This window comes from Urocampus carinirostris, chromosome 9, assembly GCF_059441175.1.
Source record: "Urocampus carinirostris isolate Australia breed hairy pipefish chromosome 9, RoL_Ucar_1.0, whole genome shotgun sequence".
NCBI classification, from domain to species: domain Eukaryota; kingdom Metazoa; phylum Chordata; class Actinopteri; order Syngnathiformes; family Syngnathidae; genus Urocampus; species Urocampus carinirostris.
In genome coordinates, this window is record NC_142357.1 from 7,812,851 (window position 1) to 7,926,226 (window position 113,376).

Sequence of the window (113,376 nt, forward strand, 5' to 3'; positions counted from 1 at the left end):
TTTTATACGGGGAAACTATTTTTAAAAAGACCAATCTTGTCTTTCCCATTTCGTCTCTAAACCAGATTGTCTCTGACACCAGTAGCAGACGACAACACCTGTAAAGATTGGTAATATTGTTGCAGTATTCTAAATAGTCTGTTTTGCTGTGAGCAAATAGGAGCAGTGTTGTGTTTGTAAGTTTTATAATCACTTAATAAGGAGGATTTGTCATGGTCGCCTTGGCGACCGGTCTGCCCCGCCCCTGGGCACCAGCTGAAGCAGTTCAACTAATCGCGTGTCTGCTATTTAAGGCTGGATTGTGGGCTTTGCGGGGGCTGGCTCATTATATATACACATTCCCCGGTCTGTTATGCCTTGTCCTGTTTTAGTTTAAAACATTGTCCGTTCTGTTATGCCTTGTCCTGTTTAGTTGAGTTGGAAGAAACAACTGTTTGTTTTGTCATGTCCCAGAGTTTTGGACAACTTTTGTTTTGATAAATAAAACTTATGGATTGTCACGCAATTGAGTTCTCCCTTCCTGCCTCCTGCCTCCGTTCTGGTCCGGTTACCCCTTCCACTCCACTCCGTGACAGAATGAGCCAGCCAACATTTGAACTCAGCGAACGATCCCTGTGCGATTTGGGGAGAGCTGGAGGACGCCGTTTGGCAAGCACCCATTGAGGTATCCTTCCTCCCCGTTCGAACCACGGCCCCGCCCGTCGTGGCCTATGCTGTGCCTTGAATGGGGTCCCGGGAGGATTTGACGCCTGCCATTCCGACTCCCCGTCCTGCCAGTCCGATTCCGACTCCCCGTCCTGCCAGTCCGACTCCCCGTCCTGCCAGTCCGACTCCCTGTCCTGCCAGTCCGACTCCCCGTCCTGCCAGTCCGACTCCCCGTCCTGCCAGTCCGACTCCTCGTCCTGCCAGTCCGACTCCCCGTCCTGCGACTCCGACTCCGCCGCCTGCTAGTCCGACTCCGCCGCCTGCCAGTCCGACTCCGACTCCGCGGCCTGCCAGTCCGACTCCGACTCCGCGGCCTGCCAGTCCGACTCCGACTCCGCGGCCTGCCAGTCCGACTCCGACTCCGCTACCTGCCAGTCCGACTCCGACTCTGCTGCCTGCCAGTCCGACTCCGACTCTGCTGCCTGCCAGTCCGACTCCGACTCCGCGGCCTGCCACTCCGACTCCGCGGCCTGCCAGTCCGACTCAGCGGCCTGCCAGTCTGACTCCGACTCCGCGGCCTGCCAGTCTGACTCCGACTCCGCGGCCTGCCAGTCCGACTCTGCTGCCTGCCAGTCCGACTCTGCTGCCTGCCAGTCCGACTCCGCCTGTCCTGTTTTCGCCTGTCCTGTTCGACTCTCCGGCCTGCCTGTCCTGTTCGACTCTCCGGCCTGCCTGTCCTGTTCGACTCTCCGGCTTGCCTGCAGTCTTGCCTGTACTGATTCCGCCTGTCCTGTCCTGTTCGACTCTCCGGCCTGCCTGCAGTCTTGCCTGTACTGATTCTGCCTGTCCAGTCTTGCCTGTACTGATTCCGCCTGTCCTGTCTTGCCTGTACTGATACCGCCTGTCCTGTCTTGCCTGTACTGATTCCGCCTGTCCTGTCTTGCCTGTACTGATTCCGCCTGTCCTGTCTTGCCTGTACTGAATCCACCTGTCCTGTCTTGCCTGTACTGAATCCGCCTGTCCTGTCTTGTCTGTACTGAATCCGCCTGTCCTGTCTTGCCTGTACTGAATCTGCCTGTCCGACTCCCTTATTTACCTGTCCTGTTCTCGCTGGTTCTGCCTGTCTGTTTTCGCCTGTCCAGTTTGCCCGCCGGACCCCCCTGCCGAGCGCCGATTCCGATCCGGCCGACGCAGATGGCGCCTGCCTCTCCCCGTTCCTGCGTGTTCGGAAGAGGGAGTGGGGTTGCCCCAATCGTGAGCGTCGAACCATTCCGGGGCGCGAGGTAGTAATTTTTTCTTTTTGGGACCTCGGGAGCTGTCCCTTAAAGGGGGGGCTCTGTCATGGTCGCCTTGGCGACCGGTTTGCCCCGCCCCCTGGGCACCAGCTGAAGCAGTTCAACTAATCGCGTGTCTGCTATTTAAGGCTGGATTGTGGGCTTTGCGGGGGCTGGCTCATTATATATACACATTCCCCGGTCTGTTATGCCTTGTCCTGTTTTAGTTTAAAACATTGTCCGTTCTGTTATGCCTTGTCCTGTTTAGTTGAGTTGGAAGAAACAACTGTTTTTTTTGTCATGTCCCAGAGTTTTGGACAACTTTTATTTTGTTAAATAAAACTTATGGATCGTCACGCAATTGAGTTCTCCCTTCCTGCCTCCTGCCTCCGTTCTGGTCCGGTCACCCCTTCCACTCCACTCCGTGACAGGATTTGCCTCTATTTACAAGCGTTACAATTGGCAGAGTTGACAAGTACTGTATGAAATAGAGAGACTGTTGATGAAACACAAGCACTTACTGTACACTTAATATTAAAGTTACAATAACTTGATATAAACGTACACACCAAAAATGTTTACAGCACAATTGTTTATTTATCTATTTATTTTTTTGCCTTTAGTGGGTGGCAAACTCAAACTGGACAAGTTAATACTGGTGGTGAGCAGTCACGAACGGGTAGCGGTGTCTCGTGGTAGCCTCTCAGACTGCTCGTGAACTGGATTTTTCTTTATCTAGCAAGGAATTTCTGTTAGAAAAAAAACCTATACCGAGATTATCGTGTTTAGAAATGCTCATATGAAAAGGTACTACTTGTTTAGCTACTCCTCGACCAGGGGGGGAAAAGGGGCTCCACGAGCAGCAAGGGAAGCGTGGACACATTGAGATATTTACATACAGTCAGACAGACTTCCTGGCATTGTCAGCCTGAGAGCATTGATGTCAGATCCACTCTTTCCTGTGCAGAAGGCAGAACGGCGCACACTGACAATGGGCCCAAAACAGGACAGAGAGGAAACGTTTAAATTTAGGTCCCTTCTTCCACCATCTCCTCTTTCCATCGGCTATGGAGCTGCGGAACTGTTTAGGTTTTGTGAATTCCTTCTGTTCCCCGACGCCACCCCCCCTAGCTCCCTCTCCCTATTGTGTCTTTTCAATGGAAGGATTTTTGCATTCAAAGCAAATCCCAAAGGAGGATCCGCCAGTGAGACCACAGTGCAGTCAATTACTTGTTTTCACTGACAAATGCAAGTTAATATCCAGACTAAAAGGCAATCATGCTAAAATATTATTTTATGATAAATGCTTTGATTGGTGTCAAAACTACATGCTGTATAATTACTTTATATGACCCTTAGTTGTAACATACTTGAAAATCCATCAACAGTTCAGCAGCTGTGTAACTGTTATTGATATTTCTGATGTACAATATATATTACCATGATGAATTTATGTATAACAAAATACAGACCGATACAGGGGTCACTGACCTTTTTGAAGCTGAGAGCTACTTTTTGTTACTGATTGGCGTGAAGGGCTTCTATTTTGATATTTGTAAAATAACACGTTATGTATGTACTATGTTATTACCATGCTGTTACTATGTCGGTACTATATTACCTGGTTGTAATTATTAGACGTAAGGTTAAAGTAGTGCTTACTTTAACCTTACGTCTAATAATTACAAGTAAACCACTAAAACATTGATATAAAAGCACTGATCATGTCAATGATTTTGCATGCCATTTAGAAATTAAGTTTCCTAGAAAATCACTATGCACTATTGCTGGTGAGCTATTTTCAGAACCAGTCCTCCGGCAACTCCAGTACTCTTGGGGGCTACCTGGTAACCACGGGCACCACGATTGAGGACTAATTATTAGGCAGGCACCCACAGGTACCCCCTAGAATGTGTGTAAATACGGAATTAATTTCACAAGTAATAAAAAGCAGAACCTTGTTAATATGGTTTTAAATTAGTTCATGCAGTGTTTCAAAAATAATTGACAAAATATACTCATTATTGTACTTTAAAGTTGCATGCATGTTTTCCTGGTTGAACAGTTAATCGCATGAACCCTAGTTTCTAAAAAGAGCTTTAATTTTAGTCCCGTTAGACAATAAACAATGCAAACAAAAAAATATAATCTTGACTTCTGGTAGAATCATAGACAACCGTCAAGAAAATACAGACAGCTCAAAGGACTTGATGTTGGATAAACATTCTACAGGAGAGATGGGCGAGTATCGATCCCAGGTATTGATACCAGTTCTGATACCAGCCAAATTCAAAATAGCATACCCCCAATGGTAGCTGATACCAGTATCAGCTATAAACTAGGGGCTGTAAAATGGAATTAAAATAATGCTAACTTGCCATTAAATTAATGCTTTATTAGAGGGATACTGTGTATTATTTGACTATCAGGATTTTACTGTATTGTTGGCCGACAATTATGTAATCTCCCTCTAGCTAAACATTCCTCGAGCTCATATATTTATGTATTTCTGCTTGTTATATAAATGTACATCATTTTTCATATCTGTTTTATTTACCATTTGGAGGTTTTTAATCCAGGGTCTATCCACCTTTTTTAATTTGGGAGCTACTTTTTTGTTACTGACTTGCATGAAGGCTTACCAGTTTGTAATTCATCTCTAATATAATAACTTACACTTTGACGCTGTTATTACTATGTTACTAATATGTTATTACCAGGATGTAACTTTTAAAAGTCAGGTTAAAAAAACTAAGTCAACCACTAAAACATTGTATTAAAAGAATCTGATCACGTCAATGATTTTTCATGCCATATCCAATTCCTAGTAAGGAGCCTTGACCTGGCACTGGCGAGCTATTTTCCGAACCAGTCCACGGGCTATTCAGGTGGCCCCCACAGGCATTATATTTGAGGCGTGAATAATTTAAATAATACACTGCACTTTAACTCTAAGGCAACAATTATATGTTGGCATTTAAAAGTATTTCTTTAAAAATATCTGTCAATTTTGCAAAGAGGCGTTAACTACTTTACAGTACTCTACTATTCTATAATATACTTTAGAAATGATAAATGCTCTGCATTTGTATAGGGATTTTTCAAGTCACTGAACCCTCCCAGAGCACTTTACAATTTGCTTCACACTTAACCATTCACACGCACGCACGCACGCACACGCACACACACAGAACACAGAAGACACACTGATGGCCAGAGGCAGCTATGCAACGTGCCTATCGGTGGCATCCGGGTTTCAGTGTCTTGCCCAAGGACATTTGACTATACTATACTATACTATACTATACTATACTATACTATACTACTATTACATACACTTCTAATCAGTGCAACTTCTGCAGTCACTCAAACAGTGACTGTAGCCTTCAACCAGGAGAAAATGTCGACAGGTGGTGTCCAACCGTCACTGGGCGTTTTGACTCTTAACCAAAACGCCCTCGAGTTGGCGGGCCAGCAGTGATGGCCAGTCACTGCCCATCTTCACCTGGTCCCCAGCTAAACTCCTCTCTCCTACTCCAGAACCAGCAAGAGGCTCTCTCCGCGGCTTCCCCCACCCTTTTGGCAGCTGCTTTCCTCTCTCTTCCACTAATTCCCAGAGCTGTTAATGTGTCCCATACAGACTGTGCTGGGAAGCCCCTGCACCCGAACTCCACTGGGAGTAGCCAGGTCCGCCATCCCTTGTCCCTGACCAGTTCTTGATATTTGACGTTTTTCCTTTCATGGGCTTCACTGCATCCTTCTTCCCACGGTACAGATAGCTCAATCAGGATGATTTTTTTGAGCCTCTTCTGACCAAATCACGATGTCTGGCCTCAAGGAAGTTTGGACTACCTGGGGAAAGTGTAATTCTTTCCCAGGTCTACCCTCATCTTCCACGCTGGTGCTGTTTACAGGAGGCTCTTTTTGGTCTTCTGGAGGATGCTGGTTTCTCCCCTTCCCTGACAAACTGGATGGAATGTATTGGGCTGGGTTGACGTTGGTGCTTCTTCCGCCTTTCGTGCTCCAAGATGTAAGCCAGTGCACCGAGGACCTTGTCATGGCACCAGCAGCATCTGCCCTGGCTAAGAGTAATCTGGCATCCTGCCAGAATATGCGCCAGTGTCCCTCTCCCACCACATAGCCTGCACGTTGGGTCCTCCCCCATCCCCCACCTGTACAGGTTGGTTGGTGTTGGAAGGGTGTCGTACACTGACCGGAGCAAGAAAGAGATCCGGAACGGCTCCAACCTCCAGAGTTCTGGCCAGGTGATCCTTCGCTTTGGTAGGTCCCACTTCGTCCAGGCTCCTTGGACTCCAAGCTCCACCGCCCTGGACCACCTGCCTTCCTCCTCCATTTGACGGACCTCGGACTGCACCATGTCTCTCATCTGGTTTGGATCAGCTTTTGACCATTGCTGGAAATGAGTAGACCCTAATCCCTGACGCCCTTTGCATGCATGCATTTCCGATGACATCTTTCAACCTCAGTCTGCCTTCTGCCTGATGTACTTGGCTGTCTGCTGCCCATTTACGCCCCGATCTTGTAATCACGCCCGCGCCCCTAACCATCTCGTCGCTGGAATCTTTGAGCATCATGACAGCCCTACACTTGGCCACCTTGAACTCTTCCACTACCGAAGACAGGGGAAACTGCAGCTGCCCCGACCTGATGTGAAGCCCTAATGATGTGAAGCTTGGTGGAATCCCAAGCCACCTGCGGAGATGTTTATTTGCCCTCCTCTCAATTCCTTCGACCGCCGTCATAGAGATTTCATAGATCGTTAGCAGCCACAGCAGTCTTGGTAGCAGACCGTTTTGGAACAACCAAGTCTTGAACTTGCCTGGTAGCCCTGATCGCTCAACCCTTTGCAGCCACTCATTAGCCTGCTCTACTGTCCTGAGAATGCTGCCCTCCTCACCCAAAGTTGAATCGTATCACTTTCCGAGGCATTTTATAATAATAATAATAATAATAATTTCCTTTGTATTGTCATTCTTTGTAACAATGTACACAGAACGAAATGTCGATACACCTGACCCGTTGTAGCGAGTCGATGCAGCCGCAGCCAACAGAGGGCGCCGCCATTATACCAATTAGGTATGACTCGGCCGAGGCGCGAACCAGCGACCTCCCAGCCTCAGATGCCGAGAGGTCTCCTGTACTGTGGGGTGCTTCCTGACTGGAATCCTCCTGTGTCTCACTGAGTGTCTCCACTATGCTCTGCATCTGTTTTACCCCTTTCCCAGAGATGGTCTTGGATTGATGCATCTTAAGTCCCTTTGCGTTTTTACAGATTTTCCCGCAGTGTGGTTTGGGTAAGCCGTCTCGTCGTCTTTAGTATATATACTATACTATACTATACTATACTATACTATACTATACTATACTATACTATACTATACTACACTACACTATACTATACTATACTATACTATACTATACTATACTATACTATACTATACTATACAAATGGTAACGAAAGTGGTATTAAAATCCTTTCATCGTTAAAAGCAACATTGCAGCAATGTTGTCTTTAAGGGAACTTTATTTACTGTTAACCCAAATAACTGATAACCCATATCACCTTTTAAATAATCTCACTTTACACAAAACAACAACAAATTGATGAACACATTTGAAATCAGAAACCTATAAAACTTTGTTTTAAAACTCCATAAATCCATAAGTTTAGATACATAAAATGGGCAAAATAAATTACAGTACAGTATACTGTACCGTGTGTTGAGTTTGACAACAAACTCGATTAGGCTTGCTTTTTATTTTTTGATTTAGTTTTTCCTTTCAATCAGTAAGTTTTAAAAAGTCAACAAAACTGCATAACCTTTTCTGTTGTGTGGTTTTAGTTTTCTCAGTACTATGCGCTCTCATACTCCTGTGCGCGTGCACAGATGTGAATTCACCATGTCGGCGGGCGCGCGTGTACGTGGGCCAAGAGTTCACTGGTGTGTGGCTCCTTCACTTACACTGGTGCTTCGGTCAGACAGGCTCGGGCGACGTTATCTCGTGTAAACCGAACCCCCAAAAGGATATTATGGAGTTTTCGACTGCTACCGACGGTTGCCTCGCTCGTGGATGTCCTCTAAACCCTTAACAGACTGACGGATAAAGTTGAAGTTGTTTTTCTTTCATTTTATTTTTGTATGGGCTCTACTGACCACAACAATGTCATCTTCAACGACTAGGAGGTAAGCGTGTAACTTTTATCTTAAACTAGCAAACTTCAGCGTTGTTGATGTTTTTGGACAATTTCGAATGAATGGAGTTTCATTTCTAAGTGGGTGCCCAGTGACACAGTTATAATACAAGTGGCATAAATCTTCCGACTGTTACGGTAAGTAGTTCGTCTCTTAAAAACGACTTCGTATCCTCTATGTCAAGCGATGTGTTTTACAAACGTTTAGCCATAAATGTGTAATAGTGCCAAAAATCAGCTTCTGTTTTCGTAATTATATGCTTGTGTTAGAAAATGTAGATACATTTATTATTATGCTAGGAATTTAAATAACACACCTTTTGAAGGCGAACGAGAGGTATTTCCTGTCCACTGACTGTTCTAAAGGGTTACCATTTTAATATCCTCTTTAAGATAGTTACGAGAATACAGTTAAATACAGTGTAGAAATTAAAAACCGAACATTTTATTAAGTTGGCCCTCTGTATTATTTGATCACTAGTAGTAGTGTGTAGTAGAACAGAAAACGAGTGCTAAAAGCACAAGGAGAAATACAAACTACGGGGACTCAAAGTGACCAAACTGCACCATTTTCCACTCATTAGTCTGCCCAGCCTTTCACATGGATTTTTGTTACCCATGAGAGCAAGATGGCGGGCATTTCTCGACCTACGAGTATTTCAAAAGATGCATCTTTAATGTCCTTTTGTTTCTTATTTAAATCAATATTGTTTGCATTTTTAATGTATTGGGGTATTTTTTAACCAAAAGAAGAAGGGCTTAGTGTCCCTTAAATATCTGGAACTCTCACATTTTTAAGTAATTACAGTGGAACCTCTGTTGTCCTCCCAGTTCGAACAAATCGGAGTTCGAACAAAATTTCGAGAAATTCTTGCTTCGCTGTTCGGTCAAAAATTCGGAGTTCGAACGCCGGTAATGCGTGAGTGCGTACGCTAGAGTGCGATGCTGAGCGGCGTACGGGTGTAGATCGTGTAGATCGCCCCCACCCCTCGTGACCAACTGTTATCACGTGCGCACTTGCCTCTTTTTGCTTTCGCTTTTAATATCGGTGAACGGAGTGTTTTAGCCCCTAACTATGCCTCCGAAGAAGGTTGGTGCAAGCAGGACAGGTGAAAAAAGAAAAGTTGTTCGTACAACTATTGCCTTTAAGAAAGACATAATAGCTAAATATGAAAGAGGTGTGCGAGTTTCCGATCTTGCTAGGGAATACAGCATGCGCCTTCTGCTGACTACCAAAAAGATAAGAAATCCTATTCATAATTATTAACTTTATCTTTTTTTTTTTTTTACACGTTCGTGTTAGCGTAATCTTTCGTACGGAAGATTACGATAACGCGAACGTACGATTAGCCTGGGTTAGCTTTAGGATTACGTTGAACATTCAGGTAAACATTCAGGGTGTTGGAACCGAGCCCAAAATTCAGGGTGTTGGAACGGAGCCCCCTTTCCAATGAAGCGCTAGCCACTTGTTGTGGAGACCTGGGTGCTAAATGACTTGTAAACGACCTGATTTTTTTTATTTTTACACGTTCATGTTAGCGTAATCTTTCGTACGGAAGATTACGATAACGCGAACGTACGATTAGCCTGGGTTAGCTTCATGTTTACGTTAAACATTCATGGTAAACATTCAGGGTGTTGGAACGGATTAAAACAATTAACATTATTTTTAATGGGAAAAATGATTTCGGTGATTGAACAAATCGGTTCTCGAACAGGGTTCTGGAACGGATTACGGTCGAGAACCGAGATTCCACTGTACTTGGAAAAATTCCAAAGAAACCACACTGCCTTAACAAAAGGCTCCTCTTGATTAAAAAAAAAGAAATAAATATAAATATATATTTAAAAAAAATACAAAAAATAATTTCATCTCATCTCATTAGCTGCACCGCTTATCCTCAGTAGGGTCGCGGGGGTGCTGGAGCCCATCCCAGCAATCATCGGGCAGTGGGCAGGGGACACCCTGAACTGGTTGCCAGCCAATCGCAGGGCACACGGGGACAGACAACTCACTCGCTCATTCACACCCAGGGACAATTTGGACTGGCCAATCCACCTGAAATGCATGTTTTTTGGAATGTGGGAGGAAACCGGAGTGCCCGGAGGAAACCCACGCAAGCACGGGGAGAACATACAAACTCCGCACAGGAAGTCTGGAGCTGGATTTGAACCCACGCAGGAGGTTCCCATGACTTGAACTGTGCCGCACATGCGCTAACCACTGCGCCGCATATACACACAGTAAATATACAGTTAATATACAGTAAATACATATTTATATACAGTATATACACACATATATATATATATATATATATATATATATATATATATATATATATATATATATATATATATATATATATATATATATATATATATGTATATATATATATATATATCCATTATATGCACTGCTTATCCTCAGTAGGGTTGCGGGGGTGCTGGAGCCTATCCCTGCTATCTTCGGGCAGTGGGCAGGGGACATCCTGAATTGGTTGCCAGCCAGTCGCAGAGCACACAAAGACAGACAATTCACTCACTCATTTACACCTAGGTACAATTTGGACCGGCCAATTAACCTGACAAGCATGTTTTTGGAATGTGGGAGTAAACCGGAGTACCTGGAGGAAACCCACGCAAGAACGGGGAGAATTTGTAACTCCACACAGGAAGGTTCGATCTCATGACCTCAGAACTGTGCTGCACACGCGCTAACCACTGAGCATGAATAACTCATCTGGTTTTGATTGAACATAAATTCACGGGTTTACATTCACACAGATGAAATAAGAATATCAATGAAACGTACACACCACATTTCTCAGAAGATCTGACAATATTTGAGGTTTTATGTGAAAATAAGCCGCCGCGATATATTTCTTCTTCATGCCAGTGTGATCGTTACAGTATTGTATGATCTTTAATTTTTCTTCTGATGTCCAGTCCTCTCGACTCCTTCACTGACGCCATGATGTGACACTCAGCGTAGTCTCCTTCAGTGTCATTTTGCGCGAATAGACCACAACTTGAAACAAAGCACGAATAGATAGAGTCAGTCAGTGATAACCGGGAAGACTTCCCACAAAGACAAACGCTTAGAGTTTTTTTTTTTGTTTATGGACAATAGTATGGCATACACTTTGCGAGAAAGTTGCATCATCCAGCCTCTTTCGGGAAGAAGACGTCAAAGAAGGCATGTCGACTTCTAATGCAACTCTGGACTAGAGATAGCAAAATGATTATCGATCTTATGTTAGTGTTTTACACCTAAGTTTTTCTTGAGTAAAATAAGACTTCTTAAATTATGAAAAAAATCCTTAAAATAAGCATTATATATATTTTTTTAACTTTTATATTATGGATGATGGCTAAAACATCAAATCATAAAATAACCAAAAATATTTACCGTGAGCCTTTTTAGACAATTTTTCTTGTTTTAAAAATCAAAAATATATATTTATTTATTTTATAGTGGGAGCAAAGTCTAAAATATGGTTGAATGAGGAAGGAGTAATATTTTAAAATATTTTAAAAAGGACATCAGGACATGCCCTGCGACTGGCTGGCAGCCAGTCCAGGGTGTCCCCTGCCCACTGCCCGAAGATAGCTTGGATGGGCTCCAGCACACCTGCGACCCTACTGAGGATAAGCGGTGCAGATAATGGATGGATGGACGGACATAAAGACAGTATTATTTTTATATTCTATTAAAACACTAAGTTAATATTCAGTGGAATAAAGTCCTGGAATTTACTATGAGAGATAGTTCAAATATATTAACATAGGAAAAAAAATCATACATTGTTGTTATTGGGCTAAGATTTTTTTTACGTATTTGTGTAGGTTCAATTACAAACTAAAAACTAGTTATTCAAAACATTTACACTTAGTTGCCTAGCACACAATCATTTGAAAATGTCCATTCTTACAAGGATTGGGACACATATACATTTATTGCTAAAGTTTTCTGAAAATCCTATTTTATTGTCGGATAACAAGGGCATGCCTGGCACAATGGTTTCTATGACAACACTACTTCCTGGTTTGAACCTGGATAACTGGGATGGGGAATAATATAACAATTCTAATTTTCCTGTTGTTGTTTTAGGTGTTGGTGAGAGAAAAAGAGAGGACCAAGACATGATGGTCACTGGAGCTAAAAGCTGACATTGTGGGATGAGAGATGATGGAAACACTCGATAATCCTGCCTCTGAGACAAATAACCCTAATGGGTTTGTGAACCGAGTGTTTAATGTTTCTCTGGATGTGGAAAATGAGACCAGCAGTGTTTGTATTAAAGAGACTGGGTCAGTGTCTGAAGAGATACAAGATGAGGTGCAAACCGCATTATTTCAGACCCCTTTCAAGGAAAGACAGGAGGTCAACCGGCGACCCCGAGCCAATGGAGGCATCTGGAAGATCTTGAACCGTAAAAGAAATGTCTCAGAGCTAGAGCGAAGACCACACTCCATGATCTTACTTGGGGAGGCTTCTACCCCTAAACTGTCTTTTGCTGATAAAGTCCGCTCCTTTAAGATACTTAAATCCCCTTCTGTGTTCCGGGGGAAGACAGGGAAATTGTCTGGCGCCAAGCTTAGCGGCTCATTGGTAGATGAAGACTCTTTCTGCAGAGACATTGGCACACCACAGCAATCCAGCAGGGGTACACTTAGAAATCGTAGCAAAAGGCACTCCTACGCTGGCTACACAGCAGAATTTGAATGTTCTGTCGAAGACGTTGATCTTCCAGCTCCAGTTGTAGACCAACTACCGACTGCTGTACCAGAAACTACTGTTCAAAATGGATATCCATCAGATAAAAATTCCTATTCGAAGAAAAACCACAACAATTCTACAAACTGTAACAAAGCTGTTGACTGTGAGGAGCCTTGTGTTAAGGCACGAAAAAGCACAACCCAAAGTGCAGGACGGCGACACAAAGATGTGTGGAGTTACCTGCGGAGAATCTCTCTTTTGGGAAAGGCAAATCCGGTTTATTCAGAGAGGAGTTTTGATTCTGATATTCAGTCTTTTGAGAAGACTATCGACTCTGATTATGGATCTGTAGACCTGGAGAATGTCAAAGATTTCCAAGGTTTGCCCCCTAAAAATACCGATGTAAAGGGCCATTTTGGTGGACTATTTAAATTTTTTAATAATGTAGCAGAAACAGCCAGGAAATGGCGGACAACATCCCGCTCTTTCGCTCCTCCTGAGGAGGAAAAGACACCCACAAGCTTAACTCAGGCAAGGCATTGCACAGTACAAAAAGTCAACAGTGCCTCCTTAACAGTCCATGGTGAAGGAATGATGCACTGTCAGATTTCCCCATCATCCACAATGACCACCAAATCATCAAAATCAAGTAGCTTTGAACATGACTTCCCACCATCTTTCACAGGTGAGGGATCTCCTAAGGTTTTCTTCAAAGCTTTTCGGACATTTTCAGTGTCTGGAAGTGTCAATGGCATTCATCGCTCAGCAAAGACAGGCAATCACAAAGACACTGCCACAAATCACAGGTCCACTCTCGTACGGAATCATATCCCTCACTCTGTTCCAAACACAGAGAGTTGTGCTGAGCTTCAAATGAATCCATGCAACTCTTTGCACCTAGGAGAAAAGTTAAAGAAAAACACAGGAAATTATGAGGATTCCCAGAATGCTCTCCCTGGCTCACATCAGATACAAGAAGTGAATTCACAATTACTAATAAATAGTCAAGCGAGCATGACCAATAGAATACCTTCATCTGATTCCACTGAGGAGATATTTAAGGTAATGTGGTTCATCCATTTAAACACAGTATGTTTTCACTTAACCTAAACTTTCATAACATCATTTCTAAGAATTCAATTTTATTCCGTTTAACAATGATGACATAACACATTCCAACGCAGAATTTTCCTATTTATTAACACTGCGAGAGGCATGCAATTACTGATTATGTTCAAAATGTTGTTCATGTAACGGCTTTAACCAGATGCAATAATTTCCTTGTGTTTGGAACAGCCAAGGCAAAGCATTTAAAGCGACCCTTGCTCTGGGAGTTTGGCCCTCGTAGGCTTGGCATAAACATTGGCAATAATAAAGAATTCAATTCACTAACCTGTAGCTGACCTACAGTTATAACAGAACCAAGAACGTAAGTTATCATTTAGCACCATCTGTTGGCAAGAGGCGGTAGTAATTTCAAAGGCAGATGACTTCAAACAAATGAGAAATTACATCACAATGCTCACTACAATGTCAAAATGTTTTCAAACATATGTGCCTGTTTTTTTTGTCACGCCTGTTGTTGTGCTGCCACTATAGTTCAGTAGTTTTCTTTCAAACTAACTGTTTTTCCCCTTGTTTTGTTTTTGTGAAGATGCTTACTATTGTTAGGATCCTCACTATTTCTTTGGTTAAAAAGGATCCTGTAAAATAATAAAAAAAACATTCGATAACAATTACCACGTCCCCAAAAAGTAATATACAAATGGACATTTATCAACATACTGTTCCCAGAACATCACTTAAAAAAGCAAGGATCAGTTTTATTCCAGTAGAACATTTCATACACAAGGCAATAAAGACAAAAACAATTAGATAATTTATAGACCAGCTGTTAAATTTGAGGATGGTTTTTATAGCTGACTGTGAGCCCTTAAAAACATGTTATATGTTCTGATCTCTTTGTCTTTGGCAGATCTTATGTCTCAATGTTTTGTTTCCCATTTAGACGCGAGTCGTTCATACAAAACACGCATCCATACAGTGACACAACAGTGAGTGGAATTCTATTGTAAAAGGCATTGTGAGGTGTCCTGCGATGTACCTCTGCCATGACTTTGCTAAGCGGCAATGAACAGCAGCTGTATCGTGAATACAAAAATGATGGCTTGTAGCAGAAAACGTGAACAAACAAAGAATTACAAATACTCCTACAAGCCTCAAAGATCATAAAATGTTTCAGCAGGACTCATGTGGCATTATTAAAGTGGAAGTCAACCCGGAAGTTGTTGTGTACTCCCCCATTAGTGTAATTTTGGCATTGGGATTTGTATTAGATTTTTAGAACATTAATTAAAAACAAAATCCAGCTAATTTTTGCCATCTCTGGGGCCTGACAGTTTGAAAATGCTGTTGAGTGAAGTTGACATCACAAACACTCAGCTTTAAATAACCTACAATCACAGTTCAAATGCTTGAATAAATTCATGATTTTCTTGTTTTCTTTAACATGTACACAAAGCTCAAAAACGGACTTTGAAGTAATAAAAAAACGTGACAAACATGTCTATAAAATTACAGCGGATAAATAATGTAAATAAACCTTTTGTACTCATGTTAAAAAAAAAAAAGAATTAAGCCATGACTGGTAAACAGCTAAAGCCTGAGCAACTTTGAAGTCATCTTTTCTCAACCTCATTTCCAAGATGATAATTGCTTAAATTATTCCTCAAAATGGACAACGCCATGTTCAGAGTAGAGGTGTAAAGGATGGTAAGGAACAATAAAATGAAATGTTAAAAGTTATTTGTTTCAGTTGACTTCCACCTAAATCAAATTAATAAATATAAAACATACCTGACGGTAACACATCGTTCACTTTGTAGTTGTCTTGAAAGAGTCTCCATCAGAACCATCTTGATCAGGTAAAACCAAAAGAAAAATACAAATTGCCCTGTTATTTGTGAATCACAACCACTCCTTAACACCTATAATCTATTAACGTTGCAAATTAATTTAAAACTATCCCAGCTGACTGTAAGTGTAAGACTGCCCCCAGACAGAATAGTTGTCAATTGAAGGCACACAGGGGGAGTTAATCGGTTACATTCAAATTTACACCTATGATGACTGAGTGGGCATTGATCCCACTCTGGGTGCACAAAATTCAGTCATGTGTATCAGTACACCACTACTGACCTGGAATAAACAATTACTTAAATTCACTTACAACGTTGCTATCTGGGATTAAATTAACTAAAAATACATTCTGAAGCTATCACCACAATCTTTTAATAAAAAAATAAGCCTTGTACCGTATTTTCCAGAATATAAGGTGCACGTAAAAACCCAATTTGGCCAGATATTTGAAAATGATCTTTTTTTACCTCAGAAAAAAGCAGGTACGATTGGAAAGGCATTCAGTAATTAAAGGTATAATTTAACATAAGCCTACAGGGTTTTACGGTAAACCCGTATTGAGCAATGACTGTGCAACAAGTGATCAAATCAATGAACATTGTTGACCTAACTTATATGCAACAGGATTCAAACCCAAGTCATAGCTGTGAGAGAGCTGACACTTTACCACTAGACCACCACTGATGCAAATGACATGTGACTATGCATTAGACCTTCTCTCATTGTTACACTATTTTTTACAATACCAGGAACACTGATTTGCACAGTGCATTCTGATGCCTTCAGCAGTCTCTTTACTTCTTCACCAATGAACGTTAGAGAATGGAGAAAACAAAGTCTTTCTACAAAATACTATACAAGCTCTTTTACCTATGCATGCATGTTAGCAGGATATATCATAAAGAAGATTGTTTTATTTTTTTACCAACTTATTGTACACTGAATGTTTTATAAATCCTTTTGAATGGCAATTGATTGCCTGAAACGTGCTTTACAAATACATTTAATTTGATTTAACCTATAGGTTATTGGTGCACAGGTGAAGAAGTGGAGGGACTTTTCCCTATCAGAAAGCGCAAAGCAAATCAGAGTCTTGGCCCCTTGAGTAAAACTGGTGTGATAATGGTATAAGGTCTAATGCAATTTCCTATGTCATCTGTATCACTGGTGGTCCAGCGGGCTAGTGAATCTGCATTTGTTTGATTCCCAATGCATACAATGCCTTGCGATTTTGGTCAGCTGCACATATTGATAATTTAATAATTAATTAAAGCTCTTGTTAAAGAGCACAGCGGGATAGATTAATGATTTCAGCTGTACCTAATGTAGTGTCCTGTGAGCATTTATTTTGTACCTTGTTTCTGGGCCAAGCTTCTAAGAATATTTGCCAATGGCAGCTGTGTGGGCAGATTGCAAGCCAGACAGGCTGCAGTGTAAGACTGCCAGGGCCTGCCTTGCCCAACTCTCACACAGAGAAGACCTCTGTATTCCCAAAGCTGCTGCGCCCTCATCCTCGCCCGATAACAGCTGTATTGGATCTGCTGAGGCCTACCCCAGACCGAGATCTCCACGAGCGTTATAGTGAGTTTGGCTCACTATGCCGGCAGAAGCCCAGACCTAATCCCATCATGCAACACTGATTGTGGCTTATATGGAGGTCTGTTCGACCCAGGCCCTGCTCTGTCATTGATGCTACTGTCACTTGCACGATGCAGTCCACGGAGTGGCACAACATAGTAAGATGTTAAATTACAACATAGGTATTTGTGTATTATCTGACTAAATTTGTCATCAACACTGAAATGTACTCTAAAAAGCTAATGCTGTTTGAAAGCCTCTAAAAAGAGGTCAGAGTCCCACGTATAGTCTCCACTGCCTTTTTTGATAAATAAAGCACACAGACATAATGAATAAAGACACTACAGATGCTGAAGGTCAGCATGTTCTTACTCATTATTTATACACTACTCATTGTTAGGTGCAACAATGCCAGCATGCTCTCTCCCATTTGTAAAGGGGGCCTTTATTTATTTTCCACCAGCTCACATCCCTCTGTTGGTCTTCATTCTTCCATTGTTGCCTCCATTTCCCTCTCTCATTTTTCCTCTATGTCCATTTTTCTGCCTCATTGCTTCCATAAGTTATCCTTCCTGTTAACCTAACTCAAAGTCAGTTCTTTTGAACCTTGGAGCTTGCCCGGGCAGCTTGATGTACTGTGTCGTTTCGACCGTTTGCAGCCAGGCTTGCACAACTAATTCGCTACCACGTTTGCTCTACTCGGTGTTAAATGTTTTTAAATCAGAAAGACAGGACTTCAAGTAGCGTTGTTTTTATCAAGCCTATTTAAATGTCAATGGCGTCCTAACTACTGAGTACCTCCTAGGCTTTGTCTCGACCTCCGGGGGTGTCTCCTTTAGAACCGCCCCTGAAGGCTTCTCTGCAGCGGTGCCGTTCCTTGCCTCTGACCCCAAGTACTTTCACTACTTTTGCTCTTCTTGTGCCTCATTCAGGTATTGAATTATTTTTTTTTTCACGTTGCTGTCTTGTGAAAAAAAAACAGCCCAAATTTTGGTAATTAATTACTTTTTTGTATTTATGAAAGTTTACGAGCAAATTTTGGGGCTATGTGATAGATATATCTCAGGTTATGGGTATCTTAAATAAAATATTATAAACCAAGTCTTTTGGAGTTGCATTGTAAAACAATATACATTGTTAACATTCCATTAAGGCAAAAAAAAAAACAATACAAAAATTAACATACATTTTTCTCACATGACAGCGCACAATATTTTTTTACACCATTGATTTAATTTGATGAGATCATCTATTGTCCACTTTCTTACTTTTTCAACTGAAGGGGGTCGGTCACCAACATCATTGTCATCAATACGTTTGCGATCTGAAGGCAGCAGCTGCAGAAGCAAGAGGTTACTACGGCCGGGATCAGAACCTCTGCAGGTTGACCTTGTAAGTTGAACAGTTCTAGTAGCATTAACACTAACTGTTTTGTTAAATTTGTACTGAGTCACAGGGTATGTTTACATGCAGGGGATAGTCCAACTGAGTTTTGTATGTTTGAACCAATTTAAATGAGTTGTCTATGTGACTTGTGACAAACGAACAACTCCGTATGCATGGCGTTTGCAAATAATCCAATCTAAAGCAAGAGCACGAGCGACGTCGTAGGGCAAATATGCGATGTTTCCAAATGTAACTATTAACATTGAATATTCAAGTCATGTTTATTTGTATGAAGTCTCAAAAAACTGTACAAACTACAGACCACAATTGGACCTTGCCCTGATCTAAAACCTACATGAGGGCAATGAAAAACTAAAATAAAAAAGAAGCATGAGGAAAATAAGGTAAACCCTTGAGATAATCAAACCATGACGACCAAGAGCAATAGATGTCGCGAGGGCATCAACAGACAATATACAGATATCATCAACATAAAATATAGGTAATCCCAGAATGATTGTTTAAAAAAAAAAAAAAAAAAAAAATGTACTTAACAGCTCTGTCAGTTCTCACTCGACCCTGGTGTGTGCGCCTTCTCATCTTTTCCGAAAACCAACAACATGAAAGTGGAACTTTACTTTTGTTATTACGTATAGCAATTCTTTCCTTCAACTTTTCAAAACAGCAACAACTGGTGTTAGAAGCAAAGCCCATTTCATCACTTGCAAAATTCCTCTCGATTCATGTCACTCACTACAATCAACGAAGTACTGTTAAATGAAATGAAATGATTTGCATTTATATAGCGCTTTTCAAGTGAAGACTTCCCAAAGCGCTTTTACATTGTGCTTCACATTTCCCAATAGCGGCCGTGCGGCCATGTAAGGCGCTAACCTGCTTATTGGGGATATTAGGGGTTCAGTGGCTCACCCAAGGACACTTCGACATGTAACACAGAGGAGCCAGGATTCGAACTGCGATGTTCTTGTTTCCGTCCCCTTTCAAAAGTGTTCTATGCCCTAAGGCAAAAATGCTATATATAGTGGATGTAACAATTGTATTCAGATTCAGATATGATTTTTTGTCGTTGTTGTACACATGTATCAGGAACAAATTTTCAATACATTCAACCTTCACAGTTTTTTACAAAATATGAAATTATACCACATATGTGGATGTGCGATAGTGGATTAGTAACATTAGCTATATGAATACTGGACAGTAGTGCAAAAGGAGCATCTGGAATAGATGTGCAAACATAGGCAGTCAGGTAAACATATGTTCACACTACAATTCAATATAGTATATAGTGCAGTAGGGCAGAGAACAGATGTGCAAATTTGCATTGAGTGGCTAGGTACAATTAGAACTGCCAGTAATTCAAGGTAAAAAAACAGATGTACAGATTTATCAGCTGAGTAGGCTTGCTATATGTGGGATTGATTGTTTATAAGTCTAATGGCCAGGGGTGGGGGGCTGTTGCAGAATCTGGTGTACCTGAGGCGTGTTCAGGAGAGTGATCAGACATGTAGTCTCTTGTTAATCGCTTGCCGCGCACTGCTGAACGGTTGTAATCGCTCACTGTGATTGCCTTACTGATCCAAAATGGCCGACGACAGTACAATGGATTTCGTTCTACAGCTTGCTTTGAGCGAGTTGGCTGATATGAGCGACAGTTCGCATATTGACACAGTTAAGGTTATCTTAAACGCAGTGGAAGGGTCATACCTGTCTTGCATTGTTCACAAACATTACCAGGCAATGTAAGACGATATATTACATCGCCAACAGCACTCGTCAGGGCGAGATCCTCAATCTTCTGCACTGTCGACGCCATGTTGGAAATCAAAGTAAGCGGTCTTTCTCCCGTGATTACTCGGGCACGCGAGCGCTCAATAATCACTGGCCGTTCAGAAGCTAGCGATAGCTCGCGATAGCAATCACTCACTCTCCTGAACACGCCTCTGAATTGCATACTGCAGAACCTCTAACCAGATCCTAGCAGGGAGAACAGTCCATGATTGGGGTGTGAGGGGTCCATGATCGGAATATGAAGGGTCCCTAATAATGTTTGAGGCCCTGGTAAGGCAGCACTTGTGACTAAATAGAAGGGAGCTAAGTTCTGAAGATTTTCTTAGTGTCCTCACAATCTTCCTCACAATACCCCAGTCGAAGCCACAGCGTCCACTTCACACGGGCATGTGGTGAGGGTGAGTGGCAATAGCTGGCCTCTCTTCATCTTCCGTAGGATGTACAGGAAGTGCTGTGCCATCTTTATCAGGGCCTAGTGTTCACAGAACAGGTGACTTAGGAACTTGCTCCTGGTGACCAACTCCACAGCCTTGTTGTTGATGAAAAGTGGGGCATGGTAGGAATGATTTTTCCTGAAGTCCACAATGATCTCTATTTTTGTTCATTGAATTGTAGTGAAAATCTATGCTTCTGGCAAGCCACATACTGCAAACCTTGTAAACAGACGGGATGCAGCAATGGAGTCCACTTTGAGATCGAAAACAAACAAGCACCAAACTTAGTTGATTTTATTGACATGAGTGACATGAATTAAAAAATTCTTTATTTAATGTCAATATTCAGTTGCGGAAACTACATCTCTATTTTAAAAAATGACTTTGCTCGTGCTTGCCTACTCCTGATTAGATTGCTTGCAAAGTGTATATGTAAGGGGTTATCCGTGTTTTTAGCCATGTAAATGCTTCACTCAGATTGCCTATGTCGGTGCCCAGAAAACAAAAGGCTCTCTGACTGGTTTGAGTTAACTGGCGCTCTTAAAGTGATAACAAAATTCCACAATGTATGCAAAAATCTGCAGATATAATTCATAAAAAAAAAAAAATCCACGATTCACCAGTGACATTGTCAGGGAACACCGTAGACGTTTGTATACAACTGGGGACAGATCGTAGTGCATTTTTATATGGCTATACAGAATTGGAATACCGGCAACGTACACATATATGGGTGACCGTGTTAACCTAAAGGCAATATTCGTCTTAATATCAGAATTTCGGCTACTGTGCCAAATAAAATAAACTGTTTACACGACTAATGACCAAATTAGCCAAGTTTATGCCGCATTTTGGAATAACCTCGATTGAAGAAAGGACGCATGACCAGTGTCAAATTTGCGCTAAATGTTTTGCATTAAATTAAAGATAATTTGATTCTTTTCACTCACCACAATCAATGAAGTACTAGTTTTGTCTTCATTTTAAGTGTATTTACGAATTCTGCTACAGTGGAACCTCGCTTCTCGACCATAATCCGTTCCAGAACCCTGTTCGAGAACCGATTTGTTCAATCACCGAAATCATTTTTCCCATTAAAAATAATGTAAATCGTTTTAATCCGTTCCAACACCCTGAATGTTTACCATGAATGTTTAACGTTAACCTGAAGCTAACCCAGGCTAATCGTACGTTCGCGTTATTGTAATCTTCCGTACGAAAGATTACGCTAACATGAACGTGTAAAAATAAAAAAAATCAGGTGGTTTACAAGTCATTTAGCACCACAAGTGGCTAGCGCTTCATTGGAAAGGGGGCTCCGTCCCAACGCCCTGAATTTTGGGCTCAGTTATTATTATTTTTTAGACCCGCAAACGTGGAACCGCAAAGTAGCGAGGTCCCACTGTATTCACTTTTCACTTTTTCACTTTTCAATTTTGAATATTTAAGAGAAATTGGTTAGGAAGCAACACAGTTTTCTATTTTAGTTGGATATATTCTAATTTTGCCCGTATATTTTGCCCGTGTATTTTGTGCTGTTTTTGTGATACACTGTGAAATGCTGGCATTTTACAGGACTTTATTAAGAAATATACTTGATTTACCTATATACTCTACTTGTGGAAACAAACAGTAAGGGTCTGCATTGATTTTATCAAGATACATATCCTCTCGGTATATGTACTCAGATGGAGATGACATGTGTTGAGTTAATACTTCATCATCAATGTATGAAATGATGCAATCATGTGACGACAGTGTACTGTAGATTCATTTCATCCAATATTTTCAAGCTATTGGTGGTGGTCGGTTGATTATATACCTTAACCACTAAGGTCATAGAGGCACCATTTCATGTGGTGTGTCTTGGGCAAGTCCAGTCTGGTGGCACCCACCCTTCTCCAGGCCAACTAATTACTTATCTTCACTTCGGCAAATGAGGTGATATTAAAGGACTATTCCTCATTTAGAATGTGGATCTATTGGAATGTACATACACATACATACTCAGCACATTTTTCTTGGTTTTAATCTGGGATAGCAGAGTACCTGTTGTAGCAGGGTATTGTATCAACTTTACATTCAATAAAAAAATATAAAATGCACATTTAAATTTATACTGTTTGAAGAAATGATGCAACAATACAAATATATTTTAAAATTAGAAGTATAAACAATTAAGTACATGTGCTAGACTGGTTTAGATAAAAATAAAAAGTTGAATAGAACCCTTCTTTAGTTTTACTGTAATTGCAATTGAGAACCATTTCAGTTTTTATTATGGTAAGAAAGTAACTTGTTTTTTCATATGATGTTTGCAATTTATAATGAAAATGATTATTGTAGATCATCAACTAAGCTCCTTTGACCTGACTCATTTCGGCGTGATTCCCATTTTGCTATTATGCTCGAGTCATTATTATTTAAGTTGAATTCCTTTCAGAGTAATAAAAGCAGATCACAGAAAAGTTGCTTTGATGTGCAAGAGACCTTGGAGAAAAATTTCATTTGTTGAGATTCAAAGTGGGGTGTATGTTTAACATGTCTTCAGATGTGGACTTGTGTGCAAAATTGTTTTCCACATTTCACATTAATTATGCTGTTTCATATATGTGTTCAAATTCAAAATCTAGTGAATTCCTCTTTTAAAAAGATGGTTTATAAATATTTGTGTTAAATGCTCATTGATTTACATTTCTGTGACATCTGACTGAATCAGATTTATTTAATGAAGTATCAAGAAAAAAATTGACACTTGGAGCACTTGATGTTAAACAGTGTTTGCAAACCCTTGCTCGATGTTGCCATGACATTAGCTGTCTTGCTCTCATCTTCTTGTTTCTATCTTTAGGCATGCATTTTAAGCAAAGGCTGAAAGAAGACAGTGTGTGGGTGACAGAGAGAAAAGGGGGTGGTAAAGGAAAAAAGGGAGAGGGAACGCGAGCTGCTTCATTTTTGTGTGTGTGTTTGCATGGTTGTGTCGTTGCCTGCCCTAGGCTAGGGACATGCACTGCTGAAAAGGTCGTTGAATGGTGAGCGACATTTATGTGAAGCATCTACAGATGTTTCTCATTTTCCCGTGTCTTATTTCCCTATCCGTGGATTTAGGTTTTGACCGAAATCTTAAAGGTACACTACAGCGTGTATTACTGTTCCTATTAGGATGACTACTTGTGCCTGGAGGCCGCAGGGAAAAAGAAAGCGTCCTCACTGCAGTGGATTATCTGCTAATGCTGACGCCTCTCTTCTTCATTTCATTTAAATGGATTTCTTCTACATTCACTGCCCCCTCTCCTTTCCTCCCCATCCTAGCTTCTTTTAATTTATCCTAAGATTGATGGGACTGGTTTATGTAGTTTGTTGTTGATGCTATGAAAGCCTGTTCTGACTAGTTGTGAGAAACATTTACCAAGTGTGTCATACGTACTGAAACCTAATTAAGAAACTTTATATACTTTATTAAGAACGTGTAAGATCACAGTGGGTATGTTCAGTCATAATCATATTATGCAACACTGTCTATTAATTATAAACGCATGAGTCAGCATGCAGTGGTTAGTTGGGCAAAGAGTTGGCCAGCGATGAAATAAGGTACGTGTGCACGCAACGGTCGACACATGCTTGGTCACCAGTTTTTCATTCGGTCTGCATAATTTCAAATAGCTTTTAGAACACTGTTTTTCAACCAGTGTGTCGTAGCATATTAGTATGGCATGAAACCTCTTCTGGTGTGCTGCAAGAACTTGTCCAGAAGTAGGGAAAATAACACATCAAAAGCAAAATTAGCTTTATTATGGGGCATCTGCCAGACAGACATTGATGCTAGTTATCTGTTGCATTATCGTGTGACAAAATTAATTTCTCAGCAGGTACTTCAGGTAAATAATGAATGTAGCATATTTTGTTTGGGGAGGTGAGGTGGATGATTGGTTAGCACATCAGCGTCACAGTTCAGGTCTTGGGATCAATACCAGCTACCGGCCTCCTTTTTTAGGGTTTGCATGTTCTCTGTGTCTAAGTGGGTTTTCTCCGGTTCATTTACACATATTTCTTTATTATTTTGAACTCGGACTACTTTGTTTGTCTTGACAATTTAAATAAATAATAAACAAATTTAAATGTTTATTTAAACTTGGATATGAATATTTAGGTATTTATTTCATTACATTATCAAATTTTGTTTCAATTAATTTTTATTTTTATTTTTTTATTTTAAAGCCAGTGTGCTCAGACATTTCCGATACGATACGATTGTGTCTTGGCTCAAAAATATTTTAGAATATAATACGCCACAGCCTTAGTGATGTTTTATAACCAAAACTTGTAAAATAAAGACCGTGTATTTTGTTTACATACAAATGCAATTTTTGGATGTATGATTCATTCCACTAAAATTGTAGTTATATATGTATGTGTATATATATATATATATATATATATATATATATATATATATATATATATATATATATATATATATATATATATATATATATATATATATATATATATATATATATATTTATTTATTTATTTATTTATTTATTTATTTATTTATTTATTACAGTGCCGTGGAAAAGGTATTTCTCCCCCATTCCTGATTTAATAGTACACAGAGACAACCCAAATCCAAAATGCAGTTTTGGATTTGGGTTGTCTCTGTGTACTATTTAAACTCTGTGTTTATTTAAACTTGGATATGAATATTTAGGTATTTATTTCATTACATTATCAAATTGTAATGAAAAAGTAAGTAAATTTGTGCATAATGTTACATAAACATTGTTAATATATGGATTTAAGCAACAAACATAATCTAAGGAGTCATTTTAGAGCTCAAAGATCTAGTTATTTTAAGTGAGCTGAGCCAAAAGAGGCGGTCTGCAAAAAATAACCCTTGCAACAACATTGACGTACTTATGCAGGTAAATTAGGTCAAGTAGCTACGTAGTCTAACTGTGCAGGTGATAATTAAAGTAAACCACACTTAACCAGCTCAGTAGCCTAGATGGTAAGGCGCCCGCTTTGAGACTGGGAGGTCGGTGGTTCGCGCCCCGGCCGAGTCATTCCTAAGACTTAAAAAGTGGTCGGCGGCGCCCTCCGGCTGCATCGGCTCGCTACAACGGGTCAGATGCAATCGACATTTCGTTCTATGTACATTGTTACACAGAATGACAATACAAGGAAATTATTATTATTATTATAATTATTTTTTCTTCATGTTTTAATGTCTCAGTGATAAACAATAATGCCCCTCAACGCTTCTCTAGTCAATAACTCCTCCCCCTAGTACAAGAAAGAAAGCTCACATGCATGCTTACTTTACTCAATTTCGTGTCGTCATTGACTTCAAAATACCACGTTTAAAACACATCGCCAAGGGAATCCGGGTGGTTTTTACCTGCATGCACTGTAGGTTTGGCTAAATTTGCTACTAAATTTGCAATTTCGATCCCTGTTTTTTATGCGCTGGATAGATTTGTTTGTGCGCGGTGAAGGTCTGGTCAGTGACTAACCATAGTTTTGGGAAAACTGAGTTCAATTCCTCAGGCCACCCACAAAATTGATTGCTAGTAGTTGCGTTGAATCAAGACGTCCTTAAAACAATTCTGCTAGACAAAGGAAAGTAGGCTAGAAAATCTCAAGATCACAATTGACTTGCCACGACCCCCCCAAAAATTGGAGAAGAAATTAGAAACAATGTAATTGAAATCTATCAGTCCGTAAAAGGTCAAAAAGCCATTTTGAACGTTGTAGGGCTCCAACCGAACCACTGTCAGAACCCTTATCCACAAATGGAGAAAACTTCGCAGGAGTGGTCGACAAACTAAGATTACTCCAATGTTGCAACAACGTTTCATCCAGGAGGTTGTTTATGACTCCACTATAAAAGAGACACTGGCCAAAAGTGGCATCTATGATAGAGTCGCCAAGCTAAAACAACTGCTGTCACAAAATATCAAAAAGAATCGTCTCACATTTGCCAAAACGCATCTTGATTATCCTCAAGACTTTTTGAGAAAAATTCTGTGGACTGACCGGTCAAAATTGTATGTTTTTGGAAGGTGTGCAGCTCAATACATCTGGCGTAAAAATGGCACAGCATTAAAAAAAAGAACATGATGCCAACAGTAAAGCATGGTAGTTACAGTGTGATGCTCTGGGGCTGCTTTGCTGCCCCAGGACCATGAAAACTTGCTGTGCTTGACAGAATAATTAATTTTGGTGTTTACCAGAAGATTCTAAAGGAGAACATCCGGTAATCCATTCGTGCTCTCAAACTCAAGCCATCTTGGATCATGCAGCAGGATAACAATCCGAAAAACACGAGCAAGTCTACCTCAGAATGGCCGAATAAACCCCAAAATGTAGGTTCAGAGTAGCCAAATCACAGTCCGGATTTAAATCCAATTGAGATGTTGTGGCGTGACGATAAACGGGCAGTTCATGCTAATAAAAACCTCCAATGTGGCAGATTTGAAACAAGAGTCGGACAAAATTTCTCCACAGCATTGTAAAAGACTCATTACCAATTATCGTAAACGTTTCATTTTTGTTATCGCTGCCAAATGTGGCCCGACTCGCTATTACATTCTGGGGGCAATTACTTTTTCACATAGGTGCAGATAAGTTTTGTGCCATTATAAATGGTATAAACATTTAAAAACTGCATTTTGTTTTTCCTTGGGTTGTCTCTGTGTGATATTAAAATTGGTTTGATGATCTGAAACCTTTGTGAGTGATAAATATGCAAACAACACAGAAATTAGGAATTGGACAAATACTTTTTCACTGCACTTAAATTTATATTGTGATTAAGGGCTATACAAATAAAAATGACTTGACTTGACTTGATATCAGAACTGCAAACACCTATACTCCAAGCTCTCGAACCTGTCGCTGATGTTTATTTAACAGCGCTGCTCCGTCAAGGTGCAAACCCATACGTGCTGTGACATACTGTAGCCACCAGCTGTGGCAGTTCTGATAAAGTGCTGCTGATAAAATCTAACCAGGTAGTTGTGTCACAGTTTCCCAAGGCTATTTCTCCTTTTGACTGGGTTGGTGCCTCTCATGTGTGCACAGGTGTGTTATTGTTGGTGGATGCACACCATGTGCCTATGTTGTGTAAGTGTCTGTGTTGTTCATGCCTCTGTGTGTTTGGGAGACAGGGAGACCCAGGGCTTTTTTCTTATATAATTGTCGAGAGAGTTTCCTTTTAAAAGCTATTCCCAGATTCATGTAATATGGCTGCATATTCCCAGGGACTATGTGTTAATTCTCTGATCTTACTCTCTGAAGTAGCCTGCTTTACAGTAACTCGATTTTAATGTTTCTCTCTTATCTTTCCAGATTTGTGTTTGTGCCTTATTGTTGTATCATATACTTCCAACGGGCTGTTAGTTGTTGTTTGAATTGTCATTAACCCCGCCAGCATCATCTGTGAGGGAATCATAAGTTGACGTCATATTAGGACATTAGGGACATGCAGTAGATGAGGTGACAACTGTGTTATGTAATATTTATTTTGAGGCAGCTTTAGGCGGTGCTGTACATTTTATACAACTTCTTATGCACTTGTATTTAAGTCATAATTTTTCCTTTGCTTTAATTGTGGCTGAGCGGTATCAGTAAGGGCTGGTCTCCTAAGGACTCCTTTCAAAATATTGTGGCAAGCTTTCTTATATAGATGACTCAGATAATTGTGCCTGTAGACTGTATGTAACGGGGCAAAAATAGCTTTTTATTTTTAAGGTCCGTAACCACCATTTGGGGTGAAATTGAACAATCTGGAAACGTTTTAAAAAATATATTATTTCTGACATGTACATTTTGAATATTATCAAGTTGTGTTCTGACTAAGAATTAGCTCCCTAATATTGGTATATCGCCAGCAACATTTTTAACTATTTTCTTTCTTTATTTGTTTCATTTAAATTATGCAACCATCACAATACATTTTCAGATTTTTATGTATTAAATATTTAATGTCCCTTACAATGGTTCGTAGATATTGTACGCTGTTCAATTGACTTCACTATCCTTAGCTCATTTGAATTAATTCATTTTCCAACCGCTAGTCCTCACAAGGGTTGCAGGGGTGTTGGAGCAAATCCCAACTCACATTGGACAGTGGAAATGTTGGACAGATCATTAGAATACAGTACACATTCAAAAAAGATTCACCAATTGCACTATAAAGTTACAGCCCATAATCGTCATGTGTATTCATCATTATATACAAAACCTAGATATAGTTACTTCTTATTTTTCAGAGGATATTATAGCACAAGTCTTACAAATAGCAAATGGCCTGCTAACATCATAAATAATGTTGTCTTTAGCTCAAAAGTTGTCATTTTATTGACAATGCACAAGCACTTGGTACTTGACATTTAGGATGCTACTTCAGCATTCTCTCTGGTTGCCCCCAGGCCAAAAATCCTTCACACTGCAACTTTACCTGATGGGTAGAGTGTCATGCGAGTAAGCTCGATCTCGTTCCATAGTTTACACAAATATTAAATGCAAATGTGTTTCATTTGTGCAGTGATCTCATTAAGGCATAACAGTAAAAGCTATTTCTTTATTCAAACCTCCCACACATGAGTTTGCTTAACTAGGGTTATGACTGTGCAGAGGTCTTGTGTAACAGACAAGCTGCTGTTGCCTATGAGCAGTGGTTTGTAAATTATCTCATACAGTCAAAAGACATTTTGTTTCTGTTTTTGTGCATTAGACTTTCAAAAACTGACTTGCGTACACTATTCAAGACTAACATCCACGTCACACATGCTCTGTGAGGTTCATGCTAACATAGTTTGAAGTAAGCCAGACGTCAGCTTCACTTACTTCTTAATTAAAATATTTTGCACATTTGGCTGGTGACCTTGTTTTAAAATAATGAGACACATATAATTGGGCAAATGATTGGTGTTCTAGATGTAGTTATGTCTTGTAGGTCCATGTGATAAATAGGATATATTTTCTTGCCAGCTGACACTTCCTGTCTACATGATATTTTTTTTTCTGTGTCTGACCTCTCTTGCTCCCTGATACACCAATGCAGCTTCAGCGAACGCACTCCATCACACACACGTACAGTATTATGCAACCACTTCACTCCTAGTGTTTTTTTTCTCTCTGCTCTCTGCCTCCCCCCTTTGAGTTGTGAGTTGAGAGCTAGACCTCAATCATTGGCGTCTCTTCTTTTTTGTTTCCTTACACAAATTCTATTTTGACGGCTTAATATTTATTTTTCACCAGCTCTTCTCACTTCCCTTCTTCCCATGTGGTTTTCCCTACAGGCATGTTAGACTTCCTGCTTCTTATTTTTGTGGGAATGTGAGAATGATCAAATTTAGTTTGTATTGATTCATTTTGTAGAGAGAAATATTGAGTTAAAGTCTTCCCTCCTAACACATTTTAAAAGTTATGCACAATATTTTCTGAGAAAATTAGTTTTTCCATTAACCATCAAGAAAAAATCAGCAATAGTCTTACAGTCTAAGTGTAAATGCTTCTGAATTCAGGTCGTCTTCTACTGCATTCCTATTGTTAAGGTTATTTTGATTTCACAGTATTATGTTTAAGTAATTTATTTTTTTAGATATGTTCTTTTGTTTGTTTACTTCAGTTTTAAATGTTATTTAAACACTGTGTCTACTTTACGGGCCCTTAGACAAAAAAAAACAACAACATTTCAATTAATTTCAAAAGGAAATGTTTACATAAGATTAGACTTGTTTACAAACTATGTCATGGCATAAAATAAGTTTGTAACGCAGGTTTCCAATGACTGAAACACTCAAATTTTTGGTGTTCATTAAATGAGTACAGGTGTCTAATGTGTTTTATATTTTGTAAACCTGTCTATAAGTCAGAAAGTTAACATGGAGAGAGTAGTTCGCTAAAGATGAGAAGCTTACCGAATCCTTAATGCCCCCAATAAGCAGGTATTGGTGTGTGAGTGTGTGTGTGAATGGATAAGTGTCAAGCACATTGTAAAGTGCTTAGGGAGGTCTTCATTGACTTGAAAAGCGCTATATAAATGCAGACCATTTTCCATATGTTTATTTTGTTAGTCCCTGTAAATTTGCACAGAAACTTGAATATACGTTCTTTAGGACTGCTAGTAGTTTAATCAAGAGGGTTGGGTGACGCCTTTTATGAAACGATAAAAACAGTTTATTTGAGGTCCCCTTAAACAGTATAGTACCAAAAATAATGTAACATTATGCACAAAAAGAATTAATACATTAGAAAAATATTTATGATACTACTAAATTATAGTATCATTTTTTCACTCCACCACAAGATGTCACTGTGCTGTGTAACTGATTTAGACTGCACTTGTTTATACTATACAACTTTACTGTCCACTTCAAGCAACTCAGAATCTCTAAAAAACAAACAACAACATCTTAATTAAAAAATTCAACTATTTAGTGCAACAACAAATAAACTATTTAATATGAAATGAAATGAAATACAACAATAAACTTTACATTTGTTATGTAAGACACATTGGTTGAAAATCACAGGAAATACATTATTTTTATAGATGTAGAAAAAAAAATGAAATACAAAACAATTTAAACTTTTTTTTAAAGTCATCAACATGAAAAAAAAATGTCGTTAGCAAAAGAAACTGCTAAATAAGCTAGTTTGTCTGTGAACGGCATATCCCTATTTTAGACTAGAATGAAGTGTAAACTGCACAGTCTGCTACTGAGACAGACAGGCGTATTTAGGGGATTCAAAACAACTGGTTTAATATAGCTTAATGTTACAGCGTAAGAGTACAGTTTCTTCTTCACAAATCTAATCAAATAAAAGTAAAAAGGCTGCAGCGATTTAAAAATACTCCTAGAAGTACAAAATGTCCTAAAACATTCTCAAGTAAATGTAAAGGAGTAAATGTAACAGAGCCAATGTAATGGAGTAAATGTAACATTACTATCCACCTATGTGTGTCACTACTTTTGTATTTATACATATATCGTGTGAGCCCATGCAACGTCCTAGCACAATTTCTTAATACTTAAGACACAGCAACGAAGCACACTTTTTAGAATGAAACAACTGTAATACTTAATTCATTGTGGTGAGTGACAGGAATATAATTGTCTTTAATTTAATGTAAAAAGTTAAATTTTGTGACCGAGGGTTGTTTTTTTTTTGTGTCTATTTGTGCTTGTGCTCCGCCCCTTTCAATCGGTGTATTTTCTAATGGCATCCAGGGTTATCGTCGCTTGTCACCAGTCATGAAAAAACATTATTGGATTTCCAAAAACCATAATTCCGAGTCCAATCTGACAATTCACTGCATGTAAACATATGTGAAAAAATGTACAAAAAAATGATTATATTACTTGAATTATGTCTCTAGCCGTCCTTCAGCTGAAATGTCCCAGTCAAACTTTTGTGCTACTACGATCTCCTGCAGCCACCACCAGTTGTGATGAAGTGCTGCTGATGGAATTTGAAGCAGATGGTTCATCTCATCTCATTAGCCGTACCGCTTATCCTCATTAGGGTCGCGGGGGGGCTGGAGCCCATCCCAGCCATCTCCGGGCAGTGGGCAGGGGACACCCTGAACTGGTTGCCAGCCAATCGCAGGGCACACAGGGACAGACAACTCATTCGCTCATTCACACCTAGGGACAATTTGGACCGGCCAATTCACCTGAAATGCATGTTTTTGGAATGTGGGAGGAAACCGGAGTGCCCGGAGGAAACCCACGCAAGCACGGGGAGAACATACAAACTCCGCACAGGAAGTCTGGAGCTGGATTTGAACCCACGACAGGTTCCCATGACATGAACTGTGCCGCACAAGCGCTAACCACTGCGCCGCCGTGCTGCCCATGCAGATGGTTAGATTGAGTAAAATAAAGATTCATCTGTGAGTGTCCATTAGAATGTATATTATCAAATAAGCTCCATCCATCCATCCACTGTCTTCCGCTTATCCGAGGTCGGGTCTCGGGGGCAGCAGCGTTAAAAGGGAAGCCCAGACGTCCCTATCCCCAGCCACCTCCTCCAGCTCATCCGACGGGACCGTGAGGCGTTCCCAAGTCAGCCGAGAGACATAGTCTCTCCAACGTGTCCTGGGTCGCCCCCGGGGCCTCCTGCCGGTGGGACATGCCCGGAACACCTCCCGAGGGAGGCGTCCAGGAGGCATCCTTATTAGATGCCCGAGCCACCTCAACTGGCTCCTCTCAACGCAGAGGAGCAGTGGCTCTACACCAAGTCCCTCCCAAATGACTGAGCTTCTCACCTTATCTCTAAGGGAGAACCCAGCCACCCTGCGGAGGAAACTCATTTCGGCCACTTGTATCCGGGATCGTGTTCTTTCGGTCATGACCCAAAGTCCATGACCATAGGTGAGGGTTAGGAACGTAGATCGACCGGTAGTTCGAGAGCTTTGCCTTTCGGCTCAGCTCCCTCTTCACCACGACAGACCGGTACTGGGTCCGAATGACGGCAGACGCTGCACCGACCCGTCTGTCGATCTCCCGTTCCATTCTACCCTGACTCGTGAACAAGACCCCAAGATACTTGAACTCCTCCACTTGGGGCAAGACCTCCTCCCCGACCCGGAGGGAGCATACCACCCTTTTCCGACTGAGAACCATGGCCTCGGATTTGAAGGTGCTGATCCTCATCCCGGCCGCTTCACACTCGGCTGCGAATCGCTCCAGCAAGAGCTGAAGATCACGGCCTGAGGAAGCCAACAGCACCACGTCATCTGCAAAAAGCAGTGACGCAATGCTGAGGCCCCCAAACCGGACTCCATCCCCGCCAAGACTGCGCCTAGAAATTCTGTCCATAAAAGTTATGAACAGAATCGGTGACAAAGGGCAGCCCTGGCGGAGCCCAACACTCACCAGGGACGAATCCGACTTACTGCCGGCAATGCGGACCAGACTCTGGCACCGGGCACACAGGGACCGCACCGCCCGGATAAGACTGTGCGGTACTCCCGAAGCACCCCCCACAGGGCCTCCCGAGGAACACGGTCGAATGCCTTCTCCAAGTCCACAAAACACATGTAGACCGGACAGGCAAACTCCCATGCACCCTTAATGACCCTGCAGAGTGTATAGAGCTGGTCCAGTGTTCCACGTCCAGGACGAAAACCACACTGTTCCTCCTGAATCCGAGATTCGACTTCCTGGCGGACCCTCCTCTCCAGTACCCCTGAACAGACCTTACCAGGGAGGCTGAGAGGTGTGGTTCCCCTGTAGTAAGCTTTATAATGTTTTATTACAAAGCTGCATTGTTGGAAAGAACCTCTACAGGTATTTTTTAAAATGCAAACCAGTTGAAAAAAAGTAAATAGCATTTAGTGATTGCCTATCTTTAGTTTTCCAAATTTATAAAAAAAAGCTTTATTTTCAGGCAAGCTGGTAAAACACACAATATACGCACATTCTTGATGTAAAGAGCTTACTTTGATGGCACCCTGGTGTTTTATACAGTGCCTAGGCCAGTTGAAAGAATAAGGTGTGTTAACTGTTTTAGCTAGGTGTATGAAACCCTGTTTATTATCAAAAACTATGAAAAACATACTTCAGATGTAATAACTGTAGGATCTAACAATGGCGTGATGTTCAAGCAATTCTAACAGACATTGCATGCAAAAAAGGAGCCAGCAACCAGAAAACAGCCAGGATTCCAATGTTTAAGGCCCCAGGTGGCTGCCAGTGCTCTGATGAGTTGTGACACGAGTAAACACACTCATAACGGACACAATGCAAGTAGTAGTGCAGTGCTCGTCTGCAACAAATAAAGCTGAAACAGGTCATGCATTTTTCCTAATTTTTGCAGACAAATTCTCATGACAGGGGATCTGATTTGTAACACATAGCAAAGTATGCGACACAAATATTTCTTTATACATGTACTTTGGGAAAACTTGTTATGCCTATTTTTGACCATTCTGCAGCACCAAGTCAGGCAATCAGTGGGGTGGCTGTGGGCATAAAAAAGGAAGAAATGAGCATGACCAAACTTGCGTGGAAATGGGTGTGGTGGCTATTGCCTTAATAAGTCAGATGCCCTCTGGCAACAAAAAGATTTAATCATACAGAAATTCTTATTCAGTGAGAAAAGTTCCCTATGTCTATGGTCTCACACAAACTGACTCAAAAATTGAAGCTAGGGTTGGAATTAAGGATATTCTCTTAACCCATTCATGAGCAACTTTAGAACAAGTTGGTGGTGTCCATTTTGACTATCGTTTTAAGTTCCCAAGAGTGGTTTGATTCCTATTAAGGGCCCAGAAATACTGTATGTTATCTTCCTCAAGCTGTGATCTTTAACTCTCGCTGGAATGTTTTCCCTCACTCTATTTTGCTCCACCAATATTTTGAGATAAAAAAAATACCTGCATGAACTGTAAATTTTGGTCAGATTTGCAAGTGAAGAGGTTGCAATTTTGTTTCCTGTTTAACTATTTGGCACAGAGGTAGCATCCACAGAAAACATGTGCTACCCCGTGAACATTAAATTGTATATGAATATGTTTTTGTGGGTCGTAGATGTAATACCCCTCGGCTAGAGATCTCTCTTTATACGATTGATAGATGAAGCTGTTATTAGATAATGTAGTGACATTCACCCGTGCCGAGCATACTGTTTACTTCAAATGATGAATATAAAATGAGTGGGCACATTTCATCATCAACATAAATAATAATCATAGGTGTATTTTGCATAACAATGTTTCCAAGTACATTTACGATTGTGATGTCCATTGTGCACTGGAGGCGCATTTTAGTGAATTAATCTCACATTTAAATATTCCAAGATAATTGAATACCCGAGCCCAATGAAATATATTAAGCAAGACAGATCCTATATCGACCATCGTTGTTTGCTTTGTTTTAAGAGATACATTTGTAGATAACAAGTGCCATCCTGACAGGCACACAATTAGGACTACATCATCATGAGCCTTGAATTTCAAAATAGCCAAGCAAACCCTTTTGCACTTTGTCATATCAAGTAACATAATAAATACATTATGGACTGGTTTATCAGGTTTTAGGCAAGGATAAAAATGTGTCCGAACAAGATAATTGTTAGGTCAGTCAAAGAACAGAACAGAGCAGGTTTTCATGTGTGATGTTCATGGCAAATTAGATAAACATTTCACCAGATGTACTACAGTGAGGAATTGTTCTGCTTTTGCAATTTAACTCTCTTCTCTATATGTAAGAGTAAATTAGCATGGGTGTCTGTGCAGATTTAGACTTTCAGATGTGACCTTTGTTGTCTAAATGTCAGGAAGATTGGAGAGTGAGCCCAAAGTGGAAGGGCACACTTATGTAATATTCTCCCTCTGCCTCACCGACGCACGCGCACGCACACATATGCAAGCACAGAGAGAGATCTTGTTTGAGAAGGGTTGTCATATCTTAGCTGTGATGCTTCGTACAGCTCTTTGCTATTCACTGAAAGCCTCACTTTCATGAGCTTTTGCTTTTATCTGAATGTATGTGCAGAAAGTGCCCTGGAAATTATTTATGGCTTTAAAAATACTTATGCACTCCTTTTTGGTGTTATTCTTTCAAACATATTCTTAGATCTTTGATTCAAACCCAAAGCGCATTGTGGAGTTTTGTGGAGTTTTGAAATTTGATAACTGGTTTGAGGTTGTGGCAACTGAACGTAACCCAACCCAGCCTTGGAAATTATTTATAATCTCAGTGTGCAGCTATCATTATTCTTACAACAATGAGGACACGATTACTAGGGCAAATACAATCTTGTCCAACATATCAGTCAGTTTCGCTACGGGATTTCAAAAGTGGATTATACAATTATTTAAAAACTCTTAGCCTTCCTTTTCTCATTGTATAGTTATTGTAACTTGATTAACCACAGGTTCGATTGCTGTTTTTCTTTTTCTTTGTTTTAGAAAAATACATTTTAGAACTCTTTTTAACAGCTGTGTTATTATTTATGAATTGAAAATTAATGTGCCTTCAACTGTCAAATGCAAAAAGCATTCTTGCATGTTATCGCTTGTCAATGTACTATTCTTACTCATGTGTCAAATATTGGGAGGCCTTTATATGGGTTTTAAATAGATGGTTATAGGAGCGTAAAATAAGAAACATGGGGAGGCATGAGTGTCCTACCCATACTAATTAATCAAATGAGCACTTAGAATAGACTTCAGCATTCAGAAAAAGTAGAAGTAGGAATTTGTTTGGGTTGAAGTGACTGGTGGAACCATATGGATGAAGACCAGGACAAGACCACATCTGAAATATTCAAAATCCAGGATTTATTTTGTTTTACACCATCCTCAAATGAACTGCAGCCAGCCATGCTATAAGTAATGCACTACTCATAAATTTGAACGTTTTTCATTTTCCACTCATCTTTTATGCTACTAGTTTTATCAGCTTGGTTATCAGTTCATAATTACACATCAAAATTGCATAGTGTTACAAGGCTTTCAGATAGGCAATATCTAACACCACCAGATGCTATTTACCATTATAGTAGTGTACATTGTACGACAATTTTGACACACCCTTAACTACCATGTTGGGGATGTACACATTGATTGCTTCTGATGCTCGTTGATTAATTTAAAAAAAAAACTTTGGATAACCAAAAAAAAGAACATAGTCCCAATTGTGTTAAACAAATTCCACTGTTATACAGTGCATATTGAAACTTATATTCCAAAGTAAAATACACACCTATGACTTAATTCTATTTGTTGGCAAGATCAAAATTTCTGTCATTATGCATTGTTCTGTTGACATAATAAATCTGATGAGTAGTTGCTTAAAGTAAGCTCAGTGGCCAGGAGTGGCCTCACCTTTTTGTTGGTTGGGTTGTTTTGAATATTTCTAAATGCAAGAAGTCATTATTTTACAGAGGTAATATCTTTGTTTTGTCACGAGTTAAGCAATCAAAGACTGGGAAATCTTAAATGGCGATTTTTACACTTTGTGGTCCAAGAACTTCCAAATCATTTTAGCATCTTTGTAGGTGTGATTTTAGTTTGATATGTTTCTGTTTGTATAGTTAACTTGATGAAAACAATGACCTGTTTTAAATCAATAGTAGCTGATTTTACACATACGTTAATCATTACGTTCCAAGAAATATTTTTCACCCCCTGGTGGTCCATGGACTCCACTTAGCTAATCACTGCTTTAGAAGAATCAACCTTCCTTAACTTTTATCCACCTTAAATACATCATTTATGTTAGCCGGTCAATAATCATTTTGGTAACATCAATTATTCTATAATAATCATTACTGATAATATAATGACGTATTACAATTAAATATATATTATATAAAATATACAATTCTAATAATATAGATTTTTTTATTATCATTGTTTTTTTTTTTTTTTTTGATAAGTTTATTCTATATAAACATTCTGTATATTTAATGGGGATTTATTGGTTGCCAGGTCCTCACTATTAATCCCTGCAGTTAATTATTTTGACTGTTACATGATTTTGGCTATCGGTCAACCACATTGCTGTTTTTGGATTTTCACACTATCAAGGGCTGATCTGTTTCTTTGTAACGTTAAAAAATTTGATAAAATAAAGGCGTCTTGGAGGAGGGCTTTAGCCAATAGCGCCACCGGCAAATTATGTAGCAGTATTTTGATGTCTAGAAGCTACTACCTAGTACCAATGGTAGCAAACTTACCGTCTATACTAGGCATTGATAGCAAACACTTATCCTACTTACACTTATTCAGCATTCAAGTGAATCTAAACCAGATCTCCACAATAACTAATCATATGAAATGGAGTGAAAACACAAGTTTTCATATGAAAAGCATGTGCGGGCATGCCCAATGATGTCTTCGGTCCAGTTATTTTATTGGCTTGCAGTTACATGTGGTTGCTATGGTGGATTGGAAAAAAATTGTTTTATCTTGGAATTGCAAAGAAAATGTGTTTCAAATTTTTCACCCATACACAAAGTGGCTGGGCATATTGTAAACGCAATTCATCATACAAATCTTCTCTTTTTCCATTCAAACTCATACTGCCACTCCCAGTGTTTTGGGTCAACAATGCGCACGCATCTTGCAGTGATTCGGCGATGACGTGGGCTGGAAAGGGGTCTATCCGTCTTAAATATCTTCTTATCTTCCTGGAAGGTGCGACTGATCAGTAATATGTCGTATTGAATGAAAGAAACGGCGTTGTTGTGAGGGAAGCGATCTATGTGATTTCATCCTTGGTGGTCAATGAAGTCAGCGAGGGGCCGGCCATGCCCCTCCCCGCCCGATGTGATGTCTGAAGCCGGCAGTCTGGCAGCGAAGGCTGATGAGCTTTAATTCAGGACCGCCTCCCAAACGTCGATCGAGCCCCTACCCTTCGTTGTCCCACACTCACCGGAAGGCAGCTCTGTAGCTGCGAACAGCCTGTACGCCGCCTCTTCCCCCGCCTGCTTTCATCTGCAACCGGGAGAGTTGCTCGTGCGTCGGGGAAGAGGCAAAAAAACACCGTCAGGTGTTGACCAGCAGGGTGAAATCGCGGTGCGGACTGATGACAATGATGATGGTGAGGATGATGCATCCCTTCGTGTGCCATTATGAATAACAAGACGCAGTGTGAGGAGGCGTATCGGCATCTTTTTTTTTCACGTTTCGCCCAGCCGTAAAGGTGGATTACATGCTCGCCTGGGGTCTTCGCAGCTGAATTGCGCCCGACTCGAGAACGCCTCTCACGGCCCGCAGCGCTGCGCCATGGCCTTGGATGTCCAGACTTGCGCGGTGTTTACGGTGATCGCGTTGCTGGTGCTTGTGAACGTGCTGTTGATGTTCATCCTTGGTACTCGTTAAATGGATCTGCGCTCGGGGCCCGCTTCGCAACACGCCTCGCTGGCACGCGGAAGGAGAGGAGAGGCAGGCAGTGCGCGCTGGTTGAGAGCAGGGACACCCGGCGCTCTATCACGGCTACGGGTTGAAATGAACGACGTTGGTACAACATCATATATTTGTGTTAACCCCTCCCCCGAACCTTCGTTGTGTATTGTGTGCTTTTAAGTTCGTTTGTGGTAGATTTTGTGCTGGTGGGGACGCGAGATCTTCAATGTCGTAACCTAATCGTTTTCCTGTGATTACTCGATTTACTGTGCCCCTGCATTTTAACATGTCCCTAATTTCGTTGATCTCTCTCTTCCCTCCACTCCATGTTGTATTCCATGGTTTATGAGCATGAGAGTAATTCAATTCTCTCTACAATATGATACATTTTTAACAAAATCTCATCTTGCTGCTGCATGATTTTTATCGAATCATTTGCATCATGACAGCAAATATGCAATCTCTCAATTAGGGCCAACGTGTTACTGCTAGCAAGTAGGCCAGCAAGTGTGATGTGTGCTGCAGAGGCTGCAGAATGGTGGTAACTAAACAGTAATCAATTGGAAATTGGCCAGGCCTAAAAGTGGAGGGCCTTCACTTTAGATATTCCCCATTTCACATTGCATTGCAGGTCAGATTCTATTTCCAGTCGCGGATTCTCCACACGTTCAACAATGCACATGTGTTTGGGTTGACAGCTCTCTGACCATTGTGGTCAGTATTAGAATAGTGCCCCCTCCCTTCTATATCTGCCAAGTGAAAAGGCATGTTAGAGGAAAATATCAATTCTTCCGCATGCACTAGCATGAGCCAATAAAGGATGGGAGGCAGGTGTCATCAAAGTTTAATGGATGGTATAAATAGATATGCTAAAAGCCCATTTCAGAGTTGTTCATGACATTGCTATTATTAGTGATCGGAAGCAAGCGTGTTTGCTTTGTCTTTTTTTTTTAGATATAAGTGCTCTCTCTCTCTCACCCTTCATACTGCAGGCTTAGTAATATGTGTTTGTTTAGGGAAGGTGGAAAGGTTTTCTTGCATGTGTGGACAAATACTTGGCAGCAATTCATAGTAAGAGGCAAAGTAACGCTCACTTGCCATGGCATGTGGGCTGATGTTCTCTATGCCGTTGAGCAAAGTTTGAACTTTATTCGATACAGGGGCCTCACAGGCCTGTTAGCAGAGCATCATGGTGTTTATCAGGGTCTCTGCCGGAATACTTGTCAGGGATTGGACATATTGGGATTGTTTTGCCACCTGGGTAAAAATTGCACCACGGAAAGTGGATAACCGGTGGTTATCAGATGACTATGAACAACATCTGCTAAATTTTATGGACAGGTTGTTGTTGAATAAGGAATAAGGTAAATCATTGTTTGGTTGTTACTATTCATTTAAAACCTGGTTGGAGGCACAACAAAAAAACGTCATTTTATAAATCACTTGTGGAAAGCCTGCCTTGAAGGAAGTATATCTGTTAGCCCTATTACAATAAAATATGGGCATTAAGTAGTTCAATCTTACATTTGATGCAATGGTGACACCTTAATGTAAAGACTTGTTATTTTGGCGTAGACTATTCTCACCAGGAAGCAACCAGTTGTGTTCTTTGGCAGAATCTTTGTGTGGTCAAAGACCAGAGACACTGATGTTTAAACATTCAAATATTAAAATAAGTTCTGGTATGTAATTGTTTTTTTTTCTGTGATGTTCCAAATGGGCGGCATGGTGGATGAGTGGTTAGCACATCTGTGGCACAGTTTAGAGGTCATGGGATCAAATCCAGCCTTCCTGTGAGGAGTTGCATGTTTTCCCCGTGTTTGTGTGGATTTCCTCCGGGCACTCAGGTTTCCTCCCACATTCCAAAAACATCCATTTCAAGTTGTTTAGCTGGTCTAGATTGTCCCTAGGTGTGAATGAGCGAGCGAGTTCTGTTTCTGTGTGCCCTGCGACTGACTGGCAAACAGTTCAGGGTGTCCCCTGCCCACTGCCCGAAGACAGCTGGGATGGGCTCCAACTCCCCCGCGACCCTACTGATGATAAGTGGTGCAGATAATGGATGGATGAATGTTCCAAATGTTTTGTGTCTTAGTTCTTCCTTTAAACCAAGTATTTTCAAATAAGCTTCCTATGATAAACACTATTTTTTTCACTTTACTATGAGGATTGCTGAGGAAGGAATAAACCTAACGTGCAGGTTCCCCACAGTGTACAAAAGTATTCACTTAGACGTTTTCTTATCATAAGATAGATAGGGGCACTGTTTGTGACATAACACAGTTATGTCGGAATTTTTTGTTTGTCAATTGGATTAAAAGACAGCAGGGACTGTTTTAGGTAGAATGTTGCCTTTTAAAATGATAAAAAGCTCCAAAATGTCAGTTCAGTGGGATATGTTTTCTTCAAGGGCCTTGGCACAAGCTCAAAGTAAGCCCGTATCACGTGTCATGTTAGTAAGTCTGTGTCTATAGTGGTTTATTATTGTACATCCATTCAAACTTACTTGTGTTAATTTAGTTGTCATTTATTGAATTAAAAATTGTTCATGGATTCATATCCCTCCAGGGCTTCTTTTAGTTGTCTGTTAAATATGCAAACAAAAGCGTGTGCGAGCGTCAAAGCCACGCGTGTAAAATTATGCCGCTCTTCCTCGCTGATTTTAGGAAGAGCTATTTCTGATTGGCTCCCAGACCCTGAGTATATGTGTATTATATAACAAGGTTGGAAGACGCAGGGAGGATGGACTGCGAGACTCACTGCGTGCGTCAGAAAGCGAAACCTCTTTCTGGAATATAGCATCCTGTTAATCGTCAGCTCAGGCTGCGCTCGGGTGAATGGTCTTTTGAGGTTTATTGAAAAGGATAATCAGTCATGATCGTATGAGCCTGACTTCTCCATGCATACACTCTCTTTAGAGCTCCATGCGACGAACATGGTAAGGCTTGTTGAGACGTATGTATTTGCTTAGGAATGCTATCAGTGCATCAGTGCAGCTATGCTACAACTACAAGAAGAGGAAGAATGCAGCACGGCTGCCAGAGCTGTGAATGTTGATGCTTGGGGGGTAGAGATAGAAGGACTCAAGCTGTTATGCTTTTTGTATTTCTTACTCTGTGATCAGTTAAGTCACTTTAACGTGGCAAAAAATTCCACAATAAAAGAGACATTGTTCGAAGTTTGTTCTTTTTGACTTAGATACATTTTGCTTGTGTTTTGGGCCCGTGTTTTTAATACTTTGAATTCATACTGTATAGGTCAGTACGGCTAAGTGTGAGTGTTGTATTCTGATGTTATTTGACAAATGCTGTAGCTCAGCCTAACTAGGTCAGGGGAAATTGTTAAGATTGATTACGCAATTATATTAATTTATTAAGAACTTGTAGAGGAAATAGTGGTATATAGTGGAGAGAGCTGATGTAATTAAGGAAATGGGATAATGCAAGGGAAGGAGAGAACAGGGCAGACCATTGCTAAAGTGACCGGAACGCTTTCACTCGCCTTTGTTCCTGATGCCTGTTGCCTGTATTACAGCGAATTGATAGAACCTGCGCCGAGGTGACTTGGAGAGGAGGTTGTAAGGTGCTGTGAAGTGGGGCGTAATAAGAACGCATCAAGGCTGACCTTTGTTCTGTATGTCCTGCCACATATAGGCTGATCATACCTCAATATATTTCTGCGTTATAATCGTTTGAGTCTGATATAAATCCAATTTCTCGTCCTGAATGAACAAAGATTTTTAATCTTTTTGAGCAGCCTCCAACCGTGCTGTTTCCATGGCAGCGTGACACATGTTTTTGCAGTAATCCTCCTCTCTTCCTGAAGTGAAGAGCTTTGAGATATAGGCTGGAGCTATTGTTGCCACAGCTCAGACCCCTGTATGATTGCTGATGTAATCAACTTACTCAGTGACATCTTTCAAAGAAAACCTAAGTCGAAGTGAGTGATTTTTACCGACATGCAAAGAACATTATTGCAGATTCTCCAGATCCTTTGCCTTTGTTCACCAAATATGTGATAAACTTTGCTTATTATATTTTTCAAAAGAAATACAATTTGATGTTGTTTTTGAAAACGTACAACCAAATATTTGGAAAATGTGATTGCTCCAGCGCCAAATCCTATTTATTTTTTTTCTTAGGCGTACAATGCCCACCCTAACATGTCTTCAAAATTTGTTTTGAATTTACAATTTTCTGTTTCAAAATTATCTCAATAGCCCACCAATCATGACTCAACAATCATTTGATTATCAGACTATCACCTTTCCCGTTCACAACTACTGCAAACTGTTAGTTTCACTATATTTGAGTTAGAATTTCTTGAAGACAGCTGACAGATTAGACATCAGCGTCACAGTGTGCAGTGAAGAAGGGAGTATGCTGTGTAATTTACTGGATACACGTTGTAGTTCTGATTAAAAACTACTTAATTTCCTGTACATAGCAGCTTTGAAAATTCAAAATCACCCATTGACATGGTTGGATTAATAAACTTCTGATAAGATGATCATAGCATCACCCACCATACGCATTGCGTCAACTATTTTGCTATTTTGCCAATCCCTGATTTCTTATTTCAGGATACAAATTGATAATTGAAATATATTTTTTTAAAGAAATTGTACAGATTCCACCGATTTTTGAGAACTAACTTTGTTTGAATAAGACCATTTGTTCCATTATCAACCAATTTTGCTCATTGTAAGTATTTAATTTACCTGTATTTTCATAGAAAAGCGCTCGTATTGGGATCAAGAGATCGCAGTTCGAATCCCGGCTCCTCCGTGTTACATGTCGAAGTGTCCTTGGGTAAGACACTGAACCCCTAAGCACGTTAGCAGCCTTACATGGCTGCACGGCCGTTATTGGGAAATGTGAAGCACACAAAGCGCTTTGGGGTCTTGACTTGAAAAGCGCTATATTAATGCAGATCATTTCACCTCAAAAGGTTGAAATTGACAACTAATTTTAAAAACAATTTAGTAGCTTACCTTAATTAGTAATCAAGTATAAATGTTTTTGTTTTTTCCCCGCAATACAAGAGACACAGGTACAACAAACGTCAGGCAACATTTTAAGTGTGTGTGTCATGTTTTTGTTTTCCTTCATAGCAAAGATGACACCATAGACTACATGTGTTTGCAAGGAAACTCCAGTGGTGTAATCATGGTCAGTGGCCAAACAGAGTTGTGGGCTTGCAAAGTCATGGACAATATGTCATTACAATGTTATTCTGGAGCAAAAAAATGCACGTTGATATTGCACGTCTTTTAATTAAAAACGTTAAATACTTTTGCAGGACCACATGTTCTTGCTGGAAAGGATTTAGGACACTTAGGTCGTCAGTTGATCTTACATGTTTTGTAAGATCCAGTTATCTAGTTTACCCAGTAAAACATAAATCTACTACATTTGCTGCTGTGTTCAATGTTTTATTTTTGTTTTTTTCATATTTTTTGTTAGTCCTCAATTGAATTAATAGATCTGACAGAGAGCGCCGTCGATAGTTCCAGTAATCCATGATTCACATGTGGAGCAAAAAGAGCGCCTTTAACAACAGCAAGCTACTCTTTAGTCACTACTCCTGATAGCAAAGCCGTATCATTTCTTCCTTATTATGCAAACTTATTTTAAAAGACAGTAGAAAAGGGTCTCAATTATTATAATCAGAGTTATATATTGGCGTCAAGGTGTCCAAAGACGCTAACAATGATTTATGGGTGAATGCAAAATGTTGGATATCTTTAAAAAAGTCAGAATCCCTGTACCAACTACACATAGAAATAGATTCAGATATGTGTGAGATAATGGTATAAAGAGGGCGTACAGATAATGACCAAGCACATAAAATTCACAAAACGATTGGTGCCACCTCGAATCATTCCAAGTCTCCGGTGAGGGACATATGAAAACTACATCACGAGCCTCACTAACCCGATACACCGCATCACTAACTGCACATCCTATCCATTCCATAATTTACAAGTTTTATTTTTTTTCTGAAACACCATCTTTGCTTGCATTTGTTTGTGATTGTGCAGTGATATACTCAAAGAAAGTGCAACTACAGCGGCTGTTGTAACTTACCAACTTCTCTGACTGACAACTGACAGCGTAATAAAGATAAAACACTTACTGTAGAACAGATAACTTTGTTTCGGTTCCTATCGATCTTATGCACATTGAGATGATGAAGCCACCAGCATGCAATGCATTGTGTATGATAAAAAAGGGGCAGGGCTGTCGTCTGCCTCGCGTTCTGATTGGATGAAAACCGCGCAGTTGGATCTAATGTTAGTGGGTATAAAAGTTTTTGTTTCAAAAGAAACTCGAATGGAATGACTGGTTACTGAGTTGAATTTTATTCACTGCTTATAGTAGTTGCCATCATGACTGGCACGACAATGTTACTGCTAATCAAAATCTTTAAGACTCCTCATCACGAAACAACCACAACTTTTTAACGCACTTTCTTATTCAGGAAATTTATTGTTTGCCTACTTCTTTCCTGAAGACTACAAGGGTTGCAAACTTTATGAAAAAAAAATTGAAAAAAAAAAATGAACACCTCCCCAGACAGCCGAACTAATTGCCGTGAGCCCTTACCAGCGTGGAAATTAATTAATTTATTTATTTGGGAATGCACGGGTCAATTCATTGTTCCAAGGTTGCTAAAATGCAGATTTCTGAATGAATCAGCTATCAAAGGGCCAATCATCAATTAGATATTTTAGGAATAATATTTCCCCTAATTGCATGCAATATGAACACAAATGGTTTTAAGGGGAGTTTATTAAAGGCATTTCTTTAAAACTTTAAAACATACTCACTATTTGTTGGTTTATTACACCACATTATTGTTTGTCTACAAGTTTGACATGTGTTGCCCCTTAGTATTGAGTTTTTTATTTTTTTATTTACATATCTATATCTGGGGTTCTTAGTCAGATTTGAAACTTTCCAAAAGACTGAATTTCATGTATTACTTAGAGCTAGTTTGAAGTCCGCCAATTTTAAGTTTTTTGTTGTCCGCTTTCTACTCCCACAAAAAAACACAGCTCATCAACCAATAAAATGAACAGATTTTGTAGCGCAATGAATGTTTAATTCTGACAGCTCATTGGTCGGGTAGGTGTGTCTTTGAACCTTACAGCATATTGCCCGGTGAGTTGTTCATCAATTCAAGTCAAGTCATGTTTTTCTGTGTAGCACTTAATCACAGGGAGTCCCAAAGGGCTGCACAGACCACAGGTTATTGCAAACTACAGACTATTACCATCCCCTGATCTAAAACCTACCTGAGGGCAAGGAAAAACTCAAAAACCACAGCATGAGGAAAATGAGGAAACCTTGAAAAGGGAAACATCATGTTTGTGGATCATTTTTTACCTTCTCTGTATTATGGGACAAAGTCTGTTTCTTGACAAGTCAATACATGGAATGCATACTTCTAGTTCTAAATATGGAACAATTTCACTTTTCAATGAATGGTTTTCAACCCAACAGACAAAACATATATTGACGGGCTTAGTTATATCGCATTATTAGTTATCCCAACTGTGTAACTGGTTGAGTTTTGATAAGAGTATTTTATTTAAAATCTTAAACTGGACTAGATAAATTGGTCTTACAATTTTACAGAGATCTGCTAAATATTTAAAAGCTTTATTTCTTATTTATCTGTTTGCACTTTTTTTTTATCAGCTCACAAGCCATGATCCTCCCCCTGAGTGATGCATGTCTGAAAATCGTGTCGTTTCGAATGTCATAGTTTTTCCTTTTTGTCTTATTGCACTTTGTTGTATTGTGCCGTGTTTTGTGTTGGCTACAGTGTAAAGATATGTGTCATTTCTATTCTGCTTTTGGGTTTTGAGGGTTTGTATATTCATCAATTAGTTATTGCAGTTTCTGTGACATTCCTTTTTTTAATATCATATTTAAACTGTAAATATTTAATTAATCTATATTTTATTGACAGTTTTAAATAAACAATGGGATTAGTATATATTAGTTCTAACACTGTTTTTTGTCTGAAGTGAAAAAAGCATATTCAAACATACCTAGCATGTATGGAAGTTAAAAATAAAACTGAAGAAGCATAATATAGAAACTGGGTTTTGTTTTCCCAACTTAAAAAGTAGAAAAAAAAATTAAAGAACAAACATTTTTTTCAAAAACTGAATTGGATTTAACCAATACATGTGTATCCCAATTTCTAATTGTGTGTGCAAACTGAAAATGGGGGAAAAACAAATAAAGGAGACTCTTCAGTTCACTTTTGATACTTTCACTTTTTGCAAATTTAGGTTAAAAAGAAGCATTAAACCTGAAACGTATTGACATTACATATGTCTGATTAATACATTCCAACCTCAGCCAATTACTCTATTAAGCGATAATAAACAATGCAAACACAACGCTGCACCTATTTAGCCACAGCAAAACAGACTATGCAGAATACCGCGACAATACCAGCAATTTTTAATGACGTTGTTGTCTGCTACTAGTGTCCGAGACCATATGGTTAGGGCCGAATAGGGCAAGACGAGATCAGAAATGAAAACATTTTTTTTTATTTATCGTACGAAAATTGTTGTACGGCATACAAAATTTGAAATGCTAAAAAAAAATGGATAAAATGTGTAGATTTGCTGAATTTTTCGGTCTGTGATGCTTTGAATTTCTTAACAAGAACTGCTTTAAAATGGTATTTCCAAATGTGTGTCATTTTGCAAATAACATGCCAGGGTGACTGTGCTAACTCCAGTGTTCTCGTTTGCCTGCGTCCCTGCGTCCTAGACGCATCATTTTTGCTAGGAACGCAAAGTCTCAAATCAACGTGCGTCCACAGGACGCAACTTTTTTGACACAAAATTGTCATTATTACCCGATTACATTTTTTTTTAAAACAAAGATTTACCTCACTCCAAACTTTTCGTTAGGCAGATCTGGCAGATGTTGTTTTGGTCTCGCGGTTCGAGTTTTCAATCTCGAGTTGTGTAGTGAAAAGTCCGTCTCTTTTTAGAGAACCGGCTTTTTCTGCTCAACTCATTAAAGAGAGCCGGCTCTCAATCGGCTCACTTTCTTTGATGCATTATATTACGAATTATGAAGTTGTACAAAGAAGTTAAGAAAAAAAGGAAGAATAAAAGGAAAAAAGGAAAAAAAGACAGGTTTGTTGTTATCCCTTTAATCGATATATCACCAACAATAATTTGATGCAGAAAATGAATTAATAATTTGATGATTAAAACTGTATGAATATATAGATTTTTATTGTATATTTGTCACCGATTTACAATTACAACCTCGATAACACTAAATTTTGGGGACCCATAGATCTCTGTTGGGACTCATAGATTTTTGAAAATGCGACTCCCCGGGACCCATCACTTTTTAGAGGTAAAATGTACACTGTAACTTTCTAGTAATGGTTGTTAGTAATGCTGACAAGTGATCGTTTTGTTTTGCACTTGCACCTGTACCTGTGTCAACAGCCGAAAAAACAATGTCTAGGAAATGTATTTTTAGTCCGATTGTGTCCAATACAAAATTACAAAGTTTTGAATTCAATTGTTTTGTCAAAATACATGTGATTCAATCTTTTTATTTTGGCTCCTATAATATTATTACTGCATTTTCGTCGTTTCGTTTAAATTATTAATCAAGCATAATCTTCCAAGCCAGTCCTGGTTTGTCTTTTTATCCCGACAGTGGTTGTGTTGTTTTCTTTGTTGTTTTTCTTGGTTTGAAAAACCTGAGAAATTGAGGAAATATTCTGGGTCACACAACTTGCACCAGGTGGCAATATCCTAAGTCGGGGTCAGGAACACGAGGGTGTGGAGCCGCATGCGCCTCTTTGGCACTCTGTCGTGGCTTTGTGGCACTTTAAAAAAAAGTTTGATAATGGAAAATGAAATGGTTTTTTTCTAGAACAAACGTGAAGCAAACATTCTTTACTTTTTACAATGATTACAGATATATAAAGTATCAGTAAGCACCAGTAAGTAGTATAGTAGTATATAATTTTTTTTTTTTTTCTAATGTTGTGCCTTTTTTAAGGAAATATGAAACAAATAAATGATACAATGAGACTTTATTATAATATCGAAATTTTTAATGGCAAAAAAGTAAAATAAGACAAAAATGGAGATTTGTTCTTTTCCCCCATGACAGCAACGCTATATTGCATACAGAGTGTAAAGTATAATGCATCGTAACGAAACTTTCCTTGTGTTACTTTATTTCTGCACTGTTACGGCCAGAGACAAATTGCAATGAGCAACTTCTTGAGATATCCTCTCTTTTTCCATCTTAGTTGATAAGTGGAGGGTCAATCGTCAACGCTGAGGCGGTATGGGACCATGTAACCATGGCGGACCGGGAATTGGCATTTAAAGCCGGCGACGTCATCAAGGTGCTGGATGCCTCCAACAAGGACTGGTGGTGGGGTCAGATTGATGAGGAGGAGGGATGGTTCCCTGCCAGCTTTGTGCGGGTGAGTCCGGTGTGGCCATAGCTTGCCCATAACTACAGACACAATACACACCCATGCACTCAACTGAAACACATGGACATGTTTATGCAAACATTGGATGGTGCATCTTCAAAACTACACTACCGTTCCAAAATTTGGGGTCATTTAGAACTGTCCTTATTTATGAAGGGAAAGCACTGCTTTTTCAATGAAGATAACATGTAACTATTCAGAAATACACCCGATACACAATTAATTTGGTAAATACTTATTTTAGCTGTAAATGTCTGTTTTTAAAGCAATATCTACATAGGTACTGTATATAAAGGCCCATATCCAGTAACCTGTACTCCAGTCTTCAAATAGTACACCATATCTGATAATTGCGTTAGAACGCTAATAGATTATTAGAAACCCTTGTGCGATGATGTTAGCACAGCTTAAAACAGTTTAACTGGTTAAAGAAGCTAAAACACTGACTTTCCTTTGAGCTACATAGTCAAGTATCTCAAGCATCACATATATAGGTCAGAAGGAGAGAGGTTTCATATTGAACTTGACAGCCCATTCTTATTCTAAGACATTAAGGCTACTCCATGTGAGAAATTGGCAAGAAAAGGAAGACCTTCTAGAACTGTATGTTCTACTCCTTTTAGAGAACAGCACAAACAGGCTCTAACCAGATAAGAAGAGAAGTAGGAGGCACGACCAAGCACGTTTGGTTAAATAGTACCCGCAAAACACCATTGTCAACATCTACAGCGAAAAGTCGACTCCGACGTGCTGGCCTTCGAGGCAGAGTGGCAAAGAAAAAGCCGTAGCTGAGAAGAGCCAACATAAGGAATTAAATACATACATACATACATAAGGAGTTAAATATGGGCAAAAGAACAAAAACATTCGATAAAAGTATGACTTTATCATGAAAAACACAAAATTGGGGTGACTCCAAACTTTTGTACAGAAGTGTATACGCGATTGCAAACCATAATTTATCGAAATGATAGTTATAATACATATTACCTAACTGCAGCTAATGGTGTGCATTTCTCGTGGTATCTTTTTATCCTCAAATGCCCTTAATGGACCCATTCACATTGCAATGATGTATTATAACTATTCACATCAGTTGAACTCACATCTTATCGAGCTACCGTGTCTTATTACCTCAAGGTCTGATAGAAGGATGATTTAGCATTCTTGTTGGTGGAGGCTCACAGAAAAATGCCTACCACTAAACGCCCTTCATTTCCATTCCCACCTGTCCGCCCTTACATTGTCACTCCCAAGAGGGCAGGAATGTCTACCAAAAAGTATCTCTATTTCTGTTGTGTCATTCTTTCTCTCCAAGGTGGAACCCCACCCTCCTCAGCCCCAAACAAAACAGGTTTTCTATATCAACCCCATAGCAACTCCACGGTTCCAAAACACCACGTCAAAGGTGCGTCCCCACCAAAACCCTGCCTCATCCACCCATCTAGCCTGTGCGACCCACCACGCATTGCACCTTGTACATCACCAAACATTAGCCTCATCAGATCACCCTTAACAGGTATTAGAAGGTAGTGATGAGTCAAAAGTAAAGATCTTGAATTTCTGTCTCGGGATTTGCACCCCAAATATTTTCACAAAACAATGACATTTAAGTGACAAGTCTTAATTTGGATATGGTTTTTTAATGCCGATTGCTATTGTTTTTGTTCATTTTCAATACATTTAATTTACTGTTGACTCTAACTGTCAGTTTTAAGGCTGCGCTACTGGTTCTCATCCCTGCAGTTCAGTGCTCTCCCACCAGTCATTTGCTTGTCTGTGTCACTGCATTGCTCATCTTGTGTTTGGCATTTTAACCATCTATTTCTCTCTGTTCTATTGGCAAGGTTTGTGTCGTTAGGTGTTGGCTGCCAGGCATAAAGACTCACGCTCACTCTGCCCCATTCTAAATTAAGATAGTGCTATTATGTATGTGAACCTGGGGGTTATTAATTTTGGGAAGCAAATGTAATGATGGATTTACATTGGGCATAGAAATTAAACACATCACTGTTGACGTAGCACAATAGAATAATAAAATACATAGTGATGTACTATGTACAATGAGAATTGTTTTTACAATTGTCCCTGAGCGTACATACTATACACATGACAATGATGCTGATTTCTAAAGCAGTGCCCACCTGAAAGTTCCAAAGTGACTGCCATTGACATTGCCAATGAAAATCGCCAAATTATTTTAAACTTGCAATGAGAGGAACTAATTTGTTGTCTAAATATGTTGTCTGTGCCCACTGCAATTTTTTAAGTGTTTGTGGGTTAAAAATTGAGCAGATCAATTAAAAAAACATAACTCTGGAATAAAATATTGTATTTTTGTTATTCTAATTACAGATTTAGTAGATGATTATATTTTTATTTTACTACAGGCATAAATAAAATCATACTTACCTTTGGTGCAACAGTGACAGCTTTTCCAATAAAATTAGGTATTTTGGTGAGCTGATGGAAGCCATGCCTCTCCTAGTCATAGCAACCTTTTTCATTCTGTGCTGAACCTGCAGTGCTTTTAAAGAACACACCCATAGTTTGTATAATGATATATATTGCAAGAGAAAGTTCTGGCATTTGAATGTTTTTTCCCACTTACAGTCCAGTCCAGATGTTTGATGCTAAACTACTTCCTTACTTCCTTATAAATATAGATAGATAGATAGATAGATAGATAGATAGATAGATAGATAGATAGATAGATAGATAGATAGATACTTTATTCATCCCCTAAGGGAAATTCACATGTTTCTCACATGAGTTTCACCTTATTTATGCTGATTGTATCACTTATTAGGAGTACAGCTCTGAATAAAAAAATACAGTGAAGGGTCCCAACATTTTACACAATTGTACATAATTGTAATATTATAAGATGGGAGGTCAAGATTAGGCTGTTGTTTTACAGAATGGAGCAAAACACCACATTACATTTTTGTTTCTGGTGTGGAATTGCCGTTTTAAAATGCCCAATTAGTTCAAAATTTGATTCAAGTCTTCATGTCTCTATTTAGCATAGTATTTAGCAAAGTATTATTACTATATTATGAAGCAATGTCCAAATAAAACCAAGTTCAAAATAGTTTAAATCAAGTTCTCTTCTCCCAGACAAACGCTTGGCACAATGCTGCAGTTTTAGTGGATGGCAACGCCACACATGCATCAAAAAAGACCATGCATGTAGCAGATTTTGCTGCCTGTGACAAAACAAACGCTCACAATATGGAATACTTCAATATAACTATATCATTCAAAGTTTTTATTCATGTTGATTGAAATAAGAATGAGGAAAACCCACGCCCTTTAATTAGCATAGTGACAAGTCCAGTACATATATGCATGCTGCCATAGATACATCATATAGGGTCTTTATAAATTGTGTCCAATGTATTGTTGTTATTTTAATGTATGGCCAGTGCAATTACAGGACTGTATTTGGCTATATTTGGACTTGTATGAAATTAAATGAAATGATCTGCATTTATATAGCGCTTTTCAAGTCAATGACTTCCCAAAGCGATTTACGTTGTGCTTCAAATTTCCCAATAGCGGCCGTGATATGTGCAGCCATGTAAGGCGCTAACCTGCTTATTGGGGGTATTGGGGGTTCAGTGTCTTACCCAAGGACACTTCGACATGTAACACGGACAAGCCGGGATTCGAACTGGGATCCCTTAATCCTAAAACGATCGCTCTACCTCCTGAGCTATTGCCGCCCCCCATAAGTTTATAAGTTTCAAAAGAGGCCGAAGACATAGGCTTTGGGCAAATTAAGCAAATAATTGTTTCAGCTCTGGGTGACTTAATTTTGGTATAAAACACAGCTATTCACAACCGTGTTTGTGTAAAAAAAAATAAACAGAGTAATTTGTCACTGATCCAACTTCAACATAGAACGACATGCCTATTTCAATAACTTTTTAAATAATATCTTTGTATACTTGTCAATTGGCTACAGAACATTTATACAACTATTTTAAGGCATTTATTGCGACAGTTTTTCGGTAGGTGTCCGTTCTCCCTCGTAAAACAAATTGTACGCATTTTCTTGGTTATCAGTAGCAAGAGAAGCCTCCAGATCTGTCTCAGAAACAGCACTTTTATCATCTAGTCACTATTCTTTTTTTTCTCGGTGTAAAGCAACATCACGCTCTTCAGAGTTGAGCCGGACCTCTGCATTGACAGGCAGCGTCCCCAGATACCTTAAAAAGACTGATATCGGCACATATACTTACACATCTGTACCTAGAGCCACAGGCATCCGGCATATTCAACTCATAAACGTCTAAAAGCAGATGTTTGACCCTGCTAACACTTGTAAATTCAATAATGATTGGATAACAACTCACATATAAATGCCAGCCCTTTAAATCGCTACATCAAGATGGAATCTGAACTGTTGACTCAAGAAAACTATAAATTAAAAAGTAGACGTATAAAGGAGTGATATAATCAAATATATTTTGAAGAATATAATTGGATTTTTTTAAAATATGACTTAAAACATGTAATTGATAGAAATGATTATAACAGTGATGTGCTTTTTTTTTAACATCTACTCTATTCGAGCCAAATGTCGAAGGGGAGGTCACACACAAGGTTGGATGCTCTTTGAAAACTAGGCTCTCAGCTTTGATTTGCTCCAGAATTCTGTGGTATCTGTGTCTAATGTAGGTGTCTGTACCTGAATGTACCTCATTTAATTTGGGGTTAAGTGTTTGTAGTTTCATTCGTTAAATTGCAAAGCAATTAATATGCACAAGTTATCAAGTCATGGCGTGTTCGTGCTTGTCAATGTGTTTGTCCCTAGTTGTGGGTGAATCAAGAGGATGGAGGCGGAGAACCAGCTGAAGGGACCAGCGAAGTCCAGAATGGTCACCTGGACCCAGCCAATGATTGTTTGTGTCTGGGCTCGCCCCTTCAGAACCGCGACCAAATGAGAGCTAACGTCATCAATGAAATCATGAGCACGGAGAGACACTACATCAAACACCTCAAAGACATATGTGAGGTACAAAATGAGAATACGACTTAAAGCACAAGTCGAGTTCGAACAAAGGTAGAAATATGCAAAATGTATATATTTATTTTCATAAAAATACACACCGCTTAATAACTTTTGGGATTGGACTTTATAACCGTATATTGAATCGGCATCACAAGACTTTTTGACTGGTTGTATACCTGGTAAACCCGAGTGACGAAAATGTGCAAATGTCAAGCTAAAACAAATCGTATTTATATCCCCTAAAGTGATTTTTTTTTAATATATGGGAAAATAAAGGTCTAACCTTTAAATCATCTGGTACAAATTATACCTGCAAGGAAATTTTTACACAGAATGAGCACAAGACTGTGCTAGAAACTAACAAATACAAAGTGACGCATTAAACTTAGAGAAACAGAACTTGTTTTAAAGAAAATATTTCACCCAGAACAGAGATCGCCAACCTTTTTTTGAACCTGAGAGCTACTTTAATGTAACAGATTACAGCAAAGAGCAACCAGTTTGAAATGCACTACTAAAATAGCAACTTAAGTTATTACTATGTTGTTACAATTTTGTGAATATTTTATAACCAGGTTGAAATGATCAGAAGTAGGGTTGAAATAAGCACAATCACCACTGAAATACAGTTTTAAAGACGCTGATCATTTCCATGATTTCTCATGCCTGTTAGAGATCAGATTTCCTAGAGAAGCACTGTATCCCATCACTGGTGAGCTGTTTTTCAGAACCAGAACTTGATGGGCTACATGGTGCCCGCGAGCACCACGTTGGAGACCCCTGACCCAAAAATACGGGATAAGGAACTAGCAACCTTACAAAGTCAACTTCGCACACAAAAGAGCTGTAGACAGTCTGTTTCATGGTCTGGAAGTTTTGTCACTATTTATCAAGACTGAACACATCCAGAAACTGAAGGAACAGCAGCAACCTCATCAAGCTGTCACTTAATGGCACAGCATTTTTAAGAGCAGGGTAATTTGCAGAGTGGAAAAATAATTGTATTGTATTAACTTCTTAATTTGATCATATTGAAATATTTTCACAATAAAACATAAAATATGACAAAATTATATAGGTTGAAAACACGCATGGGCTTGTTCTTTTGCAGGGTTATCTGCGGCAGTGCAAAAAGCGTGTGGACATGTTCAATGACGACCAACTAAAGGTCATCTTTGGCAACATTGAGGACATCTACCGCTTCCAAATGGGGTTTGTCCGAGATTTGGAGAAACAGTACAACACAGAAGAGCCCCACCTTTCGGAAATTGGACCTTGCTTTTTAGAACATGTGAGTTTATTTTGCAATAGCTGTTTTCCCAAATTATTGCATTGGTAAACGCTCATGTTCCACACTGCTAATGGTTGTCCTATTGTTCTTCCTCATCCCTTTAAAGAATTGTTTTTTTTTTCTTTGGTGGTCAAGCGTTTCATTTGAATATGCATTGAAAAGCAAAAATAGGAGATATTATATTGAATGGTACTTGAAATATTGTCCGGGACTCAACTATTTGCACTACGTGTCCTAAATGTTCTGGAAAGAATATTCAATCCAATCTATTCGCTTTGTATTTCGATTAGTAGATATTGACGACCAGTATTGGTATAGCTGACCAATCCATAATTATTTTAAAAAACATAGGTCTATTTTAAATGTATATATTTTCTCAAATATTCTCTTTGAGTGGTTAGGAAAAGTAGAGTATGTAAGGACATGTTATGTACCAGTTGTATTGGGACCAATATATTAATTTGAGGTAAAAACAGCCCAAATACACACCACAATTTCTTAGGTACATTATTTTTAGTTTTTTTATTTCGTGAATGTTTTTCTTTTTTAATTAAAATGGCGTACAGTGAACTCTGGTATATCACTAAAGTTAGGTTCCTGAAGGAACGCTGTGATAGGGAAAATCTATGAAGTAGAAATCCTATTTCTTTTTTTACAGCATAGATAAAATCAAATACCCAGCCAAAAAACAAAGGCTTCAAACATAAGTTTTACAAATAAAAGTAATTTTTCTTATTTTTTTTTCAAAGTACTGGATTCTCAAATAATAACTTTATTTATCTATGTTAGCTAAAAGTGGAGAAACTGTTTAGCCAATCAAAATTCAGATCACAATGCACAGTCAGTGAAGTAGCGAGACAGTGGAAACTGAACCGCATTCAAGTGAGGGTTCACTGTACAAACTGGCACGCCCCCATACTCATGCTGCAGTTGTCCATAATTCAGTGATGAATACGGCCAGTTAACTTGGTTAAAGGTGGGGGTGCGCCGTTTGATGAGTCTTTAAAAAGTTGAAAGTACAATATTGTCTCTATTAATTATGTGCTCAGAAAGCCAAAATGAGTTCAAAAACCCTCTATAATTTTTTCTCCACCACGCCTATCTGCTTTTATCTTCATTTCAGCACCACTGTTATGGGACTTGCAACACATTAGGAAGTCCAAACGCATACCCGAACCTCCAAAAATATGGGAAAGTCAAGTCAAGTCATGTTTATTTGTATAGCCCTTAATCACAATTAGTCTTCAAAGGGCTGCACAGACCATTCATACTTCAGGAATGAGCTGACTGAGGCCGTGATCATGACTTTAAGCCAGGAGTTGGCGGCAGAGAGGAGCAAAATCTCAAGTTGCGTACACCCTAAACGTAGAGGTTCATAACAAGCATTTTTACTTTAAAAAAAATAAATTGATTTTAAAATAAAACACACACACAGCAAGTGCGGAGCCCGGCCTAGCACGACTTGATGATAGACATTTTACGTTCATATTAGAGTAAGATCTTGGGCTGGGTTCGGGTCAGGGCCCGAGATCTTCAATTAATGGACCAATCCCAATGTCCATAGTATCGTATCATTTAGGGAAAAGTCGTATGAGCCATCCCAATATTCCCAAACAATTATTTTTTTGAACAAAAATGAATTGTACAGTATTGATTGTATTTGGCCTCATTCCTGCAGATTTCAAATTTATAACAAAGCACTTTGAATATAAATGGACAAACATGGTTATAATACATTAAATTTTTCTATTCTTTTATATTACAGCAAGATGGTTTCTGGATATATTCTGAATACTGTAATAACCACTTGGACGCTTGCATGGAACTGAGCAAGTTGATGAGGGATGGCAGATACCAGCATTTCTTTGAGGCCTGTCGACTCCTCCAGCAAATGATTGACATTGCCATAGACGGCTTCCTGCTCACCCCAGTCCAGAAGATCTGCAAATATCCTCTCCAGTTGGCTGAGCTTCTCAAATATACCGCACAAGAGCACAGGTGGGAAATAGAAAACAGTATTGTAACTAAAGTGCAATAGTCTTGTGATCGTTTTATAGCATACTACTTTAAGTCTTTGCATGCACAGATGCAAACTGTACATGGAAATTCCGGCATGAAGACATGTCAGCCAAGTCCCTGGAAACATAGTGTAAGACATTTAGCATAACTCAGCCAGCTCTAGGTCATTCACAGACCAGGCACTCTCAGCTATATCGGGACAGGTGCCAGCTCTGCTAGCGAGCCATGCCAATTCACAGTGTTTAACTGCAATGGATCTGCCAAGTATAGGCCTTCCCTCTGACAAAAATACACACACACACACACAAACACTATATTTCGATCCATTACAAACAGAATCAGGGAGTGGAAAATGATCCACTTGCTTTTTACAGTCGATAGACAAAGTGGGTAATTAAAACTCATTCGTGATTTTGTTTTTGCCTGCTGTAAGTATACATCTTGTTTATAATACGGGATATTTAACTGTGTCTTTAAATAATGCAGCACCACCTCATTTTAAAAGTTCATCCTGGCCCCTTAATTTCCCAGAAGTTATTCCGTGTACTATGCATCCATGTCTGCAGTGACTATCGTTACGTGGCAGCAGCCTTGGCAGTAATGCGAAACGTCACCCAGCAGATCAATGAAAGGAAGAGGAGGCTGGAAAACATTGACAAAATTGCTCAATGGCAGGCGTCTGTTTTAGACTGGGAGGTATGTAGCTTCTGAGTTCAAATCTCTTCTCACTGGGTCTGTACAGTCACAACTATATATTTTATGTCTATGAAGTCTTATAACACTCAGCTCTTACATTTTCGACACACACAGACACACACACATACATATGTATTTATATACTGTATGCGTGGGTTTCCTCCGGGCACTCCGGTTTCCTCCCACATTCCAAAAACATGCATTTCAGGTGAATTGGCCGGTCCAAATTGTCCCTAGGTGTAAATGAACGAATGAGTTGTCTGTCCCTGTGTGCCCTGCGATTGGCTGGCAACCAGTTCAGGGTGTCCCCTGCCCACTGCCCGAAGATGGCTGGTATGGGCTCCAGCCCCCCGCGACCCTAATGAGGATGAGCGGTACGGCTAATGAGAGGAGATGAGATATATATATATATATATATATATATATATATATATATATATATATATATATATATATATATATATATATATATATATATATATATATATATATATATATATATATATATATATATATATACATACACACACTTAAATACATACACACAAACACATAACGTAAAATTTGGACTATAAGGCCCACCTGATTATAAGCTGTGTGTACCCGTATTTACAAAGAAAATACGGTACGAAGAAGGTGCTTTAATAATTTACGGTACCTTAACCCCTTAATGTTCCGCCGGACCACTGGTGGGCCGCCGGACTTTTGATAAACAAATACTTGTCTGTTTATGTCACCATCCACCGAAATACATATCATTGGAAAGGCTAAACTCTTGTGATTCAATATATCAATAAATGTCATCTTCCAACACGACAACGACCCGAAACACACTGCAAGGAAAACCAAGGAGTGGCTCCTTACGAAGCATATCAAGGTTCTAGCATGGCCCAGCTAGTTTCCAGACCTGAACCCAATTGAAAATCTTTTGGAGGGATATATATATATATATATATATATATATATATATATATATATATATATATATATATATATATATATATATATATATATATATATATATATATATATATATATATATATATATATATATATATATATATATATATATATATATATATATAATGATAGCAAATGCATATGAACAAGACAAAACAACATGTTTTTTTAAATAACTGGACTGGATTTTCCTTTTGGGGATATACTGAGGGGTAGAGTTACACAATTGCACTTCTGTTTGCAGTTCTATGCTGACGTTATTCTAATAGGATGGTCTGATGACGAATGCTTGATTAGAAGAAGGAAAAGCAATACACATAAAGGATTTTGTTTTTTAAGTGAAAACCTTCAGTGTATTGATTTTTGTATTTCCTTGATGTGCCTAGGGAGATGATATCTTGGACAGAAGCTCTGAGCTCATCTACACCGGGGAGCTGTCATGGATCTATCAGCCATATGGGCGCAGTCAGCAGCGAGTCTTTTTCCTCTTTGATCACCAGCTGGTTCTCTGTAAAAAGGTAAAATGTGTTTCTCTGTTCACTTTCTCGTTTTCATTTTTCTTTCCTTTTTCTCAAAAACATCCTCATGAGGGAGATCACAAGTTAGGCCTGCTTTGTGCATCCTGTGCTGACCACAGCAATGCTTTATGACTTCACAGCAAGTTCTTGCTTGGATTGGGACTATACATTATTACCCTAGACACATGAGCCCTCGGTGAAGTCCAAATACTCAGCACATTTCTGAAAATGGAGCTGTGCTACATTGAACCAAGATGCACCAAGGCTCTGCTCCCCCTGTCAGACAAATGTTCATGCTTGACTACACTTGACTATACATGTACGCAGGCACAAATACAACAAGACACTTGGGCACACTTTCTCACTGAGGGGGAGGAAATGCAACTTTGCACGCATGCAAATAAAACCTGTAAACAATTATCTGATAGTTAGCACACAGGTGCAGTTCATATATGGGTTGCTTACTGCTGGTGTCTTCATATATCATTTACAGAGCTCAATCCATGTCAGCCAATCATTTCTGGCACCATTAGTTTCAGTGTCTGTGCTCATCTCAATCTATCCAGTGTCACTTAAAAAGCTTCTAGGTTATGCTGAACTATGTTATATATATATATATATATATATATATATATATATATATATATATATATATATATATATATATATATATATATATATATATATATATATATATATATATATATATACCCGTGAATTCTGTAAAGATCGCCATCTATATATCGGATTCATTGATCTGAAGGCCGCCTTTGACACCATCTGCCACTCTTCACTGTGGAACATCCTCCAAGCTCTCAGAGCACCACCCAAGATCATAGCCCTGTTCAAGCTGCTCTACAGCAACGCAGAGAGCTGTGTCCGTATCAACGGCATTGACTCCGACTGGTTTACTATCTCCAGCGGCGTTCGCCAAGGCTGCGTGGCTGCTCCCGACCTTTTTAATTGCATCATCGACCATCTGATGTTCAGGGTTAGTGAGCGCATCCCCGGAGTGTCTTTCGGCAACTACCACCTGACTGACCTAAAGTATGCTGACGACACCATCATGCTCAGTACTTCCTACAGCCAGCTGAGAGACGCTCTGGGCATTTACAGCGAAGAGGCAGCGCGGCTTGGCCTCCAAGTGAGTTGGACGAAAACCAAGTTCATGAATGTCGGTGATGGACCAGATCCACCTCCCATCCAAATTGGTAGCGACATCGTAGAGCCTTTCAAGAGCTTTGTGTATCTGGGGTCCATGGTGACAGACAATGGGGACCTAAAACCAGAGATTCTCCGCAGAAGAGCCCTGGCAGCATCTGCTCTGCAGTCTCTCTGGAAACCACTCTGGCGGCACCAGACCATCGCACGCAAGACGAAGCTCCGCATTTACAACCTCGCCGTACTCTCTATCCTGCTTTATGGCTCAGAAACATGGCCCCTGAACGACACCCTGGCCACAAGAATAGACGGTTTTGATAGCAGGGCTCTCAGAACCATCGAGAACATCAGGTGGCCCCAGCGAGTCTCCAATAAAGAGCTCAGAGCCCGCACGTGCCAGCCCCGAGCATCTTCCTTGGTCGCACAACGCCGCACCCGCTGGTTTGGCCATGTCCTTCGTCTACCACCAGACCATCCGACACGAGCCATTCTCCAGTTTGACCCAAAGGCCGCAGGTTGGAGACGACCACGAGGGAAACCCCGCACTCGATGGCTCGACGTCGTTGCGGGCGACCTCCAACAACACGGAGTTGCTGTAGAGGATGGACAGCTGGCACAAGACCGCCAGCATTGGAAAAACCTGGTTCATCTCGTCGGCTCAACGCACAGGGACGGGACCCCCCGACCTTCGCTGGAGCAATAATCAATCAATCAATCAATATATATATATATATATATATATATATATATATATATATATATATATATATATATATATATATATATATATATATATATATATATATATATATTGTCACGGTCGCCTTGGTGACCAGTCTGCCCCGCCCTCTGGGCAACAGCTGAAGCAGTTCCACTAATTGTGGGTCTGCTATTTAAGGCTGCATTGTGGGCTCTGCGGTTGCTGGTTCATTACTCTTATACACAATCCCGGTCTGTTATGCTTGTCCTGTTTTAGTCTGTTATGCCTTGTCATGTTTTAGTCTGTTATGCCATGTCCTGTTGAGTTCGTGCCGGAGGAACTCTGTATTGTTCTGTTTTGCCCCGGAGTATTGGGCGACTTTTATTTTATTAAATAAAACTTATGGATCGTCAACGCATTTGAGTTCTCCCTTCATGCCTCCTGCCTCCGTTCTGGTCCGGTCACCTTCCACGCCACCATGCCTCGTGACAATATATATATATATATATATATATATATATATATATATATATATATATATATATATATATATATATATATATATATATATATATATATATATATATATATATATATGCACATAACTTCCTTTACTCGCATTTTAAATCTAGCGACAAGCCTCTCGGGCTGCTATAACCCCCCCATCTTCACCCGCATATTGTTCTTATCCGAATCGTGCATGGATGCTGATGCTTATCTCTGCATGTTCATTAGGTGTTGTGTTTTTCATTTTATCACTCCTGACCTCATGCGGCTGAATGTTGTTCAGTCCTAAGGCCATAGTGCTGGAGTGATTAGTTTGTTTACATAAAAGTGAATACATTTGCTTTGGCTGGATGCACCTTAGTTGCACGGTCTGATTTAGCTTTCGGCCTTTTGGGAAATTGTGATTGTGTGTTATATAATTCTTCATCCATTCTTCCTGTTTGGTTTCCCTGAGGTCAGGTAGCACATCAAGTCACGGAAGCCCATGGTCATTTCTACCTCTTTTTGGGGTATGTCAAGGTCTTCCCAAACCCAGCGTATCTTACTTCAGAGATGCTCTCAAATGACTAAGCTTCTCACCTTATATTTAGGGAAGAGACACATCATCCCGCAGGGAATAATCTTTTTGGAAGGGAGCATCAAGGATCTTCTCAAAGCATGTGACCCCTGGGTTCCCGCAGATCCTTGAAAAGTTTAAAAGCCTTTGAATTCAGTATTCTAAAAATAAGGCTTTAATTGGCATTAAAATGTCTTAAATCCAATTTCCTAAAGTCTTAAAAAATGTTCACACCTGAATTAGATTTATATTTGTTTGAACCCAAAATATCTAGTAACATTTATCAATTGTTTTTTTTAATAATTTGCCGATTTACTTTGGTGGCAACATGGCGTGACCACAAAAACGGAACTATCAAAACGGTGATGTGGTTTCAGTCAGGCCTTTCAGAGCAGACACATGTCTTAGGTCCATCCACAATACACATGACAGTTCAGACAGAGAGGATTACTTTGGATCACAGTAAAATGTCCATTTAATGAGAAGTGGCTGTTCGACAAACGTTTTCTGTAATGGCTAAAAGCTGTGTCAGGTAATGTGTACGAGGCACCATGTATTGTGTGCAAGAAACATTTGTGTTATTTTGTTGATTTTATTTTAGTTTTGAATCAAAAGTCATCAAAAAAGGCTTGTGTTTAACTTGTATTTGCTGTAGGAACGCTGGCTCAAATTGGGGTAGAAATATTGATTATCTTTTCTATTGAAGTATCCTAACTCTTTCCTACTCAGAGATGTGCAAGGGGGTCAGATCTAAGCAAGTGATGAGCCAAAGTAAAACGGGCATATATTATGCCTTTTTGGCTATGGAGGTCAATGAGCCGTACATTCTCTGGTCCCTTACCTGACAACTATCTGCCATGGTTGACCCTGCTTGAGGTGTAAATCCCCGGACAAACATAGCTCTAGAAGTGGTGGGTACTATGTTGTCCTCTGTCAAAACCGATCTGATGACAAGGGCACACCCACACTAGGGTCATAGCGAGGCTTCTGCTCACCCTTCTAGCACACTTGCTGGTAAAGTTAGTATTTCTGCACAGATCTCCAGTTGAGTATGCTTGGGAGAAGTAGGCCAGGGAGCAGTACAATTGCCCACACATTTGCACAGCCACGGGAGCAATCAGCTCATAAATTGTAACCATGACATCACCTGTAAGCAATACATTGTACTTTAAAATGATTTGCTACTGTGTTGTCAAATTCGCTTTCCTTCAGAAATATTTTATTTTGCACATTTGCACATATGCACGTAAACATTTAAACAAAGTATTTACCCTTTTAAACCGTTCACAGTCTCGTTACTTTGCCAATTTAGCAAAACGTAAGCTTTTGTTTCACGGATTTCACCTGTCACGAGTACTCTTTGGAACCGATACCCCATAACAAGAGGGATTTTTTTTTTTTGCTTTTGTCTACTCCAAAATAGCATAAGAAATCCAATCCGACCCGGCCGCGTGTATAAGCCCAAACCCGACCGATTAACTTGAACTGAGTGACCGGCCCCGAAGCTGCACTTCGGCAACGTAGTGCGCATTTCGGCTGGAGCACGCGCTGCTTCGGGTTTACTCCGGGCTCGGCCTGTCAAATTAATTACTTTAATGCCAAAAGTGCAGTGCCAAAGTGTGTTACTCAAGTAAAAGTACTGTTACTTTTGAATAATATTACGCAAGTAGAAGTAAAAACCTGAATAAAACTAAGTGCACCGAACAGCATGCATGCTGTGCAGATTCTCCACGAAGAAAAAAAAAACCTGAGCGAGAAGACAATAACATCAGTTTAAACTACTAAACTGGGCTCACTAAAGCTGAAAAAATACTGCACAATATGGTCTTTAACATGAAACACACTGGACGTCAGCTCTTTCACACCTTTGCTGCCCTCTAGCTGCAGAGGGAGGCATCTGGTTTGTATTTGTTAAAATAATCACAACTTTTTATAAAAATGAGCTAAAGAATTGCTTGACTCTAAAGTACTAAAAAATGTACAGCAGGCCAGAAAAAAAATCTTCCAACGGGCCTGTCTGGCCCGTGGGCCGTATGTTTGATTTGACTTCAAACTGAGACATGCCATAACCATTTTTTCTCTCTCATGCATGTCTTCCAAGGAGGCTGCAAAGCATGGATTGCTCGGTTATCAGGTGTTTGATCACCAGGAACATCCTTTGACCAAATAATCCAATTATGTTCTATTTTGTGGGTGTTATCAGATCACAGTTGCTAATCAAATCTTGTTTTTATACTTCAAACATTTTGGATTGTAGCGCATTTGATTTTTGGGGTCGTTGATTTATAATCAATTTTAACAAGTATAATGAGCAAAAGTAAGCTTTTCAAATATAATAAGCACAAAGGGTTAAACTAAGTGACTGTATTTCTCGTACTATATTCCCGTATTGTAAGGCGCACCACCAAAAAACAGTATTTTGTCTTTTTTTTTCATATATAAGATGCACTGGACTACAAGACACGATGAATGTTTGAGAATAGAGAAAACAGTTTGTCATCACGAAAGAGTGAAATAAATGCAAAAGGAAAGCACGACAAGGAAAACACTTTTTTTTGTTTCTGATTATGAATCATACTTTGTGTTTATTTGTACCTGGAATTACAAAAACACTGTGACAATGAGATAAAATATATTGCTTTTTTCATGTGCCGTCTGTATCACTGGTGGTCTAGCGTTTAGGTTTCAGCTCTCTCACCACGACTCAGGTTTGATTGTCGTTGTATAAGTCGTTTTGCAATTGATCAATCGATTGATCAATCATTGCATAAATATGGTAAAAAAACAAAACATAAAACCGTGTGCAGTAACGCATTGAAATAAATACGGTATGCATTGTAATTATTAGGCCCCAGTTTATTGCATAATATAAAGTGCACTGGGTGATAAGATGCACATTCAAATTTCTGGTCTTTTGGGTTTTGACATGCGCCTTACAGTCCGGAAAATATGGTAAAAGGTTTATCTTAATCATTTCCCTTGTCTTTGCAATACTTCTGAATGCCAGTGTTAAAATAGTGTTGATGGGCATATTTCCCATATTACTGGCATCCCTCTATGTGCAAAGTGGGTGTTAATATATTTGGGCAACAGATGGAAAGGTTTAGTAAGACAGACTGTCGAGTTCAATTGAAGGTGGCTTGTTGACACCCCGGGAGGAATATAAACACACACACACAAACACACCACATATTTCACTGCACACAATTCATCTTTCTGTTCACCTCACCAGGATCTGATACGACGGGACATTTTGTACTACAAGGGACGCATAGACATGGATCGTTACGAGGTGCGGGACGCCATCGACGGGAGGGACGACGACTTTAACGTGAGTGTGAAGAACGCCTTCAAATTGTGCAACAAGGACAGCGACGAGATCCACATCTTCCTGGCTAAGAAACCGGAGGAGAAGATCCGCTGGCTCAGGGCTTTTCATGAGGAGAGAAAGATGGTGCTGGAGGATGAGAAAATCGGTAGGTCACGATTTTGGACACTGTTTGCTATATTTACAAATCAAAGCATAGCATACATATTTTCAGTTATTTTATATAATTCTTTTGGGAATGTTTCTGCGTTCACTGTTTTTTCTGTCAGGTTTTTTTGGGGGGCATTACTGTTCCTCCAATAATTTAACTTTAAACACATTTTGTTAGACCATATCTGATACGTTTATTGTTTATTTAGATATCAATAAATTTTAAACTTACAAACAGAACAAGAGAGGACTAAAAATAACCTTCAGATAAGAAAATTCCAATCTGTTCTAAAGGTTCTTCCTGAGCCCTTTTTTTAATTGTATCTCATAGTTTACAAAAAGCAGATTAACCTTGAAAGGTGTAGAAATCAAAGAGCAGCAACATTATTGGCTGATAGTGACAATGATGTAAACAGTGCATAATAGTCAAAATAACAGTCAGCACTAATAGCCAAAATTACGAACAACCCTGGCATCCTATGCAATCAGCTTAAAAACGGACACAAGCATAATAAACTTATTAGATAGATAGACAGACAGACAGACAGACAGACAGACAGACAGACAGACAGACAGACAGACAGACAGACAGACAGATAGATAGATAGATAGATAGATAGATAGATAGATAGATAGATAGATAGATAGATAGATAGATAGATAGATAGATAGATAGATAGATAGATAGATAGATAGATAGATAGATAGATAGATAGATAGATAGATAGATAGATAGATAGATAGATAGATAGACACTTTATTCATCCCGATGGGAAATTCACAATTGTATTATTTAATATTAATTAGCCAATTTGAGTCAAGAATGGACTAATCAGATATTTAAGCTGATTTGACCTAGCTTGCAGTAAATACAGTAGTTATCCACATACCAAACCTCCCAAAATGTGTCACTCTATCTAAAATAACAACATAAAAATTGACGTGTTTTAATGCAACATTTTTACAAGTTGTATGTTAGGGGAAAATGTATTTCTTTGAGTACATTAGCCACGCTCTTGGAAGAACATTTTGAATATTAGTAGTATTGGTTTGCGTTCCCCGCTTGATTTCTTAAAGTGGTTATCAACCAAAAGGATTTCAAGTCAAGTTCAATCGTATTTATTTGTACAACCCTCGATCTATAAATACAAAAAAAAAATTCAGCATGGAAAAAAAAAAAGAGAAAACTATGAAACTATAATCTTCCTTTCAGGATGACTTGGCTGCAATGGATTTTGCAAGGGCATTATCAGAAAAATTACATTTATCATTAACATTAAATATAGGCGATAAAGAAAGTAAAAGGTCCAGTTGGCAGCTTCCTGTCCCAAAATCTTGAACTGATGCAAAAGCGTTTTAGATGATGGCGTACAAAACGTCAAGGTGTTGCATGCACCATGCAACATTCAGGCTCATCTTTCTCCATCAAGGACAAGAAAACAAAACTATGTCAACGTCTTTCATATGCCATAGAATATAAGTTTGTCCTACATCTAAATTCAAACACTTCCATTGAGGTTGCAGATGGTATCTCAGAGGGAAGAGCATTCCACAGCACCGGGGCCTGAATGGTGAACGCTCTCGAACCTGAAGCTCTCTTCTTTGATTTGGGAATTGCTAGTAGACCAGCATCTTCCGAGCGACAGATTCCCAACAGGAATATAGTGTGCAATTAATTTAGAAAGATAATAGGGCTCAGGTTCATGAAAACAAAACCTTAAAGTCACATCTTCGTAGGGAGCCAGTGCAGGTCAGCTAAAATTGGGCTAATACTTTCTTGTCCTTGTCATAAGCTTTGCTGCAGCATTTTGCGGCATCTGTCAAAACAATGTTATGTTCCATGCGCTTTACTTGTCTAGACAACATAGTTTTTATATATCTGTATGTGCAGCCACTATAACAGTTGCTCTAACTTCAGCTAATGATTAATTACGGGTCTATTTTAAAAATAAGATGAACCGTGATTGGTAGTTATTAAGTCTGAACCTTTATTATGTCATCATTACGTGATATCATTTTCAAAATGTCTGTCCTTAGAGGTAGGTAAAATAGGTAGACCTCGTTTTTTAAATCATTTTATAACCATAATTTTGATCAAAATGGAATGTTTGGACTATTGCGGCGTATTCAAACATGTTTTTTTTTTCAAAGGAGGTTGATCTCAGATTTAAGAGTTGAGTATCATATTGGTCTAAAAATGTGTTATCGGACATGTATTTATTTTTTACCTGATTGTGTTTACTGTATTACCGTAAATTATAAGCCGTACTCACCACATTTTGAGAGGAAAACCGATTTTGTACATACACAAGCCGCACTTGTATATAAACGGCATGCGCCCACATTTAAACATGTAACACAAACACAAAATTAACCCAAACCCGACTTCAAGTCCCGCGATTGAAACTAAATGTCCTTCATCAAAGTCCACAGTCCAAAAATCACAGCCGTCAAAATGAAAGGAAAATGATACCGGTACTTAAGGTTTGATGCAGACCTGCAGAGTCCAGGTCCCGTTGAAAGTAATCCAAGGAAAAAAGTGTATATTTCCAAAGGTAAGGGTGGAAAAAATATCCGCCCCTCATTTTTCGTTCACCCGTGCAAATCAGAATAAGTGTCTAAAATAAATACATTACAAAAATATACAGTTGCAAATACATATTATACATGGGTTACACATATTTACAAAGAAAGACGGTACACCGAGAGAGTTTTCAAAGCTTTAATAATAATAATATAGCTTTGACAGGGCAGTTAATGGTAGCAACACTCGAGCGCCGCTAGCGGCCGTTACAAAAATTACATAAATTGGCCGCATCACTGAATAAGCCGCAGGGTTGAAAGTTAGAGAAAAAAGTAGCGGCTAATAGTCCGGAATTTATGGTACATTATCTATAGCTCCTATCTTTTATAAGAGTTAAAATGTATTGGTTCCAAATACATTTAATCATTGTTGTTATTTTTGTACAGCTGTCTACTATTGATATTGCTTATTTAAAAAAAAAAAAACGCTGTGTGGTTTTCTGTTAAGGTTTTGAGATCTCGGAGTACCAGAAACGACAGGCGGCCCTGACAGTGAGAAAGGTGACCAAACAGAAAGGTGAGGCAACAAGAAGATATCAGGTGATTTCCATTTTCTTTTTCTCGCTGCTTTGCTCTGTCTTCTCATCGTTGTTTACTATTAGTTATATCTGTTTTTGGGGCTCTACGTCAGTTTACTTTCTTTACAACATACAAGCACTGGAGAGGTGCAGTGGATTTCGGATAACGTTATGTCTTTCATTTGTGTTAAATGTCTGTCTGCTCTCATGAAATTGATTTGCCACATGAAACTCAAGCAATTCTTAAGCATCAATGAAAAGACAGAGGGAGAATTTGCATGTGTTATTCAGTTTTAAAGATGACACCTGCCTAAATGGCATCTGGATCCGAGTTCATAAATATCTTCAACCGATATCATACCCCCATCCACTGGTTTAAAATAGCATTATACACCTTTTTTAAACTAAATTGGGGCAAAATAAGTTTTAATTTGGCAATGATATCCAGAGATTAATCTTGAACTTCTTATATCTATCGCTTTTGTTGTGAGACTGTTTAAGTGGGAGCATATGTAAGATTAGCTCCCAAGCTTGGAAAAGGATGATATGTTCCAGCTCGAGATGAAGAGCTTTAAAGTCAAAGTTGAGCTATTAACAGTCAGTCACAATTTTCAACAAACTTAATTCTTTGAGATTTTTGTTCTGTCGCTTATGGTAAAATCTGATAACTAAAAGGACAGTCAGTGTCTGAAGTTTCTATCCATCTCAACAAGGCTGGCATTTACCAGATGTTCTTTAGCCATTTAAAGACTACACTTTTTAACATTTTATGATACGCACTAATTTAATTAGAATTAAACAGCTTTGTAAATGATGAGTGCATATACACTTGAAACGTGTTAACCACAGGTATATAAAATTAAATACTAATACCAGCAACAAACATTGGTCAATACCATTATTATTTCAGCGTATCAGTACTCACAACTACGGCAAATTCAATGCCTTCCCTCTAATGGCAGTTTTACCATCACAAACTACAATTTTAGAATTGAGAAGGTGGAATAAATCGGTGTTCATTCCACACATTTTTATGTTGGGATTTAAAGGAAATTGTTTGATCACAAATTTTTGGGGGTCAGAAAGTACTATTCTTATCAATAGCCTTGTATCAGTATCGATTGATTACTCTTAATAAGTATTAGTATCATGTTAAATAAGTAGTATATAGGCAATGAATGATATGTTCTACACCAGGTTTGTCAAACGTGCAGCCAGCGGGCCGGATTTAGCCCATTGAATGATTTAATCTCGCCCACAATAAATATAGGATTGTTTAGCTTTTTACAAAAAATATTATTTTTTTAATCACCAAGACATTAAGATATAGAGAGACAAGTGAGGTTTACTTTAATTATCGCCTGCACACATAGACTACGTAGCTTCGTGACTTTTCTTACCTTTTTGACTACATCAATGTTGCCGCACGTTTCCGTCTTTTTTTTAAGTAGAGTGTCTTTCGGCTCGGCTCACTAAACAAAGCTGGCTCCTCAGATTCTTTGTGTTGCTTTCATCCATATATTAACAGTTATTATGTAACATTATGCACAAAATTACTTAAAAGGGGAAGAAAAATAAGAACTAGACAAATAGGAAAAAAGACAAAAAGGAAAGGAGAGAAAAATGGGGAGGAACCACGAATAAAAAAATGTGGAAAAGCAAGATGTAAAAAGAGAAAGAGAAAAGAAAGTAACAAATAAAATAAAAAGAACTTGACAAAAGTTAAAAAGGAAAAAGCAAATTGAGAGAAAAAAGGGGAACACAACAAGGGAAAAAAGGAAAAAACAGAAGAAGTGAAAAGTTACCAAAAAAATTAAGAAAACAAGAAAAAATAGAGAAAATGTTATGTTTAAATCCAAGCTTAAATAATAATTCTATTCTATAGCATATGAATAACCTATATTTTATGTTGACAATATCTGTGTATTATTTGCCCTCATGTAGGTTTTAGATCAGGTGATGGTGTCATAATAGTCTGTGGTTTGCAATAATCTGTTGTCTGTGCACCCCTTTGAGACTCTTTGTGATTAAGGGCTATACAAATAAACATGAGTTGACTTGACTTTCTAAATGGTTGGACCCCAAATGCAACATGAGACAGGAGCAGTTTTTTATAGTTTATTACAAGTGTGGTGGCAGGGAGCGCGCTGTCTGCGATCAGGAAGCCGGTGTGACAAGAACCAGATCTGGTAAACTAGGAGCATTAAATAAGAATAAAACTCACAGAGAGAAAATATTGGTCAGCACTGAGGAGCACAAAACACAAATGAAAATGAAAACATAACAATATTTAAATATTTTGCAAATTATTTGAATGTATCAGTCAATCTTTTTGCCAACATTGTGCCCTGCGACTGGCTGGCATCCATTTCAGGGGGTCCCCTGTTCACTGCCCGAAGTCAGCTGGGACGGGTTTTAGTGCCCCCGCAACCCTACTGAGGATAATGGTGCAGATAATGGATGGACTTCAAGTGTGATTAAAACAGTTCTGTATTGTGAAACCAACTAAATAAATCCACATAATGTTAGTATACTGTAACGAAAGACACTTTTTAATAACAGAAATCTGCAGTTTGTGTAAAAACCACTGACAAGTGTGTGCAGTGCAACCTTTTCCCATAGCCAATTGATTCAAATAAAATAAAAAACTTACTAGTGTTGCCGGAAAGCCAGCAGAATGTAACTTCATTTGATCTCCGGTTTTGGACATGCTTGATAATAATTTGGTTGCCACATGTAGGATTCATGTTGATCACCATTACTCTGAGAGATGCTTGCAGACTTTGTGTGATTGCTCAGACCTTTGGAAGCTTAAAGGGAACATTGGCCGTAACATTTTGTAACAATTTTTAATCAACTTCACAGTCTAATCACATTGATTGATTATATTAAATGTGGTAGTAAGGTAGGGTCGCGCAAAATTAATGTTTTCACTGGATGCCAAAACATATACAAGGCACTGAAATTTGTGTCTTTCATAGTATATAGGACTGAACCTTTGTATTCACTTTAATAGATTTGTGAAGCCCCATCAAACAATTGAGAATTAGCTGTGACAGTTTTTTTTACTTTGGATGAGTCTTATGTAACTACAAATGCAACTTTCTAGTGACATTGTCATGATTAAATGAGGATAAAAGACATGCCAGACAAACCCTGGACCCACTTGTCACTATTGCTGGTGTCATCCTTTGCATTTTTGCCATTCTAGTTTTGGTCTAGTTTCTTTTGTTTCGCATGACTGATGTTGTTGCTATGGCCAGTTGCTCAATAAGCATGACCACCGATTAAAGTATGAATTAACCAATGACCACTTGTGGATGTTCTTTCTGGCGTCTGTCTTCTAGATGTCTTATCCAAGTAATTGTTGTAAATGTGCTGTATGTGTACGTGGCTGGCATGAAGTGAAGTACTCTTTTGAATTTCAGATTCATTTATAGATCTCATCTTGAGAAAGAGGGCTATGTTGTATGGACATGGTTTGAAAATGTTAAAGGTATATGCATAAGGATTCTTTTTAGATCCAGCACAATAAGCAACAAGCTGCCATGGCAACTGCCAAAACAGCATTGGGAGGGTGTTGTCATTAACGAATGGTACTAGAGCATGCAGTCAATGTTCAATGTGCTGATAAGCTGTATCTCAGAGGAAAAGCTTTCTCTATCAAAAATAGATCAAACCCTTCTCACTGCTGCCAAAACAGTGTTTGGAAAAACTACCTGGGACAAAGCAGTCCTGATTAACCCCCAAACAATTGATTCCTGAGATGCCATGGCAACTTTCTAATAATTCATCCCCAAATATACTTGTCTGTAACAACGCCAGCATACCTGTGATGCTTGTAGACCAGCTCAATGACATTGTAGAATGTAGTTCAATTCACTTAAATGCTATCTGTTGGGATTTATTTTCACCACATTTGTGTTTTTGAGTGTTACATGTGCTATTCAGGCAAATACCTCCTGAAAAAATGGGTATGTTTACTTGCAGAGCATCTTCGGATTGAAATTCAAATTTACTTTTTTGGACATATCTGAGTAAATTATTTACATGACTGGTAGCAAGAGTTAACTCTATGTACAAGGCATTTGGGAGTAACCCGATTGGAAGGGGCAAAGAATGAGCGTCATTATTACGCAAATTGATGTCATTTCCACATTTAAATATTTACATACAAAAAAAGATGGTTTTATTGATGTCTCTCACCACAATCACTGGGACACTATAGTTGTTTCTTTCTTGCTCCAAACGCATTAATGATGTTTCTTTGTTTGTTAAAAGATGGGCTCGTTCTTTTCTCTCAAGAAACATGGATTTACACGATTTATATATTGATACAACTGTGGAATTTGAGCTGTAGTTACATAAAATTAAATGAAAATGTTATCTAAATCAACATATTTACATTAGGCTTGTATAATTGTGTCTGTACTGTACGACCAAGTCTCAAAGCGGCAAGAATGGAGAAGAAAAAAAGCCAAAGAAGAAATTGAGCATGTGCGTAAGGCATTGGATTAACCAACTGGGTTAACACAAGTATTCTGTTTATGGATGGAGTCACACAACCTTCTTGAATTGACTATTTGCAGTTTGAATACGAACTCATTTGGATTTCAGCATTTGGCCCAACAAGACCTGAATATCTGTAAAATTCTAATCTTAATCCATCTTAATTTACTTTATATAAACCAGCTATGTGAAACATACGTCACGCGGGCATGCAAAACATATTTTTTTCCACCATATTGTTTGTGAAAAAATATGTTGTGTTTACAAAGGTTTCCCGTCATATGTGATATTAATATGTAGGGTAGGTTACTATTATAGGCTGAATGATAGAGCATAATAATAAAAAACGAAGCTAAACGTTTGGATTTGAGATTCTTTTACTAATCCAGCCCGCCTGAGAACCGTAATGCTGAATCCAGCCCCAGAGCCAAAGTTTGCTATCCCTGATGTAAAAATACAGAATTTATCGTGTCCACATTGTGACAGTTCTATTCTCTTGACTTTGCTTGAATAGCATCTTCTTTGTGTCATTACAAATGGTGGATCCCGCTTGTCATCTTTTTCAGCTGTCTTCATTTGATCATATTTTGGGTTTAATATAAAGGAATGTTCCCAATGAAATCTCATTGATATGCTTTCACCTGCCTGCTAGGGCAGCATGAATAGATGTTGGGATGGCGACCAGTCAGATGACGATATTGACGATATTTTTATCTTTGCTTTGTGCCTCCCTGCCCCTTCCCCTCTTCATCCCCTTGCTTTTCTGCATCTGCTGCTGCTTTTCTAGGTGTAAACAGGTGCACGCCCCCCTCGTATCCGCCTCCGCAGGAACCCCTCAGCGCGGGGCAGTACGAGGTCACGGAGGACATGGCACAAGGAGAGGTTTTTGAATTCAGTCAATCCAAAAGAGGCCAGGCTCCTTTCTGGCAAAATTTTAGTAGATTAGCTCCATTTAAGAAATAGACTCTTCAGAAGGACCAGCTATTTTTTTTCTTAGAAGCACTAAACACTGGATGATCGTTTCCCACAATGAAAAAAATATTACAACACACTGACTTGTGGACCAATGTTAATAGTGGGTGCGGTTAAAAGCAGCAAGAGGACTGAAGACTTTTTGGGAAAAATGGGCTGGGGGGGATACAACATAACAATTCATCCATGTTGAAAACGTTACTTATCCTGTTCCTACAGCTTGGTCAACCGCCACTTGCACTCTCACTCTAATCCAGCAACTGTATCAACACACCATCTGAATGTCCTGGGACTTGTTGAGATTGTTGTCTTGCTCTTCTTTAGATCCTTTTACCTAACACACAAGGTGTCCAAGATATTGCCGTGCTGCTATGAGAGACCTAGCGTTGCATTCTTGTGAATGTGTGTCCAAGGGGGACGCTCGACTCTGTTCCCGCCAATTACAGACAGTATTTGAGACCCACCAAATCCTTTCGTCGTCATCCCACCACCTTTATCTCAAATGCTCGACCAATACGATTCAGAAGAAGCATTTGAACCCTCCAGAAACCTGCCAGCGGCCACCGTGATATGACGGCTCCAGGAACCAATCAATAGTGAGAAAGTAAATCGTATTAACATTCTTTCACCAAGCAGTTTTGACAGGGTATTCATATCCCATCACGCAGAAGGTCAAGGGGCTGTGGGTTGCAGGGAGCTTGCCGCTCGGTTAAACCTGCTGGGAGTATGAGATAGTCAGGCTGCGCTCCATCTGGCTGCATCGCGCCAGAGCCCCTCCCCATCCTCTCCTCAGAGACCACCCCTTGTAGCACTGTGCCGGCAGCTCCGGGACTGTTTGGAAAGAGCACGGATCCACTTCTGAAAATGCACCGAAAATAAGAAGTTAGGTTGATCCTTATTTATTTTATTTTTTCGTGTTAGCTCGTTCATAAATTAGTTTTACCGTATTTTCCTCACTACAAGGCTCACCGGGTTATAAGGCGCACCCCCTAAAGAATGAGGCACATCAATCCTGTGAGTGGCAACGAAATAATTATCTTGTGTGATATTGTTTTCTCATATAAGACTCATCAGACTTTGAGGTGCATGGAATTAAAACTACAGTAAGGGCTAGTATGGTGCTCAAAATAAAAGTACCATTTTTGTGCATGGACTTATTAGTTGATATTGCTGATCACAATTGCTAAAGATTTGATATAACAGGATTCAAACCTGGATCCGGTTGGGAAGAGCGCGGTATCCTATTATTTACACCACTGGTTCTTAATGAGTGTGACTTCAGAACCCACCATACCACCCTAATAAAAAGTTACAAGTCTGCGACCCAAATACAGAAAAATGTCCACTTCTCAAATGTATCCTATGAAAATATTTTGCAGTTTAAAGCAATGATAGTAGAAAATATTCACACTTTTAAGAGAAAAAAACAAAAGACCAGCAAATCCAAAACAACTTTTTGGTGTATCTAATGATGAATCGGACTTTGAAGGACATTAAATAAATACATGGTCAATTTTATGTTGGTATTGTGTTTATAATTTACGTTGTCAAAAAATGATTTTTATCATGGTCTCACTTAATTGTCATTTACAATACTTAGTATGAGCTAAGAAAAAGTAAAAACACAATAGTATACGGCTTTTTGTCACTTTGTGTCGTCTCCATTCTCCAACATTCATATCTGGTATCGTGACAAAAAACAGTGATAGTGAGCAAAGGCCTAATGAGTTATCAGTGTCCCTAGTTGTAAGGAGTCGGCGCTCTCCCCATTTCCACCCAGTTTCGATCCTTCTTGCCAACATTATTATGCAATCGTGGTCCGCGATATTTTTCCACTGATCAAAAGTTGCACAATTATGGTAATTTACCGGCATGCATTTTTAATTCAATCCGTATACAGCGCGCACTGGATTATAGGCCGTACTTTAAAATTTCTGGCCTTTTTACGTTTTTTTACTGAGCCTTATAGTCCAGGAAAATGCATAACTTATTTTGTTATGTTTACAGCGGGACAGGACAAAAAGGATGGCTTATCTTTTTACGAAACACTTTTGTGCGAGGAAAACTGTCTTCAAAAGAGGTAGTCCCCCCCCCCCAACTAACACAGGGAGGTTATAACCGGCCAAGTGAAAACACCATAGGGGTATGGCAGCACAAAGAGGGATGAAAAGTGTAGCAGGCGTTTTGTGATTGGGATTCAGGATTCTTCACAAATCTTGGCTTTCTCCTTCCATCATGTTGTTTATTCAGATTGGATCCGTGTTCTGGCACGGAGCTCTGCGGTATTAACAGAATTTCTGGAGATGGGCCTGATCAGATGGATTCCTTTAACCCACAACAAACAAGAGGCTTCTTCCGGAGGCTTGTTTTTTTGGGGGTGTGTTTTAGTTTTTTATTTGTAAATGGAATGTAAGCAAAACATCCGGCCATGTGTTGGGGAGTGCATGTTGACCTAAAACACATGTCATTTTGGAGTTCATGGGCAGTAGTTTGAGCAAGGTTCAATCAATGGCTGAATGATTATCCCAAATTAATTTACGATTTTGATTTTTTTCATATTTAGATATTTAAAGCAGAACTGAAGAAAGCAAAACTAATGTCCTGAGAATCACAAAACCACCGTGTTATTTGTATGTGGTCCCTGCACTTCAAAAATACATTCTTACTCCATTAGTAGAAGAAGTTTATTTTAATCATACTTTTTCTTGTTTTAAGATATTTCATATCATCTGTTTTGGGATAATCATCCTTCCCTACTGCCACTGGCATTCGGAAAGACTGATTTAGTATGTTGCTGTCACTTGTTTGCATTTTAGCAGGCCTTGTTGTTTCCTGGGAGTAGACAAATCAATCAAATTTGCCGTACTGTTTTGTTTCAGGAAAAAGCATTGCCACAGGAGTGTAGTCTCTCCCAGTCAGATTGTCCTGCAAGATATTTCCTTTGACCCACAGCATACGGTTCCTTGACCACAATAACCTCAGGTCCAGTGCTGAGCCCGCCACTCCTCCTACCCCCTCCCCCCGACGATGCAAACGCACACAAAGACACACAATCATGCGCACTTACTGGCCCATCGTGCTGCGGAGAAAAGAGATGCTATCTAACAGTGCCTTCCAGCATTCCACTAGTGATTATCTATTCCGTTTCGCAGGCAGATTCGAATTTGTCATGGATTCCCCTTTAGCGCGGGACTTGCAACGGTCCCTTTCCTTCCCCCCTCGCACGAGAACCACTCGGGGGCAGATCTCTTCCGCACGAGTCGTTTCCGTGCACGTGGCGCACTCCTGAACACGTACAGTGGTACCTCTTCATTTGAGTTTAATTCGGTCCAGGATCGTGCTCGAATTGCTCATGTAAAGAGTGAATCGTCCCTATATTACCAGTAAGTACATAAAAATAAAAGTAAAATAAAACGCACATTCAAATAGTAATACATAAAAAAACAGGGCTCATACGGATGTTGGAAATCCCTAAAAAAGGCTTGAATGACAAAGTTGTTTTCACAAGTCTACTTAAAAATGAAGTCAACACTGCTTTCTGGTGGCTTCGCTTTGCCATTACATTTCTGTTTTCTTCATGATTAACGGCCGCTGGAATTAGTTTGTATGGCATTGTCCTATGAAGCGTCATCGCCCCCTTTGAGTCACGCCCAAGAGGACAGTTGCATGCAACACTCAAACAGTGCACTAGAAAATCTGTATTAGTGCGAGGACTACGAATCAATTATGGAAATTATGATGGGCCATGCAGAAAGTTAGTGTATTGAATTGAACAGTATTGGGAAAAAATTGAAGATTCTTATTACTGTCATTTTTTTCCCAACACCTACATTGGGAGAGAGTTGTTTGAAAAATATTTACGAATTGTCCACAAATATATTTGTGATGTATTCTAGATCTAAAAATCATATGTCTTGAAAAATAGACTCGCAAGATTAAAAACCGCATATGTAAATTGCAGATCTATTTGTTGTTCTGAAAATACATGATGCACACTAGATATTCTTTTATGGTTCTGGAGAAATTGGAAAATTGGCTTTGAAAGTATGTCAAAAGTTCTTAAAAATGTCCATAAAAATGTGTACGAAACGTTATCCACGTGAACCCTAAATAGGTGTAAATCACATCATATTGATCACTCAAAATAAGATGGTATTAACGAAATAAAATGTGACGTGATTATAAGCGCTTACAATTTGGGAGTCGCCGTAACAAATGTGTGCACATTGTGCGGAGGTTGGGGGGTGCAAGATCGCATACCTGTCGACTTATATACCTTTTACCCGTATTACATACATTTTGATCATTTCAAATTGTGTACACTGTTTCACAGTTTTTAAATGGGAATTCCTTTTTGTTTTAAGATCGATCTTGTTTTTTTTTTTGCTCTAATACTGATCGTTTTGGTCAATGGTGGCAGATGACAACGTCATGGCATATTGCTAATATCTTTGTGGTCTTCTATGTAGTCTGTCTTGCTGTGAGTAAATAGGTAGCGCGTTTTGTTTGTTAGGTTAATTATTTAGTAAGGAGGATAAGCAATCATTACTAAGGGGTGCATTTGCCTGCTGTTGACAGGTATGAGATCAATAGACAGCACAATTTATTTATTTATTTAGCCTGTAGTAATTTGCATGCGCTAACTGGACAAGCTGATGCTGGGAGTAAGCGGTCGCAAGAAGTGACCGGTCTCTAGTGGTAGCCTCTGGGACTGCTCATAAACTGAATTTTTCTTCGCGTGGTAGACAAGTTTCATTTTGCAAATAGAACTCATTTATCAAAATTCTCGTGTTTAGAGGTGCTCATATAAAGAGGTACCACTGTATTTTGTTGAAGACATAATAACGCCCCCCCCCCCACCCCACCCCTTTGCATCGCCGCAGTTATCTTGCACAAACATAAGTTATTCTGATTTCAGAAACAGTTCTATAGAAATGACTTAGAGTATTCATTTATTGTTGAGAGAGGATTTGTTTGGAAAAAATATATATATACATATATACTAGTTTTGCTTAGTCAAGTTAGAGTATACTGTTCATAGAATATTATAAGCAATGAGTTATGAATTAAATAAATAAAAGTCATCTATTTTAACTTTATCAGCTACACACTGTAAATACTGTAAAAAGAACAGATCATATATTTGGATATTGGTATTTTGCGTTGGAGACGAATGTTGTGCCAGTTCTAGCGTATGGTAGAGCTCAGTACCAGGTAAATGCATGCTTGTGGCATCCAATACTTTGCATGAGACTTAAAACAACTCTTTAAGGTTTTTTTTTTTTTTTTTTTTCTCTTGCCATGAAGCATTCGGTTGTGAACTCACTGCCATTTGTCCAGAGGGAGTTCTGGCCTCCACTCGCCTTGTGTCACATTTACGCTTGTAGCTTTTGCTCTCCTTCCACGTCAGGAAAAGAAAAATGGGACGTGACCTCGAGTGAGCTCTCGATCGATCAAACGAAAAGGGAACGTAATTCTCTTGTGCCAAATAATTTCTCATTTTATATTCAAATCGACACTGGCATAGCCGTAGTCGCTGGTTGTTTGTAGAAACCATTTAACTATTTATTTAAGTTTTAGATCTGAGGCAAAACGGGTAAAGTTTTTCTATGACCACAATATCAAGAGTTAGAACTCTCGATTTTTTTTAGTCGAGCAGAAGAGCAGAATCTATCGGAACTCTAGAGATGTGCTAAAAATAACCCTAATCTAGAAGACGCACGCAGAGTACTTCTTTCCAATTCATATCATGCTCCTGTTTCCAAATGGCGCTCTCAAGTATGACAACTTGACAGTATAGATAATTCTTCTTGTTCATATTCATTCAATTCATAGCCAGTGTCCCGTTATCTAGTTTTACCACTAGTGCATCTTGATTAAGATGTTTTTAGGCTTTTATACAAAGCTAGTCGATTCTTTCTTCTCCAGTCACAAACTAATTGAGGCATCCAACTATGGAGGACCAAAATAAATGCTAAAATAAACAAAAGTCAAAGTACATGATAATATATTATTAAAAAATGAAATATAAATATGTACACAAATATAGGTGGAAATAAAATCAACATTACAATCAATATATAGAGTACATACACTACTGTTCAAAAGTTTGGGGTCGCCCAGAAATGTCAATATTTTTTGTTTGAAGGATATTTTTTTTAATATTACATAAGTCATTATTTCTAACCTTCTCAATGGCCAGACTAAACTTGTATTTTAAATCTCATTTGATTAATAAAAAAGGCGACTTTTCATGGAAAATACATTGTCTGTGTGATCCCAAACTTTGGAACATCAGTGTACATAAATAAATCTAAAATCAATACGAATGAAAAAAATAAAATCGTAATCCAAAATAAATGTGGGGAACAATTCAAAACTAAAATTGGAAATGCTCTGCTTTCACTTGTATTCATTTTATGCTGTTAGCGTGAAATGGGCTCCAAATAAAGGGTGGAAGGGGTGGTCTGAAGTATGTGTCAGCCAGTCATACATGCACTTATAACCCCACTCATTGTTTTAACCTAATGTTTTTCAACCAAGGCACACTTTCTCATTGAAAAATCTCAAATCACTCTTTACATAAAAATGTATGAGTTCAAAGTTTAGTGGACACTCAAAATAGGGACAGATGGCTTCAATGGATTTTGGACTTGCAAGGAAAACAGGAAAAGAAGCCAAACCTCTGAGAGATTCTTCCCCTGAGCCCTTTCTTTATATAAAATCCCCTAGGTTACAAAAGGTCCACTCTAAACAACAACACGATTGGCCACTGATGATAATGATGTAAGCAGTTTATAATAGACAAAACAACAAACATCAGTACAAATAACGAACTAGTATTGTATGCAATCACTTGCAGGTTTCCAATAGTAAAAACAACACATTTAACAATTTATTTAAAATAATTACCAGCACCAATTTCAAGTTTTTAAATTTTTAATTATCGTCACTTATAGTCACTGTGGGTCAGAAGTAATACAACTTATTAATATGAATTATTTTGAAGTAGTTTGGGAAATTACAGTTTTATCTGCTTGTGAAACTAAAATATTTTTAACTATTTGATAAATATTTTTGAAAAGTGAGAAGATTTTAAAATCAGGAAGATTGTGTGCAAGATCTGTAGCTAATAGAATGAATTATGTTCTGCAGAGCAATTTTAAACTGCCTTAAAGAAAATAAGTTATTAAATATCCTGTACAACCTTTTGAGCAGATAAATAGTATTTGAGATCATTTTGGTACAAAAATGTATCATACACCTAGCTCCTATTTTAGTTATATTAAATCATCCTTTTCTTTAAGTTATTTTATCCCACCTTTGCTGAAATAAAAAAATACAGGCTACTGATGGTGACTCATTAATACTGGCTTCTCTCATTTTATGTTCTACCAATCTATTCTATTCTACCTATTAATGTTATACAGTATCAAATGCATTTGTCTTTTGTACCTGTTAAAAAATAATAGCATATTGCTCTATTTATCTGATCATAGTGAAATATACTTGGTAGCTTTTCGGTAGGATTAATAAGGTTCACTAGAATATATTGCGTATTTTTTTTATTTGGTCCTTCAATCTGTCTGACTTTGACACCCTTGGAGTATACAGTATTTCATTTTTGTAGTATTATAATGTATATCTTTTTATTTATTTATTTGCTTTTATTTTGGCACTTTTGATTGCCATATCAATCAGAACACACACTAGGCCGCTGTCAGTCACCGTTTTTTAAATTCAAGGGTGTCTCCAAAATCTCACAAGGAGCATGGTCAGATCACCACTCGCATTCGAAACAGTCAACGGAGTTCAATGGTCGGCTAACAGTGGCTCTGGAGCCGCATGTGGCTCTTTGTCGCTCCATAGTGGCTCCCTGGCACATTTTCAAAAATGTTTGATAATTGAAAATTAGATGGTTTCTGTAGGAGGGAAATCATGACAAGGTTTTCCAATTAATATAAATATATACAATATGGGTTGCCTTCCTTATAAGTTTCACATAAAGCTTTTCCTTTTTAATGGTTCCAACCATGATTTTATTTTTGTTATGGTTTTTTGTTTGTTTGTTTGTTTTTTTCGGTCAAATGTGGCTCTTCCAACATTTTGAATTGCAAATTTTTAATTTTGTTTCCAATGGCTTCATATGCAAGCTCAAGGTCGACGCCCCTTCCACTTTTAGGCACACACCATCCATTGTATATTTCCATGAACTCCCAGGTCTAAGTTTTTCTTCCTGCAGACAATTTACTCCCCTAAAAATCCTTGTTCCCACAAGCAAAGGTTTGTCATTTGTGTTCTTGCTCGCATTTTTTAGTTGAATTATTTGTTGTAGAAATGAAAAATAATGCCTATTCAATCCAGAAACTGTGAATGGGAGAGTGGAGATGTCAACTCTATGTACATTATATGTTTTGGTGTATTCAGAAGCACTGGGAATATGTTGTACTTCGCTGTAGAAAAAATTAAAAACGAATCCATATCTGATATAGCTGTACTTTTGTTGACAATAAAACCTCAACGGAATGATTTTGGACGTTTCTGAGTGTGAGTGTGCATTCTCATAATTTATAGGGTTGTTTGACGCAATAGGCACGTGGATAAACTTGAAAAGATCAAGAGAGGGTGGTGTTCAATGGGGATGTTAAAGGGGCACTGTGTATTCCTTACTGCCTCCTAGTTGTTAAAAAAAACTTGATTAAACAAAAATATCCATTTAAAAATAAGTAAAAATACAAGAACAATCATACAAACATTTAAATACTTTGTATTCTACATAACATGAGGCTTACCTAGAGGGAAGGGACATGATTGTCCATCTTTCTGCTAAGGGTACCCAAAAACATAAAATCTTGGCAAAAAATGGCTGAGAAAAATCTTATTTTTTTTAATGGTTCAGTCACTTTGAGTCTCTCTAGTTTGCTAACTTCCTTGTTTTTTTTTGGAGCACTAATTTTTGGTTGTACTGCACGATACAGTTACTTCTAGTAGCCAAATATTACCCAGTGTCCCTTTAAGGCTGAGTCATTGTGTCTCCGCCCTCTACCATTAGCCTACTATACTGACTGGGTGGAAACATGTTGGCATGGAGAGAGATGGGCGCCACCAGGCTGTACTTGCCCAAGACACACCACAAAAAATATTGCCCATACGACCCTAATGGTTAGGGGATCAACCAACCAACACTGTCTATTTTGTTAGCATAATTAATAACAAAATAAAACCCAATGGGACTATTTTTTTACTGCTCTGGCTGGATTGTATTAGTATTTTTCCACACTACAACTATAGGTGAATATCCTTTGAACATATATACTTTTGCACTATTTAATTGCAGTATCAGCCTGAGTTGAGTGTTTTCTAAAACAGATGTACAGATGATATTTTGTATTTCATATTGCTTGCATTGATGGATAACAAAATTAAATCACATTTTAATCAATTTGAATTGAAATATATATTTTTACTCTTGTTTATATTTCAATATTTCAATTTTGTTTATGCCAGATTCATAGTTCGGTGTTGTGCTTATGGTTTTCGATTGATTTTTTTGGTTGTTTTATAGAAAATATAAATGTGTCTGTGTAGAAGTATGATTTTCTCTGCACTCACGGAGGATTTAGAATAATTATAATATTTCACATTTCAGATGCAGAAATGAAATTATTTTACCTTTCTAAACAATTTTTTATAATTTTGAACCATTTAACTTAAATTATGTATTGGGCACAGTAGTTTTGCCTTGAGACTTGTTTTTTTTGTGGAAGAATTAGTATATATATATATGTATATCTCATCTCATTAGCTGCACCGCTTATCCTCAGTAGGGTCGCGGGGGTGCTGGAACCCATCCCAGCAATCAGTGGGCAGGGGACACCCTGAACTGGTTGCCAGCCAATCGCAGGGCATACAGGGACAGACAACTCGCTCGCTCATTCACACCTAGGGACAATTTGGACCGGCCAATCCACCTGAAATGCATGTCTTTGGAATGTGGGAGGAAACCGGAGTGCCCGGAGGAAACCCACACAAGCACGGGGAGAACATGCAAACTCTGCACAGTAAGTCTGGTAGCTGGATTTGAACCCACACGGGAGGTTCCCAAGACCTTATAACTGTGCCGCACACGCGCTAACCACTGTGCCGCCGTGGTCATATATGTATATGTATATATGTATATGTATATATATATATATATATATATATATATAGTGTATATATATATATATATATATATATATATATATATATATATATATATATATATATATATATATAGTGTATATATTTATATATATATATATATACACTATATATATATATAGTGTATATATATATATATATATATATATATATATATATATAGTGTATATATATATATATATATATATATATATATATATATATATATATATATATATATATACACTAGCCCATCTCAGCTGTCTTCGGGCAGTGGGCAGGGGACACCCTGAACTGGTTTCCAGCCTGTCGCAGGGCACACAGGGACAGAATTCGCTCGCTCATTCACACTTAGGGACAATTCAGACCGGCCAATTAACCTGACATGCATGTTTTTGGAATTTGGGAGGAAACCCACGCAAGCACAGGGAGAACATGCAAACTCCACACAGGTGGTTCGTTCTCATGACCTTAGAACCATGCCGCACACGCGCTAACCACTGCAAATAGAATTAGGGCAAGGCATTAGGGTTTGAGCTCCATTTCAGGGTTGAATATATATATTTATATATAGATATGCATTGATGGATAAAAAATTTAAATCACATTTTAATCAATTTGAATTGAAATATATATACATGTATGTGTATGGTAGCTGGATTTTGTGTATACACATATATATATATATATATATATATATATATATACATATACATATATACAGTGCATCCGGAAAGTATTCACAGCGCTTCACTTTTTCCACATTTTGTTATGTTACAGCCTCATTCCAAATTGTATTAATTTAATCTCCTATCTCAAAATTCTACACAAAATACTCCATTATGACAATGTGAAAAAGCTTTTTTTTTACTTTTTTGAATTTATCAAAAATAGAAAACTAAGAAATCACATTTACATAAGTATTCACAGCCTTTTGCCATGAAGCTCAAAATTGAGCTCAGGTGCATCTTTTTTCCACTGATCATCCTTGAGATCTTTCTACAGCATAATTGGAGTCCACCTGCAGTAAATTCAGTTGATTGGACATGATTTGGAAAGGCACACACCTGTCTATATAAGGTCCCACAGTTGAGAGTGCATATCAGAGCACAAACACCAAGCATGAAGTCAAAAGAACTGTCTGTAGACCTTCGAGACAGGATTGTCTTGAGGCACAATTCTGGGGAACGATACAGAAAAATGTCTGCTGCTTTGAAGGTCCCAATGAGCACAGTGGCCTCCATTATTCGTAAATGGAAGACATTTGGAACCACCAGGACTCTTCCTAGAGCTGGCCGGCCTTCTAAACTGAGCGATCGGGGAAGAAGGGCCTTAGTCAGGGAGGTGACCAAGAACCCGATGGTAACTCTGTCAGAGCTCCAGCGTTCCTCTGTGGAGAGAGGAGAGCCTTCTAGAAGGACAACCATCATCTCTGCAGCAATCCACCAATCAGGCCTGTATGGTAGAGTGGCCAGACGAAAGCCACTCTTTAGTAAAAGGAACATGGAAGCCCGTCTGGAATTTGCCAAAAAGCACCTGAATGACTCTCAGACCATGAGAAACAAAATTCTCTGGTCTGATGAGACAAAGATTGAACTCTTTGGTGTGAATGCCAGGCGCCATGTTTAGAGGAAACCAGGCACCGCTCATCACCAGGCCAATACCATCCCTACAGTGTAGCATGGTAGTTTTCTATTTTTAATAAATTCAAAAAAAGTTAAAAAAAACATTTTCACATTGTCATAATGGAGTATTTTGTGTAGAATTTTGAGATAAGAGATTAAATTAATACAATTTGGAATGAGGCTGTAACATAACAAAATGTGGAAAAAGTAAAGCGCTGTGAATACTTTCCGGATGCACTGTGTGTGTATATATATATATAAATATATATATTTATATTTATATTTATATTTTCTTATTTATTTATATTTATTTATATTTTTTCTTATTTATTTATATTTTTTCTTATTTATTTATATTTATTTATTTATGCTTTTTTTTTTTCTTTTTTTTTTTTTTCTTTATACCTTTATCTCCCATATTGGTTGAAGCTCCACACTGGAAAAATTCATGTCTTTCAGTAAAAAACAACTGTACTGTAAAACAAGAAAAGAATAATTTAAAAATTGTACAAAATGATCTAACAAAAGAAGAACCAAAACATTTTTGCAGCGTGTTTTTTTTAAATGGTGATGTGTTTTTTTGTTTTGTTTTTCTTCCCTAAGAAACAAGGTTTGTACACCTTTTTCATGGCCAAATTCAAGCACTTTTTAAGGATTTTATAAGTCAAATTTTCATTTTCTCCAGTACCATCAAAAGAAGAAATCCAATGTTAATCAGTGTTACAAACATATGTGGAAAAAAAAAAAAAGAAAAAAAAAGAAATCCAGCACTGATTAAAAGATCAAGAGCCTATACCTTAGTTTCAAACCCTAACCCTGGCCTAACCTTATTTTAGAACACTCAAATTGGGTTAAAACCCTTGCTGGCCTAACCCGAGCTCCTAACCCTAGTTCTATATCTGACCCTAGCTGTCACCCCAGGCTAAACCCTGTTACAAATCGAAACCCCAGCTCTAAATTTATTTTGGAACTCTACATTCAGTTTAGAACCCTAACATGGAGCTCAAACCCTAGTTTCTAAATCTACACCTAACTCTAGCTGTACAACGTAACCCTGACTGTTTTCAGAACCCTTAATTCAGTTTCATTCCCTAATAAGAAGGCTACACCTTAGTTACTAACTTAAGCTCCAATCTTATATTGAAACCACAAAATGAGTTTAAAACCCATCTCCGAAGCCCAAACCCTAGCTACTAAACCTAGCCTAACACCCAACCTAGGAACATGGCTTAATCTAAGCATTCAATCACTTCTAAAGTTTTCACATTTAAAAAAAACCTTGATAAAACAACATTAAAATTTAAGCATTCACACGGATTTTAGGCACCCATATGAAACCCTGTAAAAAGGAAAAACAAGGAGGAAAGGAGTAATAATGAAAAGATAGGTGGTGTTTTGCTCTGACTCCCTCCACCCAAAAACAAAAATAAATTTTATTATTATTGTGTCTGATTTTTTTTTTACTTCACCATTTGGAAAATACAGTAACTTATAGTTTTCTGTTGTTGCTTTTTCTTATTTTTTGGGATAGATTTAACAGTAAAATGAAAAGATAAACACAAACAAGAATTTAACACTGAACACAGGTCTTAAACCCCCATCCTCACATCTCTGTAATAAGATCTACACCCCTATTCCTCAAATATTTGACTACATCATTGCAGTTGCTCACAATGCCCGTTCCCCCCCAAAAAATGAGTCTGCAGATTGTAACTATGCTGCCATGAATAAGAGATGAGAATTATGCAAATACATCTCTTAGCCGAATGCCCTCATGTTCCTCCTCATTTCCAGCTCGGAGATGCGAGTCTTTTTTTCCAGGAGAGATGATACGACTCCCTGGCGTGGAGCAGCGCGGGTGTCTCTTTTTTGAGAGATTTGCTCCAGTCGTGAATCTTCTCGGACAAGATTTCATGCTTATGGGTGAGAAGAACGTTCGTGCAAAATCAAAAGCTATGGCTACGATTTGACGGAAGTCGAAAATAGATCAGTGCTGTGAGTGTCAAAAAAGAGAGGCACAACTGCGGCCTCTAGTGTTCATCAATGGTGTTACGCTTCTCAAGGACACGACATGGAAAACTTTTTCTCTTAAGGTAAGGGTCAACAACCTTTTTCGAATGTCGAGCTACCTTTTGTTACCAATTCGTGCGAAGGGCACCTAGTTTGATATGAGTTTCTAAAATAGCAAACAAGCTAAATGGCTTGCTATTTAGCGTGATAGTTAGCTAGTAAGGTAAGCAGACAAAAAAACCACAGGAACTAGATAGCGAGCTAGAAAGGAGGCCAAAATTTAGCCTGCTCACAGGCAAAAAAAAAGATAAAATGTTAGCTAGACAGCATGTGAAAAATCCGTTCGATACCATGCCGAATAGCTAAAAGAGTAGCGTGATAGTTAGGCAGAAAGGCAAACTGGTAAAATTCTAAAAGGGCAGTTAGATAGCTAGCTAAATGAGTAGAAAGCCAACTAAATACCTGGATAGAAACTTAGCTTGATGACTTGCTATATAGCTAAAATAAAATAGCTTGATAGTTAGGTAGAAGGGTAAATATGTAAAATAAACTAAAAGGGCCTAGCTAGTTAGCTAAATAAGTAAAACATTAACTAAATAGCCAGAAAGCTAAAAAAAAAAATAATAAAAGTAAAGCAAGATAGCTAGTTGGGAAGGTGGCCAAAATTTAGCTTGATAACTAGCTAAAAGAGATAAAATTTTAGCTTGATACAATGCAAAAAAATTGTAAAAAGCTGGATAGGTAGTGTTGGGAATTAAATATCAAAATGTACCGTTTACCAAATTGTTCGAATTAGTTATCTGACTCCATCAACCAAACACAACCTATATTCACCCAACAATTTATGCACGCTCGTTTCTTGAGGGAAAAGATGAACAGGAAGCCGAAATTTTCACACGGGGGCAGATTTAATTTCCCTAAATAAAGAACTAAGTGAACTCCATCGTAAACAGCCGAATTAGTAACGTCGGAGTCTCTGGGAAGCCTTTTTCTCAAGTCCTTTAGCCTTCTCCTATTGGCCATCTTCTCCCCGCATAATGGCGTGCCGACTCCTGCCATGGGCGCGCCAAGGAAGCCCCCTGGGCTTCACCATCTCGTAGAAGAGCGTCCCAATGTCTGCGGCACTCAAAACAACACCGAGCGTTTCTATGTCACCAGGGCCTTTCTGCATCAACAGCGTCTGGATGTGCTGACTAACACAATTACTAGAACCGCTTTCTTCCATCTTCGTAACATTGCTAAAATCCGTTCAATACTGTCTCAGTCTGATGCGGAAATTATAATTCATGCATTTGTTACCTCCCGTCTCGATTACTGTAATGCACTACTCTCTGGTCTCCCGAAGTCTAGAATCAAGTCTCTTCAGCTGGTACAAAATGCCGCAGCGAGGGTTTTAACTAGGACAAAAAAGTAAGATCACATAACACCGATTTTGGCTAACCTGCATTGGCTCCCAGTTAGCCATAGATGTGACTTCAAGGTTCTCTTAGTATTGTACAAAATCATACATGGACTTGCTCCCTCTTATCTTTCAGATCTGATTTGCCCCTATGTCCCGGTCCGAAGCCTACGATCTGAGAGTGCCGGTCTTCTGGTGATCCCAAGAGCAAAGAAGTGTTCTGCTGGTTCGAGAGCGTTCTCCATCCGGGCACCGGTGCTGTGGAATGCTCTTCCCCCTGAGATCCGATCTGCAACCTCAGTGGAAATGTTTAAATCTAAACTTAAAACTCACTTCTACTCCATAGCATACGAATAACCTACTCTTCTCGTCGGCTGAAAAATAGTCTGTGTAATATAGTGTAATAATCTGTGAAGCCCTTTGAGACTCTTCGTGATTTAGGGCTATACAAATAAAGATGACTTGACTTGACTTGACTGACTATCTTATGAGCCGTACGCCCTGTTCCCGCCGTTCCTGTAAACAACATTTTCCACCCGGGTGCCCTGACCTCGCACCACAGCCCAGTCAGTGAATATCTTTTGCATTAAATGTAATTTGTATTCAACCGTATAAAATCCTTTATAGTCAAATGTATAAAATCCTTCAGTAGCTTGTTATGTAGCGTAAAAGATAGGAAGCTGGCTAGCTACAAAGTTGAAAAGGTAGCCAGTTAGCTAGTTTAAAAAAATGATTTTTTTTTTGCTCATTTAAGTTGCTTGATAGTTAGCTGGAAAGATAAACAGATAAAACACTAAAAGTGAGCTACATTGCTAGCTTAATGAGTAAAAAGGCAACTGAATAGCCAGGAATAAAGCTAAGATAAAAAACATGATAGCTAGGTATAAATTTAGCTTGATAACTAGCAACAAAGAAACACAAAATGTAAATGAAATGAAATGAAAAATGTAAAAAGCATGTTCGATATCTTGCTGAGTTGCTAAAAATGTAGCATGATACTAAGCTAAAATAGCAACTTAGCTAGATGGCTTGCTATTTGCTATATAGCTAAAATGGTAAATGATCTGCATTTATATAGCGCTTTTCAAGTCAATGAAGACCTCCCAAAGCGCTTTACAATGTGCTTCACACTTACCCATTCACACACACACACTTACACACCAATAGCGGCCATGCAGCCATGCAAGGCGCCGACCTGCTTATTGTGGGCATTAGGGATTCAGTGTCTTGCCCAAGGAACTTTTGACATATAACATGGAGGAGCCGGGAATCGAACCTGCGATCTCTTGATCCCAAGATGAGCGCTCTACCTCCAACCAAATAGCTTGATAGTTAGCTAGAAAGAGAAACATAAAAAAAAAACTAAAAGTGGCCTAGATAGTAAAATAAATGAGTAAAACATTAACTAAATAGCCAGAAAGCTTAAAAAAGTTAAAAAAAAAAAGCTAGATAGTGAGGTCGGAAGGAGGCCAAAATTTAGCTTGATCAAATGTTAGCCAGATACCATGCAAAAAAATGCAAAAAGCTGGATAGGTAGCTTGCTATATAGCTTTAAAGTTAGGAAGCTGGCTAGCTACAAAGTTGAAAATAGCAAGTTAAAAAAAGCACATTTTTTTGCACATTCAAGTCGGTTGATAATTAGCTGGAAAGATAAACAGGTAAAACACTAAAAGGGAGCTACGTAGCTAGCTAAATGAGTAAAAAGTCAACAATATAGCCAGGTTTAAAGCTAAAATAAAAAGTTTGACAGCTAGCTAGAAATTTTGCTTGATAACTAGCAACAAGATCAAATGTTATCTAGATAGCACTCAAAAAAATAGCTTGCTGAGTAGCTAAAAAAATTGCGTGGTACTTAGCTAGAAAGGTAATCAGGTAAAAAACTAAAACCCTAAATAGCCAGAAAGCTATAAATAAAAAGGAGCTAGATAGCTAGACAGGAAGAAGGCCACAATTTAACTTGATAACTAGCAAAAAGAGATAACATATTAGCTAGATAACATGCAAAAAAATTGTAAAAGGATAGATAGCTTGATAGATAGCTTGCTATATAGTGTAAAAGGTAGGAAGTTGGCTAGCTACAAAGTTTAAAAGGTTGCCAGATAGCTTACATTAAAAACAGCGCATTTTATGCACATTCACAAAACCCATGCATTGAAATTTAGTTTGTTGTACTTCCTGGAAAACAAATAAATAAAAAAGATGAATACATACATTTGTTTAATACATGAACATATTCTGATTCTTTTGTCTTAATTAATTGCTTAAAAGAATTATCAATACTTGAATTTGTATTTTTTTGTCCATGAAGCCCATGTACAGTAAATAGTTTTTTGAATTCCTAAAATAACAACTGATGTTATTACTATGTTGTTACTGTGTAATTAACATTTTTTAATCAAGTTAATTAGACTCAGTCAACCAATTAAGTAGACTCATTCGACCAATTTCTAAAATCATCCATCCATCCATCCATCCATCCATTATCTGCACCGCTTATCCTCAGTAGGGTCACGGGGGTGCTGGAGCCCATCCCAGTTGTCATCGGGTTGTGGGCAGGGGACACTCTGAACTGGTTGCCAGCCAGTCACAGGGCCCACAGAGACTGATGACTCACGCTGATTCACACCCAGGGACAATTTGGACTGGCCAATTAACCTGACATGCATGTTTTTGGAACGTGGGAGGAACTGGAGTGGCCGGAGGAAACCCACGCAAGCACGCGGCGAACATGCAAACTTCACACAGGAGGTTCGATCTCATGACCTCAGAACTGTGCCGCACACGCACTAACCACTGCGCCGCCGTGCTGCCCTAAAATCAGTTAACTAGAAAATCACAATGACCCAGCTATTTCCAAAACAGGTCCTGGGGCACCTCATTTGTCCTGAGGGGGCACCCTGGTGCCCGCGGCCAGCACACTGGAGGCCCCTGTCTTAAAGGGACATTGTGTGTTATTTAGCACCTCCTCAAGGTAAAAAAAAAAAGGAATAACAATTTTTTTTTAATCATCATAGTTTTAATACAAAGCAAAAATAAATAGCCTTTAATACAAATGTGCATTTTTTTTAAAAGTAGGTCAATAAATTAGAATTTATTTGACATATCATGAGCCTCACCCAGGGGGAGCAGACATAATCGTTCTCCATCTAGAATTGCAGCAAACTCGCAGTCTGGGGGCCCTTCCCGGCCTTTAGGACTATCGTTTAAGGTCCCAGCCATAATATGAAGGTTAATGGGACAGTGTGTATTATTTGACCACTAGATGAGGCTATATTTTGTCATGCAAAAGAAAACAAGCGCTACAAAGCACAAGGAAGAATAAGAATTACGAAGACTCAGTTACCAAACGACTATTACTTTTGAAGAGAAAATAAATGGGAAGAGGAAAAAAGGGAGAAAGAAAGAAAAAATGAAAATAAAAGGGGAAGGAACAAAGACAAAATGAGAAAAAGAGACATGAAGGAAAACAGAAAAAAAGAATAACGAAAAGAGAAAATTTAAAAAAGAAGACAAAAGAAAACGTAAAAGATAAAAAGGAAGAAAAGAAAAGAGAGACGCAGGTTTTATGTGTTTTTGTCCTCTTTTTTTTTATTCTTTTTTAATTTTCCTTTTTCTTCATTTTCTTTATTTTCTATTTCTTTCCCTTTAGTCATTTTTCTTTTCTGCTTATTTTTCTTTTCAAGTCAAGTCATGTTTATTTGTGACCCCCTTAATCACAAGGAGTCTCAAAGGGCTACACAGACCATAGATTATTGCAAACTACGGACTATTATTACACCATCCCCTCATCTAAAACCTCTGCTTTTTTGTGGGAAGCCCTATTTGTCCCAAATCCACCCGAGCCCTAGTTCCAGCAGCCCCCACTCAATTGTGTTTGAGACCCTTGCTACACAGCGACATGCAGTGATCAAATATTACACATTGTCGCTAATCACCTTTCACCTTTTGTCTTCATGCTAACTGGAACATCTAACTTTTTCTGATGTTTTGTGTTTCAGGTAGTTCCTCAAGAGCAGAGGAATATCCAAACTGTCAATTGCAGGCTCTTTGTTGGCGAAAGGAAGGAATCTGCGGATGGCCAGCCGAGTCTGTGACATCAGTGATTTGGGACACACTGGTAAAGAAAGAAACAAAGTTGGAGAGAGAATTAAAGTATGTACAGCAATCTCTTACCTTTTGGCTGAACTCTTTCCCATAATGCTGCATTACAATGTTGTAAAATGTGGCACTGTGAATAAAAAATGTGTGATGACAATTTTAATCTGCTGCCTCTTCCTTTATCTTCCACTATCTTAGTCGTATAGAGGTTTGGATTTGGCACTCTCACCGCCATGATACGCGTTCAATTCCCGTTGCGTCCAGTGTTGAGCAAATGAGGTGAGTAATTTTTGTCAACTGATCAACTGTTGCCAAAGTACATTGATATACTACCGCAAAACCTTGGGGTAGCCCACACCAAAACTTTGAGTATTTGTTTAAGGTAAAAAAAAAAAATAATACGCTTATACACATTCAACTACAGTGTTAGCATAATACAAGGCTTTTTTTTTCTTTCTGTGCGACCCGGTACCAAATGACCCACGGCCTGGTACCAGTCCATGGCCCGGTTGTTGCCGACCACTGTAATAAGGTGGATAGCACGGGTCCGGAACCTTTTGGTATTATAATTTTTCTTTTTTTTTTCAGGGTGAGCCACACCATATATTTTAAGACAAAATACATCAAAACCGCAAAACCCGCTCTCCAAACAAAACCTAATTCTTTAGCACATTTTATTTCATCGTGTAACGTTTGATGGTTTCATAATATCTATGAGATAACAATAATGCTAGCGCCTGTGTCCTATTTCAATATAAATATACTAGGGCTGCAACCAGTGTTCCCTCTAAGCTGCGCGCGTGCGCAATTGCGCACTGCTCGCACATTCTAAGCGCACAAGAAAATCTAGCCAGCGCACAAAAATGAGGGCTCAAAATTACTAATTCGGAGGCGACTCAAGTCAAAGTTACAGTGCATGAAGGTAAAAATTCACGGGTTCCGCTGACGTTGTGTCCTAAATTTGGTATTTTGAAGTCGAGTTGAAGGAGAACGAAGTTGAGTAAAGTTAGTAGAGTTTGTCGGGGAACCGGCTTCTTCGGCTCGGCTCACTAAAAGGAACCGGCTCTTTCGGGTCCTAAACGGCTCTTCGGTTTGTTTTTGCTTCTTTAATCCCAATATGACCAAATATTATGTAAAATCATGCACAAAATGACTTAAAGGAAGGGGGGAATAGAACAAAAAAGAAAAAAATACCAAAATGAAAAAGTAGTGAAAATCTGAGAAAAAAATAAACAAAAGGAAGAGAAAAAAAAAAGGAAAAAATTAGAAAAGAGGCAGAAAAAAAGAATTAAAGAAATGTAGAAAAAAGTAAATAGAGAACAAAAAGAAAAAAGTAACAGCAAGGAAAAAATAAACACAATGAGATTTTTTTTAAAGGAATTAAAAAAAAAAATAGAAAAAAACAGTGAAAAATAAGAAAAAGTTTGTGTTGCATTCAAATAATTTCCAATTTTATCAAGTGAATCTTGTTGCCAACATTGTACTTCCACTAAAAATGTGATTAAGTACAGTTCTGTATCTTGCAACTGACTAAATAAGCCCCCAAACATGTTATTATTATGCGACAAAATATATCAGGAGATAAAAAGAAATGGATATCTTGTGAAAGAATTGCAAGAACAAACGACGTTTGTAGGCCGTACAACCTTTGCAATAGTACATGAGTCAATTCATTCAAAAGAGAAAAATAATTTTGCATTGCCGGAAACTCAGCAAAATCTCACGTGATGTCAAGTTTTGGACATGTTTGATAATTAATTATCTTGCCACACTTTATGGCACAGGTGTCAAACAGGCGGCCCGCGGGCCACATCAGGCCCGCTAAGGGATTGAATCCGGCCCGCGAAACAACACTCAGAGAAGCGCAAGAGAAAAACAAGCTGCAGGTTGAAATATGTCAACTTGATGTTGCCAAAGCCAGGTGCCTCTGTACTTGTATTTCTTTCTCTCTCTCTCTCTCTCTCTCTCTCTCTCTCTTTCTTTTCCACCCTTTTTCTCCTACTCTGTCTCTGTGTCTTTCACTCTCTGTGTCTCTCTTTTTCTCTTCCTTTGTTGCTCTTTGTGTCCTTCTCTCTCTGTGTCTTTTAACCTCTTTTGCTCTTACTTCCTTTTTTTTCTTTTCTCTCTTTTCTCTTTCTCTCTTCTTACCCTTCGCGCTTTCTTTTCTTTTTTCTCTCCTTATGTCTTTCTATTTCTCTTTGGATTTCTTTCTTTCTCTCTCCCTTTCTTTTCCCTCTCTCTCACGACTTTTATCTTTTGTTTCTCACGCTCTTTCCCTCTCTCTCTTTTTCTTTATTTGTCCCGCCCTCTCTCCTTTTCCCTCCCTCTTTCTCTTATTTCTTTATCTCTTTGTCTTTCTCTTTAATCTACTAGTCCGGCCCCCGACAGAATGTTTGTACTATCATGTGGCCCCCGAGTTAAAATGAGTTTGACACCCCTGCTTTATGGGATTATGGTTGTTCACTGTTGTTTCAAGTGCTGCTTACCGACTTTGTGTGAACGCTCAGACCCGTGGAAAATTAGAGGGAACATTGGCTGCAACTAACGATTATTTTCATAATCGATGTATCGATCGATTATTTTTTTCGATTAATTGATGAATCTGATGCAATTCCATATCGCTCTTATATGTATTGCCCCCAAATCTCTATACAATAACTTAAGTAAGGCAAGGTTTTTGGTCAAAGATATGTCTTTATCTACTTCTAATCACAATGTTAAGTCATGTTTATTTGTATAGCCCTTAATCACAAAGAGTCTCAAAGGGCTGCACAGACCACAGATTATTGCAAACCACAGACTATTAATACACCATCCCCTGATCTAAAACCTACATGAGGGCAAGGAAAAACTCAAAAACCTCGTTTTTATGAAGCCCTCTGTCAGACCAAGGGTGTACTACAAGCATACACTCTTATTTGCATTAAATTGAAATGCTGAGAGAGGCATGCATCATTGATCTAAGTAGCTGTCAACGTTCCCAATAGTCGATTTTAATCGGTTTAATCACTTAAAATTTGACTCCCTCCCGAAGTCACTTTAGAGTGTTGAGGGTCATTTTGTCCTAAATAAAGGTTTCAAAACAAAGGTGCAAGCAATTTTTTTTTTTTTGGGGGGTTTCACCAAATACTGCTAACAATGATAGCAATGTAAGGAAAAAGAGAGCGTGCGGCATGTCCTGTGTATAGCTCCGCCTATTACTTCCGCTCACCCAATCAAACTGCTCTTGGTGCTTTGCCAGAACTAATGGAAAAAACCCTTTGTTTGTTCTGTTAGTTTTCATCATAAAGTCTCAACAATGAACCTAAATTGTTTAATGAGTTTCAATATGAAGGATTATTTAGTGATTCTTTTCCAAAACAGGGTCTGCAGGTGTGCAACTCTGACTGTAAACTGTGTTACATAAGTCCTATATTATCCCTGAATCATTTGTACTCATGATCAATCATATACGGCTCGCGAGCCATAGGTTTCTGACCCCTGGTTAATAGGAAGGCTTTGACTATCCCAGGACTTCCTGGAACGCTACCCCCTTGAACAACAAGGAATTACTGTACACAGATATTGACTTGAGCGATGTCTTACCCCTTTCCTTGAGCAATAATGCCAAAGTCTCCTCCTGCTCTGTTGTTTTGTCAACAATAAGTGTCGGCAGATAGACGTCCGCTCCAAAATCTACGAGAAGTTTGATGTACTCCACGCCACAGCCATAATGCAAACACACCTCCAGCACAGTCTTTGGTTGCTTCATCCGGGCCAGCATTTTCTCATCCGTGCAGTTATAATTTGGGTTTGTTCCGTGGAGAAGGAGAAGTTTAAAGCAATCCAGATGTCCGTACACAGCCGAGATATAAAGAGGCCCCCTGCAGGTGGTCGCTTTGGAAGCCCACTCTGGGACTTTTGGTCGGACGTCCACGTCTGCACCAAAGCGGAGAAGTTCTCGGAGAATGTCCACGTCTCCCTCGCGGGCGGCGGTCAACACAGGCGAGCAGTTGTTGTGCGGACAGCCGTTCGGGTCGGCCCCGGCCTTCAGCAGAACTTTCACGCAGTCCAGATGTTTGCCGCTAACTGCTGTGAACAGCGGCGTTTGCGCCTTTACGTCCAGGCTGTCAATCTAGTCCAATCACAAAAATAAAAAAAAAATCAGTCAGTGACGTGCAGTCAGGGGAGGCAGGTGAGGCAGTGCCTTACCTGTCATCATGGAAATATGCAATGCAATTATGTTAAATGGTTATATTTATTCAGGGTTAAAGTTCTAAATTATCGATTTTGGGATTTTCTTCATCAAATTGCTTGAATTACATTATAATTATATTATATTCTGAATATCATTTATACAATTGGTATGTAATGTAATAATGTACTGAGTGTCTGCAAAAGCAGAGTGAGGCACACAATTCTCTTTCATTATCGCATAGCATGACAATGAGACCAAGGATTCTGACTTGGTGCGTACCTCAGCCTCAATCTCTAGAATCCGTGACTGTATTTGAAAGCCATCCAATATTTTATCTTCTCGTTTCATTGACTTTTTTCTATTGGTGATTTTAGTCAGGGGAAGCAGTGCTAAGACTTTGTTTATAAGTTAAGGTAAGACGACAAAATATTTTTTTCTAGGCTACAGTTAATATATTGCTTTTTTGCTCTACCAATCAAAAAAGTTTACAGTTTAGTAGACAGTCAACATAAGGAGAGAAGATATCAACAGATTTTAAACTTGCAAGGAAAACAGGGGAAAGCCTAAACCTCAGATAAGAAATTCCACCTGTTCTAAATCCCTCCCCTGACCCTTCCCATGTTATTAAATCTCCTAGGTAACGAAAGCAGATCCGTCCTGAAGGGTGTGGAAAACAAGCAACTGCAACATGATGGGCAAAAAATTGACAAACACTGCATAATAGTGAAAACAACCACCCAAAAAGTTAACTTATAACTGTGCTGAGCATCTGCAGATGCATGGTAAAGCATGCAACGTTCTCGCCTCACGGCAGATGGTGAGAGTGAGATCTAAGTTTTTGTTTGGCACACAGCTTGGCTGTAAACAATACCATTAAATGATAGCATTAGCAAACTAACAGTCAGTAAAGCCTGCCAGTAATCATTTTCCTGTTGCGTAGACTATTTTGCATAATGAAGGATTATTTCAACTTACTGTCAAAAATGTACATGCACAACTTACAGAAAGGATGAAAAGACTTAAACGCGTGCAAACATGCTATACGACGCAATACAAATAACAGATGGCAGCAATGTTGAAAAAAAGCATTTTAAATTGATAAAGGACAGAATAAAAACTGGCAAAGTATAGTTGGAACTATGCATATACTGGTGCATTTGCTCAGGAGGTAAAGCGCTCGTCTTGGTATCAAGAGTTCACATGTTCGATTCCCGGCTTCTCTGTGTTATATGTCCAAGTGTCCTTGGGCAAGACACCGAATCCCTAATGCCCCCTATAGCATGCAGTTGCCTTGCATGGCTGACGCTGCTAGCGGTAAGTTAGTGTGTAGAAGGGCAATGTGTAATCCACATTATTGGGAGGTCTTCATTGACTTGAAAAGTGCTATATAAATGCACATCATTTACATTTGACAATAGAACAACCTCTTTTTTCTGTGTCCTACAGTTTAAATATATATATATATATATATATATATATATATATATATATATATATATATATATATATATATATATATATATGTGTGTGTGTGTGTATATATATGTATATGTCTTACTTTGCCAATTAAATAATGAATAAGATGTAGGGTCGTTTATTTTTAAATCTGACTTTGCCTCAGTAGACGCAACCTCATTGCACGTCACTGGAAGCAGGTGTTACAGGTTGTACTTCTCTTTGCCCCTGTTTCATCTCTTTTTTTCTTTTTCTTTTTACAATTATTCAAATAAAGAAATAAAGTGACATTAAAGAAACATTAGACTTAAAGCAGGGGTGTCAAACTCATTTGAGCTCGGGGGCTACAGGGTAGAAAAACATTCTGACAGAGGGCGGACTAAAAAATGTATGGAAAGAGAAAGGAAGTAAAGAGAGAAAGGAAAAGAAGGGGAAAGAAAGATAGAGTAAAAGAAAGAGAGGGTGACAAATAAGATAAAGAAAAAATAGAAAGAAAGAGCAACAGATTGAGAGACGGAAAGAAAAAGAGAGCTCAAAAAAGAGACAGTGAGCAAAAGAGAGTCAGAGAAAAAAAGAAAGACAGCTGACAGAGAAAGAAATAGAAAAAGAAAGCGAGAAAAAAAAAGAAATAAAAGAGAAAGAGTGAATGGGATTGCGCGAAATACATTAAGAGAAAGAGAAACAGAGAAAGAAAAATAGCAGAAAGGGAAGGACAAAGAAAAAGGGAAAAAGAGAGCTCAGAAGAAAATAGGAATTACAAAAAGGAACGGGAGAGAAAGAAATCCAGCTTCGGTTGCTTTGTGAGAAACGCCTGGCTTTGGCGACATCGAGTGCTTATATTTCAAACTGCAGTTCCTTTGTTCCTCTTTAATTTCTTTCACTGTTGTCTCGTATTCAAACTCTTGGCAGGCCCGATCCGTTCCACGGGCCGCGTCGCGTGGTCGACACCCGTGATTTAGAGGTTTGATCTTCAAGCTTGTGGGAGGAGGTTCAACTTGATAAACTCTGCCTTTTTCACCACCTTCTCAAACTAAAATTTATTTTCTTCTGTTATTTTTTTGAGACAACAAAACAAACAATATTTGATATTAATCACATTTTTTACCAGCCAGGGTGTCACTTAGAGCACCCAACAACCCAACACACACACACCGCACACACACAAACACACACACACTTGCACAACACAAATTGTACTTGTCTCTCACCTCTGCTCCATGCTGAAGTAGAAGCTCCAAGCACTTGATGTGTCCCAGAGCAGCGGCACTCCGCAAGGGGGTGACAGGGACCCCCCACCCACTCCGGATATTGACAGACCTTCTGTAGTTCTCCTGAGAAAGAAGCTCAGAGAGGAGGACGAGATCATTGCTGCCGACGGCGACGTTTAAAGCTTGGCTCAGCTCCGTGCCTTCTTCCTCATCCTTGGGCTGCAGAAGCGAGAAAATCTTTGAGATGTCCATCAAACTCATGTCCACAGCTCCAATCAAAGACATGTCGACTTTTGAGCTGGTGCAAGTCGGAGATCTTTGATCTGGAAAAGTTAAACAATAGCATCAACTCAAAGCAGTTGTTTAGAGGACACTGCCAGCTCAAAATACCGCAGTAGAGCCAACATTATAAAAGACTCCTCTCACCCCGAACACCACCTTTTTGACCTGCTGTCCTATGGCAGACATTACAGGTCCCCTAAAAAATAAAAACTAAGAGGCTCGGAAAAAGTTTCTTCCCCAGGGATATCACCACCCTTAACAAGACTGTGAAAATGTATCTTGCCCATTGCCTATTGGGTCAACCAAGCGTCTGAAACTCATGACAAAAAGTTAGCGGACACCAGGGCAGACAACTCTGAAAAGTCGCCTGCCCCATTTTTCACAACTTGAAACTCAATAAGACGACTAATCGCAAAAAAACCATTGCTGCAAAGCATTAAGGATTGATAATCAGAATATAGAACAGAACAACACTTTAAAATCAAGATTATTACAAATCTACTTATAACATTCATTGCCTGTATATGACATCACTGTTTTCCATCTGCCATCAGTATGGACCTGTATTAACTCATTCATGCAATGTTTTGTTAAGTCGTCTGCTACAAGCCACATGAATTCCTCTTTCCACAATGCTTTTAATGTACGTTTACGTTTTGTAGCGTCATCAATGTTAGCTTCTTTTGAATCTTTCTTCTGGGGCTGAGGCTTTGCCTTGATTCCTAACCACTTATCCATTTTTCTTGTGTTCTCTGTGTGTCCTCTTTGGAAAATGATATGCAAATGCATGACCTAATGCTCGGGAAAGTCCGGAAGCACAAAGTTATCTGATGCAAGCTTCTGATTGGCTGCAGAGTATGCGAATTGCCAAACGAACCGAAATTTTCTAACCGAACGAAGATTTTGAAATTCGAATAAAGCAAACATTGTGTAAGTTGTACGCCCCACATAAAAAATGCACGCCCCGGGTGTCCAGGCAGACATTATTTCAGACAAATGTCATAAAGTAAAAACCCCTTTAAAATAAAACATATTTAAAAATGTTTGTATTAAGAATCTTTTATTGTGTTCAAAATAACTAAATAAATCAGTAGATGTCATGATAATTTAAAAAATGAATAGCCACAGTGCCTTTTGTTTTAAAAACGTTTTTATTTTATTTTTATTTTTTGGGGGGTCTTCCAAAGGTGCCAAATTGCAATAAGACATTTTCATGAAATACGTACAATAACAATGGCATCCTATATCAAATAATGAACAGCCATATTGCCCGTTATTTGGAGGGTTTTTCTTATTACAAAATGTGTTTTTAGTCATCTATTTTGGCACCTCAAGTTCACAAAATGTTGAAACAGTGACATTTGTTCAAATTTGTCACTGTTGAAATCAAGTATGTAGCACGCAAATACAATTTGGACATGAACGCATCCAGTTGTAAAAGCGAACAGACGGAAATTAAAATGTATACAAAGTTAGATTATTTGTTGAATCCCCAAAAAGAACGTCATTTGAAACTCACCTTATTGTACTGAGGTCAATTCCAGGACAATTATCATCTTTTGCTCCTCGCAGGAAAGGAAAGAAAGAAGAATCCTTGACACGTTTTGTGCAAAAATGTTGTGATAGGCTAGGAAGCGTCTGTGTGTTTGTGTTTGAGGGGCTAACACTTCTAGGTTGGTTGGTGAGGCTAAATTTAGGCCACAGATGGGCCTGGCTGAACTTCCATTCTTGGGGAGTCAAATCTCTGGTTTAAAATTAGAAAGTTGATAACAGGAGTGACACTCAGTGTTTGTGTGTCTGAGACAAACGGATTTCTTAATTTCACGGAATTAAGCGTTTGAGAAATGTTACCAAGGAGTCTGGTCACTTTCTTTGAAACTAATGTTTCCTTTGTAAACAACATTTAGGAATATTTTGCGACTTTTCCCGAGGGTATCGCACGAAACCAAAATAAGGGAGCCTACTGAAAATATGAGGTACAGATAATGGAATGGAATGTTATTTACCTTGGTTGAATGTAGCCGCATGTTGGTTGCATGAAAGCAGGTTACATTCAGATAGGCTTAGTTACTGAGATGATTTATTCTCTACAGCTAGCTTGCAACAGACCTGGCTAAGGCTAAGACTATTCCCAGAGAAACATATGGCACATATACTGTCATGTGAAAAAAATCAATGGATTTTTAATAGTTCTATGGTCTCTCTTGACATGTTGCATCATTTTAGTTATCATGCACTAAAATTTGACATACAAAATGTATTGTCATTTCATTTAAACACTTTGACTGTATAATTGCAACTGTAATTTTATCGTCATTTAGGTAGTCATGGCACAATTATCCATTACCCTCACCTGTGCCCGCTCATTTGGCGCCAGCCGTTGCTCGTTGCCTGATTGGTTCTCCTCCTATTTAAACTCAGTACTCCATTCACTTCTTGTCAGTCCGTCAACGACTCTGTTCCGTCCTGTCCGGTATCCTGCTAATGTATTCAGTATCCGGTATCGATCCCGTCCGTCCCGTCTGTCCCGTCCTGTCCGGTATCCTGCTCGTATATCCACTATCCGGTATCCTGCTCGTGTATCCTGTTTCCGGTATCGATCCAGTCTGCCCCGTCCTGTTTGGTATCCTGCTCGTGTATCCAGTATCCGGCATCGATCCCGTCCTGTCCGGTATCTTGCTCGTGTATCCTGTATCTGGTATCGATACCGCCTGTCACGTCCTGTCTGGTATCCTGCTCGTCTGCCCCGCTTCTTCTGCCCAGCGATCGCCGAATCGCTGGCATTTGTGTTCCCGTGCATGACCGCTTACCTAAAATAAAGCTTGGTGTGAAAACGTTCCGCGTTTGGGTCTACCGTCTGTTCAGGTTCTGACAAGTAAAATTATTTCTGTCCGGCCATGTGTTTTATTGCTTTTTCAATTGAGAATGCTTGTCAAATTGCCATCAAAGATTTGATGAATATGTATATTATTGTTGTTTTTGATCCTCTAAAAAGTGACCGAAAACTTGCAAAGATGGTATCAATAAAGTTTTGACAAGAGTAAGAGTATATATTAATTTTAAGCAACAATACATGAGCTATCTCAATTTTCATAAACATTCATCGGTCAATAGCAAAATCCATATCTAGTAGTCGCCGCCATGTTTGTCTGGCATCTTGCTATGCTCATTTGGCACTGCTTTTCATCGGCATTAGACAATACAGCGCCATCTATAGGCTAAATATTAGACAGTGTACCTTTAAGCAGCTGTTCAGCAGCTGTAAAACGTTTCTATTTTTTGATCTGTGTTCCTGAGATGGATCCTTGGTTGTCTATTTGAAGATGCCGTTAACGCGCATTTGTCCCGAATATTTCCACCTGGCAGCTGGCTTGACATATCCGTATCTTTTTATCCTGGCTCGGCAAACGTGCAACCGATTTAGACATAATACCAGATTAAGCTGGGCTTATTTTGTATGTAAGTTCGCTTTGATTTTATTTGCTGCACTTTAGTGTAATACACCCCTCGTGCAACCAAGCAAACTAATCAAATACAACCCTGGCACAACTGCTATCTTTGTCTCTTTTGCATGTCGCACTTCTTCAGGAGAAGACATTTTGAAAGGCGTCAGTCAGCTGTTCTTTTCCCAAACTCGAGAGCGTCTCAACAGAATGCAGCATAACATTCTTTGTGCAGGTGGCAAATAGTCCACATGGCTGGCATTCACTGAATACATTGTAAGGAATGGATTCCATTATTTCAGAACATACAGTAAATCACTTCATGTCAAAGAGACTGTATATCGTACTGATCAAATACTTGTACTTGCTTGCCCATTCCAATAACATAACAGAGAGTCACTAACTTTTAACTCACTAACAACAATAGTGTGTACCCCCATGGGATTTATCTATCTATCTACCCTGGTCATATCCCTCGAGAGGGGTGACCGACAGCAAGACAAACACATACAAAAAGAGAGAAAATAAAAAGGGAAAAAGGAGCAAAAAAAACACGCAAATATTTTTGGGGACCATGGCCAACCCAAATGCCCAAACACCCAAACAAGTTAAGCACCTTGGCACCCAAGTTGGTTATTCTTTCGTCCCTCCAGATGAAACGGGACACAAGAAAGCAGCCGTGTCACTCGGGTCAGCAACAGCAGTGCCCGACAGCTTTTACTGGTTTACCCCTGCCGCATCATACGGGTGCCCTGCCCATCCCTTAGAACACGTCTAAACATCCCACTATCCCTTTACAACACCTTTCCACTCATTCCTATTACCAACAAGAGCTCTAGCTTCCACTATATTTAGACGTCTTTCCTGCAGTGCACTCATAACACCATCTATCCACATCCTTCCTCTTGGTCTCCTTCCATTGACTTCTGCTCTGTAGATCCTCTTCAACATTCGCTCCTCATCCATCCTCTCCATGTGTCCAAACCAACCGAGTACTCTCTTATCCACACGCTTGCTCAGTTCCACGACTACTCCAGTTCTGTCTCTCACAATTTCATTTCTCACTGATTTTCTCTTTTAATTTCCCATCAACCCAATGAAGTGGACACATATAAGAAACTAACGTGTATTATATCTTAAAGGGGTAGTGTGCATTATTTGACCTCTAGACATCAGTGCATTGTAAAGTGAGGCTGAAAACGAGTGCTAAAAAGAACAGGAAAGAAAACAAACTACGCACACTCAAGATGACCAGACCGCATCATTTTTCCTTCTCATTATTCTGACCGCCTTTCACAGGGTTGTTGGTTTTTTTTGGGGGGGTGTGGGCAACCGTAGCAGCAAGACGGCAGACAATTATGTCAGCTCCCTCTAAGGGAGCCTCATGGTATGTCGAATAAATGCAAAATGCTCAATTTACTATTCTTTTTTTATATGAATATTTATGTGGTGGTTTATGTATTTCTGCTTATTTTTCTAATCAGTATTGTTAAAAGATGAAGTGTTTTCTACCACTAGGATGTGCTAAAAAAATACACACTGTCTCTTTAATGTATCGCTTGGACCCAATAATATCCCAAAAGCTATGGAGGAGGATTAGCAGCTAAAATTATATAATTGTCAAATATATATTTCAATTTGTATTCAGTTGTATTTGTTAGGGACACCTTCTGGTGTCCCATTTCATCTGGAGGGACAAAAGCATGACCAACTTGGGTGCCGAGGTGCCTAACTTGTTTGGGTCCAAAAAATTTTGTGTGTTTTTTTTGCTATTTATTTCCCTTTTATTTTCTTTGTTATTGTATGTGTGTGTCTTGCTGTCGGTCACCCCTCTTGAGGGATATGACCAAGATAGATAGATAGATAGATAGATAGCTAGATAGATAGATAGATAGATAGATTTGTTAGATAACTGTTTTAAAGAGTATTCCGCTTTTTTGAATTATTCATCAAAATCTGTTAAATTTATTGTCTCATCTAAATTACCAACAAATTTATTTTGAACAGATAATATATATTTTATTTATCCACTTCTTCCAAAATACTATTAAAATTAGTACTATTTGCAGACGACACTAACATTTTCTATTGAAATAATAACTATATTGATTTGGTAACCTGCATTAATTGTGAAATAATTAACCTAAAAGTATGGATAAATATCAATAAAATATCTTTTATATTTATTTAAAACCAAAGTAATATTCTTTGGTAATGGTAAGGAAAAAGATTTAGAGGTAAAAATGGATGGTGATGCAATAGAAGCTGTATCGGAAATGCAGTTTTAGGGGTCATAATAGACAATAAATTAAGCTAGAAAACACTCATCAGACACATACAAACTACAGTATATAAAAGCATTTCAATAATTGATAAGGCCAAATTCATTTTAAACTATTATGCATTGTATTTATTATATTGTTCTCTTGTTCTGCCATACTTAACGTATTGTGCAGAATTCTGGGGCAATAATTACAAAAGTTCACTCCAGCCCCTTTTTATCCTCCAAAATCGTCCAATTAGAACCATGCACCGGGTAGGATATCGGGATCATACTAATATTTTATTCCTACAGCCCAAATTGTTAAAATTGGATGATTCAGTAATTTTTTTTACTCCAGAACTGCTATTTAAGGTCAACAAAAATATAATGCCAGAAAACATCCAAAAATGATTTGCCCGGAAAGAGGGAAGTTATAACTTAAGGCGCTGTGGTAAATTCATAATCCCAAAGGTGAGAACCACTAGGAAAAGTATGTGTGTGTCTGTGTGTGGAGTCAAACTTTGGAACAATTTACAAGACAAGATCAAACAATGTCCAAATATTCACCTGTTCAAATCCAGATACAAAAAAACAACATTGGCAGAATTCAGAGATGAAGAAAATGGGGTATGAGTGATACTAGAGATTCAAAATACTGTGTTTACAACTACAGTATAGTTACCCTTGTTGTTGTTACTATTATTATATTCCAACGGTTATGATTGCTGTTGTTGTTATTATCATTGGTGTCACAATAATGTTTAGTGACTAGTAGCATTATAATGTTAATAGATGGGTACTACGATGATTAGTGTATAAAATATGTGACTTGTTATTATTATAATTATTGATACCTGACCTATGTATTATGTATATCCGTGAGATTTTGTTATATTTAGACACAAAAGAGGAGCTATCTGTAGAATGTAATTAATAGGGAAGATGAAGGAGTAGGGAAAATAAGCGTCTGCTTCTTACTACCCCTTTTCGAACATGTTATGTTAACATTATTTTTGTTGTCATTTTTCACTCCACAACTGCTATTGTTTTATGTCCTGTTTTTATTTTTTAATGTTCGAAAAAAGGTTTTCATTCATTCAAAATACTAAGTTAACGTATTTATGACTTTTGCTTATTTTAAATGCCCTAAGCAGTACTTGGTATGCATGTTAACCATGTTTTAAATAAATGACTTTATAAATGTATTTATGATTTTTAGATTTCTTGTCAGGACCAGAAGGGAGACAGGACCCACTTGCGTTGCGTTTCTCACAACTTTTATTGGAAAAAAGAGAAAGGGTTGCGCCCATGATCTGGTGATTGCTGGACGCGGGAAGCAGGTCGCTCTGAACGCGGAAGTGGATCTTCCATGGCGAGCGGAGGCGGGAGCGGAAAACAGGTCAGTAGCAGGACAGGAGAGCAAAAACGTGGTTGGGGTCGGAAGCGAGTCGTAAGCCAGGAAAGGAGAGTAGACGTGGTCGGGGACAAAAAGAGCTCGAAAGCTGAGACGGGAGAGTAGACATGGTCAGGAGCAAACACGGGTCGAAGCCGGGGGACAGACGGGAGCAAAAAACAGGTGGGAGTCAGGGTTGAAAAAGGCTAGCCTAGTGTTAGATGAGGTTCCCAGACGCACTGACAAAAGGGGACAGATAGGAGTGGGTATAAATAGGGACAGGGAGCCAATCAGAGTCCAAGGCAATTTGTAGTATTTCCATTGCAGTAGTTTGTCATATTAGTGTAGTTGTCTTTGTTAGTATTTTTGGAGGAAATAATTATGCAGTAATATTTTGTAATACAGTATTACCATAGTACTTTTTTTGTTGTAATTTTATATTATTTTTTTATTTTCAATGGGAAAGCAAAATAAATTATGAGGTCCCTGTTTTAAAGCACTATATTTGATGCTCAGTTTTGTAGTTATTGTGTCGTATTTTCTTTGTATTTCTGTAAAAGTATTTTATATAAGTAGACACACAAAGTGACAATGCGGACAGTGTTTGCACAAAAAAAATTGAAAATGTTTGCAAAAAAGGTACCCGCTCTAGGGGGGCCCCTTGTGGGTGGGGGGGGCCTAAACAGCCGCTTAGCTCGCTTATGCCTTGGGCCGACTCTGCCATAATGGCTTGAATGAATGATGATGATTTAAATCGGTAGTAAACTGATTAAACTGCACCTTCCCTTTTTCCCCGCTTGATGGCGATGGTGACACAACTCTTATTACCCCCAAACTGTCTCTGCACGATACTGATTGATGCACGTTAAACTTAAGAGTCAGCACATCCATCAACAGCCACAATATATAAAACAGCCGGCTCCATTACAGACACCTGGAGAGGGATGGGTCCCACCAGGCTGTACTTGCCCAAGACACAAGACAGGAAATGGGATTGTGAAAATATAAATGCTATTATGATTTTGTAGAACAATAGATAAAAAATGCAATTCGTTTAATGCATAAAATGACATTATTATTGGTAATATACTGACCAAAGGACCCCCCCCCCCACAAGCTGTCTTCTTTTCTTCCTTTATTTCCCATTTTTCTCTGCTTTTTTTCCTCGTTTTTTGATCTGCTTTCTCTTCTTTTATTTCTTGTTTTCCGAGCCTTTCACTTAGTCTTGCTTTTTCCCTTTTTACTATTTATTTCCTGCTCTTTTATTTCATTTATCCTAGTATTTTAATTTTTTTTTTTTTTTGCTTTACTGTTTCCCTTTTCTAAGTCATAATGTTGAATAATGGTTGGTAGTGTATGGATTAGAACAACAAAAACAATCTGAAGAGCCGCCTGGGAAGCTAAAGAGCCAGCTACTTGTAGTCAGCCGAGCCGAAAGAGCCGGTTCTCTAAAAAGAGAACCCATCACTCCGACAAAGGAATATGTTGGGAGGGGTTGCTCCGCGGGGACTGACACACACTGTGTGTGCTGCAGAGGGCACGAGAGTCCACGCTTCCATCAGTACTACATACACATTTCTGGGTGGTTAGAGCGTCCCCGCGGTTGGGCAATGCCCAACCCTGTCACCCCCCTCCTCTGGTAACGCCCCTGTTGGGTTCAAAGTCTTTCTTCAAAAATAATAAGTCATTTTTTTCCCAACAAGGGAATGTTGTGTACTCAAAATTTAGGTACCGGTCAAATCTCCACTGCTTTAAAATGACCTTAGGGATTAATAAACACAAAACTGCTGAGTCTGAGCAACGTAACGTAGATTCTGACTGAGTATGACATATTTTTCTGACATTCCTTATGCTTTTTGTCCTTTTATTCTATTCAAACAATGGTTTTCTAAACCAGGCAGCATTAGTGTGAGGCCCACAAGGTCCAAATGTGGGGACTTTCTTGGACAACCTTGATGAATTTCAATGCAACTCTGGAGAAAATGGAGTACCCAAGAGTATGTAGACAAGTTCAGGTTGGCCTTTTCCCCTGCAGATGTGTGCGCAAGTGTAAAGTTTTCCGTTTCCCACTGCGGTCAGCGTGAGGAGTACCAGCTCTCGGCAGCCTTGAAAACTTTTATCAGAGGGAAGACACAATTGCAGTACCAGACACTGCAAGGCAGACTAAATACACCCATGTGCTATATGGCCCAGGTCCAAACATCTCTGATATTGATGTATCCCGGAAACACCGCCGCCTTTAATCTGTTCCGTTAGACCTTTAGAACAATTCTCCGCTTCGGGAGTTTGTGGAGAACGCCTCGTCACCCTTCGATGCCCCGCTCTGGATTTGGGAGGAGCTATTTTGTAGAAATATGCAGGTCACAGCAACCTGCGGTCGCCTTAGCAACTACGAAGGAACGTGGAGTTGCCCTGGCAACAGATGAAATGAGGGGTTACTGTGACAAAAACACTACAGGAACTCATTTAGCAGGACCTTTCTGTCCTTTTTCAGACAGATAGCAGCAGACGTGACGGGCGCAACGTTTGTACAATGTGAGGGAAGATGTTCAGGTGCAGACAGATGCCTCTTCATTTTGGAGACGTCTGCCACACCAACCTGATGAAACGACGTCCCGATGTCGCATACTATGAATATAGTCAAAAATAATAAGTTGTGTGTGCAACAATATTAAGAAAATTTGTTTTCAGTCTTTTCAGTACATGGGGCAGGCATTTTGACAGTATTTGCTTCCAGGTTACACTTTGCAAAACAAAGTGAAACTAAAAAAAAGAATTCTGGACAAAATAGCTTCAGGACATGTAATATAGAGTAAGACAGCAGGAGTCTTGGTTCTATCCACATGGTTTGCAAAAAAAAAATGCATTATTGAAGTGTGTGCATTTTTGACAGTTTTTCACATCCAGGTTACACTTGGCAAAACAGCTATAAACTTAGTTTCAAGAAGTAAAATGGAACTCAGTAGTTTAGGAGGTGAAGCGCTTGTCTTGGGATCTAGATGTCGCAGGTTCGATTCCTGTGTTATATAGTGCAAGACACTGATTCCCTAATGCAGGTAGTTGCCTTGCATGGGTGAATGGATAAGTGTGGCTTTGGGAAGTTTTCATTGACTTAAGAAGTGGTATATAAATGCAGACCATTTACATGACTCGCAGCGCAGGGACAAATGTGTTCTTCTATGATGGTGTTTTGGCATCATCAGCTCTTAGCAAAGACCTGTTTGACAATTGTGGCATTAAAGTTACTCTTTAAAAATGGACAAAAACAAAATAAAAAACATTGTCCCAGAAATTATCTGAAACCAGCCTCAGGATGTGAAATGTAACTCAGGGCAGAAACAGTTGCATTTTAGCGCTTTCAGTTCATGGGTAGGGCATTTTTAAATAGCTTTCGCATCCAGGTTGCACTTTGAAAAACAGCTTAAAACTAAAAAACGTGCACTTTTTTCCCCCAAAGGCTTCTACTGAAACTAGGTTCAGGACATGAAATACAATGCAGGACAGCAAAAATTTTGTTTTCATACGATAGCATTTTTAGCGTTTCATGTCACGTGGAGAGCATTTTTGACAGCATAGACATCCAGGTAATACTCTGCAAAACAGCTCAAAACAGCTAAATGTGAACTTGTTTCCCCCATATCGGTGGAATCTAAGTCCAGGGCGTGAAATGAACCTTAAGAAAGCAAAAAAATTGGTTCTAGCCGTTATGGTTTGGTTAAAAAATGAATTCTTGGATGATTGCATTTTTGGTGTTTTCAGCTCATGTGGAAGGCATTTTTGACAGTTTTTGCATCCAGTTTATATTTTGCAAAACAGCTCATGACTAAAAAATGCACACTCTTTACTACAAATTCTTCTGAAACCAGCGAAATGCAATTCAGGACAGAAATAACTCTGGTTCTAGCACTAACGGTTTGGGAGAAATTTTGTCCTTGTGATTGTGTATTCAGCACTTTCAGCTCATGTGGAAGACGGTTTTTGCATC

The 113,376-nt window shown here is 38.9% G+C and overlaps 3 protein-coding genes and 2 long non-coding RNA genes across 11 annotated transcripts; 3 read left to right on the forward strand and 2 right to left on the reverse strand.

The window, feature by feature from the left end:
• Positions 1–7,930: 7,930 nt before the first annotated feature.
• On the forward strand, positions 7,931–32,485 carry LOC148359224 (uncharacterized). The gene is made up of 5 exons (XM_088344426.1): positions 7,931–8,125; positions 12,248–13,918; positions 18,159–18,285; positions 18,636–18,745; positions 32,378–32,485. Exons 2-5 carry the CDS (start codon positions 12,323–12,325, stop codon positions 32,390–32,392), a joined length of 1,848 nt encoding a protein of 615 aa, XP_088200552.1. The 5' UTR covers positions 7,931–8,125; positions 12,248–12,322; the 3' UTR covers positions 32,393–32,485.
• On the reverse strand, positions 15,729–32,460 carry LOC148359225 (uncharacterized). Its single transcript, XR_015851390.1, has 3 exons — positions 32,361–32,460; positions 18,622–18,690; positions 15,729–15,771 (listed from the first exon to the last, which is right to left on the reverse strand). It is a non-coding gene; the product is annotated as an uncharacterized LOC148359225 (long non-coding RNA).
• Positions 32,486–39,194: 6,709 nt separating the features above from the next.
• Positions 39,195–82,800, forward strand: LOC148359226 (rho guanine nucleotide exchange factor 9). 7 transcript variants are annotated; one of them, XM_088344428.1, is made up of 12 exons: positions 39,195–39,554; positions 39,649–39,970; positions 50,177–50,356; positions 51,687–51,776; positions 55,191–55,391; positions 56,500–56,679; positions 58,445–58,677; positions 59,265–59,394; positions 60,741–60,872; positions 67,029–67,272; positions 70,306–70,374; positions 75,672–82,800. In XM_088344428.1, the coding sequence occupies exons 2-12, from the start codon at positions 39,836–39,838 to the stop codon at positions 75,845–75,847; spliced, it is 1,770 nt and encodes a 589-aa protein (XP_088200554.1). In that variant the 5' UTR covers positions 39,195–39,554; positions 39,649–39,835; the 3' UTR covers positions 75,848–82,800. The 7 variants fall into 7 exon arrangements, with proteins under 7 accessions (XP_088200554.1, XP_088200553.1, XP_088200557.1 ...); XM_088344427.1 differs by having other exon boundaries at positions 39,195–39,970; XM_088344431.1 differs by lacking the exon at positions 39,649–39,970.
• A 12,228-nt stretch (positions 82,801–95,028) lies between these two features.
• asb12b (ankyrin repeat and SOCS box containing 12b) lies at positions 95,029–102,295 on the reverse strand. Its single transcript, XM_088343988.1, has 3 exons — positions 102,011–102,295; positions 98,756–99,284; positions 95,029–95,186 (listed from the first exon to the last, which is right to left on the reverse strand). The coding sequence occupies exons 1-3, from the start codon at positions 102,293–102,295 to the stop codon at positions 95,029–95,031; spliced, it is 972 nt and encodes a 323-aa protein (XP_088200114.1).
• On the forward strand, positions 95,076–95,824 carry LOC148359228 (uncharacterized). The gene is made up of 3 exons (XR_015851318.1): positions 95,076–95,224; positions 95,369–95,449; positions 95,759–95,824. It is a non-coding gene; the product is annotated as an uncharacterized LOC148359228 (long non-coding RNA).
• Positions 102,296–113,376: the final 11,081 nt, after the last annotated feature.

Bases quoted from the DNA above. Each gene is read 5' to 3' on its own strand.
- LOC148359224 (XM_088344426.1), top strand. From the start codon at position 12,323: ATGATGGAAACACTCGATAATCCTGCCTCTGAGACAAATAACCCTAAT. The intron at 13,919-18,158 runs GTAATGTGGTTC...AGTACCTCCTAG, and splicing joins CCACTGAGGAGATATTTAAG to GCTTTGTCTCGACCTCCGGG. The intron at 18,286-18,635 runs GTATTGAATTAT...TTTCAACTGAAG, and splicing joins TCTTCTTGTGCCTCATTCAG to GGGGTCGGTCACCAACATCA.
- LOC148359226 (XM_088344427.1), top strand. From the start codon at position 39,836: ATGGATCTGCGCTCGGGGCCCGCTTCGCAACACGCCTCGCTGGCACGC. The intron at 55,392-56,499 runs GTACAAAATGAG...GTTCTTTTGCAG, and splicing joins ACCTCAAAGACATATGTGAG to GGTTATCTGCGGCAGTGCAA. The intron at 67,273-70,305 runs GTAGGTCACGAT...TTTTCTGTTAAG, and splicing joins GCTGGAGGATGAGAAAATCG to GTTTTGAGATCTCGGAGTAC.
- asb12b (XM_088343988.1), bottom strand. From the start codon at position 102,295: ATGTCTTTGATTGGAGCTGTGGACATGAGTTTGATGGACATCTCAAAG. The intron at 99,285-102,010 runs GTGAGAGACAAG...TGATTGGACTAG, and splicing joins TACTTCAGCATGGAGCAGAG to ATTGACAGCCTGGACGTAAA. The intron at 95,187-98,755 runs GTAAGACATCGC...TTTCTTTACCAG, and splicing joins ATTATTGCTCAAGGAAAGGG to TGTGTCCCAAATCACTGATG.